Source organism: Crinia signifera, chromosome 4 (genome assembly GCF_055691185.1).
Source record: "Crinia signifera chromosome 4, ASM5569118v1, whole genome shotgun sequence".
Lineage (NCBI taxonomy): Eukaryota > Metazoa > Chordata > Amphibia > Anura > Myobatrachidae > Crinia > Crinia signifera.
The window spans coordinates 290,288,471-290,397,209 of NC_139220.1; the positions used below are offsets into that span (position 1 = coordinate 290,288,471).

Below are 108,739 nucleotides of genomic sequence, written 5' to 3' on the forward strand. Positions count from 1 at the left end.
AGTTCTTCAATGAACGCACGATCTCTCCGGGATGATTTCAGGAGCTAATAAAATCCTCTCATTTGAAACTATTAAACCATTAATAAAACACTAAAGAACAGAAGCTGGGGACAATAAACGGCACCACAATACCCGAACACACGGCATAACCCTCAAATGACAATGTGAGTGACGTTGGGCTACATTTACTGAGATGGGAGTTCCACTGAAGATGGGTTGTTGCCAATGGCAACCACCAATCAGATTGTATCTGTTATCGTGCTACGGTCAACAACCCATCTTCAATAGAATCCCCATGTTAGTGAATTGGGAGAAGAGTGGTAAGAACTTAATGATCATCATCAGCAACGACCGGAGACCGATCATCCGTCTTTATTGTTTATTACAAATACACAAACATAAATTAGGACCTTAACAGACAATTTGAGGACGAGAATGGACTAAAATAAATAAGTGATTGTAATGAATTAATTTACAGTTTCTTATATAGCTCACACAGATTCCGCATCGCTTTACAGAGAATATTTGAACATTCACACCAGTCCCTGCCCCAGTGGAGCTTATAATCTATATCCCCTACCACACATATGCACACACACAGACAGACACTCTAGGGTTAATTTTGTTTGGAGCCAATTAGCCTACCAGTATATTTTTGGAACAAACCCGGAGTACCCGGAGGAAACCCACGCAAGTACAGGGAGAATATACAATCAGCGCCTTCTGTCTCCCCAGCCATCCATTCATCCATTGTCAGCCAGCTTCTGCCAGCACTCCTTCTGTCTCTCCAGCCCCTACCCCCCCCCCCCCCCCCCCAACCCCCTCTTTCTTCCTCTGCCACCCACTCCTTTCCTCATACCTGGCTGTTTCTTCTGTCTCTCCAGCCTTGTGATTTCTCCCTAACCTTAGCCAATTCCCTTCTGGTTCTAAAGCCCTGCGTCGCTTCCCTTTTCCCAACCAGTCCTTTTCCGTCTTCCACGTCTGTTTAATGTCTTGTCTGATTCCCTGATTTTGTGGTGGGCAGACTCGATGATGCCCGCTCCCGATCCTGCCCCTAAGCAGCTGCCTAATGTTAGAGGCCTACATGACGCTACCCTTCTCCTTCTGTTTTGGCTGCTCCTTACATTTCTCCCATCACCCTTCTGTCTCTCCAGCCCTATGGAGTATCTCCAATGAAGGTGTCCATATTCTAATTTTTTATTTTTTATTTTACGACACTATGATGGGAACTTCTGAGATGGAAAAGGAAGGATCCAATGGGATTCTCTTTTTAATGTACTGTATCTACCACAGTAAAGGTCATTGATACAGAGCCGTACAGAGTGCCATGTTAAGATCCGTTGCCCATGTCTCCAGAAGGTAATACCTTAGACACGGCACACAAAAAAAGGGGCAAATCAAACAGTCAAGGTAAATGACGGAAACATTCTTAGTCCTAGGACATGACAGGAAACTGTAAGGAAATGGATTAAGAGGCAAATTTGAGGAAAAGTTGTTTCAGCAAAAAAAAAGTAGCTGACAAGTTGAATAGCCTCCCATGAATTGTGGCAGATGATAATACAGTTTAATCATGCCTGGAATAGACCAAATTATAATAATAATAATAATAATAATAATAATTACAATAAAATAAGAATTAGTTTTGAGAATACTGTAAGTATGGAAAAAATGAAGAAGGTCCAAGAATGTCTCACCTGCCATCAAATTCTATGTCTAAGTTCTGGTGACAGAATATCTGATGTAAATGTGGGTGAAAACCTAGGATACAGTTATACTCCGCTTTGCACAAGATCTGCGTCTCTCTTCTGCACGGAACACTAGCTCCCATTCACTATTACAGGACTTTCATCAGGCTGCTCCTATCCTATGGAATGCCCTTCCATGCACAATAAGAACTCCGCTAGCCTCCAAACTTTCAAGTGTTCCCGGAAAACTCACCTCTTCAGGCAAGCCTATCATATTTAAGTTCTACACGCATAACCCTCTGAGGCACTTATGTATTATTTTCTTCCCTTCTGGACTTGTAACTTGGTGGGACTGCTATGCTATTACTGGTGCCTCTTTCCCTCCTATATTCCTATAGATTGTAAACTTGCAGCAGGGCTCTCCTACCTCCAAGTCTGTCTGTTGTTACCCAATTTGTTTTATCACTGTCTACTATTGTAAAGCGCAACGGAATCTGCTGCGCTATATAAGAAACTGTAAATAAATAAATAATACAGTGACTATCAAGCAGTATGGATCAAAATAAAGACAGAAACCGACTCATCGCACACAAAAATAAAGATGTTAGATTTTAGGCAGGCTACTGCAGGAATTGAAGAGGACGTGATCTTCGCCGGACAGTTGTAAGTTTACTTCCTCTGGTTCCCCTATGGATTGCGTCGGACACCGGACCCCCGGACCAGAACCCCAGGACACCAGACCAGCACCCCAGGACACCGGACCCCCAGGACACCGGACCCAGGGACCTACCTTACGGGCTCAAGATAGGTAAGTATCAGTATGTGTGGGCTTTGGATGAAATAAAGTTTTATTTTTCTTGTGTTTGTCAGTGTGTGTTTATTTGACTATTTTTAATACCGTTGAACTACAAGGGCCAGCGTGCCCTTTAATTCTCCGCATGCTTGGACTTTTTTTTTTTACACAGCACAGCCTGCACGGATCTGCCTGATCCGTGCAGAATGGCCATATGAATTCGTATTAGCGGCCATATATATGGCCGCTAATACAAATGAATACGCCATCGGAGGTTTACAAAGCAGTCGTATCTGACTGCTTTGTATATTACCTTCCGGAACAGGAATTTGCATACGGCTGAAAAAGCCGTATGCATTCATATTCATTCGTATTAAGAATACGAATATGATATATCGTATTCTTAGTAAATCTCCCCCCATAGTAGGGATGCCAATCCCGGGGCATTTTTTCAATCCCGGGATTCGGGATTGAAAAATGCTCAATCCCAGGATTCCCGGGATCCCGGGATTGGCCTCCCTGATACAAAAAAAAACACAGCTGTCCCCATCCCCCCCAAACTGCCCACACCGTAAATCAATTAAAGGCAGAATAATCCCAAACCACTATCTCCCTGCCTGCACTGCACTGTCACTTACATGGAGGTGGTGACAGGCAGTAGCAGGAACATCTCCAGCAAGCGGGTGGCCAGGAAGGACGAGCTGCACAGCGGGCGGCCAGGTAGGACGAGCTGCACAGCGGGCGGCCAGGTAGGACGAGCTGCACAGTGGGCGGCCAGGGAGGATGAGCTGCACAGCGGGCAGCCAGGGAGGACGAGCTGCACAGCGGACGGCCAGGTAGGACGAGCTGCACAGCGGACGGCCAGGTAGGACGAGCTGCACAGCGGGCGGCCAGGGAGGATGAGCTGCTCAGCGGGCAGGTGTGTGGCCAGGCAACCTAGTACAGAACAGTGTGCTATAGCGGTATGACAGCAGCCGGGCTGTGCAGCGTGACGTGATGTCAGGGGTCACGCTGCGCAGCCCGGCCACCGCCATGATGCCGCTACAGCACACTGTTCCTATCAGTAAAATACCGGCAGACAGCAGTGTGGCTATCGGGCACTAATCCCGCATTCCCGGGATTGGAAGGCTCAATCCCGGGATTTAAATCCCGCCTTTTTTAGGCCAAAATCCCGGGATCCCGCCGATCCCGGGATTGGCCTCCCTACCCCATAGAGTGGATGTCTTCTTGAGAGGGACAATGTAAGTCCCCAGAGAACTGTCAAAACTGAAAGTGGATAAATCAATGGGGCCAGATGGGATACATCCAAGGATACTAAAAGAGCTTAAAGTGGAGCTGGTAAAACCAATAACAGAATTAATCAACCAGTCACTAGCTACTGGAGTAATCCCAGAGCACAGGAAAACAGCGAATGTAGTCCCACTGCACAAAAGTGGAAGAAAGGAAGAGGTAAGCAACCATCGACCAGTGAGCCTTACATCAGTAGTAGTGAAATTTATGGAAGCACTCTTAAAATAAAGAGTTGTAGAATATCTCAAAAGCAGCAATTTACAGGATCCGAAACAGCATGGGTTTACTGGGGGAAGATCATGTCCAACACATCTTATTGACTTCTTTGACTGGGTGACTAAAGTAATAGATCAAGGTGGGGCTGTAGATGTAGGTTATCTAGGCTTTAGTAAGGCTTTTGACACTGTCCCACATCGCAGACTGTTAAATAACCTTGAAAGCTTGGGATTGGATTTCAAGATAGTTGAATGGATAAGAGCATGCTTTTAGGACAGAAAACAGAGAGTTGTAGTAAAAGGAGTACAGTCAAAGGAGGGAAAGGTTACAAGTGGGGTACCCCAGGGATCTGTACATGGACCAGTGCTTTTTTATTATCTGTATTGGTGATATTGCACATGGAATTGAGGGTAAAATGTGCCTTTTTGCAGATGACACAAAGGTATGCAACGGGGTAGACACACCAGGAAGGGTAAAACAAATGATTGGTGATCTAGGCAGATTAGAGGAATGGTCAAGAGCAGTGGTAGCCAACCCTAGACCTCGAGAGCTACCAACAGTGCACATTTTCCAGACAACCTAGCTGCTGCACAGCTGCACTCATTAATCACTGACACATTTTAAAAGATACACAGATGGAGCTAATTAGCTCACTTGTGATTCTGTGAGGAGACCTGCAAAACATGCACTGTTGGTAGCTCTCGAGGACTAGGGTTGGCTACCCCAGGTCAAGAGCATGGCAACTATAGTTTAATGTCAAATAAAAAAATGCAAAATCATGCACTTGGGTCTCAAAAATCCAAAGATTAAATATAGTATAAATGGCACTATAATGGAAACTACTGAGGAAGAGAGGGGTCTAGGTGTCACTATTTCAGGGGACTTAAAGGCAGGTAGGCAATGTAACAAAGCAATGAAGAAGGCAAGTCAGATGCTTGGTTGCATAGGGAGAGGTACCAGCGGTAGAAAGAAAGAAGTAATAATCCCACTGTATAGGTCATTGGTACGACCTCATGTAGAGTACTGTGTTCAGTTCTGGAGGCCATATCTCCAGAAGGCTTTATATAAGAAACTGCAAATAAGTATCTGCGCAAATAGAGTACAGGTAATCCACACAACTAAGTTAGGCCTAGATTCCCACGGTGTTTCCTGGCAGGAGTCCCCAAAGCAATTCTAGCGCAATTCTTAATGCGGAGATGAGTGCGGACAGGGATTGCAATGCAAACCGGACTACTATGCCAAGTAGCCCAAGACAAAAACTAAACTAACAAGAGCAGTATTACAGTGTATACTATAAGGCTGGCCCCGTGGTCCTGTCATTGTGGTGTGCTACAATAGCATAACAACCACTTCCAACCGACTCCTAGTATTGGCCCTTGACTGTTTTTTTTGCACCCGTTAGTCTTTTTTGAACTGATTTGAGCTCTGGCTGAATGTAAACTAAAGCTATTTCGCTGGAGGTGTGTTTCATAGCAGTCTGAAAGAAACACAACCTTGTGAATATAGCCATTTACTGACACGTACTGTATAACTAGCATAAACAGAGTGGAGTGATGAACTCCTTGGGTTTCTTTGAGACAATTTAGTGGATGTGGCACCCGCTGTCCTCGGCTATCGACTGTGCTAGTAGGTATACTGATCTCGGAATAGAAACTAGAGTTTATAGAGGCTACCTTGGAATGCAAGCTGCCTGTGTTAGCCAGCTGTGTGTACATGACCTCGCACATCAGCTTAAATGGTTTCAACAGGCTAACTGCTCTGCACCGTGTGTCCCGCAGCTCACCTTCATTATCTCCAGGGCTGCGAGGAGAGAAGAAGCCCGGGTGGGACATATTAATGTCACAGTAAAGGAGAAACGGGTTACATGCCGGGCAGATCCAGCCTGGTGTGGGTGAGTATCAATTCGATTTTCCTGCCCCGGTCCGCAGGTTCTAGGCTAGCAGTGGGCATACAGGGATAGGGGAGACCTTGGAGTACGGGTGTGGTGCAAAGAGGCACCTCGCTGCTCACCTCATGCGCTATTGATGACTGTTTTTTTGCGCTATGGAAACACAAGGTAACAGCTGATTGTCCCTGCAACTCAGACAGGGAAAGGTTTCACACTTCTGCTTATCCCGCCAATGAGAGCACAGGACACTGGACGCCCAGCAGCCAATCACAGCACAGCCTGCCGTGTATATAAGAATCCAGAACGCGATTGTCGTGACTCGTGCGCTAGTAGTACTGCATTTTTATTTGTTGTGCCTTTTGTCTGTGTTAACATGGCAGAGACTGCACCCGCCGCTGTCCCTCCATCAGAGGGCGCATCCAAGAAGAAGAGGCAGCCGAAGAAAGCTGCGGGAGGAGCCAAGAAGAGCGCCAAGTCTTCTGGACCCAGCGTCTCCGAGCTGATCGTAAAAACCGTGGCCGCCTCCAAAGAGCGCAGTGGAGTTTCCCTTGCCGCCCTGAAGAAGGCTCTGGCTGCCGGAGGCTACGATGTGGAGAAGAACAACAGCCGCGTGAAACTGGGTGTAAAAAGTTTGGTGACCAAAGGAACTCTCACTCAGGTAAAAGGCACCGGCGCTTCCGGCTCCTTCAAGCTCAATAAGAAGCAGGCGGAGAGCAATAAGGTTGCCCAGAAGTCTCTGAAGCCCAAGAAACCTGCTGCAAAGAAAGTGGCCAAATCCCCGAAGAAGCCCAAGAAAGCTCCGAGTGCAGCCAAGAGCCCGAAGAAGGTGAAGAAGCCAGCTGCAGCTGCCAAAAGCCCGAAGAAGCCTAAAGCGGTGAAGCCGAAGAAGGCGGCCGCCAAGAGTCCGGCCAAGAAGGCAGCGAAACCCAAAGCCGCCAAGAGTCCGGCCAAGAAGGCGGCGAAGCCTAAAGCCGCAAAAAGCCCAGCCAAGAAGGCAGCAAAGCCCAAGAAAGCCGCGGCAAAGAAGTAATGCCTGAACCGCCGCATCCTCGCTCCCTTGTTCTCCCCCAAAAGGCTCTTTTCAGAGCCACCCACCCTCTCTCGACAGAGCTGTGAGCGCAGGGCGTGGCCTGATGGCAGCGCCCTTCAGTTTGTAATCAATAGGTACACCAGAATGTTCTAGTTTGCCCCTTAAATTCAGTCACTTTACAATTCTACATATGTGCTGGGAAGTGGGATTAATGAGACCGTTACGTATCAGCTCTCTTCAATAAACGCTTCATAGCGCATAGCGTTTTAGTGCGCATTTCAATGAATCGCTGTAAACCGGCGGCATTCACCTGTGGCACCATACCCTCCCAGCCGGTTCTGATGCCCTACATCCTCTGTAAGGGCAAGCTCAATCTGTGGCAGAGCTGTCAGGGAAGGTGTGTGATTCACCACTATAGAACTCGTTAGCGCTGCCTCGTATTTTAACTGCTGCAAACCGTATGAGTGCAAGGGTACATACAGTATATATAGAGCTTAGTAAATCGCAAAGAAGGCGGACTGGAACGTTCTTCAATCTGCATTCCTCGTGACCCTTTAAAACACAATTCTCCGGAAAACGTATATGCCTCTGTGCAGTGGTCGCTAACAGCGTGGTTTGTAACGTAACCTTTTTTCTATATATTGCGGATTACCTAATTACACGATCACCGACACCAAAAAGGAACCACTGCACCCGCCACCCACCTCACTGCTAGGTGATGAATTCATATTAGGACCCGGTAAATAGCCACATTAAACATGGAGGATGTAACAGCGCTCTCGTAGAAAAGATGGGTGGCCCTGAAAAGGGCCTTTGTGCGTGTGTGGGTGACCGCATGAGAGGCACCTGAGAATTTAACCCCCGAACCCATAGAGAGTGCGGCCCTGGCGCTTCAGAGCATAGACCACGTCCATAGCGGTCACAGTCTTCCTCTTGGCGTGCTCGGTGTAGGTGACGGCATCACGAATCACATTCTCCAGGAACACCTTCAGCACACCGCGAGTCTCCTCGTAGATGAGTCCCGAGATACGCTTAACACCCCCTCGTCTAGCTAGACGACGGATTGCAGGCTTGGTGATGCCCTGGATGTTGTCACGGAGAACCTTCCTGTGGCGCTTAGCGCCTCCTTTGCCGAGCCCCTTTCCACCTTTACCTCTTCCAGACATTCTCAAAAAATCTGTGACGATCAGTAAGAATGAGTAAGCTTTCCTGTCAGCGGCTTTTATAAAGTGGAAAGCGGACCTGATGGGTGACTTGGACTTAAAGGCGGAGTCATGGCTCGCCTTGCCATTCGTTCATAAGCACAACCCTTGGATTGTTTTCCTTTTGTTCGCTACAAGAAGATATTGTTTTATGTTTCGATTTATAGTAACTGCTCTCTTGGTATTGTTTTCTTTTTTTTTTCTTGGTTAATACCCAGTGTAAAAAATCAGCTTGATAAGAGAACTAAATCATTCAACTACGTTGTGGTGAATATTTGTGTTGATGAAACGTAATGACCCAACGTTGTTAGTTTTATTTTATTTTTTTCCCTTCATTTTATTATACGTGGAATAGATATAGATACATTGTATATTTTTAATTTGAAAGTGGGGGAATTGGTAATGACAATGGACCCACACAATGAGAGTCGCTCAGATATCGGCGGGAAATTAAAGCCATTACTGTAACGTTTCCCTGGCTCCCGGACTCGGTGCGTATTTCAGCTTTGCGGCGCTCTGAACTGTAATCGCCTTTCAATCAAGTGTGTGCGTGTTACAGTAGGAACCAAGTGTGCCTGAGCAGGAATTACGTGTTCACCCTTAATTAAATGCATCGAAACGGAACCGGAGGTCATAGAAGTAACTGGGTACTGAGCTACGTTGACGTACTGCACACTTCATTCAGAAAAAAAAGACAGCGATCCATTGCCAACGGTGTACATTGGCCACCCTATGGGTCGCATGTATCTTTTGTGTATTTAAGCAGCCAGTGACATCTGCAACGTAATGAACCGGTCCTACATTTGAAACTGGATTCAGATCCCCTAGAAAGAGAAATACAGAATGCAGCTTTGCAAGTGGTAGAGATAAAGGCACTTTTTTGTGTGACCCAGTAGGGTTAACAATAGCTAGAGGGTACGTCACAAGTCAGTTATATCGGTCGGAGCATGGACACAGCAAAAACCATCATAGTTACAGCTCGATTAGAGAGGAGGTGGGTGGCTCTGAAAAGAGCCTTTGTGCTGGTGTGGGGAGGGAGAAGAAGGGGAGATTACTTGGCGCTGGTGTACTTGGTGACGGCCTTGGTGCCCTCGGACACGGCGTGCTTGGCCAGCTCTCCAGGCAGCAGCAGGCGTACGGCGGTCTGGATCTCCCTGGAGGTGATGGTGGAGCGCTTGTTGTAGTGAGCCAGGCGGGAAGCTTCCCCAGCAATGCGCTCAAAGATATCATTAACGAAGGAGTTCATGATGCCCATAGCCTTGGAGGAGATGCCGGTATCAGGGTGCACCTGCTTCAACACCTTGTACACGTAAATGGCATAACTCTCCTTCCTGGTCTTCCTACGCTTCTTCCCATCTTTCTTCTGGGTTTTGGTCACGGCTTTCTTAGAGCCTTTCTTGGGAGCCGGCGCAGACTTGGCTGGATCAGGCATATTGGCAGATAATCGTATCTGAGTCGTTGCAGAAAAAATCTGTCCTGTGCCGCTCCAGATCGGCTCTATTTATAGGCAGCTTATGCAAACGAGGCGTCCTCGCTGCTGGTAACACTATTGGCTACGAGTGATGTCGGCGAAACCCCGCCCGCCATTTGCAGATTGGTCCAGTTACACAGTAACCAATGCAGATCAGGTTCCTGCACAGACCAATCACACAGCAAGAACTGGACCCTCCTGAGTGTATATTTAAGAGGAGGGCGATATCGAGAGCGCATTGTCTGCACGCAGTACAGTTTCGAATTTGAAGAAACGCGCCCATTGAACATTTTAGCATGTCAGGAAGAGGCAAACAAGGCGGCAAGACCCGGGCAAAGGCCAAGACTCGCTCATCTCGTGCCGGTCTACAGTTCCCGGTTGGTCGCGTTCACCGTCTGCTGAGAAAGGGAAATTATGCGGAGCGTGTGGGAGCCGGTGCTCCCGTCTATCTGGCCGCGGTGCTGGAATATCTGACGGCTGAGATTCTGGAGCTCGCCGGTAACGCTGCCCGCGACAACAAGAAGACCCGCATCATCCCCCGCCACCTGCAGCTGGCTGTGCGCAACGACGAAGAGCTCAACAAGTTGCTGGGTGGAGTGACCATCGCCCAGGGAGGTGTACTGCCCAATATCCAGGCCGTGTTGCTGCCCAAGAAGACCGAGAGCCACAAGCCAGCCAAGAGCAAGTGATGTGACCGTCAGATGTTTTACCCGTTATTGACCCAAAGGCTCTTTTCAGAGCCACCCACCCCGACTGTGAAGTGCTGATTCATCTCTATAAACTGGCTAAATGTCAGTCCTTAGCCCGATTTAGCGGGAAAGGTTGAAGTGGTACCCGGGACCTTTGTACGGGAGGGAGGAAGGGAGGGTGTAAATGCCCCGGCTAACCTGCCCCATGAATCTGTTGGGACAGGAGAGGCTAGCTCTGGAAACAGTCGAAGGGCAGGAGAGCTTGATCCATGTAAGGAAACCTCGTCCCTTCTCTAATCATGTTTATGGTGAAGGCCGGTAGTGATTGACCGTTCCCTGCATCGACGGAGCTTGTGCATCTGCCTATCACAATCAGATGAGATCTGCCCTTCATACTGGCAGGAGCGGGGAACAAAGGAAGGAACCGAGGCGTTAAGAACAAGGTTCCAGGAAGCAAAAATCACTTATTTGTAGCTTATGCTTCAGCCCGTATAGTAACATTTCGTGCCTGGTGAGGAGGACCGGGAAGCCGCACGTGCTTTTACTTCCCTAGAAAATGCCATTTTAAACTTCTCGAAATGCACCTCTTACACACGTGTGATCTACTAGTCTAACCTTTCGTAGCGAAGACTAGGAGTAGTCCCCCTGCGCAAAGCATATGGAGGTGGTTCAGAAGCAGGGTGAAAGCCAGGTAGGAGCGGAACATGCGCTGTGGGTACCAATTTGGAGCCCGGGTGTCTGTCCCCCCGTTAAAGGAATTGACATCATTCCACTCAAACACCAATGTGCTTTACGCTTCAGCTCGTTCAGAAAGATTTGGTGGCTCTGAAAAGAGCCTTTGTGGTGTTGCGTGTATAGGAGTGCCGAATATCTCTATGCCCTCTCCCCTCGGATCCTGCGGGCCAGCTGGATGTCTTTGGGCATGATGGTCACCCTCTTGGCGTGGATAGCGCACAGGTTGGTGTCCTCGAAGAGCCCCACCAGGTAAGCCTCGCTGGCCTCTTGCAGGGCCATGACGGCAGAGCTCTGGAAGCGCAGGTCGGTCTTAAAGTCCTGGGCAATCTCACGCACCAGGCGCTGGAAGGGCAGCTTGCGGATCAGCAGCTCGGTGGATTTCTGGTAGCGGCGGATCTCGCGGAGGGCGACGGTCCCTGGTCGGTAGCGGTGAGGCTTTTTCACGCCGCCGGTAGCTGGGGCGCTTTTCCTGGCGGCTTTAGTGGCCAACTGCTTGCGGGGAGCTTTCCCGCCGGTGGATTTACGCGCTGTCTGCTTGGTCCTGGCCATGATCACAAAAGAAAATGCGTGCAGCTACAGTACCGACTGTATTAGAAACGTCGCCCCCTTGCTATTCTATTTATACACAGTGTTGCACGCTGATTGGACAGTGTGGGCATGCCTCCTCTATCGATTGGTTTAATACAACCGTTTGAAGCATTCAAAAAAACCCCGCCTTTTCTAGCCATGGCCGATTGTTTCAGATCCTGGGATAAAATAATCGGCATACGAAGCCGGTGTATAGAATTCAAGCACATTAGCATAAATGCATCATGTTTACCAGTGTTAGCTGGGATTTGTGACAGCTACTGTAGTCATCCATCCACTTCATATACGTTGCTTTACATTCTGCACGTTAAGAATTTAAAAGGATCCGGGATACGGTGTTTATATGTTTCTGCTCCTACATCTCCTATTCATATAGTTGCATCACGTTTACCATTGTATTTTTAACTTCCAAGTCTGCAGCTATTAAAGATACTGTAGATATGTATAATTTAGAATGACAGGCGCCGCAGAACCTTATAATAATAATAATAATAATAATAATGTTCTTTATAGAGCGCTCTTATAGAGTCCAACGGGACTCAATCTATAGTTATATCATGTTTTTTTTTTTTTTTTTTTTCACTTTGATCGGGTCTTTAGTATTGTAGTGTCATAATGATCATGCAGTACGTTATAATCATGGAGAGCACAGTGTCAAATCTACGTCCCTGGGGCCAAATGCGAATGAACATGTTCATCTCAGTCCTGAGGCCATGTGATGTGATGGGTCTTTTTTTTAATTCTTTTATTGACTTTCACAAAGTAGTGTAGATCAACTGCCAGGACACCGAGGTTTCAGCGTCTTCAAAGACGGAACTGTATGAAAGCCCGGTTCATTTTTAAGAATTTGTCTCTTGCAGTCTATTTTGTTAAAATAATAACTTGTATTCATTAGATTAAGACAAGTTCTTGTCCACCATATTTTGGAGGCATCTCAGAAACAAAGGATTACAGTCTAGGCTGCAGCACGTATCATTGTTACAGATTTAGAACAATCTTCTCAGCCTGTGCGAGTTGTTACAAATTACATGCATGCAACATGTAACCTAAAGAAATGATACTTCTTTGTAAGTTCATCTTCGTTTACTTCCGCCGACGTATAGTCAGGGGACCGCCACGAGCGGCAGTAATGCTAGCTCAATGTTATATAGCTCTCACGAGGAATAGGTGGGTGGCCCTGAAAAGGACCTTTATGTGGGTGAGAGGATCAGAGGCGCCTCAGCGTTTAGCCCCCGAACCCATAGAGAGTGCGCCCCTGGCGTTTCAGAGCATAGACCACGTCCATAGCGGTCACGGTCTTCCTCTTGGCGTGCTCGGTGTAGGTGACGGCGTCCCTGATCACGTTCTCCAGGAAGACCTTCAGCACCCCGCGGGTCTCCTCGTAGATGAGTCCGGAGATGCGCTTCACGCCTCCTCGTCGGGCAAGGCGGCGGATGGCAGGCTTGGTGATGCCCTGGATGTTATCTCTCAGCACTTTCCTGTGGCGCTTGGCGCCTCCTTTCCCGAGCCCCTTACCACCTTTGCCTCTGCCGGACATTCTAGCTTCGTCTCCTCCGCTCTAAGTGAAACTGGAAACCTTTTGTATGACGACGTACGTTACTGCGGTGCAGTCTTCTTTTTATAATCTTAGGGCGGACCTGGACGAAGACCTTTGGTTTTTGAGGGAGGAGTCCAGCCTCACAACTTGCTCATTGTGAAACCGCTACAATAGGGACAATAGAGCGCTTTCAGGCCGACGACTCCACCTGCTGCAAATATTCTACACAAGGACTCATCCTCTATACTGTGCGTGCACTGATTGCATAGCAAGCGTAAACGTGTCTAATGATGCGTGTGTGCCTATCAGATGGTAACTATATGACATTGGGTCTGTGAGAGTGACAACTCGAGTCGTACTGGAGGTATTATCACACGTAGGGAAGCTGTTGGGAACAGGACCTGCTTCCTCAGCAGCAGGAGGCGGCTGCACACGATGGGAAAGGTCGCATGATTTTCAACAAACGATTATTCCAGCATTACCAATGTGAGTCTCAGTAGAATAAAGCTGTAAAAGTGTTAACAATCCACACAAGCAGATTTATGAGCAGCAGAAACGAGACCTTCTTGTATCGAGCTCCCGTTCTCAGTCACAGACATTCCATACACTGTTATAAGATTTTGCAACATTGTTTGTTCTTTCCTCATTTGTATACATACAGTGCGGTAGAGGAGTCTTTTTGATACAACAAATCTGAACCAAAGAGGGAAATGCAACAAGTGGTCCTCCTCTCTGTGTAACCTTAGTTCTTCAATGAACGCACGATCTCTCCGGGATGATTTCAGGAGCTAATAAAATCCTCTCATTTGAAACTATTAAACCATTAATAAAACACTAAAGAACAGAAGCTGGGGACAATAAACGGCACCACAATACCCGAACACACGGCATAACCCTCAAATGACAATGTGAGTGACGTTGGGCTACATTTACTGAGATGGGAGTTCCACTGAAGATGGGTTGTTGCCAATGGCAACCACCAATCAGATTGTATCTGTTATCGTGCTACGGTCAACAACCCATCTTCAATAGAATCCCCATGTTAGTGAATTGGGAGAAGAGTGGTAAGAACTTAATGATCATCATCAGCAACGACCGGAGACCGATCATCCGTCTTTATTGTTTATTACAAATACACAAACATAAATTAGGACCTTAACAGACAATTTGAGGACGAGAATGGACTAAAATAAATAAGTGATTGTAATGAATTAATTTACAGTTTCTTATATAGCTCACACAGATTCCGCATCGCTTTACAGAGAATATTTGAACATTCACACCAGTCCCTGCCCCAGTGGAGCTTATAATCTATATCCCCTACCACACATATGCACACACACAGACAGACACTCTAGGGTTAATTTTGTTTGGAGCCAATTAGCCTACCAGTATATTTTTGGAACAAACCCGGAGTACCCGGAGGAAACCCACGCAAGTACAGGGAGAATATACAATCAGCGCCTTCTGTCTCCCCAGCCATCCATTCATCCATTGTCAGCCAGCTTCTGCCAGCACTCCTTCTGTCTCTCCAGCCCCTACCCCCCCCCCCCCCCCCCCCCCCCAACCCCCTCTTTCTTCCTCTGCCACCCACTCCTTTCCTCATACCTGGCTGTTTCTTCTGTCTCTCCAGCCTTGTGATTTCTCCCTAACCTTAGCCAATTCCCTTCTGGTTCTAAAGCCCTGCGTCGCTTCCCTTTTCCCAACCAGTCCTTTTCCGTCTTCCACGTCTGTTTAATGTCTTGTCTGATTCCCTGATTTTGTGGTGGGCAGACTCGATGATGCCCGCTCCCGATCCTGCCCCTAAGCAGCTGCCTAATGTTAGAGGCCTACATGACGCTACCCTTCTCCTTCTGTTTTGGCTGCTCCTTACATTTCTCCCATCACCCTTCTGTCTCTCCAGCCCTATGGAGTATCTCCAATGAAGGTGTCCATATTCTAATTTTTTATTTTTTATTTTACGACACTATGATGGGAACTTCTGAGATGGAAAAGGAAGGATCCAATGGGATTCTCTTTTTAATGTACTGTATCTACCACAGTAAAGGTCATTGATACAGAGCCGTACAGAGTGCCATGTTAAGATCCGTTGCCCATGTCTCCAGAAGGTAATACCTTAGACACGGCACACAAAAAAAGGGGCAAATCAAACAGTCAAGGTAAATGACGGAAACATTCTTAGTCCTAGGACATGACAGGAAACTGTAAGGAAATGGATTAAGAGGCAAATTTGAGGAAAAGTTGTTTCAGCAAAAAAAAAGTAGCTGACAAGTTGAATAGCCTCCCATGAATTGTGGCAGATGATAATACAGTTTAATCATGCCTGGAATAGACCAAATTATAATAATAATAATAATAATAATAATAATTACAATAAAATAAGAATTAGTTTTGAGAATACTGTAAGTATGGAAAAAATGAAGAAGGTCCAAGAATGTCTCACCTGCCATCAAATTCTATGTCTAAGTTCTGGTGACAGAATATCTGATGTAAATGTGGGTGAAAACCTAGGATACAGTTATACTCCGCTTTGCACAAGATCTGCGTCTCTCTTCTGCACGGAACACTAGCTCCCATTCACTATTACAGGACTTTCATCAGGCTGCTCCTATCCTATGGAATGCCCTTCCATGCACAATAAGAACTCCGCTAGCCTCCAAACTTTCAAGTGTTCCCGGAAAACTCACCTCTTCAGGCAAGCCTATCATATTTAAGTTCTACACGCATAACCCTCTGAGGCACTTATGTATTATTTTCTTCCCTTCTGGACTTGTAACTTGGTGGGACTGCTATGCTATTACTGGTGCCTCTTTCCCTCCTATATTCCTATAGATTGTAAACTTGCAGCAGGGCTCTCCTACCTCCAAGTCTGTCTGTTGTTACCCAATTTGTTTTATCACTGTCTACTATTGTAAAGCGCAACGGAATCTGCTGCGCTATATAAGAAACTGTAAATAAATAAATAATACAGTGACTATCAAGCAGTATGGATCAAAATAAAGACAGAAACCGACTCATCGCACACAAAAACAAAGATGTTAGATTTTAGGCAGGCTACTGCAGGAATTGAAGAGGACGTGATCTTCGCCGGACAGTTGTAAGTTTACTTCCTCTGGTTCCCCTATGGATTGCGTCGGACACCGGACCCCCGGACCAGAACCCCAGGACACCAGACCAGCACCCCAGGACACCGGACCCCCAGGACACCGGACCCAGGGACCTACCTTACGGGCTCAAGATAGGTAAGTATCAGTATGTGTGGGCTTTGGATGAAATAAAGTTTTATTTTTCTTGTGTGTGTCAGTGTGTGTTTATTTGACTATTTTTAATACCGTTGAACTACAAGGGCCAGCGTGCCCTTTAATTCTCCGCATGCTTGGACTTTTTTTTTTTACACAGCACAGCCTGCACGGATCTGCCTGATCCGTGCAGAATGGCCATATGAATTCGTATTAGCGGCCATATATATGGCCGCTAATACAAATGAATACGCCATCGGAGGTTTACAAAGCAGTCGTATCTGACTGCTTTGTATATTACCTTCCGGAACAGGAATTTGCATACGGCTGAAAAAGCCGTATGCATTCATATTCATTCGTATTAAGAATACGAATATGATATATCGTATTCTTAGTAAATCTCCCCCCATAGTAGGGATGCCAATCCCGGGGCATTTTTTCAATCCCGGGATTCGGGATTGAAAAATGCTCAATCCCAGGATTCCCGGGATCCCGGGATTGGCCTCCCTGATACAAAAAAAAACACAGCTGTCCCCATCCCCCCCAAACTGCCCACACCGTAAATCAATTAAAGGCAGAATAATCCCAAACCACTATCTCCCTGCCTGCACTGCACTGTCACTTACATGGAGGTGGTGACAGGCAGTAGCAGGAACATCTCCAGCAAGCGGGTGGCCAGGAAGGACGAGCTGCACAGCGGGCGGCCAGGTAGGACGAGCTGCACAGCGGGCGGCCAGGTAGGACGAGCTGCACAGTGGGCGGCCAGGGAGGATGAGCTGCACAGCGGGCAGCCAGGGAGGACGAGCTGCACAGCGGACGGCCAGGTAGGACGAGCTGCACAGCGGACGGCCAGGTAGGACGAGCTGCACAGCGGGCGGCCAGGGAGGATGAGCTGCTCAGCGGGCAGGTGTGTGGCCAGGCAACCTAGTACAGAACAGTGTGCTATAGCGGTATGACAGCAGCCGGGCTGTGCAGCGTGACGTGATGTCAGGGGTCACGCTGCGCAGCCCGGCCACCGCCATGATGCCGCTACAGCACACTGTTCCTATCAGTAAAATACCGGCAGACAGCAGTGTGGCTATCGGGCACTAATCCCGCATTCCCGGGATTGGAAGGCTCAATCCCGGGATTTAAATCCCGCCTTTTTTAGGCCAAAATCCCGGGATCCCGCCGATCCCGGGATTGGCCTCCCTACCCCATAGAGTGGATGTCTTCTTGAGAGGGACAATGTAAGTCCCCAGAGAACTGTCAAAACTGAAAGTGGATAAATCAATGGGGCCAGATGGGATACATCCAAGGATACTAAAAGAGCTTAAAGTGGAGCTGGTAAAACCAATAACAGAATTAATCAACCAGTCACTAGCTACTGGAGTAATCCCAGAGCACAGGAAAACAGCGAATGTAGTCCCACTGCACAAAAGTGGAAGAAAGGAAGAGGTAAGCAACCATCGACCAGTGAGCCTTACATCAGTAGTAGTGAAATTTATGGAAGCACTCTTAAAATAAAGAGTTGTAGAATATCTCAAAAGCAGCAATTTACAGGATCCGAAACAGCATGGGTTTACTGGGGGAAGATCATGTCCAACACATCTTATTGACTTCTTTGACTGGGTGACTAAAGTAATAGATCAAGGTGGGGCTGTAGATGTAGGTTATCTAGGCTTTAGTAAGGCTTTTGACACTGTCCCACATCGCAGACTGTTAAATAACCTTGAAAGCTTGGGATTGGATTTCAAGATAGTTGAATGGATAAGAGCATGCTTTTAGGACAGAAAACAGAGAGTTGTAGTAAAAGGAGTACAGTCAAAGGAGGGAAAGGTTACAAGTGGGGTACCCCAGGGATCTGTACATGGACCAGTGCTTTTTTATTATCTGTATTGGTGATATTGCACATGGAATTGAGGGTAAAATGTGCCTTTTTGCAGATGACACAAAGGTATGCAACGGGGTAGACACACCAGGAAGGGTAAAACAAATGATTGGTGATCTAGGCAGATTAGAGGAATGGTCAAGAGCAGTGGTAGCCAACCCTAGACCTCGAGAGCTACCAACAGTGCACATTTTCCAGACAACCTAGCTGCTGCACAGCTGCACTCATTAATCACTGACACATTTTAAAAGATACACAGATGGAGCTAATTAGCTCACTTGTGATTCTGTGAGGAGACCTGCAAAACATGCACTGTTGGTAGCTCTCGAGGACTAGGGTTGGCTACCCCAGGTCAAGAGCATGGCAACTATAGTTTAATGTCAAATAAAAAAATGCAAAATCATGCACTTGGGTCTCAAAAATTCAAAGATTAAATATAGTATAAATGGCACTATAATGGAAACTACTGAGGAAGAGAGGGGTCTAGGTGTCACTATTTCAGGGGACTTAAAGGCAGGTAGGCAATGTAACAAAGCAATGAAGAAGGCAAGTCAGATGCTTGGTTGCATAGGGAGAGGTACCAGCGGTAGAAAGAAAGAAGTAATAATCCCACTGTATAGGTCATTGGTACGACCTCATGTAGAGTACTGTGTTCAGTTCTGGAGGCCATATCTCCAGAAGGCTTTATATAAGAAACTGCAAATAAGTATCTGCGCAAATAGAGTACAGGTAATCCACACAACTAAGTTAGGCCTAGATTCCCACGGTGTTTCCTGGCAGGAGTCCCCAAAGCAATTCTAGCGCAATTCTTAATGCGGAGATGAGTGCGGACAGGGATTGCAATGCAAACCGGACTACTATGCCAAGTAGCCCAAGACAAAAACTAAACTAACAAGAGCAGTATTACAGTGTATACTATAAGGCTGGCCCCGTGGTCCTGTCATTGTGGTGTGCTACAATAGCATAACAACCACTTCCAACCGACTCCTAGTATTGGCCCTTGACTGTTTTTTTTGCACCCGTTAGTCTTTTTTGAACTGATTTGAGCTCTGGCTGAATGTAAACTAAAGCTATTTCGCTGGAGGTGTGTTTCATAGCAGTCTGAAAGAAACACAACCTTGTGAATATAGCCATTTACTGACACGTACTGTATAACTAGCATAAACAGAGTGGAGTGATGAACTCCTTGGGTTTCTTTGAGACAATTTAGTGGATGTGGCACCCGCTGTCCTCGGCTATCGACTGTGCTAGTAGGTATACTGATCTCGGAATAGAAACTAGAGTTTATAGAGGCTACCTTGGAATGCAAGCTGCCTGTGTTAGCCAGCTGTGTGTACATGACCTCGCACATCAGCTTAAATGGTTTCAACAGGCTAACTGCTCTGCACCGTGTGTCCCGCAGCTCACCTTCATTATCTCCAGGGCTGCGAGGAGAGAAGAAGCCCGGGTGGGACATATTAATGTCACAGTAAAGGAGAAACGGGTTACATGCCGGGCAGATCCAGCCTGGTGTGGGTGAGTATCAATTCGATTTCCCTGCCCCGGTCCGCAGGTTCTAGGCTAGCAGTGGGCATACAGGGATAGGGGAGACCTTGGAGTACGGGTGTGGTGCAAAGAGGCACCTCGCTGCTCACCTCATGCGCTATTGATGACTGTTTTTTTGCGCTATGGAAACACAAGGTAACAGCTGATTGTCCCTGCAACTCAGACAGGGAAAGGTTTCACACTTCTGCTTATCCCGCCAATGAGAGCACAGGACACTGGACGCCCAGCAGCCAATCACAGCACAGCCTGCCGTGTATATAAGAATCCAGAACGCGATTGTCGTGACTCGTGCGCTAGTAGTACTGCATTTTTATTTGTTGTGCCTTTTGTCTGTGTTAACATGGCAGAGACTGCACCCGCCGCTGTCCCTCCATCAGAGGGCGCATCCAAGAAGAAGAGGCAGCCGAAGAAAGCTGCGGGAGGAGCCAAGAAGAGCGCCAAGTCTTCTGGACCCAGCGTCTCCGAGCTGATCGTAAAAACCGTGGCCGCCTCCAAAGAGCGCAGTGGAGTTTCCCTTGCCGCCCTGAAGAAGGCTCTGGCTGCCGGAGGCTACGATGTGGAGAAGAACAACAGCCGCGTGAAACTGGGTGTAAAAAGTTTGGTGACCAAAGGAACTCTCACTCAGGTAAAAGGCACCGGCGCTTCCGGCTCCTTCAAGCTCAATAAGAAGCAGGCGGAGAGCAATAAGGTTGCCCAGAAGTCTCTGAAGCCCAAGAAACCTGCTGCAAAGAAAGTGGCCAAATCCCCGAAGAAGCCCAAGAAAGCTCCGAGTGCAGCCAAGAGCCCGAAGAAGGTGAAGAAGCCAGCTGCAGCTGCCAAAAGCCCGAAGAAGCCTAAAGCGGTGAAGCCGAAGAAGGCGGCCGCCAAGAGTCCGGCCAAGAAGGCAGCGAAACCCAAAGCCGCCAAGAGTCCGGCCAAGAAGGCGGCGAAGCCTAAAGCCGCAAAAAGCCCAGCCAAGAAGGCAGCAAAGCCCAAGAAAGCCGCGGCAAAGAAGTAATGCCTGAACCGCCGCATCCTCGCTCCCTTGTTCTCCCCCAAAAGGCTCTTTTCAGAGCCACCCACCCTCTCTCGACAGAGCTGTGAGCGCAGGGCGTGGCCTGATGGCAGCGCCCTTCAGTTTGTAATCAATAGGTACACCAGAATGTTCTAGTTTGCCCCTTAAATTCAGTCACTTTACAATTCTACATATGTGCTGGGAAGTGGGATTAATGAGACCGTTACGTATCAGCTCTCTTCAATAAACGCTTCATAGCGCATAGCGTTTTAGTGCGCATTTCAATGAATCGCTGTAAACCGGCGGCATTCACCTGTGGCACCATACCCTCCCAGCCGGTTCTGATGCCCTACATCCTCTGTAAGGGCAAGCTCAATCTGTGGCAGAGCTGTCAGGGAAGGTGTGTGATTCACCACTATAGAACTCGTTAGCGCTGCCTCGTATTTTAACTGCTGCAAACCGTATGAGTGCAAGGGTACATACAGTATATATAGAGCTTAGTAAATCGCAAAGAAGGCGGACTGGAACGTTCTTCAATCTGCATTCCTCGTGACCCTTTAAAACACAATTCTCCGGAAAACGTATATGCCTCTGTGCAGTGGTCGCTAACAGCGTGGTTTGTAACGTAACCTTTTTTCTATATATTGCGGATTACCTAATTACACGATCACCGACACCAAAAAGGAACCACTGCACCCGCCACCCACCTCACTGCTAGGTGATGAATTCATATTAGGACCCGGTAAATAGCCACATTAAACATGGAGGATGTAACAGCGCTCTCGTAGAAAAGATGGGTGGCCCTGAAAAGGGCCTTTGTGCGTGTGTGGGTGACCGCATGAGAGGCACCTGAGAATTTAACCCCCGAACCCATAGAGAGTGCGGCCCTGGCGCTTCAGAGCATAGACCACGTCCATAGCGGTCACAGTCTTCCTCTTGGCGTGCTCGGTGTAGGTGACGGCATCACGAATCACATTCTCCAGGAACACCTTCAGCACACCGCGAGTCTCCTCGTAGATGAGTCCCGAGATACGCTTAACACCCCCTCGTCTAGCTAGACGACGGATTGCAGGCTTGGTGATGCCCTGGATGTTGTCACGGAGAACCTTCCTGTGGCGCTTAGCGCCTCCTTTGCCGAGCCCCTTTCCACCTTTACCTCTTCCAGACATTCTCAAAAAATCTGTGACGATCAGTAAGAATGAGTAAGCTTTCCTGTCAGCGGCTTTTATAAAGTGGAAAGCGGACCTGATGGGTGACTTGGACTTAAAGGCGGAGTCATGGCTCGCCTTGCCATTCGTTCATAAGCACAACCCTTGGATTGTTTTCCTTTTGTTCGCTACAAGAAGATATTGTTTTATGTTTCGATTTATAGTAACTGCTCTCTTGGTATTGTTTTCTTTTTTTTTTCTTGGTTAATACCCAGTGTAAAAAATCAGCTTGATAAGAGAACTAAATCATTCAACTACGTTGTGGTGAATATTTGTGTTGATGAAACGTAATGACCCAACGTTGTTAGTTTTATTTTATTTTTTTCCCTTCATTTTATTATACGTGGAATAGATATAGATACATTGTATATTTTTAATTTGAAAGTGGGGGAATTGGTAATGACAATGGACCCACACAATGAGAGTCGCTCAGATATCGGCGGGAAATTAAAGCCATTACTGTAACGTTTCCCTGGCTCCCGGACTCGGTGCGTATTTCAGCTTTGCGGCGCTCTGAACTGTAATCGCCTTTCAATCAAGTGTGTGCGTGTTACAGTAGGAACCAAGTGTGCCTGAGCAGGAATTACGTGTTCACCCTTAATTAAATGCATCGAAACGGAACCGGAGGTCATAGAAGTAACTGGGTACTGAGCTACGTTGACGTACTGCACACTTCATTCAGAAAAAAAAGACAGCGATCCATTGCCAACGGTGTACATTGGCCACCCTATGGGTCGCATGTATCTTTTGTGTATTTAAGCAGCCAGTGACATCTGCAACGTAATGAACCGGTCCTACATTTGAAACTGGATTCAGATCCCCTAGAAAGAGAAATACAGAATGCAGCTTTGCAAGTGGTAGAGATAAAGGCACTTTTTTGTGTGACCCAGTAGGGTTAACAATAGCTAGAGGGTACGTCACAAGTCAGTTATATCGGTCGGAGCATGGACACAGCAAAAACCATCATAGTTACAGCTCGATTAGAGAGGAGGTGGGTGGCTCTGAAAAGAGCCTTTGTGCTGGTGTGGGGAGGGAGAAGAAGGGGAGATTACTTGGCGCTGGTGTACTTGGTGACGGCCTTGGTGCCCTCGGACACGGCGTGCTTGGCCAGCTCTCCAGGCAGCAGCAGGCGTACGGCGGTCTGGATCTCCCTGGAGGTGATGGTGGAGCGCTTGTTGTAGTGAGCCAGGCGGGAAGCTTCCCCAGCAATGCGCTCAAAGATATCATTAACGAAGGAGTTCATGATGCCCATAGCCTTGGAGGAGATGCCGGTATCAGGGTGCACCTGCTTCAACACCTTGTACACGTAAATGGCATAACTCTCCTTCCTGGTCTTCCTACGCTTCTTCCCATCTTTCTTCTGGGTTTTGGTCACGGCTTTCTTAGAGCCTTTCTTGGGAGCCGGCGCAGACTTGGCTGGATCAGGCATATTGGCAGATAATCGTTTCTGAGTCGTTGCATAAAAAATCTGTCCTGTGCCGCTCCAGATCGGCTCTATTTATAGGCAGCTTATGCAAACGAGGCGTCCTCGCTGCTGGTAACACTATTGGCTACGAGTGATGTCGGCGAAACCCCGCCCGCCATTTGCAGATTGGTCCAGTTACACAGTAACCAATGCAGATCAGGTTCCTGCACAGACCAATCACACAGCAAGAACTGGACCCTCCTGAGTGTATATTTAAGAGGAGGGCGATATCGAGAGCGCATTGTCTGCACGCAGTACAGTTTCGAATTTGAAGAAACGCGCCCATTGAACATTTTAGCATGTCAGGAAGAGGCAAACAAGGCGGCAAGACCCGGGCAAAGGCCAAGACTCGCTCATCTCGTGCCGGTCTACAGTTCCCGGTTGGTCGCGTTCACCGTCTGCTGAGAAAGGGAAATTATGCGGAGCGTGTGGGAGCCGGTGCTCCCGTCTATCTGGCCGCGGTGCTGGAATATCTGACGGCTGAGATTCTGGAGCTCGCCGGTAACGCTGCCCGCGACAACAAGAAGACCCGCATCATCCCCCGCCACCTGCAGCTGGCTGTGCGCAACGACGAAGAGCTCAACAAGTTGCTGGGTGGAGTGACCATCGCCCAGGGAGGTGTACTGCCCAATATCCAGGCCGTGTTGCTGCCCAAGAAGACCGAGAGCCACAAGCCAGCCAAGAGCAAGTGATGTGACCGTCAGATGTTTTACCCGTTATTGACCCAAAGGCTCTTTTCAGAGCCACCCACCCCGACTGTGAAGTGCTGATTCATCTCTATAAACTGGCTAAATGTCAGTCCTTAGCCCGATTTAGCGGGAAAGGTTGAAGTGGTACCCGGGACCTTTGTACGGGAGGGAGGAAGGGAGGGTGTAAATGCCCCGGCTAACCTGCCCCATGAATCTGTTGGGACAGGAGAGGCTAGCTCTGGAAACAGTCGAAGGGCAGGAGAGCTTGATCCATGTAAGGAAACCTCGTCCCTTCTCTAATCATGTTTATGGTGAAGGCCGGTAGTGATTGACCGTTCCCTGCATCGACGGAGCTTGTGCATCTGCCTATCACAATCAGATGAGATCTGCCCTTCATACTGGCAGGAGCGGGGAACAAAGGAAGGAACCGAGGCGTTAAGAACAAGGTTCCAGGAAGCAAAAATCACTTATTTGTAGCTTATGCTTCAGCCCGTATAGTAACATTTCGTGCCTGGTGAGGAGGACCGGGAAGCCGCACGTGCTTTTACTTCCCTAGAAAATGCCATTTTAAACTTCTCGAAATGCACCTCTTACACACGTGTGATCTACTAGTCTAACCTTTCGTAGCGAAGACTAGGAGTAGTCCCCCTGCGCAAAGCATATGGAGGTGGTTCAGAAGCAGGGTGAAAGCCAGGTAGGAGCGGAACATGCGCTGTGGGTACCAATTTGGAGCCCGGGTGTCTGTCCCCCCGTTAAAGGAATTGACATCATTCCACTCAAACACCAATGTGCTTTACGCTTCAGCTCGTTCAGAAAGATTTGGTGGCTCTGAAAAGAGCCTTTGTGGTGTTGCGTGTATAGGAGTGCCGAATATCTCTATGCCCTCTCCCCTCGGATCCTGCGGGCCAGCTGGATGTCTTTGGGCATGATGGTCACCCTCTTGGCGTGGATAGCGCACAGGTTGGTGTCCTCGAAGAGCCCCACCAGGTAAGCCTCGCTGGCCTCTTGCAGGGCCATGACGGCAGAGCTCTGGAAGCGCAGGTCGGTCTTAAAGTCCTGGGCAATCTCACGCACCAGGCGCTGGAAGGGCAGCTTGCGGATCAGCAGCTCGGTGGATTTCTGGTAGCGGCGGATCTCGCGGAGGGCGACGGTCCCTGGTCGGTAGCGGTGAGGCTTTTTCACGCCGCCGGTAGCTGGGGCGCTTTTCCTGGCGGCTTTAGTGGCCAACTGCTTGCGGGGAGCTTTCCCGCCGGTGGATTTACGCGCTGTCTGCTTGGTCCTGGCCATGATCACAAAAGAAAATGCGTGCAGCTACAGTACCGACTGTATTAGAAACGTCGCCCCCTTGCTATTCTATTTATACACAGTGTTGCACGCTGATTGGACAGTGTGGGCATGCCTCCTCTATCGATTGGTTTAATACAACCGTTTGAAGCATTCAAAAAAACCCCGCCTTTTCTAGCCATGGCCGATTGTTTCAGATCCTGGGATAAAATAATCGGCATACGAAGCCGGTGTATAGAATTCAAGCACATTAGCATAAATGCATCATGTTTACCAGTGTTAGCTGGGATTTGTGACAGCTACTGTAGTCATCCATCCACTTCATATACGTTGCTTTACATTCTGCACGTTAAGAATTTAAAAGGATCCGGGATACGGTGTTTATATGTTTCTGCTCCTACATCTCCTATTCATATAGTTGCATCACGTTTACCATTGTATTTTTAACTTCCAAGTCTGCAGCTATTAAAGATACTGTAGATATGTATAATTTAGAATGACAGGCGCCGCAGAACCTTATAATAATAATAATAATAATAATAATAATAATGTTCTTTATAGAGCGCTCTTATAGAGTCCAACGGGACTCAATCTATAGTTATATCATGTATTTTTTTTTTTTTTTTTCACTTTGATCGGGTCTTTAGTATTGTAGTGTCATAATGATCATGCAGTACGTTATAATCATGGAGAGCACAGTGTCAAATCTACGTCCCTGGGGCCAAATGCGAATGAACATGTTCATCTCAGTCCTGAGGCCATGTGATGTGATGGGTCTTTTTTTTAATTCTTTTATTGACTTTCACAAAGTAGTGTAGATCAACTGCCAGGACACCGAGGTTTCAGCGTCTTCAAAGACGGAACTGTATGAAAGCCCGGTTCATTTTTAAGAATTTGTCTCTTGCAGTCTATTTTGTTAAAATAATAACTTGTATTCATTAGATTAAGACAAGTTCTTGTCCACCATATTTTGGAGGCATCTCAGAAACAAAGGATTACAGTCTAGGCTGCAGCACGTATCATTGTTACAGATTTAGAACAATCTTCTCAGCCTGTGCGAGTTGTTACAAATTACATGCATGCAACATGTAACCTAAAGAAATGATACTTCTTTGTAAGTTCATCTTCGTTTACTTCCGCCGACGTATAGTCAGGGGACCGCCACGAGCGGCAGTAATGCTAGCTCAATGTTATATAGCTCTCACGAGGAATAGGTGGGTGGCCCTGAAAAGGACCTTTATGTGGGTGAGAGGATCAGAGGCGCCTCAGCGTTTAGCCCCCGAACCCATAGAGAGTGCGCCCCTGGCGTTTCAGAGCATAGACCACGTCCATAGCGGTCACGGTCTTCCTCTTGGCGTGCTCGGTGTAGGTGACGGCGTCCCTGATCACGTTCTCCAGGAAGACCTTCAGCACCCCGCGGGTCTCCTCGTAGATGAGTCCGGAGATGCGCTTCACGCCTCCTCGTCGGGCAAGGCGGCGGATGGCAGGCTTGGTGATGCCCTGGATGTTATCTCTCAGCACCTTCCTGTGGCGCTTGGCGCCTCCTTTCCCGAGCCCCTTACCACCTTTGCCTCTGCCGGACATTCTAGCTTCGTCTCCTCCGCTCTAAGTGAAACTGGAAACCTTTTGTATGACGACGTACGTTACTGCGGTGCAGTCTTCTTTTTATAATCTTAGGGCGGACCTGGACGAAGACCTTTGGTTTTTGAGGGAGGAGTCCAGCCTCACAACTTGCTCATTGTGAAACCGCTACAATAGGGACAATAGAGCGCTTTCAGGCCGACGACTCCACCTGCTGCAAATATTCTACACAAGGACTCATCCTCTATACTGTGCGTGCACTGATTGCATAGCAAGCGTAAACGTGTCTAATGATGCGTGTGTGCCTATCAGATGGTAACTATATGACATTGGGTCTGTGAGAGTGACAACTCGAGTCGTACTGGAGGTATTATCACACGTAGGGAAGCTGTTGGGAACAGGACCTGCTTCCTCAGCAGCAGGAGGCGGCTGCACACGATGGGAAAGGTCGCATGATTTTCAACAAACGATTATTCCAGCATTACCAATGTGAGTCTCAGTAGAATAAAGCTGTAAAAGTGTTAACAATCCACACAAGCAGATTTATGAGCAGCAGAAACGAGACCTTCTTGTATCGAGCTCCCGTTCTCAGTCACAGACATTCCATACACTGTTATAAGATTTTGCAACATTGTTTGTTCTTTCCTCATTTGTATACATACAGTGCGGTAGAGGAGTCTTTTTGATACAACAAATCTGAACCAAAGAGGGAAATGCAACAAGTGGTCCTCCTCTCTGTGTAACCTTAGTTCTTCAATGAACGCACGATCTCTCCGGGATGATTTCAGGAGCTAATAAAATCCTCTCATTTGAAACTATTAAACCATTAATAAAACACTAAAGAACAGAAGCTGGGGACAATAAACGGCACCACAATACCCGAACACACGGCATAACCCTCAAATGACAATGTGAGTGACGTTGGGCTACATTTACTGAGATGGGAGTTCCACTGAAGATGGGTTGTTGCCAATGGCAACCACCAATCAGATTGTATCTGTTATCGTGCTACGGTCAACAACCCATCTTCAATAGAATCCCCATGTTAGTGAATTGGGAGAAGAGTGGTAAGAACTTAATGATCATCATCAGCAACGACCGGAGACCGATCATCCGTCTTTATTGTTTATTACAAATACACAAACATAAATTAGGACCTTAACAGACAATTTGAGGACGAGAATGGGCTAAAATAAATAAGTGATTGTAATGAATTAATTTACAGTTTCTTATATAGCTCACACAGATTCCGCATCGCTTTACAGAGAATATTTGAACATTCACACCAGTCCCTGCCCCAGTGGAGCTTATAATCTATATCCCCTACCACACATATGCACACACACAGACAGACACTCTAGGGTTAATTTTGTTGGGAGCCAATTAGCCTACCAGTATATTTTTGGAACAAACCCGGAGTACCCGGAGGAAACCCACGCAAGTACAGGGAGAATATACAATCAGCGCCTTCTGTCTCCCCAGCCATCCATTCATCCATTGTCAGCCAGCTTCTGCCAGCACTCCTTCTGTCTCTCCAGCCCCTACCCCCCCCCCCCCCCCCCAACCCCCTCTTTCTTCCTCTGCCACCCACTCCTTTCCTCATACCTGGCTGTTTCTTCTGTCTCTCCAGCCTTGTGATTTCTCCCTAACCTTAGCCAATTCCCTTCTGGTTCTAAAGCCCTGCGTCGCTTCCCTTTTCCCAACCAGTCCTTTTCCGTCTTCCACGTCTGTTTAATGTCTTGTCTGATTCCCTGATTTTGTGGTGGGCAGACTCGATGATGCCCGCTCCCGATCCTGCCCCTAAGCAGCTGCCTAATGTTAGAGGCCTACATGACGCTACCCTTCTCCTTCTGTTTTGGCTGCTCCTTACATTTCTCCCATCACCCTTCTGTCTCTCCAGCCCTATGGAGTATCTCCAATCCCAGCCAGTCCCCTTCTGTCTGTACAGACCCTCTTTGTTTCTCGTCTCAACCCCTAGCCAGGCCTATTATGCCTTGACAATGAAATTATTCTTCCTCAATGGTTGTTCCTTATCATCCAGTCCTATCAGTAAACCCACCTTCAATCTCACAAGTAATCCACCATTCTATCTCTCCAGCCATAGCCCTTCTGTTTCTCAAGCCCCATAGTGTTTCCACAACCACAGCCAGTTCCCCTTTGTCTCTAGTTTTAAAGAATGAGGCATCTACATTGTAATAAATCAATGAAGGTGTCCATATTCTAATTTTTTATTTTTTATTTTACGACACTATGATGGGAACTTCTGAGATGGAAAAGGAAGGATCCAATGGGATTCTCTTTTTAATGTACTGTATCTACCACAGTAAAGGTCATTGATACAGAGCCGTACAGAGTGCCATGTTAAGATCCGTTGCCCATGTCTCCAGAAGGTAATACCTTAGACACGGCACACAAAAAAAGGGGCAAATCAAACAGTCAAGGTAAATGACGGAAACATTCTTAGTCCTAGGACATGACAGGAAACTGTAAGGAAATGGATTAAAAAGCAAATTTGAGGAAAAGTTGTTTCAGCAAAAAAAAAGTAGCTGACAAGTTGAATAGCCTCCCATGAATTGTGGCAGATGGTAATACAGTTTAATCATGCCTGGAATAGACCAAATTATAATAATAATAATAATAATAATTACAATAAAATAAGAATTAGTTTTGAGAATACTGTAAGTATGGAAAAAATGAAGAAGGTCCAAGAATGTCTCACCTGCCATCAAATTCTATGTCTAAGTTCTGGTGACAGAATATCTGATGTAAATGTGGGTGAAAACCTAGGATACAGTTATACTCCGCTTTGCACAAGATCTGCGTCTCTCTTCTGCACGGAACACTAGCTCCCATTCACTATTACAGGACTTTCATCAGGCTGCTCCTATCCTATGGAATGCCCTTCCATGCACAATAAGAACTCCGCTAGCCTCCAAACTTTCAAGTGTTCCCGGAAAACTCACCTCTTCAGGCAAGCCTATCATATTTAAGTTCTACACGCATAACCCTCTGAGGCACTTATGTATTATTTTCTTCCCTTCTGGACTTGTAACTTGGTGGGACTGCTATGCTATTACTGGTGCCTCTTTCCCTCCTATATTCCTATAGATTGTAAACTTGCAGCAGGGCTCTCCTACCTCCAAGTCTGTCTGTTGTTACCCAATTTGTTTTATCACTGTCTACTATTGTAAAGCGCAACGGAATCTGCTGCGCTATATAAGAAACTGTAAATAAATAAATAATACAGTGACTATCAAGCAGTATGGATCAAAATAAAGACAGAAACCGACTCATCGCACACAAAAACAAAGATGTTAGATTTTAGGCAGGCTACTGCAGGAATTGAAGAGGACGTGATCTTCGCCGGACAGTTGTAAGTTTACTTCCTCTGGTTCCCCTATGGATTGCGTCGGACACCGGACCCCCGGACCAGAACCCCAGGACACCAGACCAGCACCCCAGGACACCGGACCCCCAGGACACCGGACCCAGGGACCTACCTTACGGGCTCAAGATAGGTAAGTATCAGTATGTGTGGGCTTTGGATGAAATAAAGTTTTATTTTTCTTGTGTGTGTCAGTGTGTGTTTATTTGACTATTTTTAATACCGTTGAACTACAAGGGCCAGCGTGCCCTTTAATTCTCCGCATGCTTGGACTTTTTTTTTTTACACAGCACAGCCTGCACGGATCTGCCTGATCCGTGCAGAATGGCCATATGAATTCGTATTAGCGGCCATATATATGGCCGCTAATACAAATGAATACGCCATCGGAGGTTTACAAAGCAGTCGTATCTGACTGCTTTGTATATTACCTTCCGGAACAGGAATTTGCATACGGCTGAAAAAGCCGTATGCATTCATATTCATTCGTATTAAGAATACGAATATGATATATCGTATTCTTAGTAAATCTCCCCCCATAGTAGGGATGCCAATCCCGGGGCATTTTTTCAATCCCGGGATTCGGGATTGAAAAATGCTCAATCCCAGGATTCCCGGGATCCCGGGATTGGCCTCCCTGATACAAAAAAAAACACAGCTGTCCCCATCCCCCCCAAACTGCCCACACCGTAAATCAATTAAAGGCAGAATAATCCCAAACCACTATCTCCCTGCCTGCACTGCACTGTCACTTACATGGAGGTGGTGACAGGCAGTAGCAGGAACATCTCCAGCAAGCGGGTGGCCAGGAAGGACGAGCTGCACAGCGGGCGGCCAGGTAGGACGAGCTGCACAGCGGGCGGCCAGGTAGGACGAGCTGCACAGTGGGCGGCCAGGGAGGATGAGCTGCACAGCGGGCAGCCAGGGAGGACGAGCTGCACAGCGGACGGCCAGGTAGGACGAGCTGCACAGCGGACGGCCAGGTAGGACGAGCTGCACAGCGGGCGGCCAGGGAGGATGAGCTGCTCAGCGGGCAGGTGTGTGGCCAGGCAACCTAGTACAGAACAGTGTGCTATAGCGGTATGACAGCAGCCGGGCTGTGCAGCGTGACGTGATGTCAGGGGTCACGCTGCGCAGCCCGGCCACCGCCATGATGCCGCTACAGCACACTGTTCCTATCAGTAAAATACCGGCAGACAGCAGTGTGGCTATCGGGCACTAATCCCGCATTCCCGGGATTGGAAGGCTCAATCCCGGGATTTAAATCCCGCCTTTTTTAGGCCAAAATCCCGGGATCCCGCCGATCCCGGGATTGGCCTCCCTACCCCATAGAGTGGATGTCTTCTTGAGAGGGACAATGTAAGTCCCCAGAGAACTGTCAAAACTGAAAGTGGATAAATCAATGGGGCCAGATGGGATACATCCAAGGATACTAAAAGAGCTTAAAGTGGAGCTGGTAAAACCAATAACAGAATTAATCAACCAGTCACTAGCTACTGGAGTAATCCCAGAGCACAGGAAAACAGCGAATGTAGTCCCACTGCACAAAAGTGGAAGAAAGGAAGAGGTAAGCAACCATCGACCAGTGAGCCTTACATCAGTAGTAGTGAAATTTATGGAAGCACTCTTAAAATAAAGAGTTGTAGAATATCTCAAAAGCAGCAATTTACAGGATCCGAAACAGCATGGGTTTACTGGGGGAAGATCATGTCCAACACATCTTATTGACTTCTTTGACTGGGTGACTAAAGTAATAGATCAAGGTGGGGCTGTAGATGTAGGTTATCTAGGCTTTAGTAAGGCTTTTGACACTGTCCCACATCGCAGACTGTTAAATAACCTTGAAAGCTTGGGATTGGATTTCAAGATAGTTGAATGGATAAGAGCATGCTTTTAGGACAGAAAACAGAGAGTTGTAGTAAAAGGAGTACAGTCAAAGGAGGGAAAGGTTACAAGTGGGGTACCCCAGGGATCTGTACATGGACCAGTGCTTTTTTATTATCTGTATTGGTGATATTGCACATGGAATTGAGGGTAAAATGTGCCTTTTTGCAGATGACACAAAGGTATGCAACGGGGTAGACACACCAGGAAGGGTAAAACAAATGATTGGTGATCTAGGCAGATTAGAGGAATGGTCAAGAGCAGTGGTAGCCAACCCTAGACCTCGAGAGCTACCAACAGTGCACATTTTCCAGACAACCTAGCTGCTGCACAGCTGCACTCATTAATCACTGACACATTTTAAAAGATACACAGATGGAGCTAATTAGCTCACTTGTGATTCTGTGAGGAGACCTGCAAAACATGCACTGTTGGTAGCTCTCGAGGACTAGGGTTGGCTACCCCAGGTCAAGAGCATGGCAACTATAGTTTAATGTCAAATAAAAAAATGCAAAATCATGCACTTGGGTCTCAAAAATCCAAAGATTAAATATAGTATAAATGGCACTATAATGGAAACTACTGAGGAAGAGAGGGGTCTAGGTGTCACTATTTCAGGGGACTTAAAGGCAGGTAGGCAATGTAACAAAGCAATGAAGAAGGCAAGTCAGATGCTTGGTTGCATAGGGAGAGGTACCAGCGGTAGAAAGAAAGAAGTAATAATCCCACTGTATAGGTCATTGGTACGACCTCATGTAGAGTACTGTGTTCAGTTCTGGAGGCCATATCTCCAGAAGGCTTTATATAAGAAACTGCAAATAAGTATCTGCGCAAATAGAGTACAGGTAATCCACACAACTAAGTTAGGCCTAGATTCCCACGGTGTTTCCTGGCAGGAGTCCCCAAAGCAATTCTAGCGCAATTCTTAATGCGGAGATGAGTGCGGACAGGGATTGCAATGCAAACCGGACTACTATGCCAAGTAGCCCAAGACAAAAACTAAACTAACAAGAGCAGTATTACAGTGTATACTATAAGGCTGGCCCCGTGGTCCTGTCATTGTGGTGTGCTACAATAGCATAACAACCACTTCCAACCGACTCCTAGTATTGGCCCTTGACTGTTTTTTTTGCACCCGTTAGTCTTTTTTGAACTGATTTGAGCTCTGGCTGAATGTAAACTAAAGCTATTTCGCTGGAGGTGTGTTTCATAGCAGTCTGAAAGAAACACAACCTTGTGAATATAGCCATTTACTGACACGTACTGTATAACTAGCATAAACAGAGTGGAGTGATGAACTCCTTGGGTTTCTTTGAGACAATTTAGTGGATGTGGCACCCGCTGTCCTCGGCTATCGACTGTGCTAGTAGGTATACTGATCTCGGAATAGAAACTAGAGTTTATAGAGGCTACCTTGGAATGCAAGCTGCCTGTGTTAGCCAGCTGTGTGTACATGACCTCGCACATCAGCTTAAATGGTTTCAACAGGCTAACTGCTCTGCACCGTGTGTCCCGCAGCTCACCTTCATTATCTCCAGGGCTGCGAGGAGAGAAGAAGCCCGGGTGGGACATATTAATGTCACAGTAAAGGAGAAACGGGTTACATGCCGGGCAGATCCAGCCTGGTGTGGGTGAGTATCAATTCGATTTCCCTGCCCCGGTCCGCAGGTTCTAGGCTAGCAGTGGGCATACAGGGATAGGGGAGACCTTGGAGTACGGGTGTGGTGCAAAGAGGCACCTCGCTGCTCACCTCATGCGCTATTGATGACTGTTTTTTTGCGCTATGGAAACACAAGGTAACAGCTGATTGTCCCTGCAACTCAGACAGGGAAAGGTTTCACACTTCTGCTTATCCCGCCAATGAGAGCACAGGACACTGGACGCCCAGCAGCCAATCACAGCACAGCCTGCCGTGTATATAAGAATCCAGAACGCGATTGTCGTGACTCGTGCGCTAGTAGTACTGCATTTTTATTTGTTGTGCCTTTTGTCTGTGTTAACATGGCAGAGACTGCACCCGCCGCTGTCCCTCCATCAGAGGGCGCATCCAAGAAGAAGAGGCAGCCGAAGAAAGCTGCGGGAGGAGCCAAGAAGAGCGCCAAGTCTTCTGGACCCAGCGTCTCCGAGCTGATCGTAAAAACCGTGGCCGCCTCCAAAGAGCGCAGTGGAGTTTCCCTTGCCGCCCTGAAGAAGGCTCTGGCTGCCGGAGGCTACGATGTGGAGAAGAACAACAGCCGCGTGAAACTGGGTGTAAAAAGTTTGGTGACCAAAGGAACTCTCACTCAGGTAAAAGGCACCGGCGCTTCCGGCTCCTTCAAGCTCAATAAGAAGCAGGCGGAGAGCAATAAGGTTGCCCAGAAGTCTCTGAAGCCCAAGAAACCTGCTGCAAAGAAAGTGGCCAAATCCCCGAAGAAGCCCAAGAAAGCTCCGAGTGCAGCCAAGAGCCCGAAGAAGGTGAAGAAGCCAGCTGCAGCTGCCAAAAGCCCGAAGAAGCCTAAAGCGGTGAAGCCGAAGAAGGCGGCCGCCAAGAGTCCGGCCAAGAAGGCAGCGAAACCCAAAGCCGCCAAGAGTCCGGCCAAGAAGGCGGCGAAGCCTAAAGCCGCAAAAAGCCCAGCCAAGAAGGCAGCAAAGCCCAAGAAAGCCGCGGCAAAGAAGTAATGCCTGAACCGCCGCATCCTCGCTCCCTTGTTCTCCCCCAAAAGGCTCTTTTCAGAGCCACCCACCCTCTCTCGACAGAGCTGTGAGCGCAGGGCGTGGCCTGATGGCAGCGCCCTTCAGTTTGTAATCAATAGGTACACCAGAATGTTCTAGTTTGCCCCTTAAATTCAGTCACTTTACAATTCTACATATGTGCTGGGAAGTGGGATTAATGAGACCGTTACGTATCAGCTCTCTTCAATAAACGCTTCATAGCGCATAGCGTTTTAGTGCGCATTTCAATGAATCGCTGTAAACCGGCGGCATTCACCTGTGGCACCATACCCTCCCAGCCGGTTCTGATGCCCTACATCCTCTGTAAGGGCAAGCTCAATCTGTGGCAGAGCTGTCAGGGAAGGTGTGTGATTCACCACTATAGAACTCGTTAGCGCTGCCTCGTATTTTAACTGCTGCAAACCGTATGAGTGCAAGGGTACATACAGTATATATAGAGCTTAGTAAATCGCAAAGAAGGCGGACTGGAACGTTCTTCAATCTGCATTCCTCGTGACCCTTTAAAACACAATTCTCCGGAAAACGTATATGCCTCTGTGCAGTGGTCGCTAACAGCGTGGTTTGTAACGTAACCTTTTTTCTATATATTGCGGATTACCTAATTACACGATCACCGACACCAAAAAGGAACCACTGCACCCGCCACCCACCTCACTGCTAGGTGATGAATTCATATTAGGACCCGGTAAATAGCCACATTAAACATGGAGGATGTAACAGCGCTCTCGTAGAAAAGATGGGTGGCCCTGAAAAGGGCCTTTGTGCGTGTGTGGGTGACCGCATGAGAGGCACCTGAGAATTTAACCCCCGAACCCATAGAGAGTGCGGCCCTGGCGCTTCAGAGCATAGACCACGTCCATAGCGGTCACAGTCTTCCTCTTGGCGTGCTCGGTGTAGGTGACGGCATCACGAATCACATTCTCCAGGAACACCTTCAGCACACCGCGAGTCTCCTCGTAGATGAGTCCCGAGATACGCTTAACACCCCCTCGTCTAGCTAGACGACGGATTGCAGGCTTGGTGATGCCCTGGATGTTGTCACGGAGAACCTTCCTGTGGCGCTTAGCGCCTCCTTTGCCGAGCCCCTTTCCACCTTTACCTCTTCCAGACATTCTCAAAAAATCTGTGACGATCAGTAAGAATGAGTAAGCTTTCCTGTCAGCGGCTTTTATAAAGTGGAAAGCGGACCTGATGGGTGACTTGGACTTAAAGGCGGAGTCATGGCTCGCCTTGCCATTCGTTCATAAGCACAACCCTTGGATTGTTTTCCTTTTGTTCGCTACAAGAAGATATTGTTTTATGTTTCGATTTATAGTAACTGCTCTCTTGGTATTGTTTTCTTTTTTTTTTCTTGGTTAATACCCAGTGTAAAAAATCAGCTTGATAAGAGAACTAAATCATTCAACTACGTTGTGGTGAATATTTGTGTTGATGAAACGTAATGACCCAACGTTGTTAGTTTTATTTTATTTTTTTCCCTTCATTTTATTATACGTGGAATAGATATAGATACATTGTATATTTTTAATTTGAAAGTGGGGGAATTGGTAATGACAATGGACCCACACAATGAGAGTCGCTCAGATATCGGCGGGAAATTAAAGCCATTACTGTAACGTTTCCCTGGCTCCCGGACTCGGTGCGTATTTCAGCTTTGCGGCGCTCTGAACTGTAATCGCCTTTCAATCAAGTGTGTGCGTGTTACAGTAGGAACCAAGTGTGCCTGAGCAGGAATTACGTGTTCACCCTTAATTAAATGCATCGAAACGGAACCGGAGGTCATAGAAGTAACTGGGTACTGAGCTACGTTGACGTACTGCACACTTCATTCAGAAAAAAAAGACAGCGATCCATTGCCAACGGTGTACATTGGCCACCCTATGGGTCGCATGTATCTTTTGTGTATTTAAGCAGCCAGTGACATCTGCAACGTAATGAACCGGTCCTACATTTGAAACTGGATTCAGATCCCCTAGAAAGAGAAATACAGAATGCAGCTTTGCAAGTGGTAGAGATAAAGGCACTTTTTTGTGTGACCCAGTAGGGTTAACAATAGCTAGAGGGTACGTCACAAGTCAGTTATATCGGTCGGAGCATGGACACAGCAAAAACCATCATAGTTACAGCTCGATTAGAGAGGAGGTGGGTGGCTCTGAAAAGAGCCTTTGTGCTGGTGTGGGGAGGGAGAAGAAGGGGAGATTACTTGGCGCTGGTGTACTTGGTGACGGCCTTGGTGCCCTCGGACACGGCGTGCTTGGCCAGCTCTCCAGGCAGCAGCAGGCGTACGGCGGTCTGGATCTCCCTGGAGGTGATGGTGGAGCGCTTGTTGTAGTGAGCCAGGCGGGAAGCTTCCCCAGCAATGCGCTCAAAGATATCATTAACGAAGGAGTTCATGATGCCCATAGCCTTGGAGGAGATGCCGGTATCAGGGTGCACCTGCTTCAACACCTTGTACACGTAAATGGCATAACTCTCCTTCCTGGTCTTCCTACGCTTCTTCCCATCTTTCTTCTGGGTTTTGGTCACGGCTTTCTTAGAGCCTTTCTTGGGAGCCGGCGCAGACTTGGCTGGATCAGGCATATTGGCAGATAATCGTTTCTGAGTCGTTGCAAAAAAAATCTGTCCTGTGCCGCTCCAGATCGGCTCTATTTATAGGCAGCTTATGCAAACGAGGCGTCCTCGCTGCTGGTAACACTATTGGCTACGAGTGATGTCGGCGAAACCCCGCCCGCCATTTGCAGATTGGTCCAGTTACACAGTAACCAATGCAGATCAGGTTCCTGCACAGACCAATCACACAGCAAGAACTGGACCCTCCTGAGTGTATATTTAAGAGGAGGGCGATATCGAGAGCGCATTGTCTGCACGCAGTACAGTTTCGAATTTGAAGAAACGCGCCCATTGAACATTTTAGCATGTCAGGAAGAGGCAAACAAGGCGGCAAGACCCGGGCAAAGGCCAAGACTCGCTCATCTCGTGCCGGTCTACAGTTCCCGGTTGGTCGCGTTCACCGTCTGCTGAGAAAGGGAAATTATGCGGAGCGTGTGGGAGCCGGTGCTCCCGTCTATCTGGCCGCGGTGCTGGAATATCTGACGGCTGAGATTCTGGAGCTCGCCGGTAACGCTGCCCGCGACAACAAGAAGACCCGCATCATCCCCCGCCACCTGCAGCTGGCTGTGCGCAACGACGAAGAGCTCAACAAGTTGCTGGGTGGAGTGACCATCGCCCAGGGAGGTGTACTGCCCAATATCCAGGCCGTGTTGCTGCCCAAGAAGACCGAGAGCCACAAGCCAGCCAAGAGCAAGTGATGTGACCGTCAGATGTTTTACCCGTTATTGACCCAAAGGCTCTTTTCAGAGCCACCCACCCCGACTGTGAAGTGCTGATTCATCTCTATAAACTGGCTAAATGTCAGTCCTTAGCCCGATTTAGCGGGAAAGGTTGAAGTGGTACCCGGGACCTTTGTACGGGAGGGAGGAAGGGAGGGTGTAAATGCCCCGGCTAACCTGCCCCATGAATCTGTTGGGACAGGAGAGGCTAGCTCTGGAAACAGTCGAAGGGCAGGAGAGCTTGATCCATGTAAGGAAACCTCGTCCCTTCTCTAATCATGTTTATGGTGAAGGCCGGTAGTGATTGACCGTTCCCTGCATCGACGGAGCTTGTGCATCTGCCTATCACAATCAGATGAGATCTGCCCTTCATACTGGCAGGAGCGGGGAACAAAGGAAGGAACCGAGGCGTTAAGAACAAGGTTCCAGGAAGCAAAAATCACTTATTTGTAGCTTATGCTTCAGCCCGTATAGTAACATTTCGTGCCTGGTGAGGAGGACCGGGAAGCCGCACGTGCTTTTACTTCCCTAGAAAATGCCATTTTAAACTTCTCGAAATGCACCTCTTACACACGTGTGATCTACTAGTCTAACCTTTCGTAGCGAAGACTAGGAGTAGTCCCCCTGCGCAAAGCATATGAAGGGTGGTTCAGAAGCAGGGTGAAAGCCAGGTAGGAGCGGAACATGCGCTGTGGGTACCAATTTGGAGCCCGGGTGTCTGTCCCCCCGTTAAAGGAATTGACATCATTCCACTCAAACACCAATGTGCTTTACGCTTCAGCTCGTTCAGAAAGATTTGGTGGCTCTGAAAAGAGCCTTTGTGGTGTTGCGTGTATAGGAGTGCCGAATATCTCTATGCCCTCTCCCCTCGGATCCTGCGGGCCAGCTGGATGTCTTTGGGCATGATGGTCACCCTCTTGGCGTGGATAGCGCACAGGTTGGTGTCCTCGAAGAGCCCCACCAGGTAAGCCTCGCTGGCCTCTTGCAGGGCCATGACGGCAGAGCTCTGGAAGCGCAGGTCGGTCTTAAAGTCCTGGGCAATCTCACGCACCAGGCGCTGGAAGGGCAGCTTGCGGATCAGCAGCTCGGTGGATTTCTGGTAGCGGCGGATCTCGCGGAGGGCGACGGTCCCTGGTCGGTAGCGGTGAGGCTTTTTCACGCCGCCGGTAGCTGGGGCGCTTTTCCTGGCGGCTTTAGTGGCCAACTGCTTGCGGGGAGCTTTCCCGCCGGTGGATTTACGCGCTGTCTGCTTGGTCCTGGCCATGATCACAAAAGAAAATGCGTGCAGCTACAGTACCGACTGTATTAGAAACGTCGCCCCCTTGCTATTCTATTTATACACAGTGTTGCACGCTGATTGGACAGTGTGGGCATGCCTCCTCTATCGATTGGTTTAATACAACCGTTTGAAGCATTCAAAAAAACCCCGCCTTTTCTAGCCATGGCCGATTGTTTCAGATCCTGGGATAAAATAATCGGCATACGAAGCCGGTGTATAGAATTCAAGCACATTAGCATAAATGCATCATGTTTACCAGTGTTAGCTGGGATTTGTGACAGCTACTGTAGTCATCCATCCACTTCATATACGTTGCTTTACATTCTGCACGTTAAGAATTTAAAAGGATCCGGGATACGGTGTTTATATGTTTCTGCTCCTACATCTCCTATTCATATAGTTGCATCACGTTTACCATTGTATTTTTAACTTCCAAGTCTGCAGCTATTAAAGATACTGTAGATATGTATAATTTAGAATGACAGGCGCCGCAGAACCTTATAATAATAATAATAATAATAATAATAATAATAATGTTCTTTATAGAGCGCTCTTATAGAGTCCAACGGGACTCAATCTATAGTTATATCATGTATTTTTTTTTTTTTTTTTCACTTTGATCGGGTCTTTAGTATTGTAGTGTCATAATGATCATGCAGTACGTTATAATCATGGAGAGCACAGTGTCAAATCTACGTCCCTGGGGCCAAATGCGAATGAACATGTTCATCTCAGTCCTGAGGCCATGTGATGTGATGGGTCTTTTTTTTAATTCTTTTATTGACTTTCACAAAGTAGTGTAGATCAACTGCCAGGACACCGAGGTTTCAGCGTCTTCAAAGACGGAACTGTATGAAAGCCCGGTTCATTTTTAAGAATTTGTCTCTTGCAGTCTATTTTGTTAAAATAATAACTTGTATTCATTAGATTAAGACAAGTTCTTGTCCACCATATTTTGGAGGCATCTCAGAAACAAAGGATTACAGTCTAGGCTGCAGCACGTATCATTGTTACAGATTTAGAACAATCTTCTCAGCCTGTGCGAGTTGTTACAAATTACATGCATGCAACATGTAACCTAAAGAAATGATACTTCTTTGTAAGTTCATCTTCGTTTACTTCCGCCGACGTATAGTCAGGGGACCGCCACGAGCGGCAGTAATGCTAGCTCAATGTTATATAGCTCTCACGAGGAATAGGTGGGTGGCCCTGAAAAGGACCTTTATGTGGGTGAGAGGATCAGAGGCGCCTCAGCGTTTAGCCCCCGAACCCATAGAGAGTGCGCCCCTGGCGTTTCAGAGCATAGACCACGTCCATAGCGGTCACGGTCTTCCTCTTGGCGTGCTCGGTGTAGGTGACGGCGTCCCTGATCACGTTCTCCAGGAAGACCTTCAGCACCCCGCGGGTCTCCTCGTAGATGAGTCCGGAGATGCGCTTCACGCCTCCTCGTCGGGCAAGGCGGCGGATGGCAGGCTTGGTGATGCCCTGGATGTTATCTCTCAGCACCTTCCTGTGGCGCTTGGCGCCTCCTTTCCCGAGCCCCTTACCACCTTTGCCTCTGCCGGACATTCTAGCTTCGTCTCCTCCGCTCTAAGTGAAACTGGAAACCTTTTGTATGACGACGTACGTTACTGCGGTGCAGTCTTCTTTTTATAATCTTAGGGCGGACCTGGACGAAGACCTTTGGTTTTTGAGGGAGGAGTCCAGCCTCACAACTTGCTCATTGTGAAACCGCTACAATAGGGACAATAGAGCGCTTTCAGGCCGACGACTCCACCTGCTGCAAATATTCTACACAAGGACTCTGATTGCATAGCAAGCGTAAACGTGTCTAATGATGCGTGTGTGCCTATCAGATGGTAACTATATGACATTGGGTCTGTGAGAGTGACAACTCGAGTCGTACTGGAGGTATTATCACACGTAGGGAAGCTGTTGGGAACAGGACCTGCTTCCTCAGCAGCAGGAGGCGGCTGCACACGATGGGAAAGGTCGCATGATTTTCAACAAACGATTATTCCAGCATTACCAATGTGAGTCTCAGTAGAATAAAGCTGTAAAAGTGTTAACAATCCACACAAGCAGATTTATGAGCAGCAGAAACGAGACCTTCTTGTATCGAGCTCCCGTTCTCAGTCACAGACATTCCATACACTGTTATAAGATTTTGCAACATTGTTTGTTCTTTCCTCATTTGTATACATACAGTGCGGTAGAGGAGTCTTTTTGATACAACAAATCTGAACCAAAGAGGGAAATGCAACAAGTGGTCCTCCTCTCTGTGTAACCTTAGTTCTTCAATGAACGCACGATCTCTCCGGGATGATTTCAGGAGCTAATAAAATCCTCTCATTTGAAACTATTAAACCATTAATAAAACACTAAAGAACAGAAGCTGGGGACAATAAACGGCACCACAATACCCGAACACACGGCATAACCCTCAAATGACAATGTGAGTGACGTTGGGCTACATTTACTGAGATGGGAGTTCCACTGAAGATGGGTTGTTGCCAATGGCAACCACCAATCAGATTGTATCTGTTATCGTGCTACGGTCAACAACCCATCTTCAATAGAATCCCCATGTTAGTGAATTGGGAGAAGAGTGGTAAGAACTTAATGATCATCATCAGCAACGACCGGAGACCGATCATCCGTCTTTATTGTTTATTACAAATACACAAACATAAATTAGGACCTTAACAGACAATTTGAGGACGAGAATGGACTAAAATAAATAAGTGATTGTAATGAATTAATTTACAGTTTCTTATATAGCTCACACAGATTCCGCATCGCTTTACAGAGAATATTTGAACATTCACACCAGTCCCTGCCCCAGTGGAGCTTATAATCTATATCCCCTACCACACATATGCACACACACAGACAGACACTCTAGGGTTAATTTTGTTGGGAGCCAATTAGCCTACCAGTATATTTTTGGAACAAACCCGGAGTACCCGGAGGAAACCCACGCAAGTACAGGGAGAATATACAATCAGCGCCTTCTGTCTCCCCAGCCATCCATTCATCCATTGTCAGCCAGCTTCTGCCAGCACTCCTTCTGTCTCTCCAGCCCCTACCCCCCCCCCCCCCCCCCCCCAACCCCCTCTTTCTTCCTCTGCCACCCACTCCTTTCCTCATACCTGGCTGTTTCTTCTGTCTCTCCAGCCTTGTGATTTCTCCCTAACCTTAGCCAATTCCCTTCTGGTTCTAAAGCCCTGCGTCGCTTCCCTTTTCCCAACCAGTCCTTTTCCGTCTTCCACGTCTGTTTAATGTCTTGTCTGATTCCCTGATTTTGTGGTGGGCAGACTCGATGATGCCCGCTCCCGATCCTGCCCCTAAGCAGCTGCCTAATGTTAGAGGCCTACATGACGCTACCCTTCTCCTTCTGTTTTGGCTGCTCCTTACATTTCTCCCATCACCCTTCTGTCTCTCCAGCCCTATGGAGTATCTCCAATCCCAGCCAGTCCCCTTCTGTCTGTACAGACCCTCTTTGTTTCTCGTCTCAACCCCTAGCCAGGCCTATTATGCCTTGACAATGAAATTATTCTTCCTCAATGGTTGTTCCTTATCATCCAGTCCTATCAGTAAACCCACCTTCAATCTCACAAGTAATCCACCATTCTATCTCTCCAGCCATAGCCCTTCTGTTTCTCAAGCCCCATAGTGTCTCCACAACCACAGCCAGTTCCCCTTTGTCTCTAGTTTTAAAGAATGAGGCATCTACATTGTAATAAATCAATGAAGGTGTCCATATTCTAATTTTTTATTTTTTATTTTACGACACTATGATGGGAACTTCTGAGATGGAAAAGGAAGGATCCAATGGGATTCTCTTTTTAATGTACTGTATCTACCACAGTAAAGGTCATTGATACAGAGCCGTACAGAGTGCCATGTTAAGATCCGTTGCCCATGTCTCCAGAAGGTAATACCTTAGACACGGCACACAAAAAAAGGGGCAAATCAAACAGTCAAGGTAAATGACGGAAACATTCTTAGTCCTAGGACATGACAGGAAACTGTAAGGAAATGGATTAAGAGGCAAATTTGAGGAAAAGTTGTTTCAGCAAAAAAAAAGTAGCTGACAAGTTGAATAGCCTCCCATGAATTGTGGCAGATGGTAATACAGTTTAATCATGCCTGGAATAGACCAAATTATAATAATAATAATAATTACAATAAAATAAGAATTAGTTTTGAGAATACTGTAAGTATGGAAAAAATGAAGAAGGTCCAAGAATGTCTCACCTGCCATCAAATTCTATGTCTAAGTTCTGGTGACAGAATATCTGATGTAAATGTGGGTGAAAACCTAGGATACAGTTATACTCCGCTTTGCACAAGATCTGCGTCTCTCTTCTGCACGGAACACTAGCTCCCATTCACTATTACAGGACTTTCATCAGGCTGCTCCTATCCTATGGAATGCCCTTCCATGCACAATAAGAACTCCGCTAGCCTCCAAACTTTCAAGTGTTCCCGGAAAACTCACCTCTTCAGGCAAGCCTATCATATTTAAGTTCTACACGCATAACCCTCTGAGGCACTTATGTATTATTTTCTTCCCTTCTGGACTTGTAACTTGGTGGGACTGCTATGCTATTACTGGTGCCTCTTTCCCTCCTATATTCCTATAGATTGTAAACTTGCAGCAGGGCTCTCCTACCTCCAAGTCTGTCTGTTGTTACCCAATTTGTTTTATCACTGTCTACTATTGTAAAGCGCAACGGAATCTGCTGCGCTATATAAGAAACTGTAAATAAATAAATAATACAGTGACTATCAAGCAGTATGGATCAAAATAAAGACAGAAACCGACTCATCGCACACAAAAACAAAGATGTTAGATTTTAGGCAGGCTACTGCAGGAATTGAAGAGGACGTGATCTTCGCCGGACAGTTGTAAGTTTACTTCCTCTGGTTCCCCTATGGATTGCGTCGGACACCGGACCCCCGGACCAGAACCCCAGGACACCAGACCAGCACCCCAGGACACCGGACCCCCAGGACACCGGACCCAGGGACCTACCTTACGGGCTCAAGATAGGTAAGTATCAGTATGTGTGGGCTTTGGATGAAATAAAGTTTTATTTTTCTTGTGTGTGTCAGTGTGTGTTTATTTGACTATTTTTAATACCGTTGAACTACAAGGGCCAGCGTGCCCTTTAATTCTCCGCATGCTTGGACTTTTTTTTTTTACACAGCACAGCCTGCACGGATCTGCCTGATCCGTGCAGAATGGCCATATGAATTCGTATTAGCGGCCATATATATGGCCGCTAATACAAATGAATACGCCATCGGAGGTTTACAAAGCAGTCGTATCTGACTGCTTTGTATATTACCTTCCGGAACAGGAATTTGCATACGGCTGAAAAAGCCGTATGCATTCATATTCATTCGTATTAAGAATACGAATATGATATATCGTATTCTTAGTAAATCTCCCCCCATAGTAGGGATGCCAATCCCGGGGCATTTTTTCAATCCCGGGATTCGGGATTGAAAAATGCTCAATCCCAGGATTCCCGGGATCCCGGGATTGGCCTCCCTGATACAAAAAAAAACACAGCTGTCCCCATCCCCCCCAAACTGCCCACACCGTAAATCAATTAAAGGCAGAATAATCCCAAACCACTATCTCCCTGCCTGCACTGCACTGTCACTTACATGGAGGTGGTGACAGGCAGTAGCAGGAACATCTCCAGCAAGCGGGTGGCCAGGAAGGACGAGCTGCACAGCGGGCGGCCAGGTAGGACGAGCTGCACAGCGGGCGGCCAAGTAGGACGAGCTGCACAGTGGGCGGCCAGGGAGGATGAGCTGCACAGCGGGCAGCCAGGGAGGACGAGCTGCACAGCGGACGGCCAGGTAGGACGAGCTGCACAGCGGACGGCCAGGTAGGACGAGCTGCACAGCGGGCGGCCAGGGAGGATGAGCTGCTCAGCGGGCAGGTGTGTGGCCAGGCAACCTAGTACAGAACAGTGTGCTATAGCGGTATGACAGCAGCCGGGCTGTGCAGCGTGACGTGATGTCAGGGGTCACGCTGCGCAGCCCGGCCACCGCCATGATGCCGCTACAGCACACTGTTCCTATCAGTAAAATACCGGCAGACAGCAGTGTGGCTATCGGGCACTAATCCCGCATTCCCGGGATTGGAAGGCTCAATCCCGGGATTTAAATCCCGCCTTTTTTAGGCCAAAATCCCGGGATCCCGCCGATCCCGATCCCGGGATTGGCCTCCCTACCCCATAGAGTGGATGTCTTCTTGAGAGGGACAATGTAAGTCCCCAGAGAACTGTCAAAACTGAAAGTGGATAAATCAATGGGGCCAGATGGGATACATCCAAGGATACTAAAAGAGCTTAAAGTGGAGCTGGTAAAACCAATAACAGAATTAATCAACCAGTCACTAGCTACTGGAGTAATCCCAGAGCACAGGAAAACAGCGAATGTAGTCCCACTGCACAAAAGTGGAAGAAAGGAAGAGGTAAGCAACCATCGACCAGTGAGCCTTACATCAGTAGTAGTGAAATTTATGGAAGCACTCTTAAAATAAAGAGTTGTAGAATATCTCAAAAGCAGCAATTTACAGGATCCGAAACAGCATGGGTTTACTGGGGGAAGATCATGTCCAACACATCTTATTGACTTCTTTGACTGGGTGACTAAAGTAATAGATCAAGGTGGGGCTGTAGATGTAGGTTATCTAGGCTTTAGTAAGGCTTTTGACACTGTCCCACATCGCAGACTGTTAAATAACCTTGAAAGCTTGGGATTGGATTTCAAGATAGTTAAATGGATAAGAGCATGCTTTTAGGACAGAAAACAGAGAGTTGTAGTAAAAGGAGTACAGTCAAAGGAGGGAAAGGTTACAAGTGGGGTACCCCAGGGATCTGTACATGGACCAGTGCTTTTTTATTATCTGTATTGGTGATATTGCACATGGAATTGAGGGTAAAATGTGCCTTTTTGCAGATGACACAAAGGTATGCAACGGGGTAGACACACCAGGAAGGGTAAAACAAATGATTGGTGATCTAGGCAGATTAGAGGAATGGTCAAGAGCAGTGGTAGCCAACCCTAGACCTCGAGAGCTACCAACAGTGCACATTTTCCAGACAACCTAGCTGCTGCACAGCTGCACTCATTAATCACTGACACATTTTAAAAGATACACAGATGGAGCTAATTAGCTCACTTGTGATTCTGTGAGGAGACCTGCAAAACATGCACTGTTGGTAGCTCTCGAGGACTAGGGTTGGCTACCCCAGGTCAAGAGCATGGCAACTATAGTTTAATGTCAAATAAAAAAATGCAAAATCATGCACTTGGGTCTCAAAAATCCAAAGATTAAATATAGTATAAATGGCACTATAATGGAAACTACTGAGGAAGAGAGGGGTCTAGGTGTCACTATTTCAGGGGACTTAAAGGCAGGTAGGCAATGTAACAAAGCAATGAAGAAGGCAAGTCAGATGCTTGGTTGCATAGGGAGAGGTACCAGCGGTAGAAAGAAAGAAGTAATAATCCCACTGTATAGGTCATTGGTACGACCTCATGTAGAGTACTGTGTTCAGTTCTGGAGGCCATATCTCCAGAAGGCTTTATATAAGAAACTGCAAATAAGTATCTGCGCAAATAGAGTACAGGTAATCCACACAACTAAGTTAGGCCTAGATTCCCACGGTGTTTCCTGGCAGGAGTCCCCAAAGCAATTCTAGCGCAATTCTTAATGCGGAGATGAGTGCGGACAGGGATTGCAATGCAAACCGGACTACTATGCCAAGTAGCCCAAGACAAAAACTAAACTAACAAGAGCAGTATTACAGTGTATACTATAAGGCTGGCCCCGTGGTCCTGTCATTGTGGTGTGCTACAATAGCATAACAACCACTTCCAACCGACTCCTAGTATTGGCCCTTGACTGTTTTTTTGCACCCGTTAGTCTTTTTTGAACTGATTTGAGCTCTGGCTGAATGTAAACTAAAGCTATTTCGCTGGAGGTGTGTTTCATAGCAGTCTGAAAGAAACACAACCTTGTGAATATAGCCATTTACTGACACGTACTGTATAACTAGCATAAACAGAGTGGAGTGATGAACTCCTTGGGTTTCTTTGAGACAATTTAGTGGATGTGGCACCCGCTGTCCTCGGCTATCGACTGTGCTAGTAGGTATACTGATCTCGGAATAGAAACTAGAGTTTATAGAGGCTACCTTGGAATGCAAGCTGCCTGTGTTAGCCAGCTGTGTGTACATGACCTCGCACATCAGCTTAAATGGTTTCAACAGGCTAACTGCTCTGCACCGTGTGTCCCGCAGCTCACCTTCATTATCTCCAGGGCTGCGAGGAGAGAAGAAGCCCGGGTGGGACATATTAATGTCACAGTAAAGGAGAAACGGGTTACATGCCGGGCAGATCCAGCCTGGTGTGGGTGAGTATCAATTCGATTTTCCTGCCCCGGTCCGCAGGTTCTAGGCTAGCAGTGGGCATACAGGGATAGGGGAGACCTTGGAGTACGGGTGTGGTGCAAAGAGGCACCTCGCTGCTCACCTCATGCGCTATTGATGACTGTTTTTTTGCGCTATGGAAACACAAGGTAACAGCTGATTGTCCCTGCAACTCAGACAGGGAAAGGTTTCACACTTCTGCTTATCCCGCCAATGAGAGCACAGGACACTGGACGCCCAGCAGCCAATCACAGCACAGCCTGCCGTGTATATAAGAATCCAGAACGCGATTGTCGTGACTCGTGCGCTAGTAGTACTGCATTTTTATTTGTTGTGCCTTTTGTCTGTGTTAACATGGCAGAGACTGCACCCGCCGCTGTCCCTCCATCAGAGGGCGCAGCCAAGAAGAAGAGGCAGCCGAAGAAAGCTGCGGGAGGAGCCAAGAAGAGCGCCAAGTCTTCTGGACCCAGCGTCTCCGAGCTGATCGTAAAAACCGTGGCCGCCTCCAAAGAGCGCAGTGGAGTTTCCCTTGCCGCCCTGAAGAAGGCTCTGGCTGCCGGAGGCTACGATGTGGAGAAGAACAACAGCCGCGTGAAACTGGGTGTAAAAAGTTTGGTGACCAAAGGAACTCTCACTCAGGTAAAAGGCACCGGCGCTTCCGGCTCCTTCAAGCTCAATAAGAAGCAGGCGGAGAGCAATAAGGTTGCCCAGAAGTCTCTGAAGCCCAAGAAACCTGCTGCAAAGAAAGTGGCCAAATCCCCGAAGAAGCCCAAGAAAGCTCCGAGTGCAGCCAAGAGCCCGAAGAAGGTGAAGAAGCCAGCTGCAGCTGCCAAAAGCCCGAAGAAGCCTAAAGCGGTGAAGCCGAAGAAGGCGGCCGCCAAGAGTCCGGCCAAGAAGGCAGCGAAACCCAAAGCCGCCAAGAGTCCGGCCAAGAAGGCGGCGAAGCCTAAAGCCGCAAAAAGCCCAGCCAAGAAGGCAGCAAAGCCCAAGAAAGCCGCGGCAAAGAAGTAATGCCTGAACCGCCGCATCCTCGCTCCCTTGTTCTCCCCCAAAAGGCTCTTTTCAGAGCCACCCACCCTCTCTCGACAGAGCTGTGAGCGCAGGGCGTGGCCTGATGGCAGCGCCCTTCAGTTTGTAATCAATAGGTACACCAGAATGTTCTAGTTTGCCCCTTAAATTCAGTCACTTTACAATTCTACATATGTGCTGGGAAGTGGGATTAATGAGACCGTTACGTATCAGCTCTCTTCAATAAACGCTTCATAGCGCATAGCGTTTTAGTGCGCATTTCAATGAATCGCTGTAAACCGGCGGCATTCACCTGTGGCACCATACCCTCCCAGCCGGTTCTGATGCCCTACATCCTCTGTAAGGGCAAGCTCAATCTGTGGCAGAGCTGTCAGGGAAGGTGTGTGATTCACCACTATAGAACTCGTTAGCGCTGCCTCGTATTTTAACTGCTGCAAACCGTATGAGTGCAAGGGTACATACAGTATATATAGAGCTTAGTAAATCGCAAAGAAGGCGGACTGGAACGTTCTTCAATCTGCATTCCTCGTGACCCTTTAAAACACAATTCTCCGGAAAACGTATATGCCTCTGTGCAGTGGTCGCTAACAGCGTGGTTTGTAACGTAACCTTTTTCTATATATTGCGGATTACCTAATTACACGATCACCGACACCAAAAAGGAACCACTGCACCCGCCACCCACCTCACTGCTAGGTGATGAATTCATATTAGGACCCGGTAAATAGCCACATTAAACATGGAGGATGTAACAGCGCTCTCGTAGAAAAGATGGGTGGCCCTGAAAAGGGCCTTTGTGCGTGTGTGGGTGACCGCATGAGAGGCACCTGAGAATTTAACCCCCGAACCCATAGAGAGTGCGGCCCTGGCGCTTCAGAGCATAGACCACGTCCATAGCGGTCACAGTCTTCCTCTTGGCGTGCTCGGTGTAGGTGACGGCATCACGAATCACATTCTCCAGGAACACCTTCAGCACACCGCGAGTCTCCTCGTAGATGAGTCCCGAGATACGCTTAACACCCCCTCGTCTAGCTAGACGACGGATTGCAGGCTTGGTGATGCCCTGGATGTTGTCACGGAGAACCTTCCTGTGGCGCTTAGCGCCTCCTTTGCCGAGCCCCTTTCCACCTTTACCTCTTCCAGACATTCTCAAAAAATCTGTGACGATCAGTAAGAATGAGTAAGCTTTCCTGTCAGCGGCTTTTATAAAGTGGAAAGCGGACCTGATGGGTGACTTGGACTTAAAGGCGGAGTCATGGCTCGCCTTGCCATTCGTTCATAAGCACAACCCTTGGATTGTTTTCCTTTTGTTCGCTACAAGAAGATATTGTTTTATGTTTCGATTTATAGTAACTGCTCTCTTGGTATTGTTTTCTTTTTTTTTTCTTGGTTAATACCCAGTGTAAAAAATCAGCTTGATAAGAGAACTAAATCATTCAACTACGTTGTGGTGAATATTTGTGTTGATGAAACGTAATGACCCAACGTTGTTAGTTTTATTTTATTTTTTTCCCTTCATTTTATTATACGTGGAATAGATATAGATACATTGTATATTTTTAATTTGAAAGTGGGGGAATTGGTAATGACAATGGACCCACACAATGAGAGTCGCTCAGATATCGGCGGGAAATTAAAGCCATTACTGTAACGTTTCCCTGGCTCCCGGACTCGGTGCGTATTTCAGCTTTGCGGCGCTCTGAACTGTAATCGCCTTTCAATCAAGTGTGTGCGTGTTACAGTAGGAACCAAGTGTGCCTGAGCAGGAATTACGTGTTCACCCTTGATTAAATGCATCGAAACGGAACCGGAGGTCATAGAAGTAACTGGGTACTGAGCTACGTTGACGTACTGCACACTTCATTCAGAAAAAAAGACAGCGATCCATTGCCAACGGTGTACATTGCCACCCTATGGGTCGCATGTATCTTTTGTGTATTTAAGCAGCCAGTGACATCTGCAACGTAATGAACCGGTCCTACATTTGAAACTGGATTCAGATCCCCTAGAAAGAGAAATACAGAATGCAGCTTTGCAAGTGGTAGAGATAAAGGCACTTTTTTGTGTGACCCAGTAGGGTTAACAATAGCTAGAGGGTACGTCACAAGTCAGTTATATCGGTCGGAGCATGGACACAGCAAAAACCATCATAGTTACAGCTCGATTAGAGAGGAGGTGGGTGGCTCTGAAAAGAGCCTTTGTGCTGGTGTGGGTGGGAGAAGAAGGGGAGATTACTTGGCGCTGGTGTACTTGGTGACGGCCTTGGTGCCCTCGGACACGGCGTGCTTGGCCAGCTCTCCAGGCAGCAGCAGGCGTACGGCGGTCTGGATCTCCCTGGAGGTGATGGTGGAGCGCTTGTTGTAGTGAGCCAGGCGGGAAGCTTCCCCAGCAATGCGCTCAAAGATATCATTAACGAAGGAGTTCATGATGCCCATAGCCTTGGAGGAGATGCCGGTATCAGGGTGCACCTGCTTCAACACCTTGTACACGTAAATGGCATAACTCTCCTTCCTGGTCTTCCTACGCTTCTTCCCATCTTTCTTCTGGGTTTTGGTCACGGCTTTCTTAGAGCCTTTCTTGGGAGCCGGCGCAGACTTGGCTGGATCAGGCATATTGTCAGATAATCGTTTCTGAGTCGTTGCAGAAAAAATCTGTCCTGTGCCGCTCCAGATCGGCTCTATTTATAGGCAGCTTATGCAAACGAGGCGTCCTCGCTGCTGGTAACACTATTGGCTACGAGTGATGTCGGCGAAACCCCGCCCGCCATTTGCAGATTGGTCCAGTTACACAGTAACCAATGCAGATCAGGTTCCTGCACAGACCAATCACACAGCAAGAACTGGACCCTCCTGAGTGTATATTTAAGAGGAGGGCGATATCGAGAGCGCATTGTCTGCACGCAGTACAGTTTCGAATTTGAAGAAACGCGCCCATTGAACATTTTAGCATGTCAGGAAGAGGCAAACAAGGCGGCAAGACCCGGGCAAAGGCCAAGACTCGCTCATCTCGTGCCGGTCTACAGTTCCCGGTTGGTCGCGTTCACCGTCTGCTGAGAAAGGGAAATTATGCGGAGCGTGTGGGAGCCGGTGCTCCCGTCTATCTGGCCGCGGTTCTGGAATATCTGACGGCTGAGATTCTGGAGCTCGCCGGTAACGCTGCCCGCGACAACAAGAAGACCCGCATCATCCCCCGCCACCTGCAGCTGGCTGTGCGCAACGACGAAGAGCTCAACAAGTTGCTGGGTGGAGTGACCATCGCCCAGGGAGGTGTACTGCCCAATATCCAGGCCGTGTTGCTGCCCAAGAAGACCGAGAGCCACAAGCCAGCCAAGAGCAAGTGATGTGACCGTCAGATGTTTTACCCGTTATTGACCCAAAGGCTCTTTTCAGAGCCACCCACCCCGACTGTGAAGTGCTGATTCATCTCTATAAACTGGCTAAATGTCAGTCCTTAGCCCGATTTAGCGGGAAAGGTTGAAGTGGTACCCGGGACCTTTGTACGGGAGGGAGGAAGGGAGGGTGTAAATGCCCCGGCTAACCTGCCCCATGAATCTGTTGGGACAGGAGAGGCTAGCTCTGGAAACAGTCGAAGGGCAGGAGAGCTTGATCCATGTAAGGAAACCTCGTCCCTTCTCTAATCATGTTTATGGTGAAGGCCGGTAGTGATTGACCGTTCCCTGCATCGACGGAGCTTGTGCATCTGCCTATCACAATCAGATGAGATCTGCCCTTCATACTGGCAGGAGCGGGGAACAAAGGAAGGAACCGAGGCGTTAAGAAAAAGGTTCCAGGAAGCAAAAATCACTTATTTGTAGCTTATGCTTCAGCCCGTATAGTAACATTTCGTGCCTGGTGAGGAGGACCGGGAAGCCGCACGTGCTTTTACTTCCCTAGAAAATGCCATTTTAAACTTCTCGAAATGCACCTCTTACACACGTGTGATCTACTAGTCTAACCTTTCGTAGCGAAGACTAGGAGTAGTCCCCCTGCGCAAAGCATATGGAGGTGGTTCAGAAGCAGGGTGAAAGCCAGGTAGGAGCGGAATATGCGCTGTGGGTACCAATTTGGAGCCCGGGTGTCTGTCCCCCCGTTAAAGGAATTGACATCATTCCACTCAAACACCAATGTGCTTTACGCTTCAGCTCGTTCAGAAAGATTTGGTGGCTCTGAAAAGAGCCTTTGTGGTGTTGCGTGTATAGGAGTGCCGAATATCTCTATGCCCTCTCCCCTCGGATCCTGCGGGCCAGCTGGATGTCTTTGGGCATGATGGTCACCCTCTTGGCGTGGATAGCGCACAGGTTGGTGTCCTCGAAGAGCCCCACCAGGTAAGCCTCGCTGGCCTCTTGCAGGGCCATGACGGCAGAGCTCTGGAAGCGCAGGTCGGTCTTAAAGTCCTGGGCAATCTCACGCACCAGGCGCTGGAAGGGCAGCTTGCGGATCAGCAGCTCGGTGGATTTCTGGTAGCGGCGGATCTCGCGGAGGGCGACGGTCCCTGGTCGGTAGCGGTGAGGCTTTTTCACGCCGCCGGTAGCTGGGGCGCTTTTCCTGGCGGCTTTAGTGGCCAACTGCTTGCGGGGAGCTTTCCCGCCGGTGGATTTACGCGCTGTCTGCTTGGTCCTGGCCATGATCACAAAAGAAAATGCGTGCAGCTACAGTACCGACTGTATTAGAAACGTCGCCCCCTTGCTATTCTATTTATACACAGTGTTGCACGCTGATTGGACAGTGTGGGCATGCCTCCTCTATCGATTGGTTTAATACAACCGTTTGGAGCATTCAAAAAAACCCCGCCTTTTCTAGCCATGGCCGATTGTTTCAGATCCTGGGATAAAATAATCGGCATACGAAGCCGGTGTATAGAATTCAAGCACATTAGCATAAATGCATCATGTTTACCAGTGTTAGCTGGGATTTGTGACAGCTACTGTAGTCATCCATCCACTTCATATACGTTGCTTTACATTCTGCACGTTAAGAATTTAAAAGGATCCGGGATACGGTGTTTATATGTTTCTGCTCCTACATCTCCTATTCATATAGTTACATCACGTTTACCATTGTATTTTTAACTTCCAAGTCTGCAGCTATTAAAGATACTGTAGATATGTATAATTTAGAATGACAGGCGCCGCAGAACCTTATAATAATAATAATAATGTTCTTTATAGAGCGCTCTTATAGAGTCCAACGGGACTCAATCTATAGTTATATCATGTATTTTTTTTTTTTTTTTTTCACTTTGATCGGGTCTTTAGTATTGTAGTGTCATAATGATCATGCAGTACGTTATAATCATGGAGAGCACAGTGTCAAATCTACGTCCCTGGGGCCAAATGCGAATGAACATGTTCATCTCAGTCCTGAGGCCATGTGATGTGATGGGTCTTTTTTTTAATTCTTTTATTGACTTTCACAAAGTAGTGTAGATCAACTGCCAGGACACCGAGGTTTCAGCGTCTTCAAAGACGGAACTGTATGAAAGCCCGGTTCATTTTTAAGAATGTGTCTCTTGCAGTCTATTTTGTTAAAATAATAACTTGTATTCATTAGATTAAGACAAGTTCTTGTCCACCATATTTTGGAGGCATCTCAGAAACAAAGGATTACAGTCTAGGCTGCAGCACGTATCATTGTTACAGATTTAGAACAATCTTCTCAGCCTGTGCGAGTTGTTACAAATTACATGCATGCAACATGTAACCTAAAGAAATGATACTTCTTTGTAAGTTCATCTTCGTTTACTTCCGCCGACGTATAGTCAGGGGACCGCCACGAGCGGCAGTAATGCTAGCTCAATGTTATATAGCTCTCACGAGGAATAGGTGGGTGGCCCTGAAAAGGACCTTTATGTGGGTGAGAGGATCAGAGGCGCCTCAGCGTTTAGCCCCCGAACCCATAGAGAGTGCGCCCCTGGCGTTTCAGAGCATAGACCACGTCCATAGCGGTCACGGTCTTCCTCTTGGCGTGCTCGGTGTAGGTGACGGCGTCCCTGATCACGTTCTCCAGGAAGACCTTCAGCACCCCGCGGGTCTCCTCGTAGATGAGTCCGGAGATGCGCTTCACGCCTCCTCGTCGGGCAAGGCGGCGGATGGCAGGCTTGGTGATGCCCTGGATGTTATCTCTCAGCACCTTCCTGTGGCGCTTGGCGCCTCCTTTCCCGAGCCCCTTACCACCTTTGCCTCTGCCGGACATTCTAGCTTCGTCTCCTCCGCTCTAAGTGAAACTGGAAACCTTTTGTATGACGACGTACGTTACTGCGGTGCAGTCTTCTTTTTATAATCTTAGGGCGGACCTGGACGAAGACCTTTGGTTTTTGAGGGAGGAGTCCAGCCTCACAACTTGCTCATTGTGAAACCGCTACAATAGGGACAATAGAGCGCTTTCAGGCCGACGACTCCACCTGCTGCAAATATTCTACACAAGGACTCATCCTCTATACTGTGCGTGCACTGATTGCATAGCAAGCGTAAACGTGTCTAATGATGCGTGTGTGCCTATCAGATGGTAACTATATGACATTGGGTCTGTGAGAGTGACAACTCGAGTCGTACTGGAGGTATTATCACACGTAGGGAAGCTGTTGGGAACAGGACCTGCTTCCTCAGCAGCAGGAGGCGGCTGCACACGATGGGAAAGGTCGCATGATTTTCAACAAACGATTATTCCAGCATTACCAATGTGAGTCTCAGTAGAATAAAGCTGTAAAAGTGTTAACAATCCACACAAGCAGATTTATGAGCAGCAGAAACGAGACCTTCTTGTATCGAGCTCCCGTTCTCAGTCACAGACATTCCATACACTGTTATAAGATTTTGCAACATTGTTTGTTCTTTCCTCATTTGTATACATACAGTGCGGTAGAGGAGTCTTTTTGATACAACAAATCTGAACCAAAGAGGGAAATGCAACAAGTGGTCCTCCTCTCTGTGTAACCTTAGTTCTTCAATGAACGCACGATCTCTCCGGGATGATTTCAGGAGCTAATAAAATCCTCTCATTTGAAACTATTAAACCATTAATAAAACACTAAAGAACAGAAGCTGGGGACAATAAACGGCACCACAATACCCGAACACACGGCATAACCCTCAAATGACAATGTGAGTGACGTTGGGCTACATTTACTGAGATGGGAGTTCCACTGAAGATGGGTTGTTGCCAATGGCAACCACCAATCAGATTGTATCTGTTATCGTGCTACGGTCAACAACCCATCTTCAATAGAATCCCCATGTTAGTGAATTGGGAGAAGAGTGGTAAGAACTTAATGATCATCATCAGCAACGACCGGAGACCGATCATCCGTCTTTATTGTTTATTACAAATACACAAACATAAATTAGGACCTTAACAGACAATTTGAGGACGAGAATGGACTAAAATAAATAAGTGATTGTAATGAATTAATTTACAGTTTCTTATATAGCTCACACAGATTCCGCATCGCTTTACAGAGAATATTTGAACATTCACACCAGTCCCTGCCCCAGTGGAGCTTATAATCTATATCCCCTACCACACATATGCACACACACAGACAGACACTCTAGGGTTAATTTTGTTTGGAGCCAATTAGCCTACCAGTATATTTTTGGAACAAACCCGGAGTACCCGGAGGAAACCCACGCAAGTACAGGGAGAATATACAATCAGCGCCTTCTGTCTCCCCAGCCATCCATTCATCCATTGTCAGCCAGCTTCTGCCAGCACTCCTTCTGTCTCTCCAGCCCCTACCCCCCCCCCCCCCCCCCAACCCCCTCTTTCTTCCTCTGCCACCCACTCCTTTCCTCATACCTGGCTGTTTCTTCTGTCTCTCCAGCCTTGTGATTTCTCCCTAACCTTAGCCAATTCCCTTCTGGTTCTAAAGCCCTGCGTCGCTTCCCTTTTCCCAACCAGTCCTTTTCCGTCTTCCACGTCTGTTTAATGTCTTGTCTGATTCCCTGATTTTGTGGTGGGCAGACTCGATGATGCCCGCTCCCGATCCTGCCCCTAAGCAGCTGCCTAATGTTAGAGGCCTACATGACGCTACCCTTCTCCTTCTGTTTTGGCTGCTCCTTACATTTCTCCCATCACCCTTCTGTCTCTCCAGCCCTATGGAGTATCTCCAATGAAGGTGTCCATATTCTAATTTTTTATTTTTTATTTTACGACACTATGATGGGAACTTCTGAGATGGAAAAGGAAGGATCCAATGGGATTCTCTTTTTAATGTACTGTATCTACCACAGTAAAGGTCATTGATACAGAGCCGTACAGAGTGCCATGTTAAGATCCGTTGCCCATGTCTCCAGAAGGTAATACCTTAGACACGGCACACAAAAAAAGGGGCAAATCAAACAGTCAAGGTAAATGACGGAAACATTCTTAGTCCTAGGACATGACAGGAAACTGTAAGGAAATGGATTAAGAGGCAAATTTGAGGAAAAGTTGTTTCAGCAAAAAAAAAGTAGCTGACAAGTTGAATAGCCTCCCATGAATTGTGGCAGATGATAATACAGTTTAATCATGCCTGGAATAGACCAAATTATAATAATAATAATAATAATTACAATAAAATAAGAATTAGTTTTGAGAATACTGTAAGTATGGAAAAAATGAAGAAGGTCCAAGAATGTCTCACCTGCCATCAAATTCTATGTCTAAGTTCTGGTGACAGAATATCTGATGTAAATGTGGGTGAAAACCTAGGATACAGTTATACTCCGCTTTGCACAAGATCTGCGTCTCTCTTCTGCACGGAACACTAGCTCCCATTCACTATTACAGGACTTTCATCAGGCTGCTCCTATCCTATGGAATGCCCTTCCATGCACAATAAGAACTCCGCTAGCCTCCAAACTTTCAAGTGTTCCCGGAAAACTCACCTCTTCAGGCAAGCCTATCATATTTAAGTTCTACACGCATAACCCTCTGAGGCACTTATGTATTATTTTCTTCCCTTCTGGACTTGTAACTTGGTGGGACTGCTATGCTATTACTGGTGCCTCTTTCCCTCCTATATTCCTATAGATTGTAAACTTGCAGCAGGGCTCTCCTACCTCCAAGTCTGTCTGTTGTTACCCAATTTGTTTTATCACTGTCTACTATTGTAAAGCGCAACGGAATCTGCTGCGCTATATAAGAAACTGTAAATAAATAAATAATACAGTGACTATCAAGCAGTATGGATCAAAATAAAGACAGAAACCGACTCATCGCACACAAAAATAAAGATGTTAGATTTTAGGCAGGCTACTGCAGGAATTGAAGAGGACGTGATCTTCGCCGGACAGTTGTAAGTTTACTTCCTCTGGTTCCCCTATGGATTGCGTCGGACACCGGACCCCCGGACCAGAACCCCAGGACACCAGACCAGCACCCCAGGACACCGGACCCCCAGGACACCGGACCCAGGGACCTACCTTACGGGCTCAAGATAGGTAAGTATCAGTATGTGTGGGCTTTGGATGAAATAAAGTTTTATTTTTCTTGTGTTTGTCAGTGTGTGTTTATTTGACTATTTTTAATACCGTTGAACTACAAGGGCCAGCGTGCCCTTTAATTCTCCGCATGCTTGGACTTTTTTTTTTTACACAGCACAGCCTGCACGGATCTGCCTGATCCGTGCAGAATGGCCATATGAATTCGTATTAGCGGCCATATATATGGCCGCTAATACAAATGAATACGCCATCGGAGGTTTACAAAGCAGTCGTATCTGACTGCTTTGTATATTACCTTCCGGAACAGGAATTTGCATACGGCTGAAAAAGCCGTATGCATTCATATTCATTCGTATTAAGAATACGAATATGATATATCGTATTCTTAGTAAATCTCCCCCCATAGTAGGGATGCCAATCCCGGGGCATTTTTTCAATCCCGGGATTCGGGATTGAAAAATGCTCAATCCCAGGATTCCCGGGATCCCGGGATTGGCCTCCCTGATACAAAAAAAAACACAGCTGTCCCCATCCCCCCCAAACTGCCCACACCGTAAATCAATTAAAGGCAGAATAATCCCAAACCACTATCTCCCTGCCTGCACTGCACTGTCACTTACATGGAGGTGGTGACAGGCAGTAGCAGGAACATCTCCAGCAAGCGGGTGGCCAGGAAGGACGAGCTGCACAGCGGGCGGCCAGGTAGGACGAGCTGCACAGCGGGCGGCCAGGTAGGACGAGCTGCACAGTGGGCGGCCAGGGAGGATGAGCTGCACAGCGGGCAGCCAGGGAGGACGAGCTGCACAGCGGACGGCCAGGTAGGACGAGCTGCACAGCGGACGGCCAGGTAGGACGAGCTGCACAGCGGGCGGCCAGGGAGGATGAGCTGCTCAGCGGGCAGGTGTGTGGCCAGGCAACCTAGTACAGAACAGTGTGCTATAGCGGTATGACAGCAGCCGGGCTGTGCAGCGTGACGTGATGTCAGGGGTCACGCTGCGCAGCCCGGCCACCGCCATGATGCCGCTACAGCACACTGTTCCTATCAGTAAAATACCGGCAGACAGCAGTGTGGCTATCGGGCACTAATCCCGCATTCCCGGGATTGGAAGGCTCAATCCCGGGATTTAAATCCCGCCTTTTTTAGGCCAAAATCCCGGGATCCCGCCGATCCCGGGATTGGCCTCCCTACCCCATAGAGTGGATGTCTTCTTGAGAGGGACAATGTAAGTCCCCAGAGAACTGTCAAAACTGAAAGTGGATAAATCAATGGGGCCAGATGGGATACATCCAAGGATACTAAAAGAGCTTAAAGTGGAGCTGGTAAAACCAATAACAGAATTAATCAACCAGTCACTAGCTACTGGAGTAATCCCAGAGCACAGGAAAACAGCGAATGTAGTCCCACTGCACAAAAGTGGAAGAAAGGAAGAGGTAAGCAACCATCGACCAGTGAGCCTTACATCAGTAGTAGTGAAATTTATGGAAGCACTCTTAAAATAAAGAGTTGTAGAATATCTCAAAAGCAGCAATTTACAGGATCCGAAACAGCATGGGTTTACTGGGGGAAGATCATGTCCAACACATCTTATTGACTTCTTTGACTGGGTGACTAAAGTAATAGATCAAGGTGGGGCTGTAGATGTAGGTTATCTAGGCTTTAGTAAGGCTTTTGACACTGTCCCACATCGCAGACTGTTAAATAACCTTGAAAGCTTGGGATTGGATTTCAAGATAGTTGAATGGATAAGAGCATGCTTTTAGGACAGAAAACAGAGAGTTGTAGTAAAAGGAGTACAGTCAAAGGAGGGAAAGGTTACAAGTGGGGTACCCCAGGGATCTGTACATGGACCAGTGCTTTTTTATTATCTGTATTGGTGATATTGCACATGGAATTGAGGGTAAAATGTGCCTTTTTGCAGATGACACAAAGGTATGCAACGGGGTAGACACACCAGGAAGGGTAAAACAAATGATTGGTGATCTAGGCAGATTAGAGGAATGGTCAAGAGCAGTGGTAGCCAACCCTAGACCTCGAGAGCTACCAACAGTGCACATTTTCCAGACAACCTAGCTGCTGCACAGCTGCACTCATTAATCACTGACACATTTTAAAAGATACACAGATGGAGCTAATTAGCTCACTTGTGATTCTGTGAGGAGACCTGCAAAACATGCACTGTTGGTAGCTCTCGAGGACTAGGGTTGGCTACCCCAGGTCAAGAGCATGGCAACTATAGTTTAATGTCAAATAAAAAAATGCAAAATCATGCACTTGGGTCTCAAAAATCCAAAGATTAAATATAGTATAAATGGCACTATAATGGAAACTACTGAGGAAGAGAGGGGTCTAGGTGTCACTATTTCAGGGGACTTAAAGGCAGGTAGGCAATGTAACAAAGCAATGAAGAAGGCAAGTCAGATGCTTGGTTGCATAGGGAGAGGTACCAGCGGTAGAAAGAAAGAAGTAATAATCCCACTGTATAGGTCATTGGTACGACCTCATGTAGAGTACTGTGTTCAGTTCTGGAGGCCATATCTCCAGAAGGCTTTATATAAGAAACTGCAAATAAGTATCTGCGCAAATAGAGTACAGGTAATCCACACAACTAAGTTAGGCCTAGATTCCCACGGTGTTTCCTGGCAGGAGTCCCCAAAGCAATTCTAGCGCAATTCTTAATGCGGAGATGAGTGCGGACAGGGATTGCAATGCAAACCGGACTACTATGCCAAGTAGCCCAAGACAAAAACTAAACTAACAAGAGCAGTATTACAGTGTATACTATAAGGCTGGCCCCGTGGTCCTGTCATTGTGGTGTGCTACAATAGCATAACAACCACTTCCAACCGACTCCTAGTATTGGCCCTTGACTGTTTTTTTTGCACCCGTTAGTCTTTTTTGAACTGATTTGAGCTCTGGCTGAATGTAAACTAAAGCTATTTCGCTGGAGGTGTGTTTCATAGCAGTCTGAAAGAAACACAACCTTGTGAATATAGCCATTTACTGACACGTACTGTATAACTAGCATAAACAGAGTGGAGTGATGAACTCCTTGGGTTTCTTTGAGACAATTTAGTGGATGTGGCACCCGCTGTCCTCGGCTATCGACTGTGCTAGTAGGTATACTGATCTCGGAATAGAAACGAGAGTTTATAGAGGCTACCTTGGAATGCAAGCTGCCTGTGTTAGCCAGCTGTGTGTACATGACCTCGCACATCAGCTTAAATGGTTTCAACAGGCTAACTGCTCTGCACCGTGTGTCCCGCAGCTCACCTTCATTATCTCCAGGGCTGCGAGGAGAGAAGAAGCCCGGGTGGGACATATTAATGTCACAGTAAAGGAGAAACGGGTTACATGCCGGGCAGATCCAGCCTGGTGTGGGTGAGTATCAATTCGATTTTCCTGCCCCGGTCCGCAGGTTCTAGGCTAGCAGTGGGCATACAGGGATAGGGGAGACCTTGGAGTACGGGTGTGGTGCAAAGAGGCACCTCGCTGCTCACCTCATGCGCTATTGATGACTGTTTTTTTGCGCTATGGAAACACAAGGTAACAGCTGATTGTCCCTGCAACTCAGACAGGGAAAGGTTTCACACTTCTGCTTATCCCGCCAATGAGAGCACAGGACACTGGACGCCCAGCAGCCAATCACAGCACAGCCTGCCGTGTATATAAGAATCCAGAACGCGATTGTCGTGACTCGTGCGCTAGTAGTACTGCATTTTTATTTGTTGTGCCTTTTGTCTGTGTTAACATGGCAGAGACTGCACCCGCCGCTGTCCCTCCATCAGAGGGCGCATCCAAGAAGAAGAGGCAGCCGAAGAAAGCTGCGGGAGGAGCCAAGAAGAGCGCCAAGTCTTCTGGACCCAGCGTCTCCGAGCTGATCGTAAAAACCGTGGCCGCCTCCAAAGAGCGCAGTGGAGTTTCCCTTGCCGCCCTGAAGAAGGCTCTGGCTGCCGGAGGCTACGATGTGGAGAAGAACAACAGCCGCGTGAAACTGGGTGTAAAAAGTTTGGTGACCAAAGGAACTCTCACTCAGGTAAAAGGCACCGGCGCTTCCGGCTCCTTCAAGCTCAATAAGAAGCAGGCGGAGAGCAATAAGGTTGCCCAGAAGTCTCTGAAGCCCAAGAAACCTGCTGCAAAGAAAGTGGCCAAATCCCCGAAGAAGCCCAAGAAAGCTCCGAGTGCAGCCAAGAGCCCGAAGAAGGTGAAGAAGCCAGCTGCAGCTGCCAAAAGCCCGAAGAAGCCTAAAGCGGTGAAGCCGAAGAAGGCGGCCGCCAAGAGTCCGGCCAAGAAGGCAGCGAAACCCAAAGCCGCCAAGAGTCCGGCCAAGAAGGCGGCGAAGCCTAAAGCCGCAAAAAGCCCAGCCAAGAAGGCAGCAAAGCCCAAGAAAGCCGCGGCAAAGAAGTAATGCCTGAACCGCCGCATCCTCGCTCCCTTGTTCTCTAGGGATGGACATCGATGGTCGATGTTTCGGAAACATCGATGTTTTTCTTTCGATGTTAGTGTTTTTGCCATTTAATGGTGACCTTCCGATGTTTGTCACCATCGAATGCTAATCATTCGATGGTGTACCGATGGTGGCTTATTTTTTGTAATTCCCAAAAGATATGCCTCTCCTGGCTGCTGTGTCTGTGTCAGGAAAACTTCCTAGGTTCGTTGGAGGCTGTCTGACTTTCTCTCTGCTTCCCTCCCTCTCCCTCTCTATGGTTGCTGTAGCTGCTAGGCAACAGGGCCCACTGCTAGTTCTGATTGGCTCTCACTGACTCAGAGAGCCAATCAGAGCACAAACCTCACCCTGCAGCACCAGTCACTCAAACAGCAGCAAATTTCACAGACACACTGAGCTTTCAGCTCTGGAGGATTCAGAGAGGAGGAGACGTCACTGAATGTTATACCAGCTCAGGCAAGCTACAATAATAATAATAAGTGCATAATACAACTAGCTACAGATATTTGTGAATGTCAGTCACATACAACACTCATTAATAAGCTGCATTAGTATTACCAGGCAGCAACCACTATATGATCATCAGTGAAGTGTTGGTCAGAGATTGTCTGTTTCTGTGAATATAGTGAGAAACAATACACGCAGTCCTGGGGTACCAGTGGAATGAACCAAGCTAAAGGTGCCCATACACTGCTGCGACGCCTCGCAACAGTGTACGGACACCCGACAGCCTGCAAGCTGCTGAGACCTTCCCGGCAGCACGGACGCATGCGATCCGTTGTGATGGATTGCATGCGTCCCTGCTTCTGGCCCGCCTCACCGCCAGGAGGAACGGGTGGACGTCCTGCCGGTCCGACCACCTGGTCGGGTCCGATGCGCACGGGACCCAACGGCATGTCAGGGAGAGGCGATTTGGTCCGATTTAACTGGTCGATTGGTCGCAATTGGCCAAAATCAGACCAAATCGCCTGAGTGTAGGGGCACCTTAACTGTTTTTATGTATAGTGAACTGTTTTTTTTATATTACGTGACCTGGTCGCTCAGCGACCAAATTGCTGGTTATCAGTATTTTACTGTGGACCAGCGATTCTAGCAAGTTCCTGTGACCATCGCTGAGCTGCGGTGGGAGCGCACACACGGCGAAGGTCGCTAGGTATCACCGGCAATATGGTCACTGAGCGACCATATAGCTGACGATGGAAGCTAGAATCGCCTAGTGTGTAGCATTATTAGTGGTGTCCCCACAGATCCTGGCACTCTAGGCAGCTGCCTAATGGTAGAGCTGGCCCTGCTCTTTGCAATATTTATATCACCATATAAATGACGTGACCACTATACCATCATCTCCCTTATTTGTGTGTGTAGTTACACTTGCCTTAATAAATAGACATTTTCCTATCTGGAAAAATAGTGAAACCTAAAGCGAGTTAGTTTACAATTTATCTAATTTTATTACATTTTGATTACTTGCTGTTAAAGTGTTAATAATGTGTACAAAATTAATATACTACTTTATCATTGGGCATTGTGTGAATATTATATATGTATATTATACACACAATGTCCAGTGATAAAGTAATATGTTGCTCAGAGCCTGGGCCCTGTCACCAAACCCAATTACCACCTTACAAATGGCAATACAGGCTTTTGCGCATGCGCTAGTCATATAACTAGTTTTCACCATCGAATACTTTTGATGCGATGGTTAATTACCATCGCTTCGAAAGTTTCAATGGTGGAAGCACTGCCATCATTTGATGGTTGGCTTCCGATGTCCATCCCTATTGTTCTCCCCCAAAAGGCTCTTTTCAGAGCCACCCACCCTCTCTCGACAGAGCTGTGAGCGCAGGGCGTGGCCTGATGGCAGCGCCCTTCAGTTTGTAATCAATAGGTACACCAGAATGTTCTAGTTTGCCCCTTAAATTCAGTCACTTTACAATTCTACATATGTGCTGGGAAGTGGGATTAATGAGACCGTTACGTATCAGCTCTCTTCAATAAACGCTTCATAGCGCATAGCGTTTTAGTGCGCATTTCAATGAATCGCTGTAAACCGGCGGCATTCACCTGTGGCACCATACCCTCCCAGCCGGTTCTGATGCCCTACATCCTCTGTAAGGGCAAGCTCAATCTGTGGCAGAGCTGTCAGGGAAGGTGTGTGATTCACCACTATAGAACTCGTTAGCGCTGCCTCGTATTTTAACTGCTGCAAACCGTATGAGTGCAAGGGTACATACAGTATATATAGAGCTTAGTAAATCGCAAAGAAGGCGGACTGGAACGTTCTTCAATCTGCATTCCTCGTGACCCTTTAAAACACAATTCTCCGGAAAACGTATATGCCTCTGTGCAGTGGTCGCTAACAGCGTGGTTTGTAACGTAACCTTTTTTCTATATATTGCGGATTACCTAATTACACGATCACCGACACCAAAAAGGAACCACTGCACCCGCCACCCACCTCACTGCTAGGTGATGAATTCATATTAGGACCCGGTAAATAGCCACATTAAACATGGAGGATGTAACAGCGCTCTCGTAGAAAAGATGGGTGGCCCTGAAAAGGGCCTTTGTGCGTGTGTGGGTGACCGCATGAGAGGCACCTGAGAATTTAACCCCCGAACCCATAGAGAGTGCGGCCCTGGCGCTTCAGAGCATAGACCACGTCCATAGCGGTCACAGTCTTCCTCTTGGCGTGCTCGGTGTAGGTGACGGCATCACGAATCACATTCTCCAGGAACACCTTCAGCACACCGCGAGTCTCCTCGTAGATGAGTCCCGAGATACGCTTAACACCCCCTCGTCTAGCTAGACGACGGATTGCAGGCTTGGTGATGCCCTGGATGTTGTCACGGAGAACCTTCCTGTGGCGCTTAGCGCCTCCTTTGCCGAGCCCCTTTCCACCTTTACCTCTTCCAGACATTCTCAAAAAATCTGTGACGATCAGTAAGAATGAGTAAGCTTTCCTGTCAGCGGCTTTTATAAAGTGGAAAGCGGACCTGATGGGTGACTTGGACTTAAAGGCGGAGTCATGGCTCGCCTTGCCATTCGTTCATAAGCACAACCCTTGGATTGTTTTCCTTTTGTTCGCTACAAGAAGATATTGTTTTATGTTTCGATTTATAGTAACTGCTCTCTTGGTATTGTTTTCTTTTTTTTTTCTTGGTTAATACCCAGTGTAAAAAATCAGCTTGATAAGAGAACTAAATCATTCAACTACGTTGTGGTGAATATTTGTGTTGATGAAACGTAATGACCCAACGTTGTTAGTTTTATTTTATTTTTTTCCCTTCATTTTATTATACGTGGAATAGATATAGATACATTGTATATTTTTAATTTGAAAGTGGGGGAATTGGTAATGACAATGGACCCACACAATGAGAGTCGCTCAGATATCGGCGGGAAATTAAAGCCATTACTGTAACGTTTCCCTGGCTCCCGGACTCGGTGCGTATTTCAGCTTTGCGGCGCTCTGAACTGTAATCGCCTTTCAATCAAGTGTGTGCGTGTTACAGTAGGAACCAAGTGTGCCTGAGCAGGAATTACGTGTTCACCCTTAATTAAATGCATCGAAACGGAACCGGAGGTCATAGAAGTAACTGGGTACTGAGCTACGTTGACGTACTGCACACTTCATTCAGAAAAAAAAGACAGCGATCCATTGCCAACGGTGTACATTGGCCACCCTATGGGTCGCATGTATCTTTTGTGTATTTAAGCAGCCAGTGACATCTGCAACGTAATGAACCGGTCCTACATTTGAAACTGGATTCAGATCCCCTAGAAAGAGAAATACAGAATGCAGCTTTGCAAGTGGTAGAGATAAAGGCACTTTTTTGTGTGACCCAGTAGGGTTAACAATAGCTAGAGGGTACGTCACAAGTCAGTTATATCGGTCGGAGCATGGACACAGCAAAAACCATCATAGTTACAGCTCGATTAGAGAGGAGGTGGGTGGCTCTGAAAAGAGCCTTTGTGCTGGTGTGGGGAGGGAGAAGAAGGGGAGATTACTTGGCGCTGGTGTACTTGGTGACGGCCTTGGTGCCCTCGGACACGGCGTGCTTGGCCAGCTCTCCAGGCAGCAGCAGGCGTACGGCGGTCTGGATCTCCCTGGAGGTGATGGTGGAGCGCTTGTTGTAGTGAGCCAGGCGGGAAGCTTCCCCAGCAATGCGCTCAAAGATATCATTAACGAAGGAGTTCATGATGCCCATAGCCTTGGAGGAGATGCCGGTATCAGGGTGCACCTGCTTCAACACCTTGTACACGTAAATGGCATAACTCTCCTTCCTGGTCTTCCTACGCTTCTTCCCATCTTTCTTCTGGGTTTTGGTCACGGCTTTCTTAGAGCCTTTCTTGGGAGCCGGCGCAGACTTGGCTGGATCAGGCATATTGGCAGATAATCGTTTCTGAGTCGTTGCAGAAAAAATCTGTCCTGTGCCGCTCCAGATCGGCTCTATTTATAGGCAGCTTATGCAAACGAGGCGTCCTCGCTGCTGGTAACACTATTGGCTACGAGTGATGTCGGCGAAACCCCGCCCGCCATTTGCAGATTGGTCCAGTTACACAGTAACCAATGCAGATCAGGTTCCTGCACAGACCAATCACACAGCAAGAACTGGACCCTCCTGAGTGTATATTTAAGAGGAGGGCGATATCGAGAGCGCATTGTCTGCACGCAGTACAGTTTCGAATTTGAAGAAACGCGCCCATTGAACATTTTAGCATGTCAGGAAGAGGCAAACAAGGCGGCAAGACCCGGGCAAAGGCCAAGACTCGCTCATCTCGTGCCGGTCTACAGTTCCCGGTTGGTCGCGTTCACCGTCTGCTGAGAAAGGGAAATTATGCGGAGCGTGTGGGAGCCGGTGCTCCCGTCTATCTGGCCGCGGTGCTGGAATATCTGACGGCTGAGATTCTGGAGCTCGCCGGTAACGCTGCCCGCGACAACAAGAAGACCCGCATCATCCCCCGCCACCTGCAGCTGGCTGTGCGCAACGACGAAGAGCTCAACAAGTTGCTGGGTGGAGTGACCATCGCCCAGGGAGGTGTACTGCCCAATATCCAGGCCGTGTTGCTGCCCAAGAAGACCGAGAGCCACAAGCCAGCCAAGAGCAAGTGATGTGACCGTCAGATGTTTTACCCGTTATTGACCCAAAGGCTCTTTTCAGAGCCACCCACCCCGACTGTGAAGTGCTGATTCATCTCTATAAACTGGCTAAATGTCAGTCCTTAGCCCGATTTAGCGGGAAAGGTTGAAGTGGTACCCGGGACCTTTGTACGGGAGGGAGGAAGGGAGGGTGTAAATGCCCCGGCTAACCTGCCCCATGAATCTGTTGGGACAGGAGAGGCTAGCTCTGGAAACAGTCGAAGGGCAGGAGAGCTTGATCCATGTAAGGAAACCTCGTCCCTTCTCTAATCATGTTTATGGTGAAGGCCGGTAGTGATTGACCGTTCCCTGCATCGACGGAGCTTGTGCATCTGCCTATCACAATCAGATGAGATCTGCCCTTCATACTGGCAGGAGCGGGGAACAAAGGAAGGAACCGAGGCGTTAAGAACAAGGTTCCAGGAAGCAAAAATCACTTATTTGTAGCTTATGCTTCAGCCCGTATAGTAACATTTCGTGCCTGGTGAGGAGGACCGGGAAGCCGCACGTGCTTTTACTTCCCTAGAAAATGCCATTTTAAACTTCTCGAAATGCACCTCTTACACACGTGTGATCTACTAGTCTAACCTTTCGTAGCGAAGACTAGGAGTAGTCCCCCTGCGCAAAGCATATGGAGGTGGTTCAGAAGCAGGGTGAAAGCCAGGTAGGAGCGGAACATGCGCTGTGGGTACCAATTTGGAGCCCGGGTGTCTGTCCCCCCGTTAAAGGAATTGACATCATTCCACTCAAACACCAATGTGCTTTACGCTTCAGCTCGTTCAGAAAGATTTGGTGGCTCTGAAAAGAGCCTTTGTGGTGTTGCGTGTATAGGAGTGCCGAATATCTCTATGCCCTCTCCCCTCGGATCCTGCGGGCCAGCTGGATGTCTTTGGGCATGATGGTCACCCTCTTGGCGTGGATAGCGCACAGGTTGGTGTCCTCGAAGAGCCCCACCAGGTAAGCCTCGCTGGCCTCTTGCAGGGCCATGACGGCAGAGCTCTGGAAGCGCAGGTCGGTCTTAAAGTCCTGGGCAATCTCACGCACCAGGCGCTGGAAGGGCAGCTTGCGGATCAGCAGCTCGGTGGATTTCTGGTAGCGGCGGATCTCGCGGAGGGCGACGGTCCCTGGTCGGTAGCGGTGAGGCTTTTTCACGCCGCCGGTAGCTGGGGCGCTTTTCCTGGCGGCTTTAGTGGCCAACTGCTTGCGGGGAGCTTTCCCGCCGGTGGATTTACGCGCTGTCTGCTTGGTCCTGGCCATGATCACAAAAGAAAATGCGTGCAGCTACAGTACCGACTGTATTAGAAACGTCGCCCCCTTGCTATTCTATTTATACACAGTGTTGCACGCTGATTGGACAGTGTGGGCATGCCTCCTCTATCGATTGGTTTAATACAACCGTTTGAAGCATTCAAAAAAACCCCGCCTTTTCTAGCCATGGCCGATTGTTTCAGATCCTGGGATAAAATAATCGGCATACGAAGCCGGTGTATAGAATTCAAGCACATTAGCATAAATGCATCATGTTTACCAGTGTTAGCTGGGATTTGTGACAGCTACTGTAGTCATCCATCCACTTCATATACGTTGCTTTACATTCTGCACGTTAAGAATTTAAAAGGATCCGGGATACGGTGTTTATATGTTTCTGCTCCTACATCTCCTATTCATATAGTTGCATCACGTTTACCATTGTATTTTTAACTTCCAAGTCTGCAGCTATTAAAGATACTGTAGATATGTATAATTTAGAATGACAGGCGCCGCAGAACCTTATAATAATAATAATAATAATAATAATAATAATGTTCTTTATAGAGCGCTCTTATAGAGTCCAACGGGACTCAATCTATAGTTATATCATGTATTTTTTTTTTTTTTTTTTTCACTTTGATCGGGTCTTTAGTATTGTAGTGTCATAATGATCATGCAGTACGTTATAATCATGGAGAGCACAGTGTCAAATCTACGTCCCTGGGGCCAAATGCGAATGAACATGTTCATCTCAGTCCTGAGGCCATGTGATGTGATGGGTCTTTTTTTTAATTCTTTTATTGACTTTCACAAAGTAGTGTAGATCAACTGCCAGGACACCGAGGTTTCAGCGTCTTCAAAGACGGAACTGTATGAAAGCCCGGTTCATTTTTAAGAATTTGTCTCTTGCAGTCTATTTTGTTAAAATAATAACTTGTATTCATTAGATTAAGACAAGTTCTTGTCCACCATATTTTGGAGGCATCTCAGAAACAAAGGATTACAGTCTAGGCTGCAGCACGTATCATTGTTACAGATTTAGAACAATCTTCTCAGCCTGTGCGAGTTGTTACAAATTACATGCATGCAACATGTAACCTAAAGAAATGATACTTCTTTGTAAGTTCATCTTCGTTTACTTCCGCCGACGTATAGTCAGGGGACCGCCACGAGCGGCAGTAATGCTAGCTCAATGTTATATAGCTCTCACGAGGAATAGGTGGGTGGCCCTGAAAAGGACCTTTATGTGGGTGAGAGGATCAGAGGCGCCTCAGCGTTTAGCCCCCGAACCCATAGAGAGTGCGCCCCTGGCGTTTCAGAGCATAGACCACGTCCATAGCGGTCACGGTCTTCCTCTTGGCGTGCTCGGTGTAGGTGACGGCGTCCCTGATCACGTTCTCCAGGAAGACCTTCAGCACCCCGCGGGTCTCCTCGTAGATGAGTCCGGAGATGCGCTTCACGCCTCCTCGTCGGGCAAGGCGGCGGATGGCAGGCTTGGTGATGCCCTGGATGTTATCTCTCAGCACCTTCCTGTGGCGCTTGGCGCCTCCTTTCCCGAGCCCCTTACCACCTTTGCCTCTGCCGGACATTCTAGCTTCGTCTCCTCCGCTCTAAGTGAAACTGGAAACCTTTTGTATGACGACGTACGTTACTGCGGTGCAGTCTTCTTTTTATAATCTTAGGGCGGACCTGGACGAAGACCTTTGGTTTTTGAGGGAGGAGTCCAGCCTCACAACTTGCTCATTGTGAAACCGCTACAATAGGGACAATAGAGCGCTTTCAGGCCGACGACTCCACCTGCTGCAAATATTCTACACAAGGACTCATCCTCTATACTGTGCGTGCACTGATTGCATAGCAAGCGTAAACGTGTCTAATGATGCGTGTGTGCCTATCAGATGGTAACTATATGACATTGGGTCTGTGAGAGTGACAACTCGAGTCGTACTGGAGGTATTATCACACGTAGGGAAGCTGTTGGGAACAGGACCTGCTTCCTCAGCAGCAGGAGGCGGCTGCACACGATGGGAAAGGTCGCATGATTTTCAACAAACGATTATTCCAGCATTACCAATGTGAGTCTCAGTAGAATAAAGCTGTAAAAGTGTTAACAATCCACACAAGCAGATTTATGAGCAGCAGAAACGAGACCTTCTTGTATCGAGCTCCCGTTCTCAGTCACAGACATTCCATACACTGTTATAAGATTTTGCAACATTGTTTGTTCTTTCCTCATTTGTATACATACAGTGCGGTAGAGGAGTCTTTTTGATACAACAAATCTGAACCAAAGAGGGAAATGCAACAAGTGGTCCTCCTCTCTGTGTAACCTTAGTTCTTCAATGAACGCACGATCTCTCCGGGATGATTTCAGGAGCTAATAAAATCCTCTCATTTGAAACTATTAAACCATTAATAAAACACTAAAGAACAGAAGCTGGGGACAATAAACGGCACCACAATACCCGAACACACGGCATAACCCTCAAATGACAATGTGAGTGACGTTGGGCTACATTTACTGAGATGGGAGTTCCACTGAAGATGGGTTGTTGCCAATGGCAACCACCAATCAGATTGTATCTGTTATCGTGCTACGGTCAACAACCCATCTTCAATAGAATCCCCATGTTAGTGAATTGGGAGAAGAGTGGTAAGAACTTAATGATCATCATCAGCAACGACCGGAGACCGATCATCCGTCTTTATTGTTTATTACAAATACACAAACATAAATTAGGACCTTAACAGACAATTTGAGGACGAGAATGGGCTAAAATAAATAAGTGATTGTAATGAATTAATTTACAGATTCTTATATAGCTCACACAGATTCCGCATCGCTTTACAGAGAATATTTGAACATTCACACCAGTCCCTGCCCCAGTGGAGCTTATAATCTATATCCCCTACCACACATATGCACACACACAGACAGACACTCTAGGGTTAATTTTGTTGGGAGCCAATTAGCCTACCAGTATATTTTTGGAACAAACCCGGAGTACCCGGAGGAAACCCACGCAAGTACAGGGAGAATATACAATCAGCGCCTTCTGTCTCCCCAGCCATCCATTCATCCATTGTCAGCCAGCTTCTGCCAGCACTCCTTCTGTCTCTCCAGCCCCTACCCCCCCCCCCCCCAACCCCCTCTTTCTTCCTCTGCCACCCACTCCTTTCCTCATACCTGGCTGTTTCTTCTGTCTCTCCAGCCTTGTGATTTCTCCCTAACCTTAGCCAATTCCCTTCTGGTTCTAAAGCCCTGCGTCGCTTCCCTTTTCCCAACCAGTCCTTTTCCGTCTTCCACGTCTGTTTAATGTCTTGTCTGATTCCCTGATTTTGTGGTGGGCAGACTCGATGATGCCCGCTCCCGATCCTGCCCCTAAGCAGCTGCCTAATGTTAGAGGCCTACATGACGCTACCCTTCTCCTTCTGTTTTGGCTGCTCCTTACATTTCTCCCATCACCCTTCTGTCTCTCCAGCCCTATGGAGTATCTCCAATCCCAGCCAGTCCCCTTCTGTCTGTACAGACCCTCTTTGTTTCTCGTCTCAACCCCTAGCCAGGCCTATTATGCCTTGACAATGAAATTATTCTTCCTCAATGGTTGTTCCTTATCATCCAGTCCTATCAGTAAACCCACCTTCAATCTCACAAGTAATCCACCATTCTATCTCTCCAGCCATAGCCCTTCTGTTTCTCAAGCCCCATAGTGTTTCCACAACCACAGCCAGTTCCCCTTTGTCTCTAGTTTTAAAGAATGAGGCATCTACATTGTAATAAATCAATGAAGGTGTCCATATTCTAATTTTTTATTTTTTATTTTACGACACTATGATGGGAACTTCTGAGATGGAAAAGGAAGGATCCAATGGGATTCTCTTTTTAATGTACTGTATCTACCACAGTAAAGGTCATTGATACAGAGCCGTACAGAGTGCCATGTTAAGATCCGTTGCCCATGTCTCCAGAAGGTAATACCTTAGACACGGCACACAAAAAAAGGGGCAAATCAAACAGTCAAGGTAAATGACGGAAACATTCTTAGTCCTAGGACATGACAGGAAACTGTAAGGAAATGGATTAAGAGGCAAATTTGAGGAAAAGTTGTTTCAGCAAAAAAAAAGTAGCTGACAAGTTGAATAGCCTCCCATGAATTGTGGCAGATGGTAATACAGTTTAATCATGCCTGGAATAGACCAAATTATAATAATAATAATAATAATAATAATTACAATAAAATAAGAATTAGTTTTGAGAATACTGTAAGTATGGAAAAAATGAAGAAGGTCCAAGAATGTCTCACCTGCCATCAAATTCTATGTCTAAGTTCTGGTGACAGAATATCTGATGTAAATGTGGGTGAAAACCTAGGATACAGTTATACTCCGCTTTGCACAAGATCTGCGTCTCTCTTCTGCACGGAACACTAGCTCCCATTCACTATTACAGGACTTTCATCAGGCTGCTCCTATCCTATGGAATGCCCTTCCATGCACAATAAGAACTCCGCTAGCCTCCAAACTTTCAAGTGTTCCCGGAAAACTCACCTCTTCAGGCAAGCCTATCATATTTAAGTTCTACACGCATAACCCTCTGAGGCACTTATGTATTATTTTCTTCCCTTCTGGACTTGTAACTTGGTGGGACTGCTATGCTATTACTGGTGCCTCTTTCCCTCCTATATTCCTATAGATTGTAAACTTGCAGCAGGGCTCTCCTACCTCCAAGTCTGTCTGTTGTTACCCAATTTGTTTTATCACTGTCTACTATTGTAAAGCGCAACGGAATCTGCTGCGCTATATAAGAAACTGTAAATAAATAAATAATACAGTGACTATCAAGCAGTATGGATCAAAATAAAGACAGAAACCGACTCATCGCACACAAAAACAAAGATGTTAGATTTTAGGCAGGCTACTGCAGGAATTGAAGAGGACGTGATCTTCGCCGGACAGTTGTAAGTTTACTTCCTCTGGTTCCCCTATGGATTGCGTCGGACACCGGACCCCCGGACCAGAACCCCAGGACACCAGACCAGCACCCCAGGACACCGGACCCCCAGGACACCGGACCCAGGGACCTACCTTACGGGCTCAAGATAGGTAAGTATCAGTATGTGTGGGCTTTGGATGAAATAAAGTTTTATTTTTCTTGTGTGTGTCAGTGTGTGTTTATTTGACTATTTTTAATACCGTTGAACTACAAGGGCCAGCGTGCCCTTTAATTCTCCGCATGCTTGGACTTTTTTTTTTTACACAGCACAGCCTGCACGGATCTGCCTGATCCGTGCAGAATGGCCATATGAATTCGTATTAGCGGCCATATATATGGCCGCTAATACAAATAAATAGGCCATCGGAGGTTTACAAAGCAGTCGTATCTGACTGCTTTGTATATTACCTTCCGGAACAGGAATTTGCATACGGCTGAAAAAGCCGTATGCATTCATATTCATTCGTATTAAGAATACGAATATGATATATCGTATTCTTAGTAAATCTCCCCCCATAGTAGGGATGCCAATCCCGGGGCATTTTTTCAATCCCGGGATTCGGGATTGAAAAATGCTCAATCCCAGGATTCCCGGGATCCCGGGATTGGCCTCCCTGATACAAAAAAAAACACAGCTGTCCCCATCCCCCCCAAACTGCCCACACCGTAAATCAATTAAAGGCAGAATAATCCCAAACCACTATCTCCCTGCCTGCACTGCACTGTCACTTACATGGAGGTGGTGACAGGCAGTAGCAGGAACATCTCCAGCAAGCGGGTGGCCAGGAAGGACGAGCTGCACAGCGGGCGGCCAGGTAGGACGAGCTGCACAGCGGGCGGCCAGGTAGGACGAGCTGCACAGTGGGCGGCCAGGGAGGACGAGCTGCACAGCGGGCAGCCAGGGAGGACGAGCTGCACAGCGGACGGCCAGGTAGGACGAGCTGCACAGCGGACGGCCAGGTAGGACGAGCTGCACAGCGGGCGGCCAGGGAGGATGAGCTGCTCAGCGGGCAGGTGTGTGGCCAGGCAACCTAGTACAGAACAGTGTGCTATAGCGGTATGACAGCAGCCGGGCTGTGCAGCGTGACGTGATGTCAGGGGTCACGCTGCGCAGCCCGGCCACCGCCATGATGCCGCTACAGCACACTGTTCCTATCAGTAAAATACCGGCAGACAGCAGTGTGGCTATCGGGCACTAATCCCGCATTCCCGGGATTGGAAGGCTCAATCCCGGGATTTAAATCCCGCCTTTTTTAGGCCAAAATCCCGGGATCCCGCCGATCCCGGGATTGGCCTCCCTACCCCATAGAGTGGATGTCTTCTTGAGAGGGACAATGTAAGTCCCCAGAGAACTGTCAAAACTGAAAGTGGATAAATCAATGGGGCCAGATGGGATACATCCAAGGATACTAAAAGAGCTTAAAGTGGAGCTGGTAAAACCAATAACAGAATTAATCAACCAGTCACTAGCTACTGGAGTAATCCCAGAGCACAGGAAAACAGCGAATGTAGTCCCACTGCACAAAAGTGGAAGAAAGGAAGAGGTAAGCAACCATCGACCAGTGAGCCTTACATCAGTAGTAGTGAAATTTATGGAAGCACTCTTAAAATAAAGAGTTGTAGAATATCTCAAAAGCAGCAATTTACAGGATCCGAAACAGCATGGGTTTACTGGGGGAAGATCATGTCCAACACATCTTATTGACTTCTTTGACTGGGTGACTAAAGTAATAGATCAAGGTGGGGCTGTAGATGTAGGTTATCTAGGCTTTAGTAAGGCTTTTGACACTGTCCCACATCGCAGACTGTTAAATAACCTTGAAAGCTTGGGATTGGATTTCAAGATAGTTGAATGGATAAGAGCATGCTTTTAGGACAGAAAACAGAGAGTTGTAGTAAAAGGAGTACAGTCAAAGGAGGGAAAGGTTACAAGTGGGGTACCCCAGGGATCTGTACATGGACCAGTGCTTTTTTATTATCTGTATTGGTGATATTGCACATGGAATTGAGGGTAAAATGTGCCTTTTTGCAGATGACACAAAGGTATGCAACGGGGTAGACACACCAGGAAGGGTAAAACAAATGATTGGTGATCTAGGCAGATTAGAGGAATGGTCAAGAGCAGTGGTAGCCAACCCTAGACCTCGAGAGCTACCAACAGTGCACATTTTCCAGACAACCTAGCTGCTGCACAGCTGCACTCATTAATCACTGACACATTTTAAAAGATACACAGATGGAGCTAATTAGCTCACTTGTGATTCTGTGAGGAGACCTGCAAAACATGCACTGTTGGTAGCTCTCGAGGACTAGGGTTGGCTACCCCAGGTCAAGAGCATGGCAACTATAGTTTAATGTCAAATAAAAAAATGCAAAATCATGCACTTGGGTCTCAAAAATCCAAAGATTAAATATAGTATAAATGGCACTATAATGGAAACTACTGAGGAAGAGAGGGGTCTAGGTGTCACTATTTCAGGGGACTTAAAGGCAGGTAGGCAATGTAACAAAGCAATGAAGAAGGCAAGTCAGATGCTTGGTTGCATAGGGAGAGGTACCAGCGGTAGAAAGAAAGAAGTAATAATCCCACTGTATAGGTCATTGGTACGACCTCATGTAGAGTACTGTGTTCAGTTCTGGAGGCCATATCTCCAGAAGGCTTTATATAAGAAACTGCAAATAAGTATCTGCGCAAATAGAGTACAGGTAATCCACACAACTAAGTTAGGCCTAGATTCCCACGGTGTTTCCTGGCAGGAGTCCCCAAAGCAATTCTAGCGCAATTCTTAATGCGGAGATGAGTGCGGACAGGGATTGCAATGCAAACCGGACTACTATGCCAAGTAGCCCAAGACAAAAACTAAACTAACAAGAGCAGTATTACAGTGTATACTATAAGGCTGGCCCCGTGGTCCTGTCATTGTGGTGTGCTACAATAGCATAACAACCACTTCCAACCGACTCCTAGTATTGGCCCTTGACTGTTTTTTTTGCACCCGTTAGTCTTTTTTGAACTGATTTGAGCTCTGGCTGAATGTAAACTAAAGCTATTTCGCTGGAGGTGTGTTTCATAGCAGTCTGAAAGAAACACAACCTTGTGAATATAGCCATTTACTGACACGTACTGTATAACTAGCATAAACAGAGTGGAGTGATGAACTCCTTGGGTTTCTTTGAGACAATTTAGTGGATGTGGCACCCGCTGTCCTCGGCTATCGACTGTGCTAGTAGGTATACTGATCTCGGAATAGAAACTAGAGTTTATAGAGGCTACCTTGGAATGCAAGCTGCCTGTGTTAGCCAGCTGTGTGTACATGACCTCGCACATCAGCTTAAATGGTTTCAACAGGCTAACTGCTCTGCACCGTGTGTCCCGCAGCTCACCTTCATTATCTCCAGGGCTGCGAGGAGAGAAGAAGCCCGGGTGGGACATATTAATGTCACAGTAAAGGAGAAACGGGTTACATGCCGGGCAGATCCAGCCTGGTGTGGGTGAGTATCAATTCGATTTCCCTGCCCCGGTCCGCAGGTTCTAGGCTAGCAGTGGGCATACAGGGATAGGGGAGACCTTGGAGTACGGGTGTGGTGCAAAGAGGCACCTCGCTGCTCACCTCATGCGCTATTGATGACTGTTTTTTTGCGCTATGGAAACACAAGGTAACAGCTGATTGTCCCTGCAACTCAGACAGGGAAAGGTTTCACACTTCTGCTTATCCCGCCAATGAGAGCACAGGACACTGGACGCCCAGCAGCCAATCACAGCACAGCCTGCCGTGTATATAAGAATCCAGAACGCGATTGTCGTGACTCGTGCGCTAGTAGTACTGCATTTTTATTTGTTGTGCCTTTTGTCTGTGTTAACATGGCAGAGACTGCACCCGCCGCTGTCCCTCCATCAGAGGGCGCATCCAAGAAGAAGAGGCAGCCGAAGAAAGCTGCGGGAGGAGCCAAGAAGAGCGCCAAGTCTTCTGGACCCAGCGTCTCCGAGCTGATCGTAAAAACCGTGGCCGCCTCCAAAGAGCGCAGTGGAGTTTCCCTTGCCGCCCTGAAGAAGGCTCTGGCTGCCGGAGGCTACGATGTGGAGAAGAACAACAGCCGCGTGAAACTGGGTGTAAAAAGTTTGGTGACCAAAGGAACTCTCACTCAGGTAAAAGGCACCGGCGCTTCCGGCTCCTTCAAGCTCAATAAGAAGCAGGCGGAGAGCAATAAGGTTGCCCAGAAGTCTCTGAAGCCCAAGAAACCTGCTGCAAAGAAAGTGGCCAAATCCCCGAAGAAGCCCAAGAAAGCTCCGAGTGCAGCCAAGAGCCCGAAGAAGGTGAAGAAGCCAGCTGCAGCTGCCAAAAGCCCGAAGAAGCCTAAAGCGGTGAAGCCGAAGAAGGCGGCCGCCAAGAGTCCGGCCAAGAAGGCAGCGAAACCCAAAGCCGCCAAGAGTCCGGCCAAGAAGGCGGCGAAGCCTAAAGCCGCAAAAAGCCCAGCCAAGAAGGCAGCAAAGCCCAAGAAAGCCGCGGCAAAGAAGTAATGCCTGAACCGCCGCATCCTCGCTCCCTTGTTCTCCCCCAAAAGGCTCTTTTCAGAGCCACCCACCCTCTCTCGACAGAGCTGTGAGCGCAGGGCGTGGCCTGATGGCAGCGCCCTTCAGTTTGTAATCAATAGGTACACCAGAATGTTCTAGTTTGCCCCTTAAATTCAGTCACTTTACAATTCTACATATGTGCTGGGAAGTGGGATTAATGAGACCGTTACGTATCAGCTCTCTTCAATAAACGCTTCATAGCGCATAGCGTTTTAGTGCGCATTTCAATGAATCGCTGTAAACCGGCGGCATTCACCTGTGGCACCATACCCTCCCAGCCGGTTCTGATGCCCTACATCCTCTGTAAGGGCAAGCTCAATCTGTGGCAGAGCTGTCAGGGAAGGTGTGTGATTCACCACTATAGAACTCGTTAGCGCTGCCTCGTATTTTAACTGCTGCAAACCGTATGAGTGCAAGGGTACATACAGTATATATAGAGCTTAGTAAATCGCAAAGAAGGCGGACTGGAACGTTCTTCAATCTGCATTCCTCGTGACCCTTTAAAACACAATTCTCCGGAAAACGTATATGCCTCTGTGCAGTGGTCGCTAACAGCGTGGTTTGTAACGTAACCTTTTTTCTATATATTGCGGATTACCTAATTACACGATCACCGACACCAAAAAGGAACCACTGCACCCGCCACCCACCTCACTGCTAGGTGATGAATTCATATTAGGACCCGGTAAATAGCCACATTAAACATGGAGGATGTAACAGCGCTCTCGTAGAAAAGATGGGTGGCCCTGAAAAGGGCCTTTGTGCGTGTGTGGGTGACCGCATGAGAGGCACCTGAGAATTTAACCCCCGAACCCATAGAGAGTGCGGCCCTGGCGCTTCAGAGCATAGACCACGTCCATAGCGGTCACAGTCTTCCTCTTGGCGTGCTCGGTGTAGGTGACGGCATCACGAATCACATTCTCCAGGAACACCTTCAGCACACCGCGAGTCTCCTCGTAGATGAGTCCCGAGATACGCTTAACACCCCCTCGTCTAGCTAGACGACGGATTGCAGGCTTGGTGATGCCCTGGATGTTGTCACGGAGAACCTTCCTGTGGCGCTTAGCGCCTCCTTTGCCGAGCCCCTTTCCACCTTTACCTCTTCCAGACATTCTCAAAAAATCTGTGACGATCAGTAAGAATGAGTAAGCTTTCCTGTCAGCGGCTTTTATAAAGTGGAAAGCGGACCTGATGGGTGACTTGGACTTAAAGGCGGAGTCATGGCTCGCCTTGCCATTCGTTCATAAGCACAACCCTTGGATTGTTTTCCTTTTGTTCGCTACAAGAAGATATTGTTTTATGTTTCGATTTATAGTAACTGCTCTCTTGGTATTGTTTTCTTTTTTTTTTCTTGGTTAATACCCAGTGTAAAAAATCAGCTTGATAAGAGAACTAAATCATTCAACTACGTTGTGGTGAATATTTGTGTTGATGAAACGTAATGACCCAACGTTGTTAGTTTTATTTTATTTTTTTCCCTTCATTTTATTATACGTGGAATAGATATAGATACATTGTATATTTTTAATTTGAAAGTGGGGGAATTGGTAATGACAATGGACCCACACAATGAGAGTCGCTCAGATATCGGCGGGAAATTAAAGCCATTACTGTAACGTTTCCCTGGCTCCCGGACTCGGTGCGTATTTCAGCTTTGCGGCGCTCTGAACTGTAATCGCCTTTCAATCAAGTGTGTGCGTGTTACAGTAGGAACCAAGTGTGCCTGAGCAGGAATTACGTGTTCACCCTTAATTAAATGCATCGAAACGGAACCGGAGGTCATAGAAGTAACTGGGTACTGAGCTACGTTGACGTACTGCACACTTCATTCAGAAAAAAAAGACAGCGATCCATTGCCAACGGTGTACATTGGCCACCCTATGGGTCGCATGTATCTTTTGTGTATTTAAGCAGCCAGTGACATCTGCAACGTAATGAACCGGTCCTACATTTGAAACTGGATTCAGATCCCCTAGAAAGAGAAATACAGAATGCAGCTTTGCAAGTGGTAGAGATAAAGGCACTTTTTTGTGTGACCCAGTAGGGTTAACAATAGCTAGAGGGTACGTCACAAGTCAGTTATATCGGTCGGAGCATGGACACAGCAAAAACCATCATAGTTACAGCTCGATTAGAGAGGAGGTGGGTGGCTCTGAAAAGAGCCTTTGTGCTGGTGTGGGGAGGGAGAAGAAGGGGAGATTACTTGGCGCTGGTGTACTTGGTGACGGCCTTGGTGCCCTCGGACACGGCGTGCTTGGCCAGCTCTCCAGGCAGCAGCAGGCGTACGGCGGTCTGGATCTCCCTGGAGGTGATGGTGGAGCGCTTGTTGTAGTGAGCCAGGCGGGAAGCTTCCCCAGCAATGCGCTCAAAGATATCATTAACGAAGGAGTTCATGATGCCCATAGCCTTGGAGGAGATGCCGGTATCAGGGTGCACCTGCTTCAACACCTTGTACACGTAAATGGCATAACTCTCCTTCCTGGTCTTCCTACGCTTCTTCCCATCTTTCTTCTGGGTTTTGGTCACGGCTTTCTTAGAGCCTTTCTTGGGAGCCGGCGCAGACTTGGCTGGATCAGGCATATTGGCAGATAATCGTTTCTGAGTCGTTGCAGAAAAAATCTGTCCTGTGCCGCTCCAGATCGGCTCTATTTATAGGCAGCTTATGCAAACGAGGCGTCCTCGCTGCTGGTAACACTATTGGCTACGAGTGATGTCGGCGAAACCCCGCCCGCCATTTGCAGATTGGTCCAGTTACACAGTAACCAATGCAGATCAGGTTCCTGCACAGACCAATCACACAGCAAGAACTGGACCCTCCTGAGTGTATATTTAAGAGGAGGGCGATATCGAGAGCGCATTGTCTGCACGCAGTACAGTTTCGAATTTGAAGAAACGCGCCCATTGAACATTTTAGCATGTCAGGAAGAGGCAAACAAGGCGGCAAGACCCGGGCAAAGGCCAAGACTCGCTCATCTCGTGCCGGTCTACAGTTCCCGGTTGGTCGCGTTCACCGTCTGCTGAGAAAGGGAAATTATGCGGAGCGTGTGGGAGCCGGTGCTCCCGTCTATCTGGCCGCGGTGCTGGAATATCTGACGGCTGAGATTCTGGAGCTCGCCGGTAACGCTGCCCGCGACAACAAGAAGACCCGCATCATCCCCCGCCACCTGCAGCTGGCTGTGCGCAACGACGAAGAGCTCAACAAGTTGCTGGGTGGAGTGACCATCGCCCAGGGAGGTGTACTGCCCAATATCCAGGCCGTGTTGCTGCCCAAGAAGACCGAGAGCCACAAGCCAGCCAAGAGCAAGTGATGTGACCGTCAGATGTTTTACCCGTTATTGACCCAAAGGCTCTTTTCAGAGCCACCCACCCCGACTGTGAAGTGCTGATTCATCTCTATAAACTGGCTAAATGTCAGTCCTTAGCCCGATTTAGCGGGAAAGGTTGAAGTGGTACCCGGGACCTTTGTACGGGAGGGAGGAAGGGAGGGTGTAAATGCCCCGGCTAACCTGCCCCATGAATCTGTTGGGACAGGAGAGGCTAGCTCTGGAAACAGTCGAAGGGCAGGAGAGCTTGATCCATGTAAGGAAACCTCGTCCCTTCTCTAATCATGTTTATGGTGAAGGCCGGTAGTGATTGACCGTTCCCTGCATCGACGGAGCTTGTGCATCTGCCTATCACAATCAGATGAGATCTGCCCTTCATACTGGCAGGAGCGGGGAACAAAGGAAGGAACCGAGGCGTTAAGAACAAGGTTCCAGGAAGCAAAAATCACTTATTTGTAGCTTATGCTTCAGCCCGTATAGTAACATTTCGTGCCTGGTGAGGAGGACCGGGAAGCCGCACGTGCTTTTACTTCCCTAGAAAATGCCATTTTAAACTTCTCGAAATGCACCTCTTACACACGTGTGATCTACTAGTCTAACCTTTCGTAGCGAAGACTAGGAGTAGTCCCCCTGCGCAAAGCATATGGAGGTGGTTCAGAAGCAGGGTGAAAGCCAGGTAGGAGCGGAACATGCGCTGTGGGTACCAATTTGGAGCCCGGGTGTCTGTCCCCCCGTTAAAGGAATTGACATCATTCCACTCAAACACCAATGTGCTTTACGCTTCAGCTCGTTCAGAAAGATTTGGTGGCTCTGAAAAGAGCCTTTGTGGTGTTGCGTGTATAGGAGTGCCGAATATCTCTATGCCCTCTCCCCTCGGATCCTGCGGGCCAGCTGGATGTCTTTGGGCATGATGGTCACCCTCTTGGCGTGGATAGCGCACAGGTTGGTGTCCTCGAAGAGCCCCACCAGGTAAGCCTCGCTGGCCTCTTGCAGGGCCATGACGGCAGAGCTCTGGAAGCGCAGGTCGGTCTTAAAGTCCTGGGCAATCTCACGCACCAGGCGCTGGAAGGGCAGCTTGCGGATCAGCAGCTCGGTGGATTTCTGGTAGCGGCGGATCTCGCGGAGGGCGACGGTCCCTGGTCGGTAGCGGTGAGGCTTTTTCACGCCGCCGGTAGCTGGGGCGCTTTTCCTGGCGGCTTTAGTGGCCAACTGCTTGCGGGGAGCTTTCCCGCCGGTGGATTTACGCGCTGTCTGCTTGGTCCTGGCCATGATCACAAAAGAAAATGCGTGCAGCTACAGTACCGACTGTATTAGAAACGTCGCCCCCTTGCTATTCTATTTATACACAGTGTTGCACGCTGATTGGACAGTGTGGGCATGCCTCCTCTATCGATTGGTTTAATACAACCGTTTGAAGCATTCAAAAAAACCCCGCCTTTTCTAGCCATGGCCGATTGTTTCAGATCCTGGGATAAAATAATCGGCATACGAAGCCGGTGTATAGAATTCAAGCACATTAGCATAAATGCATCATGTTTACCAGTGTTAGCTGGGATTTGTGACAGCTACTGTAGTCATCCATCCACTTCATATACGTTGCTTTACATTCTGCACGTTAAGAATTTAAAAGGATCCGGGATACGGTGTTTATATGTTTCTGCTCCTACATCTCCTATTCATATAGTTGCATCACGTTTACCATTGTATTTTTAACTTCCAAGTCTGCAGCTATTAAAGATACTGTAGATATGTATAATTTAGAATGACAGGCGCCGCAGAACCTTATAATAATAATAATAATAATGTTCTTTATAGAGCGCTCTTATAGAGTCCAACGGGACTCAATCTATAGTTATATCATGTATTTTTTTTTTTTTTTTCACTTTGATCGGGTCTTTAGTATTGTAGTGTCATAATGATCATGCAGTACGTTATAATCATGGAGAGCACAGTGTCAAATCTACGTCCCTGGGGCCAAATGCGAATGAACATGTTCATCTCAGTCCTGAGGCCATGTGATGTGATGGGTCTTTTTTTTAATTCTTTTATTGACTTTCACAAAGTAGTGTAGATCAACTGCCAGGACACCGAGGTTTCAGCGTCTTCAAAGACGGAACTGTATGAAAGCCCGGTTCATTTTTAAGAATTTGTCTCTTGCAGTCTATTTTGTTAAAATAATAACTTGTATTCATTAGATTAAGACAAGTTCTTGTCCACCATATTTTGGAGGCATCTCAGAAACAAAGGATTACAGTCTAGGCTGCAGCACGTATCATTGTTACAGATTTAGAACAATCTTCTCAGCCTGTGCGAGTTGTTACAAATTACATGCATGCAACATGTAACCTAAAGAAATGATACTTCTTTGTAAGTTCATCTTCGTTTATTTCCGCCGACGTATAGTCAGGGGACCGCCACGAGCGGCAGTAATGCTAGCTCAATGTTATATAGCTCTCACGAGGAATAGGTGGGTGGCCCTGAAAAGGACCTTTATGTGGGTGAGAGGATCAGAGGCGCCTCAGCGTTTAGCCCCCGAACCCATAGAGAGTGCGCCCCTGGCGTTTCAGAGCATAGACCACGTCCATAGCGGTCACGGTCTTCCTCTTGGCGTGCTCGGTGTAGGTGACGGCGTCCCTGATCACGTTCTCCAGGAAGACCTTCAGCACCCCGCGGGTCTCCTCGTAGATGAGTCCGGAGATGCGCTTCACGCCTCCTCGTCGGGCAAGGCGGCGGATGGCAGGCTTGGTGATGCCCTGGATGTTATCTCTCAGCACCTTCCTGTGGCGCTTGGCGCCTCCTTTCCCGAGCCCCTTACCACCTTTGCCTCTGCCGGACATTCTAGCTTCGTCTCCTCCGCTCTAAGTGAAACTGGAAACCTTTTGTATGACGACGTACGTTACTGCGGTGCAGTCTTCTTTTTATAATCTTAGGGCGGACCTGGACGAAGACCTTTGGTTTTTGAGGGAGGAGTCCAGCCTCACAACTTGCTCATTGTGAAACCGCTACAATAGGGACAATAGAGCGCTTTCAGGCCGACGACTCCACCTGCTGCAAATATTCTACACAAGGACTCATCCTCTATACTGTGCGTGCACTGATTGCATAGCAAGCGTAAACGTGTCTAATGATGCGTGTGTGCCTATCAGATGGTAACTATATGACATTGGGTCTGTGAGAGTGACAACTCGAGTCGTACTGGAGGTATTATCACACGTAGGGAAGCTGTTGGGAACAGGACCTGCTTCCTCAGCAGCAGGAGGCGGCTGCACACGATGGGAAAGGTCGCATGATTTTCAACAAACGATTATTCCAGCATTACCAATGTGAGTCTCAGTAGAATAAAGCTGTAAAAGTGTTAACAATCCACACAAGCAGATTTATGAGCAGCAGAAACGAGACCTTCTTGTATCGAGCTCCCGTTCTCAGTCACAGACATTCCATACACTGTTATAAGATTTTGCAACATTGTTTGTTCTTTCCTCATTTGTATACATACAGTGCGGTAGAGGAGTCTTTTTGATACAACAAATCTGAACCAAAGAGGGAAATGCAACAAGTGGTCCTCCTCTCTGTGGCCCTTATTCTGATTGATGCGGACTTTACCGCGTTCTTACGGATCGCGTCTTTACGGCGTCTGCGCATGCGTGGAGAACGCTACGCGCATGTGCCACGCCTTGACTCGGTACCAGTTCGGACAAAGCCCGTCCAAAACTGGTCACCGCAATCAGTCGGGAAATAGGGGCGTATTATGGGCGTCATGCGGAATGACACATGGGCGTAGTTTCAAAGTGGGCAAAACGGGGCGGAAACATGGGCGGACACGGGGGAGTACACTTATGTTGGGGGGCGTACATTCGGAAACCACTCCGAATGCACGCGAGCAAAAAGGGCTGAAATGTGCGGTGTCCACAAGTGTACTATTGCTTTGCGGACACCACTCGTTCATGCGGTAGGCGAACGTACGCCTAATGACTACAACCATTAACACCTGAACCCAATACAATCTACTCCTTTACTCATTACTCACTAATAGGACGCTTGTCAGTGCTTTAATTGAAACCATTGCTGCTTCAAGGAAACCTTAGTAATCCCCCACATATGCTGTACTTGTCCCACACTTAAAAACTGCTAACAATTGACATGACAGAATATTAATACTAGCAATACACATGTGTATTCGACATGTACTCATGAAACCACACATTTTGGGTAAAGTAAACACATTTATTTATATTCATGTCACACTCAATGCCACTGTCATGCAATGACCATAAAATTAAACATCAAAACTATAAACAACATGCCAGGAATGCAGCAAAATAAATAATAATAAAACACAAATATAATAGCACACAGATGGACTCCAGCACCTCCTATGTGCCACTGCACATGTAGCCAGTGGGAAATGAGGAGGCTGCTGGCCCTTCTACAGCAGGGCAAGCTGCACCTGACCATTCTCCAGCAGGGCACCCTACACCTGGCCCTTCTGCAGCAGGCCAACCTGCAGGACCTCAAGGACCAGCTTCTTTAATTTTGATTTTTATATTTTTTAAATTATGTTAATTGTGGCATTAATAAAATTGTTTATGCAAGTTCACAGTTGTTGGTTTTATTTGCACTTTAAATAGTATATGTGTAGATTGTTTATAATCTTTTACACAGGGTGTAATACAAAGCATTGCACTTACATTGCTGTAAGGGTTAATGTGTGCTATGCATGTGTTAGGCATGCTTGTAAGGATATATTGGAATCTAATTGATTCCAATTCCAAATAAGCAGTTTTTTATGAGGATAGGTAATTGAATAAGTGGGTCATGTGATGTCTTGCAGAAGATACTTCATAGTGGGTTGTTTGGCGTAAATCCTCCGCTTACGTGCGGTAGCACCGCTTGGCTCCCGTTCGGATGCGGTATTCCCGAGCATACTCTGTAATACTCTGTAATACCGTGCCGAATCGGAGTGTTTCTCCCGCACACGCATGGTTTGTATGTCGTCCGTAAACACGCCCTGTTCTTAAAGAGTGAGTCCGTCCGAATGCGGAGGACACGTGGGCGTTTCTACGGACGATGGCCGCATGCGGCAAAACACCGTGGCGTGCGGACCGCTCCGTAAGAATGCGGGAATATCCGCACAGATCAGAATAAGGGCCTGTGTAACCTTAGTTCTTCAATGAACGCACGATCTCTCCAGGATGATTTCAGGAGCTAATAAAATCCTCTCATTTGAAACTATTAAACCATTAATAAAACACTAAAGAACAGAAGCTGGGGACAATAAACGGCACCACAATACCCGAACACACGGCATAACCCTCAAATGACAATGTGAGTGACGTTGGGCTACATTTACTGAGATGGGAGTTCCACTGAAGATGGGTTGTTGCCAATGGCAACCACCAATCAGATTGTATCTGTTATCGTGCTACGGTCAACAACCCATCTTCAATAGAATCCCCATGTTAGTGAATTGGGAGAAGAGTGGTAAGAACTTAATGATCATCATCAGCAACGACCGGAGACCGATCATCCGTCTTTATTGTTTATTACAAATACACAAACATAAATTAGGACCTTAACAGACAATTTGAGGACGAGAATGGACTAAAATAAATAAGTGATTGTAATGAATTAATTTACAGTTTCTTATATAGCTCACACAGATTCCGCATCGCTTTACAGAGAATATTTGAACATTCACACCAGTCCCTGCCCCAGTGGAGCTTATAATCTATATCCCCTACCACACATATGCACACACACAGACAGACACTCTAGGGTTAATTTTGTTTGGAGCCAATTAGCCTACCAGTATATTTTTGGAACAAACCCGGAGTACCCGGAGGAAACCCACGCAAGTACAGGGAGAATATACAATCAGCGCCTTCTGTCTCCCCAGCCATCCATTCATCCATTGTCAGCCAGCTTCTGCCAGCACTCCTTCTGTCTCTCCAGCCCCTACCCCCCCCCCCCAACCCCCTCTTTCTTCCTCTGCCACCCACTCCTTTCCTCATACCTGGCTGTTTCTTCTGTCTCTCCAGCCTTGTGATTTCTCCCTAACCTTAGCCAATTCCCTTCTGGTTCTAAAGCCCTGCGTCGCTTCCCTTTTCCCAACCAGTCCTTTTCCGTCTTCCACGTCTGTTTAATGTCTTGTCTGATTCCCTGATTTTGTGGTGGGCAGACTCGATGATGCCCGCTCCCGATCCTGCCCCTAAGCAGCTGCCTAATGTTAGAGGCCTACATGACGCTACCCTTCTCCTTCTGTTTTGGCTGCTCCTTACATTTCTCCCATCACCCTTCTGTCTCTCCAGCCCTATGGAGTATCTCCAATGAAGGTGTCCATATTCTAATTTTTTATTTTTTTATTTTACGACACTATGATGGGAACTTCTGAGATGGAAAAGGAAGGATCCAATGGGATTCTCTTTTTAATGTACTGTATCTACCACAGTAAAGGTCATTGATACAGAGCCGTACAGAGTGCCATGTTAAGATCCGTTGCCCATGTCTCCAGAAGGTAATACCTTAGACACGGCACACAAAAAAAGGGGCAAATCAAACAGTCAAGGTAAATGACGGAAACATTCTTAGTCCTAGGACATGACAGGAAACTGTAAGGAAATGGATTAAGAGGCAAATTTGAGGAAAAGTTGTTTCAGCAAAAAAAAAGTAGCTGACAAGTTGAATAGCCTCCCATGAATTGTGGCAGATGATAATACAGTTTAATCATGCCTGGAATAGACCAAATTATAATAATAATAATAATAATAATTACAATAAAATAAGAATTAGTTTTGAGAATACTGTAAGTATGGAAAAAATGAAGAAGGTCCAAGAATGTCTCACCTGCCATCAAATTCTATGTCTAAGTTCTGGTGACAGAATATCTGATGTAAATGTGGGTGAAAACCTAGGATACAGTTATACTCCGCTTTGCACAAGATCTGCGTCTCTCTTCTGCACGGAACACTAGCTCCCATTCACTATTACAGGACTTTCATCAGGCTGCTCCTATCCTATGGAATGCCCTTCCATGCACAATAAGAACTCCGCTAGCCTCCAAACTTTCAAGTGTTCCCGGAAAACTCACCTCTTCAGGCAAGCCTATCATATTTAAGTTCTACACGCATAACCCTCTGAGGCACTTATGTATTATTTTCTTCCCTTCTGGACTTGTAACTTGGTGGGACTGCTATGCTATTACTGGTGCCTCTTTCCCTCCTATATTCCTATAGATTGTAAACTTGCAGCAGGGCTCTCCTACCTCCAAGTCTGTCTGTTGTTACCCAATTTGTTTTATCACTGTCTACTATTGTAAAGCGCAACGGAATCTGCTGCGCTATATAAGAAACTGTAAATAAATAAATAATACAGTGACTATCAAGCAGTATGGATCAAAATAAAGACAGAAACCGACTCATCGCACACAAAAACAAAGATGTTAGATTTTAGGCAGGCTACTGCAGGAATTGAAGAGGACGTGATCTTCGCCGGACAGTTGTAAGTTTACTTCCTCTGGTTCCCCTATGGATTGCGTCGGACACCGGACCCCCGGACCAGAACCCCAGGACACCAGACCAGCACCCCAGGACACCGGACCCCCAGGACACCGGACCCAGGGACCTACCTTACGGGCTCAAGATAGGTAAGTATCAGTATGTGTGGGCTTTGGATGAAATAAAGTTTTATTTTTCTTGTGTTTGTCAGTGTGTGTTTATTTGACTATTTTTAATACCGTTGAACTACAAGGGCCAGCGTGCCCTTTAATTCTCCGCATGCTTGGACTTTTTTTTTTTACACAGCACAGCCTGCACGGATCTGCCTGATCCGTGCAGAATGGCCATATGAATTCGTATTAGCGGCCATATATATGGCCGCTAATACAAATGAATACGCCATCGGAGGTTTACAAAGCAGTCGTATCTGACTGCTTTGTATATTACCTTCCGGAACAGGAATTTGCATACGGCTGAAAAAGCCGTATGCATTCATATTCATTCGTATTAAGAATACGAATATGATATATCGTATTCTTAGTAAATCTCCCCCCATAGTAGGGATGCCAATCCCGGGGCATTTTTTCAATCCCGGGATTCGGGATTGAAAAATGCTCAATCCCAGGATTCCCGGGATCCCGGGATTGGCCTCCCTGATACAAAAAAAAACACAGCTGTCCCCATCCCCCCCAAACTGCCCACACCGTAAATCAATTAAAGGCAGAATAATCCCAAACCACTATCTCCCTGCCTGCACTGCACTGTCACTTACATGGAGGTGGTGACAGGCAGTAGCAGGAACATCTCCAGCAAGCGGGTGGCCAGGAAGGACGAGCTGCACAGCGGGCGGCCAGGTAGGACGAGCTGCACAGCGGGCGGCCAGGTAGGACGAGCTGCACAGTGGGCGGCCAGGGAGGATGAGCTGCACAGCGGGCAGCCAGGGAGGACGAGCTGCACAGCGGACGGCCAGGTAGGACGAGCTGCACAGCGGACGGCCAGGTAGGACGAGCTGCACAGCGGGCGGCCAGGGAGGATGAGCTGCTCAGCGGGCAGGTGTGTGGCCAGGCAACCTAGTACAGAACAGTGTGCTATAGCGGTATGACAGCAGCCGGGCTGTGCAGCGTGACGTGATGTCAGGGGTCACGCTGCGCAGCCCGGCCACCGCCATGATGCCGCTACAGCACACTGTTCCTATCAGTAAAATACCGGCAGACAGCAGTGTGGCTATCGGGCACTAATCCCGCATTCCCGGGATTGGAAGGCTCAATCCCGGGATTTAAATCCCGCCTTTTTTAGGCCAAAATCCCGGGATCCCGCCGATCCCGGGATTGGCCTCCCTACCCCATAGAGTGGATGTCTTCTTGAGAGGGACAATGTAAGTCCCCAGAGAACTGTCAAAACTGAAAGTGGATAAATCAATGGGGCCAGATGGGATACATCCAAGGATACTAAAAGAGCTTAAAGTGGAGCTGGTAAAACCAATAACAGAATTAATCAACCAGTCACTAGCTACTGGAGTAATCCCAGAGCACAGGAAAACAGCGAATGTAGTCCCACTGCACAAAAGTGGAAGAAAGGAAGAGGTAAGCAACCATCGACCAGTGAGCCTTACATCAGTAGTAGTGAAATTTATGGAAGCACTCTTAAAATAAAGAGTTGTAGAATATCTCAAAAGCAGCAATTTACAGGATCCGAAACAGCATGGGTTTACTGGGGGAAGATCATGTCCAACACATCTTATTTACTTCTTTGACTGGGTGACTAAAGTAATAGATCAAGGTGGGGCTGTAGATGTAGGTTATCTAGGCTTTAGTAAGGCTTTTGACACTGTCCCACATCGCAGACTGTTAAATAACCTTGAAAGCTTGGGATTGGATTCCAAGATAGTTGAATGGATAAGAGCATGCTTTTAGGACAGAAAACAGAGAGTTGTAGTAAAAGGAGTACAGTCAAAGGAGGGAAAGGTTACAAGTGGGGTACCCCAGGGATCTGTACATGGACCAGTGCTTTTTTATTATCTGTATTGGTGATATTGCACATGGAATTGAGGGTAAAATGTGCCTTTTTGCAGATGACACAAAGGTATGCAACGGGGTAGACACACCAGGAAGGGTAAAACAAATGATTGGTGATCTAGGCAGATTAGAGGAATGGTCAAGAGCAGTGGTAGCCAACCCTAGACCTCGAGAGCTACCAACAGTGCACATTTTCCAGACAACCTAGCTGCTGCACAGCTGCACTCATTAATCACTGACACATTTTAAAAGATACACAGATGGAGCTAATTAGCTCACTTGTGATTCTGTGAGGAGACCTGCAAAACATGCACTGTTGGTAGCTCTCGAGGACTAGGGTTGGCTACCCCAGGTCAAGAGCATGGCAACTATAGTTTAATGTCAAATAAAAAAATGCAAAATCATGCACTTGGGTCTCAAAAATCCAAAGATTAAATATAGTATAAATGGCACTATAATGGAAACTACTGAGGAAGAGAGGGGTCTAGGTGTCACTATTTCAGGGGACTTAAAGGCAGGTAGGCAATGTAACAAAGCAATGAAGAAGGCAAGTCAGATGCTTGGTTGCATAGGGAGAGGTACCAGCGGTAGAAAGAAAGAAGTAATAATCCCACTGTATAGGTCATTGGTACGACCTCATGTAGAGTACTGTGTTCAGTTCTGGAGGCCATATCTCCAGAAGGCTTTATATAAGAAACTGCAAATAAGTATCTGCGCAAATAGAGTACAGGTAATCCACACAACTAAGTTAGGCCTAGATTCCCACGGTGTTTCCTGGCAGGAGTCCCCAAAGCAATTCTAGCGCAATTCTTAATGCGGAGATGAGTGCGGACAGGGATTGCAATGCAAACCGGACTACTATGCCAAGTAGCCCAAGACAAAAACTAAACTAACAAGAGCAGTATTACAGTGTATACTATAAGGCTGGCCCCGTGGTCCTGTCATTGTGGTGTGCTACAATAGCATAACAACCACTTCCAACCGACTCCTAGTATTGGCCCTTGACTGTTTTTTTTGCACCCGTTAGTCTTTTTTGAACTGATTTGAGCTCTGGCTGAATGTAAACTAAAGCTATTTCGCTGGAGGTGTGTTTCATAGCAGTCTGAAAGAAACACAACCTTGTGAATATAGCCATTTACTGACACGTACTGTATAACTAGCATAAACAGAGTGGAGTGATGAACTCCTTGGGTTTCTTTGAGACAATTTAGTGGATGTGGCACCCGCTGTCCTCGGCTATCGACTGTGCTAGTAGGTATACTGATCTCGGAATAGAAACTAGAGTTTATAGAGGCTACCTTGGAATGCAAGCTGCCTGTGTTAGCCAGCTGTGTGTACATGACCTCGCACATCAGCTTAAATGGTTTCAACAGGCTAACTGCTCTGCACCGTGTGTCCCGCAGCTCACCTTCATTATCTCCAGGGCTGCGAGGAGAGAAGAAGCCCGGGTGGGACATATTAATGTCACAGTAAAGGAGAAACGGGTTACATGCCGGGCAGATCCAGCCTGGTGTGGGTGAGTATCAATTCGATTTCCCTGCCCCGGTCCGCAGGTTCTAGGCTAGCAGTGGGCATACAGGGATAGGGGAGACCTTGGAGTACGGGTGTGGTGCAAAGAGGCACCTCGCTGCTCACCTCATGCGCTATTGATGACTGTTTTTTTGCGCTATGGAAACACAAGGTAACAGCTGATTGTCCCTGCAACTCAGACAGGGAAAGGTTTCACACTTCTGCTTATCCCGCCAATGAGAGCACAGGACACTGGACGCCCAGCAGCCAATCACAGCACAGCCTGCCGTGTATATAAGAATCCAGAACGCGATTGTCGTGACTCGTGCGCTAGTAGTACTGCATTTTTATTTGTTGTGCCTTTTGTCTGTGTTAACATGGCAGAGACTGCACCCGCCGCTGTCCCTCCATCAGAGGGCGCATCCAAGAAGAAGAGGCAGCCGAAGAAAGCTGCGGGAGGAGCCAAGAAGAGCGCCAAGTCTTCTGGACCCAGCGTCTCCGAGCTGATCGTAAAAACCGTGGCCGCCTCCAAAGAGCGCAGTGGAGTTTCCCTTGCCGCCCTGAAGAAGGCTCTGGCTGCCGGAGGCTACGATGTGGAGAAGAACAACAGCCGCGTGAAACTGGGTGTAAAAAGTTTGGTGACCAAAGGAACTCTCACTCAGGTAAAAGGCACCGGCGCTTCCGGCTCCTTCAAGCTCAATAAGAAGCAGGCGGAGAGCAATAAGGTTGCCCAGAAGTCTCTGAAGCCCAAGAAACCTGCTGCAAAGAAAGTGGCCAAATCCCCGAAGAAGCCCAAGAAAGCTCCGAGTGCAGCCAAGAGCCCGAAGAAGGTGAAGAAGCCAGCTGCAGCTGCCAAAAGCCCGAAGAAGCCTAAAGCGGTGAAGCCGAAGAAGGCGGCCGCCAAGAGTCCGGCCAAGAAGGCAGCGAAACCCAAAGCCGCCAAGAGTCCGGCCAAGAAGGCGGCGAAGCCTAAAGCCGCAAAAAGCCCAGCCAAGAAGGCAGCAAAGCCCAAGAAAGCCGCGGCAAAGAAGTAATGCCTGAACCGCCGCATCCTCGCTCCCTTGTTCTCCCCCAAAAGGCTCTTTTCAGAGCCACCCACCCTCTCTCGACAGAGCTGTGAGCGCAGGGCGTGGCCTGATGGCAGCGCCCTTCAGTTTGTAATCAATAGGTACACCAGAATGTTCTAGTTTGCCCCTTAAATTCAGTCACTTTACAATTCTACATATGTGCTGGGAAGTGGGATTAATGAGACCGTTACGTATCAGCTCTCTTCAATAAACGCTTCATAGCGCATAGCGTTTTAGTGCGCATTTCAATGAATCGCTGTAAACCGGCGGCATTCACCTGTGGCACCATACCCTCCCAGCCGGTTCTGATGCCCTACATCCTCTGTAAGGGCAAGCTCAATCTGTGGCAGAGCTGTCAGGGAAGGTGTGTGATTCACCACTATAGAACTCGTTAGCGCTGCCTCGTATTTTAACTGCTGCAAACCGTATGAGTGCAAGGGTACATACAGTATATATAGAGCTTAGTAAATCGCAAAGAAGGCGGACTGGAACGTTCTTCAATCTGCATTCCTCGTGACCCTTTAAAACACAATTCTCCGGAAAACGTATATGCCTCTGTGCAGTGGTCGCTAACAGCGTGGTTTGTAACGTAACCTTTTTTCTATATATTGCGGATTACCTAATTACACGATCACCGACACCAAAAAGGAACCACTGCACCCGCCACCCACCTCACTGCTAGGTGATGAATTCATATTAGGACCCGGTAAATAGCCACATTAAACATGGAGGATGTAACAGCGCTCTCGTAGAAAAGATGGGTGGCCCTGAAAAGGGCCTTTGTGCGTGTGTGGGTGACCGCATGAGAGGCACCTGAGAATTTAACCCCCGAACCCATAGAGAGTGCGGCCCTGGCGCTTCAGAGCATAGACCACGTCCATAGCGGTCACAGTCTTCCTCTTGGCGTGCTCGGTGTAGGTGACGGCATCACGAATCACATTCTCCAGGAACACCTTCAGCACACCGCGAGTCTCCTCGTAGATGAGTCCCGAGATACGCTTAACACCCCCTCGTCTAGCTAGACGACGGATTGCAGGCTTGGTGATGCCCTGGATGTTGTCACGGAGAACCTTCCTGTGGCGCTTAGCGCCTCCTTTGCCGAGCCCCTTTCCACCTTTACCTCTTCCAGACATTCTCAAAAAATCTGTGACGATCAGTAAGAATGAGTAAGCTTTCCTGTCAGCGGCTTTTATAAAGTGGAAAGCGGACCTGATGGGTGACTTGGACTTAAAGGCGGAGTCATGGCTCGCCTTGCCATTCGTTCATAAGCACAACCCTTGGATTGTTTTCCTTTTGTTCGCTACAAGAAGATATTGTTTTATGTTTCGATTTATAGTAACTGCTCTCTTGGTATTGTTTTCTTTTTTTTTTCTTGGTTAATACCCAGTGTAAAAAATCAGCTTGATAAGAGAACTAAATCATTCAACTACGTTGTGGTGAATATTTGTGTTGATGAAACGTAATGACCCAACGTTGTTAGTTTTATTTTATTTTTTTCCCTTCATTTTATTATACGTGGAATAGATATAGATACATTGTATATTTTTAATTTGAAAGTGGGGGAATTGGTAATGACAATGGACCCACACAATGAGAGTCGCTCAGATATCGGCGGGAAATTAAAGCCATTACTGTAACGTTTCCCTGGCTCCCGGACTCGGTGCGTATTTCAGCTTTGCGGCGCTCTGAACTGTAATCGCCTTTCAATCAAGTGTGTGCGTGTTACAGTAGGAACCAAGTGTGCCTGAGCAGGAATTACGTGTTCACCCTTAATTAAATGCATCGAAACGGAACCGGAGGTCATAGAAGTAACTGGGTACTGAGCTACGTTGACGTACTGCACACTTCATTCAGAAAAAAAAGACAGCGATCCATTGCCAACGGTGTACATTGGCCACCCTATGGGTCGCATGTATCTTTTGTGTATTTAAGCAGCCAGTGACATCTGCAACGTAATGAACCGGTCCTACATTTGAAACTGGATTCAGATCCCCTAGAAAGAGAAATACAGAATGCAGCTTTGCAAGTGGTAGAGATAAAGGCACTTTTTTGTGTGACCCAGTAGGGTTAACAATAGCTAGAGGGTACGTCACAAGTCAGTTATATCGGTCGGAGCATGGACACAGCAAAAACCATCATAGTTACAGCTCGATTAGAGAGGAGGTGGGTGGCTCTGAAAAGAGCCTTTGTGCTGGTGTGGGGAGGGAGAAGAAGGGGAGATTACTTGGCGCTGGTGTACTTGGTGACGGCCTTGGTGCCCTCGGACACGGCGTGCTTGGCCAGCTCTCCAGGCAGCAGCAGGCGTACGGCGGTCTGGATCTCCCTGGAGGTGATGGTGGAGCGCTTGTTGTAGTGAGCCAGGCGGGAAGCTTCCCCAGCAATGCGCTCAAAGATATCATTAACGAAGGAGTTCATGATGCCCATAGCCTTGGAGGAGATGCCGGTATCAGGGTGCACCTGCTTCAACACCTTGTACACGTAAATGGCATAACTCTCCTTCCTGGTCTTCCTACGCTTCTTCCCATCTTTCTTCTGGGTTTTGGTCACGGCTTTCTTAGAGCCTTTCTTGGGAGCCGGCGCAGACTTGGCTGGATCAGGCATATTGGCAGATAATCGTTTCTGAGTCGTTGCAGAAAAAATCTGTCCTGTGCCGCTCCAGATCGGCTCTATTTATAGGCAGCTTATGCAAACGAGGCGTCCTCGCTGCTGGTAACACTATTGGCTACGAGTGATGTCGGCGAAACCCCGCCCGCCATTTGCAGATTGGTCCAGTTACACAGTAACCAATGCAGATCAGGTTCCTGCACAGACCAATCACACAGCAAGAACTGGACCCTCCTGAGTGTATATTTAAGAGGAGGGCGATATCGAGAGCGCATTGTCTGCACGCAGTACAGTTTCGAATTTGAAGAAACGCGCCCATTGAACATTTTAGCATGTCAGGAAGAGGCAAACAAGGCGGCAAGACCCGGGCAAAGGCCAAGACTCGCTCATCTCGTGCCGGTCTACAGTTCCCGGTTGGTCGCGTTCACCGTCTGCTGAGAAAGGGAAATTATGCGGAGCGTGTGGGAGCCGGTGCTCCCGTCTATCTGGCCGCGGTGCTGGAATATCTGACGGCTGAGATTCTGGAGCTCGCCGGTAACGCTGCCCGCGACAACAAGAAGACCCGCATCATCCCCCGCCACCTGCAGCTGGCTGTGCGCAACGACGAAGAGCTCAACAAGTTGCTGGGTGGAGTGACCATCGCCCAGGGAGGTGTACTGCCCAATATCCAGGCCGTGTTGCTGCCCAAGAAGACCGAGAGCCACAAGCCAGCCAAGAGCAAGTGATGTGACCGTCAGATGTTTTACCCGTTATTGACCCAAAGGCTCTTTTCAGAGCCACCCACCCCGACTGTGAAGTGCTGATTCATCTCTATAAACTGGCTAAATGTCAGTCCTTAGCCCGATTTAGCGGGAAAGGTTGAAGTGGTACCCGGGACCTTTGTACGGGAGGGAGGAAGGGAGGGTGTAAATGCCCCGGCTAACCTGCCCCATGAATCTGTTGGGACAGGAGAGGCTAGCTCTGGAAACAGTCGAAGGGCAGGAGAGCTTGATCCATGTAAGGAAACCTCGTCCCTTCTCTAATCATGTTTATGGTGAAGGCCGGTAGTGATTGACCGTTCCCTGCATCGACGGAGCTTGTGCATCTGCCTATCACAATCAGATGAGATCTGCCCTTCATACTGGCAGGAGCGGGGAAGGAACCGAGGCGTTAAGAACAAGGTTCCAGGAAGCAAAAATCACTTATTTGTAGCTTATGCTTCAGCCCGTATAGTAACATTTCGTGCCTGGTGAGGAGGACCGGGAAGCCGCACGTGCTTTTACTTCCCTAGAAAATGCCATTTTAAACTTCTCGAAATGCACCTCTTACACACGTGTGATCTACTAGTCTAACCTTTCGTAGCGAAGACTAGGAGTAGTCCCCCTGCGCAAAGCATATGGAGGTGGTTCAGAAGCAGGGTGAAAGCCAGGTAGGAGCGGAACATGCGCTGTGGGTACCAATTTGGAGCCCGGGTGTCTGTCCCCCCGTTAAAGGAATTGACATCATTCCACTCAAACACCAATGTGCTTTACGCTTCAGCTCGTTCAGAAAGATTTGGTGGCTCTGAAAAGAGCCTTTGTGGTGTTGCGTGTATAGGAGTGCCGAATATCTCTATGCCCTCTCCCCTCGGATCCTGCGGGCCAGCTGGATGTCTTTGGGCATGATGGTCACCCTCTTGGCGTGGATAGCGCACAGGTTGGTGTCCTCGAAGAGCCCCACCAGGTAAGCCTCGCTGGCCTCTTGCAGGGCCATGACGGCAGAGCTCTGGAAGCGCAGGTCGGTCTTAAAGTCCTGGGCAATCTCACGCACCAGGCGCTGGAAGGGCAGCTTGCGGATCAGCAGCTCGGTGGATTTCTGGTAGCGGCGGATCTCGCGGAGGGCGACGGTCCCTGGTCGGTAGCGGTGAGGCTTTTTCACGCCGCCGGTAGCTGGGGCGCTTTTCCTGGCGGCTTTAGTGGCCAACTGCTTGCGGGGAGCTTTCCCGCCGGTGGATTTACGCGCTGTCTGCTTGGTCCTGGCCATGATCACAAAAGAAAATGCGTGCAGCTACAGTACCGACTGTATTAGAAACGTCGCCCCCTTGCTATTCTATTTATACACAGTGTTGCACGCTGATTGGACAGTGTGGGCATGCCTCCTCTATCGATTGGTTTAATACAACCGTTTGAAGCATTCAAAAAAACCCCGCCTTTTCTAGCCATGGCCGATTGTTTCAGATCCTGGGATAAAATAATCGGCATACGAAGCCGGTGTATAGAATTCAAGCACATTAGCATAAATGCATCATGTTTACCAGTGTTAGCTGGGATTTGTGACAGCTACTGTAGTCATCCATCCACTTCATATACGTTGCTTTACATTCTGCACGTTAAGAATTTAAAAGGATCCGGGATACGGTGTTTATATGTTTCTGCTCCTACATCTCCTATTCATATAGTTGCATCACGTTTACCATTGTATTTTTAACTTCCAAGTCTGCAGCTATTAAAGATACTGTAGATATGTATAATTTAGAATGACAGGCGCCGCAGAACCTTATAATAATAATAATAATAATGTTCTTTATAGAGCGCTCTTATAGAGTCCAACGGGACTCAATCTATAGTTATATCATGTATTTTTTTTTTTTTTTCACTTTGATCGGGTCTTTAGTATTGTAGTGTCATAATGATCATGCAGTACGTTATAATCATGGAGAGCACAGTGTCAAATCTACGTCCCTGGGGCCAAATGCGAATGAACATGTTCATCTCAGTCCTGAGGCCATGTGATGTGATGGGTCTTTTTTTTAATTCTTTTATTGACTTTCACAAAGTAGTGTAGATCAACTGCCAGGACACCGAGGTTTCAGCGTCTTCAAAGACGGAACTGTATGAAAGCCCGGTTCATTTTTAAGAATTTGTCTCTTGCAGTCTATTTTGTTAAAATAATAACTTGTATTCATTAGATTAAGACAAGTTCTTGTCCACCATATTTTGGAGGCATCTCAGAAACAAAGGATTACAGTCTAGGCTGCAGCACGTATCATTGTTACAGATTTAGAACAATCTTCTCAGCCTGTGCGAGTTGTTACAAATTACATGCATGCAACATGTAACCTAAAGAAATGATACTTCTTTGTAAGTTCATCTTCGTTTACTTCCGCCGACGTATAGTCAGGGGACCGCCACGAGCGGCAGTAATGCTAGCTCAATGTTATATAGCTCTCACGAGGAATAGGTGGGTGGCCCTGAAAAGGACCTTTATGTGGGTGAGAGGATCAGAGGCGCCTCAGCGTTTAGCCCCCGAACCCATAGAGAGTGCGCCCCTGGCGTTTCAGAGCATAGACCACGTCCATAGCGGTCACGGTCTTCCTCTTGGCGTGCTCGGTGTAGGTGACGGCGTCCCTGATCACGTTCTCCAGGAAGACCTTCAGCACCCCGCGGGTCTCCTCGTAGATGAGTCCGGAGATGCGCTTCACGCCTCCTCGTCGGGCAAGGCGGCGGATGGCAGGCTTGGTGATGCCCTGGATGTTATCTCTCAGCACCTTCCTGTGGCGCTTGGCGCCTCCTTTCCCGAGCCCCTTACCACCTTTGCCTCTGCCGGACATTCTAGCTTCGTCTCCTCCGCTCTAAGTGAAACTGGAAACCTTTTGTATGACGACGTACGTTACTGCGGTGCAGTCTTCTTTTTATAATCTTAGGGCGGACCTGGACGAAGACCTTTGGTTTTTGAGGGAGGAGTCCAGCCTCACAACTTGCTCATTGTGAAACCGCTACAATAGGGACAATAGAGCGCTTTCAGGCCGACGACTCCACCTGCTGCAAATATTCTACACAAGGACTCATCCTCTATACTGTGCGTGCACTGATTGCATAGCAAGCGTAAACGTGTCTAATGATGCGTGTGTGCCTATCAGATGGTAACTATATGACATTGGGTCTGTGAGAGTGACAACTCGAGTCGTACTGGAGGTATTATCACACGTAGGGAAGCTGTTGGGAACAGGACCTGCTTCCTCAGCAGCAGGAGGCGGCTGCACACGATGGGAAAGGTCGCATGATTTTCAACAAACGATTATTCCAGCATTACCAATGTGAGTCTCAGTAGAATAAAGCTGTAAAAGTGTTAACAATCCACACAAGCAGATTTATGAGCAGCAGAAACGAGACCTTCTTGTATCGAGCTCCCGTTCTCAGTCACAGACATTCCATACACTGTTATAAGATTTTGCAACATTGTTTGTTCTTTCCTCATTTGTATACATACAGTGCGGTAGAGGAGTCTTTTTGATACAACAAATCTGAACCAAAGAGGGAAATGCAACAAGTGGTCCTCCTCTCTGTGTAACCTTAGTTCTTCAATGAACGCACGATCTCTCCGGGATGATTTCAGGAGCTAATAAAATCCTCTCATTTGAAACTATTAAACCATTAATAAAACACTAAAGAACAGAAGCTGGGGACAATAAACGGCACCACAATACCCGAACACACGGCATAACCCTCAAATGACAATGTGAGTGACGTTGGGCTACATTTACTGAGATGGGAGTTCCACTGAAGATGGGTTGTTGCCAATGGCAACCACCAATCAGATTGTATCTGTTATCGTGCTACGGTCAACAACCCATCTTCAATAGAATCCCCATGTTAGTGAATTGGGAGAAGAGTGGTAAGAACTTAATGATCATCATCAGCAACGACCGGAGACCGATCATCCGTCTTTATTGTTTATTACAAATACACAAACATAAATTAGGACCTTAACAGACAATTTGAGGACGAGAATGGACTAAAATAAATAAGTGATTGTAATGAATTAATTTACAGTTTCTTATATAGCTCACACAGATTCCGCATCGCTTTACAGAGAATATTTGAACATTCACACCAGTCCCTGCCCCAGTGGAGCTTATAATCTATATCCCCTACCACACATATGCACACACACAGACAGACACTCTAGGGTTAATTTTGTTTGGAGCCAATTAGCCTACCAGTATATTTTTGGAACAAACCCGGAGTACCCGGAGGAAACCCACGCAAGTACAGGGAGAATATACAATCAGCGCCTTCTGTCTCCCCAGCCATCCATTCATCCATTGTCAGCCAGCTTCTGCCAGCACTCCTTCTGTCTCTCCAGCCCCTACCCCCCCCCCCCCCCCCCAACCCCCTCTTTCTTCCTCTGCCACCCACTCCTTTCCTCATACCTGGCTGTTTCTTCTGTCTCTCCAGCCTTGTGATTTCTCCCTAACCTTAGCCAATTCCCTTCTGGTTCTAAAGCCCTGCGTCGCTTCCCTTTTCCCAACCAGTCCTTTTCCGTCTTCCACGTCTGTTTAATGTCTTGTCTGATTCCCTGATTTTGTGGTGGGCAGACTCGATGATGCCCGCTCCCGATCCTGCCCCTAAGCAGCTGCCTAATGTTAGAGGCCTACATGACGCTACCCTTCTCCTTCTGTTTTGGCTGCTCCTTACATTTCTCCCATCACCCTTCTGTCTCTCCAGCCCTATGGAGTATCTCCAATCCCAGCCAGTCCCCTTCTGTCTGTACAGACCCTCTTTGTTTCTCGTCTCAACCCCTAGCCAGGCCTATTATGCCTTGACAATGAAATTATTCTTCCTCAATGGTTGTTCCTTATCATCCAGTCCTATCAGTAAACCCACCTTCAATCTCACAAGTAATCCACCATTCTATCTCTCCAGCCATAGCCCTTCTGTTTCTCAAGCCCCATAGTGTCTCCACAACCACAGCCAGTTCCCCTTTGTCTCTAGTTTTAAAGAATGAGGCATCTACATTGTAATAAATCAATGAAGGTGTCCATATTCTAATTTTTTTATTTTTTTATTTTACGACACTATGATGGGAACTTCTGAGATGGAAAAGGAAGGATCCAATGGGATTCTCTTTTTAATGTACTGTATCTACCACAGTAAAGGTCATTGATACAGAGCCGTACAGAGTGCCATGTTAAGATCCGTTGCCCATGTCTCCAGAAGGTAATACCTTAGACACGGCACACAAAAAAAGGGGCAAATCAAACAGTCAAGGTAAATGACGGAAACATTCTTAGTCCTAGGACATGACAGGAAACTGTAAGGAAATGGATTAAGAGGCAAATTTGAGGAAAAGTTGTTTCAGCAAAAAAAAAGTAGCTGACAAGTTGAATAGCCTCCCATGAATTGTGGCAGATGATAATACAGTTTAATCATGCCTGGAATAGACCAAATTATAATAATAATAATAATAATAATAATAATAATAATTACAATAAAATAAGAATTAGTTTTGAGAATACTGTAAGTATGGAAAAAATGAAGAAGGTCCAAGAATGTCTCACCTGCCATCAAATTCTATGTCTAAGTTCTGGTGACAGAATATCTGATGTAAATGTGGGTGAAAACCTAGGATACAGTTATACTCCGCTTTGCACAAGATCTGCGTCTCTCTTCTGCACGGAACACTAGCTCCCATTCACTATTACAGGACTTTCATCAGGCTGCTCCTATCCTATGGAATGCCCTTCCATGCACAATAAGAACTCCGCTAGCCTCCAAACTTTCAAGTGTTCCCGGAAAACTCACCTCTTCAGGCAAGCCTATCATATTTAAGTTCTACACGCATAACCCTCTGAGGCACTTATGTATTATTTTCTTCCCTTCTGGACTTGTAACTTGGTGGGACTGCTATGCTATTACTGGTGCCTCTTTCCCTCCTATATTCCTATAGATTGTAAACTTGCAGCAGGGCTCTCCTACCTCCAAGTCTGTCTGTTGTTACCCAATTTGTTTTATCACTGTCTACTATTGTAAAGCGCAACGGAATCTGCTGCGCTATATAAGAAACTGTAAATAAATAAATAATACAGTGACTATCAAGCAGTATGGATCAAAATAAAGACAGAAACCGACTCATCGCACACAAAAACAAAGATGTTAGATTTTAGGCAGGCTACTGCAGGAATTGAAGAGGACGTGATCTTCGCCGGACAGTTGTAAGTTTACTTCCTCTGGTTCCCCTATGGATTGCGTCGGACACCGGACCCCCGGACCAGAACCCCAGGACACCAGACCAGCACCCCAGGACACCGGACCCCCAGGACACCGGACCCAGGGACCTACCTTACGGGCTCAAGATAGGTAAGTATCAGTATGTGTGGGCTTTGGATGAAATAAAGTTTTATTTTTCTTGTGTTTGTCAGTGTGTGTTTATTTGACTATTTTTAATACCGTTGAACTACAAGGGCCAGCGTGCCCTTTAATTCTCCGCATGCTTGGACTTTTTTTTTTTACACAGCACAGCCTGCACGGATCTGCCTGATCCGTGCAGAATGGCCATATGAATTCGTATTAGCGGCCATATATATGGCCGCTAATACAAATGAATACGCCATCGGAGGTTTACAAAGCAGTCGTATCTGACTGCTTTGTATATTACCTTCCGGAACAGGAATTTGCATACGGCTGAAAAAGCCGTATGCATTCATATTCATTCGTATTAAGAATATGAATATGATATATCGTATTCTTAGTAAATCTCCCCCCATAGTAGGGATGCCAATCCCGGGGCATTTTTTCAATCCCGGGATTCGGGATTGAAAAATGCTCAATCCCAGGATTCCCGGGATCCCGGGATTGGCCTCCCTGATACAAAAAAAAACACAGCTGTCCCCATCCCCCCCAAACTGCCCACACCGTAAATCAATTAAAGGCAGAATAATCCCAAACCACTATCTCCCTGCCTGCACTGCACTGTCACTTACATGGAGGTGGTGACAGGCAGTAGCAGGAACATCTCCAGCAAGCGGGTGGCCAGGAAGGACGAGCTGCACAGCGGGCGGCCAGGTAGGACGAGCTGCACAGCGGGCGGCCAGGTAGGACGAGCTGCACAGTGGGCGGCCAGGGAGGATGAGCTGCACAGCGGGCAGCCAGGGAGGACGAGCTGCACAGCGGACGGCCAGGTAGGACGAGCTGCACAGCGGACGGCCAGGTAGGACGAGCTGCACAGCGGGCGGCCAGGGAGGATGAGCTGCTCAGCGGGCAGGTGTGTGGCCAGGCAACCTAGTACAGAACAGTGTGCTATAGCGGTATGACAGCAGCCGGGCTGTGCAGCGTGACGTGATGTCAGGGGTCACGCTGCGCAGCCCGGCCACCGCCATGATGCCGCTACAGCACACTGTTCCTATCAGTAAAATACCGGCAGACAGCAGTGTGGCTATCGGGCACTAATCCCGCATTCCCGGGATTGGAAGGCTCAATCCCGGGATTTAAATCCCGCCTTTTTTAGGCCAAAATCCCGGGATCCCGCCGATCCCGGGATTGGCCTCCCTACCCCATAGAGTGGATGTCTTCTTGAGAGGGACAATGTAAGTCCCCAGAGAACTGTCAAAACTGAAAGTGGATAAATCAATGGGGCCAGATGGGATACATCCAAGGATACTAAAAGAGCTTAAAGTGGAGCTGGTAAAACCAATAACAGAATTAATCAACCAGTCACTAGCTACTGGAGTAATCCCAGAGCACAGGAAAACAGCGAATGTAGTCCCACTGCACAAAAGTGGAAGAAAGGAAGAGGTAAGCAACCATCGACCAGTGAGCCTTACATCAGTAGTAGTGAAATTTATGGAAGCACTCTTAAAATAAAGAGTTGTAGAATATCTCAAAAGCAGCAATTTACAGGATCCGAAACAGCATGGGTTTACTGGGGGAAGATCATGTCCAACACATCTTATTGACTTCTTTGACTGGGTGACTAAAGTAATAGATCAAGGTGGGGCTGTAGATGTAGGTTATCTAGGCTTTAGTAAGGCTTTTGACACTGTCCCACATCGCAGACTGTTAAATAACCTTGAAAGCTTGGGATTGGATTTCAAGATAGTTGAATGGATAAGAGCATGCTTTTAGGACAGAAAACAGAGAGTTGTAGTAAAAGGAGTACAGTCAAAGGAGGGAAAGGTTACAAGTGGGGTACCCCAGGGATCTGTACATGGACCAGTGCTTTTTTATTATCTGTATTGGTGATATTGCACATGGAATTGAGGGTAAAATGTGCCTTTTTGCAGATGACACAAAGGTATGCAACGGGGTAGACACACCAGGAAGGGTAAAACAAATGATTGGTGATCTAGGCAGATTAGAGGAATGGTCAAGAGCAGTGGTAGCCAACCCTAGACCTCGAGAGCTACCAACAGTGCACATTTTCCAGACAACCTAGCTGCTGCACAGCTGCACTCATTAATCACTGACACATTTTAAAAGATACACAGATGGAGCTAATTAGCTCACTTGTGATTCTGTGAGGAGACCTGCAAAACATGCACTGTTGGTAGCTCTCGAGGACTAGGGTTGGCTACCCCAGGTCAAGAGCATGGCAACTATAGTTTAATGTCAAATAAAAAAATGCAAAATCATGCACTTGGGTCTCAAAAATCCAAAGATTAAATATAGTATAAATGGCACTATAATGGAAACTACTGAGGAAGAGAGGGGTCTAGGTGTCACTATTTCAGGGGACTTAAAGGCAGGTAGGCAATGTAACAAAGCAATGAAGAAGGCAAGTCAGATGCTTGGTTGCATAGGGAGAGGTACCAGCGGTAGAAAGAAAGAAGTAATAATCCCACTGTATAGGTCATTGGTACGACCTCATGTAGAGTACTGTGTTCAGTTCTGGAGGCCATATCTCCAGAAGGCTTTATATAAGAAACTGCAAATAAGTACAGTATCTGCGCAAATAGAGTACAGGTAATCCACACAACTAAGTTAGGCCTAGATTCCCACGGTGTTTCCTGGCAGGAGTCCCCAAAGCAATTCTAGCGCAATTCTTAATGCGGAGATGAGTGCGGACAGGGATTGCAATGCAAACCGGACTACTATGCCAAGTAGCCCAAGACAAAAACTAAACTAACAAGAGCAGTATTACAGTGTATACTATAAGGCTGGCCCCGTGGTCCTGTCATTGTGGTGTGCTACAATAGCATAACAACCACTTCCAACCGACTCCTAGTATTGGCCCTTGACTGTTTTTTTGCACCCGTTAGTCTTTTTTGAACTGATTTGAGCTCTGGCTGAATGTAAACTAAAGCTATTTCGCTGGAGGTGTGTTTCATAGCAGTCTGAAAGAAACACAACCTTGTGAATATAGCCATTTACTGACACGTACTGTATAACTAGCATAAACAGAGTGGAGTGATGAACTCCTTGGGTTTCTTTGAGACAATTTAGTGGATGTGGCACCCGCTGTCCTCGGCTATCGACTGTGCTAGTAGGTATACTGATCTCGGAATAGAAACTAGAGTTTATAGAGGCTACCTTGGAATGCAAGCTGCCTGTGTTAGCCAGCTGTGTGTACATGACCTCGCACATCAGCTTAAATGGTTTCAACAGGCTAACTGCTCTGCACCGTGTGTCCCGCAGCTCACCTTCATTATCTCCAGGGCTGCGAGGAGAGAAGAAGCCCGGGTGGGACATATTAATGTCACAGTAAAGGAGAAACGGGTTACATGCCGGGCAGATCCAGCCTGGTGTGGGTGAGTATCAATTCGATTTTCCTGCCCCGGTCCGCAGGTTCTAGGCTAGCAGTGGGCATACAGGGATAGGGGAGACCTTGGAGTACGGGTGTGGTGCAAAGAGGCACCTCGCTGCTCACCTCATGCGCTATTGATGACTGTTTTTTTGCGCTATGGAAACACAAGGTAACAGCTGATTGTCCCTGCAACTCAGACAGGGAAAGGTTTCACACTTCTGCTTATCCCGCCAATGAGAGCACAGGACACTGGACGCCCAGCAGCCAATCACAGCACAGCCTGCCGTGTATATAAGAATCCAGAACGCGATTGTCGTGACTCGTGCGCTAGTAGTACTGCATTTTTATTTGTTGTGCCTTTTGTCTGTGTTAACATGGCAGAGACTGCACCCGCCGCTGTCCCTCCATCAGAGGGCGCATCCAAGAAGAAGAGGCAGCCGAAGAAAGCTGCGGGAGGAGCCAAGAAGAGCGCCAAGTCTTCTGGACCCAGCGTCTCCGAGCTGATCGTAAAAACCGTGGCCGCCTCCAAAGAGCGCAGTGGAGTTTCCCTTGCCGCCCTGAAGAAGGCTCTGGCTGCCGGAGGCTACGATGTGGAGAAGAACAACAGCCGCGTGAAACTGGGTGTAAAAAGTTTGGTGACCAAAGGAACTCTCACTCAGGTAAAAGGCACCGGCGCTTCCGGCTCCTTCAAGCTCAATAAGAAGCAGGCGGAGAGCAATAAGGTTGCCCAGAAGTCTCTGAAGCCCAAGAAACCTGCTGCAAAGAAAGTGGACAAATCCCCGAAGAAGCCCAAGAAAGCTCCGAGTGCAGCCAAGAGCCCGAAGAAGGTGAAGAAGCCAGCTGCAGCTGCCAAAAGCCCGAAGAAGCCTAAAGCGGTGAAGCCGAAGAAGGCGGCCGCCAAGAGTCCGGCCAAGAAGGCAGCGAAACCCAAAGCCGCCAAGAGTCCGGCCAAGAAGGCGGCGAAGCCTAAAGCCGCAAAAAGCCCAGCCAAGAAGGCAGCAAAGCCCAAGAAAGCCGCGGCAAAGAAGTAATGCCTGAACCGCCGCATCCTCGCTCCCTTGTTCTCCCCCAAAAGGCTCTTTTCAGAGCCACCCACCCTCTCTCGACAGAGCTGTGAGCGCAGGGCGTGGCCTGATGGCAGCGCCCTTCAGTTTGTAATCAATAGGTACACCAGAATGTTCTAGTTTGCCCCTTAAATTCAGTCACTTTACAATTCTACATATGTGCTGGGAAGTGGGATTAATGAGACCGTTACGTATCAGCTCTCTTCAATAAACGCTTCATAGCGCATAGCGTTTTAGTGCGCATTTCAATGAATCGCTGTAAACCGGCGGCATTCAC

The 108,739-nt window shown here is 47.6% G+C and overlaps 15 protein-coding genes across 15 annotated transcripts; 8 read left to right on the forward strand and 7 right to left on the reverse strand.

Moving 5' to 3' along the window:
* Nucleotides 1-6,245: 6,245 nt before the first annotated feature.
* Nucleotides 6,246-6,902, forward strand: LOC146073150 (histone H1.01-like). The gene has a single exon (XM_083180333.1). The coding sequence runs from the start codon at nucleotides 6,246-6,248 to the stop codon at nucleotides 6,900-6,902; it is 657 nt and encodes a 218-aa protein (XP_083036459.1).
* An 854-nt stretch (nucleotides 6,903-7,756) lies between these two features.
* LOC146073151 (uncharacterized) lies at nucleotides 7,757-13,124 on the reverse strand. Its single transcript, XM_083180334.1, has 6 exons — nucleotides 12,826-13,124; nucleotides 12,746-12,764; nucleotides 11,228-11,572; nucleotides 9,968-10,219; nucleotides 9,339-9,554; nucleotides 7,757-8,161 (listed from the first exon to the last, which is right to left on the reverse strand). Exons 1-6 carry the CDS (start codon nucleotides 13,122-13,124, stop codon nucleotides 7,757-7,759), a joined length of 1,536 nt encoding a protein of 511 aa, XP_083036460.1.
* A 6,994-nt stretch (nucleotides 13,125-20,118) lies between these two features.
* Nucleotides 20,119-20,775, forward strand: LOC146073152 (histone H1.01-like). The gene has a single exon (XM_083180335.1). It carries the CDS (start codon nucleotides 20,119-20,121, stop codon nucleotides 20,773-20,775), a length of 657 nt encoding a protein of 218 aa, XP_083036461.1.
* An 854-nt stretch (nucleotides 20,776-21,629) lies between these two features.
* On the reverse strand, nucleotides 21,630-27,002 carry LOC146073153 (uncharacterized). Its single transcript, XM_083180336.1, has 6 exons — nucleotides 26,704-27,002; nucleotides 26,624-26,642; nucleotides 25,101-25,445; nucleotides 23,841-24,092; nucleotides 23,212-23,427; nucleotides 21,630-22,034 (listed from the first exon to the last, which is right to left on the reverse strand). Exons 1-6 carry the CDS (start codon nucleotides 27,000-27,002, stop codon nucleotides 21,630-21,632), a joined length of 1,536 nt encoding a protein of 511 aa, XP_083036462.1.
* Nucleotides 27,003-34,269: 7,267 nt separating this feature from the next.
* LOC146073154 (histone H1.01-like) lies at nucleotides 34,270-34,926 on the forward strand. Its single transcript, XM_083180337.1, has one exon. It carries the CDS (start codon nucleotides 34,270-34,272, stop codon nucleotides 34,924-34,926), a length of 657 nt encoding a protein of 218 aa, XP_083036463.1.
* An 854-nt stretch (nucleotides 34,927-35,780) lies between these two features.
* Nucleotides 35,781-41,157, reverse strand: LOC146073155 (uncharacterized). Its single transcript, XM_083180338.1, has 6 exons — nucleotides 40,859-41,157; nucleotides 40,779-40,797; nucleotides 39,253-39,597; nucleotides 37,992-38,243; nucleotides 37,363-37,578; nucleotides 35,781-36,185 (listed from the first exon to the last, which is right to left on the reverse strand). Exons 1-6 carry the CDS (start codon nucleotides 41,155-41,157, stop codon nucleotides 35,781-35,783), a joined length of 1,536 nt encoding a protein of 511 aa, XP_083036464.1.
* A 7,247-nt stretch (nucleotides 41,158-48,404) lies between these two features.
* Nucleotides 48,405-49,061, forward strand: LOC146072702 (histone H1.3-like). The gene has a single exon (XM_083179897.1). It carries the CDS (start codon nucleotides 48,405-48,407, stop codon nucleotides 49,059-49,061), a length of 657 nt encoding a protein of 218 aa, XP_083036023.1.
* Nucleotides 49,062-49,914: 853 nt separating this feature from the next.
* LOC146073156 (uncharacterized) lies at nucleotides 49,915-55,270 on the reverse strand. The gene is made up of 6 exons (XM_083180339.1): nucleotides 54,972-55,270; nucleotides 54,892-54,910; nucleotides 53,383-53,727; nucleotides 52,123-52,374; nucleotides 51,494-51,709; nucleotides 49,915-50,319 (listed from the first exon to the last, which is right to left on the reverse strand). Exons 1-6 carry the CDS (start codon nucleotides 55,268-55,270, stop codon nucleotides 49,915-49,917), a joined length of 1,536 nt encoding a protein of 511 aa, XP_083036465.1.
* Nucleotides 55,271-62,249: 6,979 nt separating this feature from the next.
* Nucleotides 62,250-62,906, forward strand: LOC146073158 (histone H1.01-like). The gene has a single exon (XM_083180340.1). It carries the CDS (start codon nucleotides 62,250-62,252, stop codon nucleotides 62,904-62,906), a length of 657 nt encoding a protein of 218 aa, XP_083036466.1.
* Nucleotides 62,907-65,556: 2,650 nt separating this feature from the next.
* On the reverse strand, nucleotides 65,557-70,931 carry LOC146073159 (uncharacterized). Its single transcript, XM_083180341.1, has 6 exons — nucleotides 70,633-70,931; nucleotides 70,553-70,571; nucleotides 69,028-69,372; nucleotides 67,768-68,019; nucleotides 67,139-67,354; nucleotides 65,557-65,961 (listed from the first exon to the last, which is right to left on the reverse strand). The coding sequence occupies exons 1-6, from the start codon at nucleotides 70,929-70,931 to the stop codon at nucleotides 65,557-65,559; spliced, it is 1,536 nt and encodes a 511-aa protein (XP_083036467.1).
* Nucleotides 70,932-78,197: 7,266 nt separating this feature from the next.
* Nucleotides 78,198-78,854, forward strand: LOC146073160 (histone H1.01-like). Its single transcript, XM_083180342.1, has one exon. The coding sequence runs from the start codon at nucleotides 78,198-78,200 to the stop codon at nucleotides 78,852-78,854; it is 657 nt and encodes a 218-aa protein (XP_083036468.1).
* Nucleotides 78,855-79,708: 854 nt separating this feature from the next.
* LOC146073161 (uncharacterized) lies at nucleotides 79,709-85,068 on the reverse strand. The gene is made up of 6 exons (XM_083180344.1): nucleotides 84,770-85,068; nucleotides 84,690-84,708; nucleotides 83,180-83,524; nucleotides 81,920-82,171; nucleotides 81,291-81,506; nucleotides 79,709-80,113 (listed from the first exon to the last, which is right to left on the reverse strand). The coding sequence occupies exons 1-6, from the start codon at nucleotides 85,066-85,068 to the stop codon at nucleotides 79,709-79,711; spliced, it is 1,536 nt and encodes a 511-aa protein (XP_083036470.1).
* An 8,557-nt stretch (nucleotides 85,069-93,625) lies between these two features.
* LOC146073162 (histone H1.01-like) lies at nucleotides 93,626-94,282 on the forward strand. The gene has a single exon (XM_083180345.1). It carries the CDS (start codon nucleotides 93,626-93,628, stop codon nucleotides 94,280-94,282), a length of 657 nt encoding a protein of 218 aa, XP_083036471.1.
* An 854-nt stretch (nucleotides 94,283-95,136) lies between these two features.
* On the reverse strand, nucleotides 95,137-100,487 carry LOC146073163 (uncharacterized). Its single transcript, XM_083180346.1, has 6 exons — nucleotides 100,189-100,487; nucleotides 100,109-100,127; nucleotides 98,600-98,944; nucleotides 97,348-97,599; nucleotides 96,719-96,934; nucleotides 95,137-95,541 (listed from the first exon to the last, which is right to left on the reverse strand). The coding sequence occupies exons 1-6, from the start codon at nucleotides 100,485-100,487 to the stop codon at nucleotides 95,137-95,139; spliced, it is 1,536 nt and encodes a 511-aa protein (XP_083036472.1).
* A 7,285-nt stretch (nucleotides 100,488-107,772) lies between these two features.
* Nucleotides 107,773-108,429, forward strand: LOC146073164 (histone H1.01-like). Its single transcript, XM_083180347.1, has one exon. The coding sequence runs from the start codon at nucleotides 107,773-107,775 to the stop codon at nucleotides 108,427-108,429; it is 657 nt and encodes a 218-aa protein (XP_083036473.1).
* The last annotated feature ends 310 nt before the right edge of the window (nucleotides 108,430-108,739 follow it).

What these genes read in the sequence shown, in the direction of transcription:
- LOC146073159 (XM_083180341.1), bottom strand. Translation starts at nt 70,931, where the DNA reads ATGTCCGGCAGAGGCAAAGGTGGTAAGGGGCTCGGGAAAGGAGGCGCC. An exon ending in TTTCCCTTTCTCAGCAGACG is followed by an intron (nt 67,355 to 67,767) that starts GTGAACGCGACC and finishes GCAACGACTCAG; the next exon opens with AAACGATTATCTGCCAATAT. An exon ending in TGGGCATCATGAACTCCTTC is followed by an intron (nt 65,962 to 67,138) that starts GTTAATGATATC and finishes TCCGCCTTTAAG; the next exon opens with TCCAAGTCACCCATCAGGTC.
- LOC146073162 (XM_083180345.1), top strand. Translation starts at nt 93,626, where the DNA reads ATGGCAGAGACTGCACCCGCCGCTGTCCCTCCATCAGAGGGCGCATCC.
- LOC146073163 (XM_083180346.1), bottom strand. Translation starts at nt 100,487, where the DNA reads ATGTCCGGCAGAGGCAAAGGTGGTAAGGGGCTCGGGAAAGGAGGCGCC. An exon ending in TGGTGGGGCTCTTCGAGGAC is followed by an intron (nt 97,600 to 98,599) that starts ACCAACCTGTGC and finishes CTTCTTGGGCAG; the next exon opens with CAACACGGCCTGGATATTGG. An exon ending in TGGGCATCATGAACTCCTTC is followed by an intron (nt 95,542 to 96,718) that starts GTTAATGATATC and finishes TCCGCCTTTAAG; the next exon opens with TCCAAGTCACCCATCAGGTC.
- LOC146073151 (XM_083180334.1), bottom strand. Translation starts at nt 13,124, where the DNA reads ATGTCCGGCAGAGGCAAAGGTGGTAAGGGGCTCGGGAAAGGAGGCGCC. An exon ending in TGGTGGGGCTCTTCGAGGAC is followed by an intron (nt 10,220 to 11,227) that starts ACCAACCTGTGC and finishes CTTCTTGGGCAG; the next exon opens with CAACACGGCCTGGATATTGG. An exon ending in TTTCCCTTTCTCAGCAGACG is followed by an intron (nt 9,555 to 9,967) that starts GTGAACGCGACC and finishes GCAACGACTCAG; the next exon opens with ATACGATTATCTGCCAATAT.
- LOC146073160 (XM_083180342.1), top strand. Translation starts at nt 78,198, where the DNA reads ATGGCAGAGACTGCACCCGCCGCTGTCCCTCCATCAGAGGGCGCATCC.
- LOC146073153 (XM_083180336.1), bottom strand. Translation starts at nt 27,002, where the DNA reads ATGTCCGGCAGAGGCAAAGGTGGTAAGGGGCTCGGGAAAGGAGGCGCC. An exon ending in TGGTGGGGCTCTTCGAGGAC is followed by an intron (nt 24,093 to 25,100) that starts ACCAACCTGTGC and finishes CTTCTTGGGCAG; the next exon opens with CAACACGGCCTGGATATTGG. An exon ending in TGGGCATCATGAACTCCTTC is followed by an intron (nt 22,035 to 23,211) that starts GTTAATGATATC and finishes TCCGCCTTTAAG; the next exon opens with TCCAAGTCACCCATCAGGTC.
- LOC146073154 (XM_083180337.1), top strand. Translation starts at nt 34,270, where the DNA reads ATGGCAGAGACTGCACCCGCCGCTGTCCCTCCATCAGAGGGCGCATCC.
- LOC146073158 (XM_083180340.1), top strand. Translation starts at nt 62,250, where the DNA reads ATGGCAGAGACTGCACCCGCCGCTGTCCCTCCATCAGAGGGCGCATCC.
- LOC146073161 (XM_083180344.1), bottom strand. Translation starts at nt 85,068, where the DNA reads ATGTCCGGCAGAGGCAAAGGTGGTAAGGGGCTCGGGAAAGGAGGCGCC. An exon ending in TTTCCCTTTCTCAGCAGACG is followed by an intron (nt 81,507 to 81,919) that starts GTGAACGCGACC and finishes GCAACGACTCAG; the next exon opens with AAACGATTATCTGCCAATAT. An exon ending in TGGGCATCATGAACTCCTTC is followed by an intron (nt 80,114 to 81,290) that starts GTTAATGATATC and finishes TCCGCCTTTAAG; the next exon opens with TCCAAGTCACCCATCAGGTC.
- LOC146072702 (XM_083179897.1), top strand. Translation starts at nt 48,405, where the DNA reads ATGGCAGAGACTGCACCCGCCGCTGTCCCTCCATCAGAGGGCGCAGCC.
- LOC146073150 (XM_083180333.1), top strand. Translation starts at nt 6,246, where the DNA reads ATGGCAGAGACTGCACCCGCCGCTGTCCCTCCATCAGAGGGCGCATCC.
- LOC146073156 (XM_083180339.1), bottom strand. Translation starts at nt 55,270, where the DNA reads ATGTCCGGCAGAGGCAAAGGTGGTAAGGGGCTCGGGAAAGGAGGCGCC. An exon ending in TGGTGGGGCTCTTCGAGGAC is followed by an intron (nt 52,375 to 53,382) that starts ACCAACCTGTGC and finishes CTTCTTGGGCAG; the next exon opens with CAACACGGCCTGGATATTGG. An exon ending in TTTCCCTTTCTCAGCAGACG is followed by an intron (nt 51,710 to 52,122) that starts GTGAACGCGACC and finishes GCAACGACTCAG; the next exon opens with AAACGATTATCTGACAATAT.
- LOC146073164 (XM_083180347.1), top strand. Translation starts at nt 107,773, where the DNA reads ATGGCAGAGACTGCACCCGCCGCTGTCCCTCCATCAGAGGGCGCATCC.
- LOC146073152 (XM_083180335.1), top strand. Translation starts at nt 20,119, where the DNA reads ATGGCAGAGACTGCACCCGCCGCTGTCCCTCCATCAGAGGGCGCATCC.
- LOC146073155 (XM_083180338.1), bottom strand. Translation starts at nt 41,157, where the DNA reads ATGTCCGGCAGAGGCAAAGGTGGTAAGGGGCTCGGGAAAGGAGGCGCC. An exon ending in TGGTGGGGCTCTTCGAGGAC is followed by an intron (nt 38,244 to 39,252) that starts ACCAACCTGTGC and finishes CTTCTTGGGCAG; the next exon opens with CAACACGGCCTGGATATTGG. An exon ending in TGGGCATCATGAACTCCTTC is followed by an intron (nt 36,186 to 37,362) that starts GTTAATGATATC and finishes TCCGCCTTTAAG; the next exon opens with TCCAAGTCACCCATCAGGTC.